The sequence below is a fragment of the Parasteatoda tepidariorum genome, chromosome 4, assembly GCF_982258835.1.
Source record: "Parasteatoda tepidariorum strain Cologne lab strain chromosome 4, Ptep-v5.0, whole genome shotgun sequence".
In the NCBI taxonomy this organism is placed as follows: Eukaryota; Metazoa; Arthropoda; class Arachnida; order Araneae; family Theridiidae; genus Parasteatoda; species Parasteatoda tepidariorum.
In genome coordinates, this window is record NC_141758.1 from 23,570,117 (window position 1) to 23,693,813 (window position 123,697).

Consider the following 123,697-nt stretch of genomic DNA (forward strand, 5'->3'; position numbering starts at 1 on the left):
GTAAAGCTTACAAAATATGTTAATGAGGTTTATGTAAAGTTAAGAGCAATAAAAATACTAGCAAGATTTATCTGGTATAAATTCTAAGTACATACTTTGCATATTAGAAACACTTTTATAAAACAAGTTTTTATGCTGTATAAAAAAAAAAATGCTTGGTTTGACATACCTAAAGTAAAAATCAAGAGGTTTTGAAATTAATTTATAAAATTTTGCTTAAGCAAATTAGTATTTCTCATTTAGTAAATTTACACTCTAAAAGTAATCAGACTGTAGCTGATAATAATCGTAGGTTTGTCTTAAAAAAAGAGAATTTTGTTAATCAAGAGGGTTTGATTATTATTTATTGAAGCTAAAAGCATAGTTATACAAACAACTACACTTACAAAAACATAATTAAAGTCGTTAGTTTATAGTGAAATCAATATAAAATAACTATATTTCCAACTAAGGGAAAATTATGTTTTACATGGTATTAATTATTTTTTTAAACTTTTAGCAAAAATTTAAGAAGTACAATGTGGAAAGAGGAGAAAAATATGCATTATAATCTAACAGGATTTTAAATTTATAAAAAACTAACAAATCTAATGTTTTCAATTAACACGTGCAAATTTAAAAAAAAAACACATCTTTCACTAATCCAGTTGAATATTATAGGCATCAATTTTTATTTACATAAAAAAAATTAACGGTAAATGCTGAAAATCTGAAGGAAATATCACATTAAATCAAATTGTCTCTCATAAAATGTTATTGAAGGAAAAAGAATCTAAGAATTAAAATGTCTAGCAAAAATTTAAATTTAAAAAAAAAATCAGATCAAAGGAAATGCATGAGGTGGGTTGTTATGGGAAAAAAATAATAAATAAATAGATGCATCACAGGATAAAAGCAAATTGCAATGAATACCAGGAACAAAATAAATTAAAATATGTTAACAATTATGAATAGATTGTGATAACTTCTCTTCCACCTCCTCTAACCATCAAAACTCTTTCCAAACCTTCTGTTAGAACTTCCAAAAACTCCATATCTAAACCAGGTTAAGTTAATACTGTTAATAAAAACCCTTGTTGTAACTGTTATAAGAAAAAATAAGGTACAACAGTTTACTTTTTAGTAGCATATAATCAAAGCTGTTAAGTTCATGTTTAAAAATTTAGTTATATTCAAATGAACCCCTTTTACTGAATTAATACAGTAGGGAACCGATTATCCGGAACGATCGGGACCATCGCTATTCCGGATAACTGATTTTTCCGGTTTTCTGAATCGTTACAAAAAGCCGTTTTTTTTTTATTGTTAAATCCAACTGAAAAAAAAAAATTCGGAAATAATCTTAAAAAGAAGAAAAAACGAGGAAGTAATACACTAATTATTATTTCCAAAATGATGGTATGGTAAACATCTTTAAAAAAAGAACGAAAAATCCTAATATCTTATGAGGAAAAAAATTTTTTTTATTAAAAATGGCGGGAAAATTTACCGAATTTCGTTCCGGTTTTTTGGTTTCCGGATAACGGGTTCTGTACTGTACAAAAATTTCCATGCAAAACATATCACCCTTAAATAACTTGTGGAAAATCCGGTTTTCTATGCAAGTAAATAAACTAGTTTCATACCTGAGTTTGGAATTGACTATTAAAGGAATTACTTGATATAAAATTGAAGTATAAATATGTAATATTAAAATGAAAATCATATTTTAAATGAAAAGAAAAAGTAAGATTTAAAAAACACTATTTAGAATTAAAAATTACTCATTTATTGGTTTCTAAATTTTAGAAACTGGCTACTTTTGATATTTTATCATTGAATAAAATTTATTGATTTGTCAACACATGTTAGTCAATACAAGAGCACCAATTTTAAAAAAGGGACATAATTAAAAATTTAACTTTATATAAAATTAATTAAAATGATTTAATATTTTTATTAATTCAATATTAATATATTTCTCTAAAATTTTATTCAAAATTTTTTGATCTATTTATCTCTTTGTTGATAGGCAATTTTGAGCAAAAACTATGTCAAACGAGTTAACTTATCACCGGTCAACAATGTGCTAAATGTTATGACACTGTTATAATTTAATTATTATTACGATGCCAAACTGTAATGTTGCCTTTCTGTAGTTCGACAGCTATTTTTTTAAACTTGAGCAACAGTTAAAATTTTAAACAGAATTATTAAGATTAAAAATGAAACATTTAATAACACTATCAACAAAATTTTTTGCAACTAATAAACTGCTAAAGTTAAAAACAAGAATTCATAAAGAGATTAAAAAACAATATAAAAGAAATACATTATTAACATAATTTAAAACTAATATAAAGAAATTCTTGGAGAAAAAAAATAAAAGAAAGAAAATTTTTTCCATAAGTTTTAAAAGCTTTCTATAAACATGTAGTTAATTGTAAAATCTATACAACATAGTGAAAATCCAGAGGCATTCCTGCTACTGCATGGAATCAAATATGAATCCTACAATTTAAATTTCCAGATTTGTCTAAGTTTCTTGATCAAAAACAATAATCTTTAAATTTAATTATAATCAACTTTGAATGCTGAATAAAGAAATCCAGTTATACCAACCATTTTCAAAAACAGGTCATATTAGAGTGATGATACATAACACTTAATATTCAATTTGATAATGAAGTTTTTGAAATCATAACAACCATGTAACACTAAATATGAGTTTTTAAAAAGATAAACTGATAAACAAAAATTGCAAAACTGCCAAATTTTTTTTTATTTATTACAACAAATATAATACTAAGAGCCATAAATTAACTTATCTGCTAGCAAACAGATAAAATCAAATGTTTAAAAAAAAACCTCAGGGTCATTAAATACTTCATTAAAATATTTCACAAGGATATACATTTTTGAAAACTCTAAATAATAACTAAGTAGAAACTATCCAATTAAATTCAAAAAAAAAAATTTTTTTTTTTTTTTTGATAAATGGGGTTAAAATAAGATATAGCTGTCTTAATTTTTCATAACCAATTTTATATTAAACAAAAAAATTATAATATATTAAATAATAATGATCTTAAAATATAAATAGTATGTTTTTTAAAACACAGTTAAAAGTTCATAATGATTTTGACTAAATTTTTCATATCTATAAAAAATTTATATAATTTAAAAAATATAAATTATAATTACAGTGCAATTATGGTACAAGTTATGTAGCTTGACTTCGAATAAAATGTCCCTCAATAACATAAAAGAAATTATATTCAGGTCTTTGACAGTTTTTATCATGTTTCAACAGTTTTAGACACTTTTTAACAGGTTAGGTTTTTGACGAGTCATGTCAAAAAACCAACCCCGATCATCATGCCATTGGTAACAAAAATAAAAAACCTTAACCTTCAAAACTCCTCTATCCCACAAAGGGCTATTGCGGTCATTTTTTTAAAAAAAATTATATGTATTAAAAAAATTAAATATAATGAATGATTTTAAAAAAGAATGTGTACTAAAAGTTCAGTTACTAATTATAAAGGATACAATTCGCCTTCACTGTAGTGGTTTTTGGAAGTCCCGGCAAATTTAAGATGACTAACTGAGCATTATGAGATCTTGCAACAATAACTTCATTCAACTTAACAGCAGTATGCATCCTACGAACGTTAGCTTCATCTCTGAAAAACAAATAAGATTAAATCTGTCAAGATATCATAAAACCAGTAACTAGAAAGTTCTATATTTTAATGACTACTTGGAATTTTAAAGACATGAAAGAATAAAGTTAACTGATGGCCGACAAATGAACTATAATTATTTAGACGATAAGGTTTTTTGACATCTAAAAAATAATTATTTTTAAAGATAAATTTTTAATTTAAATCTGAGGTCATTGTATATCAGAAGTTTAGGATTCCCAGGATTTACTTTTTTGTGTTACTCTTTTATAGAATTTTATGTTGAGTAAGTAGGTATATAAGGGGAGATTGTGATACAAAGTAAAAAACCTGTAGATTTTATGTTACAATATCACAATATCAAATTATGTACCGCACATGTTCCATTTTAGCATAATTTTTCGAACCAAGATTTACAGTTAAATCACCTACCAAGGACGAATATCACACATTTATAGTAATTAATTTAAGAAAAACTTTGCTCTAACAAGAATTGTGATATTGGATTTTAAAATCTCGTGAATATGAATTGCAATATTGGATTTTAAAATCGCATGAATACAAATCACGATATTCGATTTCCAAATTGTGAGGAATTGCAATTTGACATTTAGCTTTAAAATCATGCATAAATACGAAAATGGGTGAGCTATAAAGGATTGAATACGAATTGCAATATTGGATTTTAAAAAAGTGTTACAATGAATCACGACATTGAATTTAAAAACGCGTAAATACAACTTATGATATTGGGTTTTTAAATTGTAATGTGTACTTTTTAAATCAGGTAAATACGAAAAACGACGATTGATAATAAAATCATGTGAATATGAATTGCAAATATGACACAGTTTTAAAAGTGTGTGCGTGTGTGAAATGAAAGTCTTGTCTATAAAAATGATATTGATAGGAGAATTATTAATGCAAATTGTAAATATTAACTAAGTATACTACTTTAAACATTAAACAACTTACGGTCTGATTGTTAAAAGTTTATCAAAGCTTTCATTTTGTGGATCCCCATCTGCCTGGCCGTCATGACTACCAGAATCCTCTGTTGTTACATCAATTAATTCTACATCTTGAATCTCTTCTGTAACTTCATTGAATCTTACTCTTGAACCCTTTTTATTACTAGCTTCATAATGGTGGTGATCAACAATATGTTGCACCTGCATCACAAAAAAAAAAAATTGTAAAAACATTCATGATCATTGAGTTTTAAAAACTAGCAGCACATTGTATTTTAACATTGAATTATTAAACCAGGGGTAATTGTGACACAAAGTGAAAAAACCTCGAAAAATTTTGTGCGCAAAAACTCGATAGCAAGACATCAATTTATATGCTATTCATATTTAATTTTTTGAACTAAGATTTATAATTAAGTTACCTACCAATAAAGAATATCACACTTTTATAGTAGCTAATTGAAGAAAACAAAACTAGTGATATTGGATTTTTAAAATTGCATGATTATGAATAGCGATATAGGATTTTGAAAATTCGAAAATACAAAACGTAATATTGGATTTTTGAATCACGATGTAAGATTTTTTAGATCCTGTGTATACGAATAGCGACATTAGATTTTAAATGTGTGTGACAATTTTGGCTAAATACTTGCAGTAGCGATGTGTACACACAATGTAGCGACCTCACAATATAATGCTAATTTTCACTGGATTGCAAGGGTCTTTGCATCAAGTGTCAATTGAAATTATGGTTATTTAAATTAAGCATCAATAAATTATCACACTTTTAATAAATAAACCACAATAATAAATAAATCATAATAAAAATAAATAAATCACTATAATAAATAAATCACAATAATAAATAAATTATAATAATAATAGATAAATCACAATGAAATAAATGAATCACAATCAATAAATAACTCCCATTTTTGCTTTTAAAATATTGGATACGTAAAATCCAATAATTAATAACTAATTTGTAGTTTGAAGAGAAGCATAAATAGATTGATAAAAAAAATTACCTCTTTAAATGAAGTTCCCCCAATTGATAACTTAAGTTGCTTTAGTATTTCATTTCTTTGTTCCATTAAAAGTGTTCTTTCATATGTATAAGCAGATATATCACTATCCATCTATGAATGTGAAAAAAAAGTAAGAAAGAAATTTATGGAAGTTTGTAAAAGAATAAAAATCAAAGTATCATAATTTAATATCCTGGGATATCAATTGTTATAATAGATAAACAAAAATAATAACAATCAATCATTAAAATCTAATATTTTAAGATAAATTATACTTTACATAAAATACTTAATTTTTATATAAATAAATATTATTCTAAAAAAAGCATAGTATTATTAATTCAAAGTTTGCATAACACGAACATTTTATATACCACTTAGAATTAGACAATAAATTAAGGACATTTTCATAAGCACTACACATATTACTGTGAGATCATTTATTTATATAAAACAAATTTTAAAAAATATGTTTTTTAAACAAATTTTAGAGAACTATGCAGTCATTATTTGGCGTAAATTTTTATTATTCTTACTTAAAGTTTTGAACTGCTCCACATAGAAAGGCAAAAAGCAGACTTTTCAAGTTTTTTCTTGGTCTTGCTTTAATTATGTCATTCAAATGTTATAAAAAAAACCTTTATTTCATAAAACTGTATTATGTAACTTTTTATATGTTCACTTGTGCGGCCACAAGAGCTGTGCATTTGGAGCTTGTGAACAGTTTGACTACAGAAAACTTTTTATTAGCCTTTAGAAGATTTATTGCAAGAAGAGGATTGTGCTCAGTGATGTACTCAGACAATGCTAAAACCTTTAAAAGGGCTGAGCTTGATTTGAAGAACATTTGGAAAACTATCAATCACCCAGATGTTAAAAAATTCTACGCTCTCCATGGAATTACATGGAGATATATTATAGAAAAGGCCGCTTGGTGGGGTGGTTTTTACGAAAGACTAATTCGATCGGTGAAAACTGCATTGAGAAAGACTATAGGAAAAACTTCGCTAACTTTTGACGAACTAGAAACTTTGCTGGTGGAAACAGAAGCTATTCTGAACTCACGTCCTATAACTTATATTGGGACTGATGCTGAGGAACTATGTGCGTTGACTCCTGCACACTTTCTTATAGGGAAAAGAATTACTTGTTTACCATCAGTCAAGCTTAACCTTGATACGAATTTCTCTTCCAGGAAAACTTTAATTAAAGCTCATAATTATCGTGAGAGATTAATGAAATCCTTTTGGTCAAGGTGGAAAAATGAGTATCTCCTAAATTTAAGATCAGCACATTTAAGTTTAATTAAAAATAATGTACCTAACTATAACGTTAACGATATAGTTATAATTAAGGATGATTTTCTACCACGCAATTTTTGGAAACTTGGTAAAATTTTGGAATTGTTTCCTGGAAGAGACGGCAAGGTTAGAGCATGCAAAGTGAAAACTGATACATCAGTTATTAAACGTCCAGTTCAACTTCTATATAATTTGGAACTTTAAACTTTATATTCTATTAATATTTTAATGTGAACTTACATTATACTTTTAGAACATTTTCATCATTATTGTTGTTCATAACTATACATATTTAGTATTTTTTATGTTTTTCAGAGTTAAGAAAAGAATGTTTAAGTTAACTTTGTACTCTTCCCTTGATGAACTCCTGTGAGTTCATCGGGGGAGAGTGTGTTGTAATTTAATGATAATTAAGAAATATTCCGCTGGTGGCGCTGATGAATGTTGCGCGGGACCAGAGACCCATGAACTCTTGTTGTTACATCTTCTACCCTTTTCTTTGTGTTTCGTGCCGTCTATGTTATTAATAAAAATATATTTCAAAAGAACCTGCTCAAGGTAAGTGAAATTATTTCACACTTAAAATTAGTTCATTATAGAAATGACATTGGTTAAGTAATATTTAACATTATATGAGCAATTAAGAAAAGGTGGCTTAGGGAATAGTGTGCTCATCTCCCAATGCTCTGGTTAAAATCCCAGCGACAGCTTTTTGAAAGAAATTCTGCACCCAGCTCGCACCCACTACTGACAAAAATATCCCACGTGGTAGACACATTATAAGTTAGGGTCCCCTTGTTATCAGGCTAACCATGGGAAGTTTTTGTGGCTTTCTTCTCCATATAACGTAAATGCGAGTTAGCTTCATCAAAAGTTTTCCATGAAGGCAATGTCCCCCAATACTTAATCCAACAGTTTGCTTTATCATCTGGATTGGGTTCAAAATCGCAAGGCTATGGAGTTTACTATTGGCAGTCGTAAACTCAAAATTGGGTCAGCTGTTCAAGGACATTGTAATAAAAGGAAAAATAACAATTCATTAAATTAATCGAAAATTTGTTGTAAATTGGCTGATATTTAAAAACAAGAAGAAAAAACAAGGATAATATTGAACAGATTTTGATGGCTGTAATTAAAAAGTCATTTTACCTTCAATTTTTCTTATAAAATTTCATTTGAAATATGAGAAACAAAATTTACATACATTTGATAAGTTCAAATACATATGTATATATTAGTCAATTAGGTTACAGATCTTTCAAATATATTTGCTTTAATTATTTATTTTGAACTTCTACCAGACATTACTTAAAACTCATAATTAATGTTAAAATAAAAGCAATGTACAAAGAATAAATATAAAGGTCTAATATTGTCTACAACAAAAAAAAACAGCATTGTATTAATAAAAGCTTTTGCAACAAAAATGTTATTTAGAAAATAAAAATGAAAGCAAAAGTGGAGAAAAAGGTTAGTAGAAATAAAAAATAATAAAAGAAATCTAGGTAATTAAACTAAAACATATATACCAGTGGAATACATAATAGAGAAATGAAGGAAGGCCAAGAGCAAGAAGACCTAAAACAAATAGCTAGATTAGAATGTGTCAACAGAAAATATAAATAGAAGGTATGAAAATAAAACTTAATTAAGGATTATGGTACAGAGAAGAATGATTATAAAAGTGTTAAAATTATAATAAGAATTTTTCAATTTGCATTCAGTAGCATACCATTTCAACGACTTCGACTTCAGCTTCGATTCTCAAATGATAAAGAAATCTTGCTAAATCTTTTTTCATCTGAATGCTATTATCCTCGAGTTCTATTTTTAACATTAAGAAAAAAATATTTCTCATAAACAAGACTGTTAAAATTTTAAGGTGCTGCACTTCATAGAATACTATTTGACATTTTCTCATGTGCAAATTCATAAAGATAAGTGTTTAACCGTTCATTATAATTTTACAAGAAAAATCCAGGAAAATTAATCTTGATATCCTTATTAAATTGATAAAAATTGGGTTATGCTATACTTGAGTGACTTTTATAAGCCAAGAAATGTATTACTCTAAGAAAGAAACATGTTTTAAATTATTTTTGGCAATTATTACAATTCTCAAAGAAAACAAAATCTAACTCTATATGAGAAAAAAGGAGATAGTATTAATCTTTTACATTCCTTTTGATGACAAAGTATGTATACATTTGGGCCTGTACAAATAAAAAGATTTTCTTTCTCTCCCGCCAAGCAAACATTACTTGATCAAAATAAATCTATAAATTTAGATAAACTATGACATTTTTTCTAATTTAAACCAAGAAGTTTGAACACAAACTAAAATAAAGGTTTAATAAAATTAAAGATAAAAAGCAATCAAGTTTTTGTTGGAATGTTGAAAAATCCACTCGAACAGCAAAGAATAAACTCAATCCATTTAAAAGTTGGTAAGTTTGAAATGTATTTCAATACAGATCAAAATCTTTAATTTTCAAACTCCAATGCAATAAAAAGAAAACATGTTTACAAGGTTAAAAAATATTTTGAGGAAAAGGATAAATTCAATAGTTTTCTTTTTAAAAATAAATAACCATTTAAACACAAGTTCAAGGAATAAAAAAAGGCAAGATTAATCCCAATACACTATATTTTAATTATTTGATCTGATATTTGATCAATCTGATCTGTCTTTGTGTTAGCTATTGAAAATATCAATGTAAGATTTTTTTAAGTGATTCATAATCATACAATGCAGTACAATTTAATTTATTAAAAGAAAGTTCCCTAGAAAGACATATTCTATATCAAATCAATATTTAATTAGTTGATCTAAAACTTCGCCTTGTTTTGATAAATTACACAAAATAAATAAATAAATAAAAAGTCAAATTATTTCTACCAAATAATTTTTTATCAAAATTTTTTCCACTACTAATTACAAGCTAAATGATGAGCAACATAGAGCTAAATATTGACAAAAATGTAAATAGTAAAGGATACGTGCAACAGTAAAAATCCTTAATTTGCAGTTCTTCCAACTCTTGTGTTGTTTCAGCAGAAAAGGTAATAACATCAATAAACCACCATCATCTAATATTTCATTAAAGAAATTACACACATTGAAATGAATTGAAAATTTGTACAGTAATTTGTTAAATGCATAACAATGAATATATCATGCTTGCAAAGATAATGAAAATTAGTAAATAGATTAGTGGTAATCCAAAACAAAATAAAACACTGAATGACAACAAGTGAATGAACTAAAACAATAAATGAATTAATAAACAACATCTTCTGAAGAAATATTAAAAAAATAAAATTTTGAGGAATAATTTGAAGATGCCTGTCTTAAAACTAAAAATATCAGGACATTTGAATCACTAATTTGATGCTGTAGCTCATTTTACTTATTAATCAAGCCGAAAAGTATTTATCTTATTTATTTATTTATTTGTAATATTCTAAATAAAACAGCTTGTTTAAACATCCATTATTTAAGTTAATTGCATTCAACAATTTTAAAAATATTGCTTCAGTCTTAAATTTTTGGAACAATATAATTTTTCCAAACAAAATAAAAACTTTTTAGGCAGACATTTTTTTTAATCAACTTTTCAGTTCAAGTCATGATTAAATTATTAGCTTACAATTAATTATAAAAATGCAACTTAGACAATAGGGTTTAATTTGTAAAAATAATATTTTTTGCTTAATGATAAACAAGCATGCTGATTTAAGTTTTATAATAAAATTCTGATCACTAAAATAATGGCACTTTATGCTGACTGGTATTCTTTAGTATTTCATATTCATCATCTTAAACAAGTGTACCAATAACAAAAAATTAAACAAAGCTCCATTTTATTTCTACCCTTGTGCTGTCAGAGAAATCTTACCAATAACAGTTTTTTATTTATTTTAATTTCAAACTTAACCATCGCAATTTCCATAAGAAATAAATGGAAATTAGCTTTCATAAATCTCAACCTCCAAAGAATAAACATATGATTATGGTACCAAATGTCTTTCATGAATTTTACATCACAATGAACCTCCGCACAGAGGTTTCTGTACAATGGTCACAGATTGCTAGCATAAATTTTGTAAGGTCAACTTTTTCCAATTTTTAATCTCTTGTTAGCAATAATTTTAATTGATCATTTTTAAACATTTCCCTCAATCATTCAGTCATTGCAAACAGTTTCTAAGCATTCATATAAATCAAAACTAATTTCTATTTACATTTTTAAACATTCATACAGAAGTCAATCTAAGCTTTGACGGTACATTTCAGTCTCCTATAGATTTATAAACCTTTCAAGGGTGGTCTGCAGGAATCTTGTTCCAACTTACACTATGAGCTGTGATTCTTGATTTATTTATGATTTATTTATTTGATTTATGATTCTTGATTTTGGTAGAAGTCAATCTAAGTTTTGACAGTTCAATTCAGTCTCCAATAGATAAGCTAAACTTTTCATGGGTGGTCTGCAGGAATCTTGATCTAACTTACACTATGAGCTGTAATTCCTGATGAGCTATGATTCATCATAGAAGCAATGAATAATCAAAATATGAGAGATAATCGCAAACAAAAATAACATTGAAGGATAAAATCAAAGTTATCAAAAAATCAGTTATTGAGCTATCGGGGGATAGTACAAAATTAATAAACACATGAAAATCAGCTGTGATATACAGTTGTGTGGAAATTAATGTATAAAACGGTTTTTTATTGTTTGATACTATTTGTGATTGTTTTATACATTTTTGAGTAACCAATTCATTTATAATTCCAAATAGCGACAACCTCTTAAACATCCGTTGCATAGTCATAGTTCCACAAGGGACTGTTGTTAGGTTTTATTGTATACCACTTACACAGGGTGCATAGCCAAATTATTCAACAAAAAATAAGCACTTTTCAAGCACTCTAATAATATTTTTAAGCACTTTTAAAAGAATATCATAATTAGGCAGAGTAGGAAAGTTTTTGACAATTGACGGTTTTATCTGGTTTTAACAGTCATGTCAAAAAAAACATTTATTTTAGCATTGTTTTTGACAATTGTCAAAATTTTTTAATCATGTACATCGAATGGCGTTTTCATAAGCTACAGTCTGAGGATGCGCCAAAATAGATTTGGGGTTGAATTAATTGTGAAAACGTTGAATAGAACAATGTGAACAGTGTCTTTCTGCATAATTCGTAGCAAAAATCCACACGGTAAAGGAAAAATCTCAATTTAGAAAGGGGAAAATTAAGCACTTTTTAAAAACACCCAATGAAAAAAACATCTTTAAGGGCTTTTAAACAGCGAAAATCGAAAATAAGCACCTTTAAGCACTTTTTTAAAAACGTTACACACCCTGTTAAAGATTTCCTTAAGAAACAAAATCTCTTAAAAATTTGTAATTTAAAAATCTAAAATAACTTTAAAATTGCATAATTTATCAAATGATTTTAATTCAAATTAGCGTTCTTTTATTTATTTTAATATGTTTGCTGTCAACCCAGAAAATCACTCTATTGGTTATCCCATGCTAATGCTCAGCCTGTGCATTAAAGCTTTCAATGAAATGAAAATATGAAACATTGAGAGATTATTCCAAAATTTGAAGGAAGTGCAAAATTTAAAAAATAATTTTAAATTATTTCTTACGCAACATATGTATGAAAATTGTCTATTCTTTACACAACAACCTTAAGCACACTTTTACTAAAAATAAACTTTCAAAATGTGGTATTAAAAGGATACGGACTATCCACCAGACATCTATATTTCCTGAAACTTTTTCAGAATTGCTGGGAAACAAATTTATTCCTTTAGGTACCAACAAAGCATTTTTACTAGCAGAGACAGATCTTATGATATCTAAAAAGAAAATAATAATTTGATGCAGAGAAAACTGTTTCATTCTTAACTATAATAGAAAATGATAAAATTTTAAAACTTGCTCAACTGTTTAACAGTAACCATTGTTGAACATTAATTATTTTTAGTATAACTGAAATTCAAACACAAAGGGAGAAAAAAAAAGAAGAATGTTTTTATCTTAAAACTAGCTGAATACCCGTTCTTCACATGGGGTGAATATAAGAAAAGAATCAATAAGTCAGTACTGAGAAACGCAACACAATTATGCTCACAACTGAAAGGCATGTACCAACGCAATTAAAGAGCTTAACTGAAAAACAAGGTGAATGATAGTTTTAAAAGAATTAATGAATGAAATGAAATAACATAAAGAAAGTGGTTACATCAATATGGGTATGTTTAATGTAACAGAACTGCTTTTGCTTTCACTTTTATCTCAACATAACTAATTCATATTAGTTTTTAGTATGCTTGCATGATTTTTATTTCAATTAGGCAGTGGTAAATAAAATAAAGTAAAGAAATGTTAGTCCCACATTCTAAGAAATTCCATTTTGTTTATCGCTCATCCCGTTCGAACAGGATGGAAAATTAGACAAAGATAGCAAATGAACTTACTCAAAAATACCCTCCATTGTTTTTCATCTGCACTTTGTCTCCAACCATATGGCCAACCAAGTATAATAGTATTGTGTTTTAGTCCACCAAGCCCAGCAGTCTGAATACTAAAATTTTAGAAAAAAGAATTGAATTTTATTAAGATGCTCTTGATATATCTCATTAAAGAAAAAAAAATATTTGTCATCTAATCTATATTTAATTTTTAGGGATAAAACTTATTAAGTTACAGAAGATAAAAAAAATAAGTAGAACACTTAATAACAGAAATTCTGTTTTGTTAACTTCTTAAAGAACTTACCTCAGGAAGATATTAAAAAATTGCAAAATGAAAAATAAATAGTAAATAAAAAAAATTTAGAGATTTAGAGTGTTTTTAGAAATTGATGGGAATTTTTTATCTCATTCATGTCCTGATTTGGTAAACTAATACAAAATAATTTTAAGAAATCTTAGCAATCTCTCAAATACTTTTTACAAGAGTTACTTGAGAAAAAAAAGCAACTTTATATTCATGGATAGATTGATACAAATTAATATATCAATACAAAAATTTCCAACCCTCAAAAAATAGTTAAATTATGATTAAACCATGGATTGGAACACTCAACCTAATACTTAGGCCAGGAAAAAATTTTTGGGCATTTCAATCCGTATAGCTTCTTAGCAAAATCATCTCTAAAACTTTAAGAAATTTGAGACAACTTACAATTATATTTTGCTAATTCTAAAATCTTCTCAAAAACATTGTAAAATCAATTTCTGTATCTATACAGAACTATAATTTAATATATATTAAGAAATACTTTTTTTTAAAATTAAAACAAATAAAATTATCCATTGTGAGGTTATGATTTCATAAAAGACATCTTTATGCTTTTGATATAATATGTAATTGAGAAACTAAAAGTGTTAGAACTAATGCATGAAATCATAATTTAGAATTTTAGAAAAGAAAATATTGATAAAGGTTCTTTTTAAAAATTAAAGAAAGTTCAAACGAGATTTAATTTCATTAACCACAATATTGCAAGATTATACATTTGCATGAATTAAATAAGAATATCTTAATACAAATAGATTAGTAGTGTAATTGGGATTGTAAGAAATATTTTGAAATGCTACAAACATGCATAAATAATTTAAGTATGCATTTTTGCCAAAAATTTAAACTTACAGATGACAAATTCCTTCAGTAAGATCTTTAGCTACTAAAACATCAGCAAATCCTTTAACTTTTTCTTCATCCATAACTCTCTTCAAACTCTACATTGGAAAAAATAATATAACAATGTGGAAGAAAAAAATTGTTCATCAACTTCTACCTGTAAACCAAAATTTAAAGGCTATAACAGATAAAACTGCAGAGTGTTGTGTAGACTAATTATATAAGATGCACTACATTCGTAAGTTTAATACTGTTTATCTCAAACCTCTTTATCTCGAAAACATCTATATCTCAAAATTTCTAAAATTCCCTACATTTCCTGTCTAAAATCAATGTATTTTCCAAATGTCACAACTTTCTTTATCAGTAGAACTTGCAGACAGAGATGAATTTCAATAACCCGTAGGAAGTAGGAATGAACAGGTTGAGGGTGTTTCTCGGAATTTCTATCACTATCCCTGCACTTCCTTAACTAGAAAGGAATACAATGATTCTGGCAGTAAGTAAGGGATTAATGAGTATTGACCACCAGGGATTAACTTTTCAACATAGATAAGAAAGCTAAGAATAGAAATTCATTTTGACCTCAAAATTGCAACCAATGGATCAAAGGATAATTAGGAGTTTTAAAGTGAACTATAGAAAACAGTTCGTACCACAAACTTGTAAATGCCATCCATGATAAAAGTTCTCTTCCAAAAATAAAGATGTTAGATGCTATCAGAATTACTGTTTTGCCTGGAGAAATGTGTCTCTAAAAACTATCCAAAAAGGTTTTAAAAAGCAGGTTTTAAGAATAGCTGTGAAGATGATGAACAAGAGGTTGAAGGCATCAGTAAAGAAGAAACTGTTCTGATGCCTTCAACCTCAATGCAGTGCCAGAATGAAATGCAATAACATCTGGATTTAATATTGACATTAATTTTGAAGATTCTTACAAGTGGACAACTGCCTGGAAACATGCGGAACATTGGCAGATGCGGAAATCATAGATAAAGTCAAAGGAATATCAGATGAAGAGGAAAAAGCTGAAGATCATATTGATGAACCAAAAGTGAATGCAAAAGAGGTAGAAAAAGCTCTAGAATTCTTATAAACTATTCTTGAAACCCTGAAAAATATTGGCTATGAGGGATTTTAGCTCTTTTTATCCTTAAAAGAAAAATCCAAACAAATAAGGTTACACGCGGAAAATCTACGGAAAATTTTTTTCAGCGTTAAATGTATGTTACAAAAAAATTTTATGTAAATAGATGTATGTGGTATAATTAATTTGAAGAAATGCCTATATATTTCTAACTAACTAACTAACTCAGTGGCGCGACAGCCCATTAAGAGGGCCAAGGCCGACTGTGCCCATCTCAGTTTTCTTGACCTTGGGCTCTGGGGTGCGGGAGCATATGTTCCGGTCAGGTGGTCAGCCGAACGCGGAACCCCCAGTGTTAGTTCCCAAGCATGCTAGGTACTCATTTTATCGACCCACTGAAGGGATGAAAGGCTGAGTCGGCCTTGCCCGGCCCAAGGATCGAACCAAGGACCTGTGGCACGACAGCGCTACCGCTCAGCCACCGGGCGGGCTATGAGGGATTTTAGCTCTTTTTATCCTTAAAAGAAAAATCCAAACAAATAAGGTTACACACGGAAAATCTACGGAAAATTTTTTTCAGCGTTAAATGTATGTTACAAAAAATTTTTATGTAAATAGATGTATGTGGTATAATTAATTTGAAGAAATGCCTATATATTTCTACTAAAAGCAATTAAAGCACTTTTAATAGAATTTCTTAATTAAATGAAATTTTTTTAAAGTACCTGTATAACTCGAAACTTCTTTATCTCAAATTTTTAGCCTTTCTCCTGAGATTCGAGATAAACAGGCTCGACAGTATTAAAAATTTTAAATACCAAAGCTATGTGAATATTACCTAAGCAAAGAATAGCAGCAGAATAACATTTACTTCCAATTAAAAAGAAATTATGTCATAATATAATATAAATTATATAAGTCAACCATGAACAAAAGAAATTTATATCTATTAAGGGCTGATAGCACAAATATTCCTAAACAAATTTGTCTTACAGCATTATATAAATCATTACAAAACTCAGTTCTGATTAATGCTTAAAATTCGGTATTTTCATACTTAATTATGAATAATAATGAATTATGAGATGTTTTACTGCAATACATAAATATTACTAGCATTCTAAATTCAAAAGAATGAGGTTAGAAAGATGCCTATCAGAATAAAAAAATAATAATAAGTTTGGAAATTTAACCTTTAATGTGCTACAGTGCCTTTTACAGATATATTCATCAATAATTGCAAATATGTTGCCAACATATGCACAATCATACTATAAATCAAATATCGAGTCAAAAATGATTTTCAAAATGTAAAAAATTAAAAAATAACTTGCCAGTTTTGCAGCTTGAGCTTCACTATACATTTTTTCATAATTACCTTCCAAAAGGGAGCATACAATAGTAAGACCTTTACCTATGGAAATAAAATACACAAATATGAGAAGAGACAATTATATTATGATTTAAGTTTTGAATTTGCAACTTTTAAAAAACATTTAAAAATTTAAATGATAAAAAAAATTATTTTAGACAATAAGTTTTCATGAAGATTCAATTCACAAAAAATGTGAAAGTGCCCCCTCAATGAAATATATATAGAATGATATCAGTATCAATTTTTGATCTTGGTACTTTAAAAAAAAATCAATGTTTTATGACTGACTGTAAATACAAAAATATGTAGGAGGGGAGTAAACCAGTGATTCAATGAGCATTTCATCAATGCATCATGCATTCAATGTTCAATGCATTTTTATGAGTCATCCAGTGCATTTTCAAATTCAGTGCACTTTTTAATTGAACTTTCATTATCAAATGACTTTCTCTCTAAGAAAATATTGTTTAGAAACTAAAGTCTCTTCTGAAGAATGAGAAAAAATTTCAGATGCTTTAGTTTTCAGGGATGAGAGTAGTCAGAAAGTAAAAAAGAGGAAATCCAAGAATATATATATATATATATATATATATATATATATATATATATATATATATATATATATATATATATATATATATATATATAAACAAAAATTTGACAAAAAAAGTGCGATTTTTAAACTTGTAAACCATGTGATTATAAATCCCGATATGAGGCTTTTAAATCACGTGAATATGAAACTCTACATCGAATTTAAAAAATGCGAAAATACAAATCATGATGCGTAATTTTTAGATCAAGATGCATAATTTTAAAATCGCGCGATATTACAACCGCAAAAACGAATCACGACATTGGATTTTAAGCTCGCGTAGCAACATAGAGCTTTAAAAGCTCGTAAATACAAATCGCGATATTGGTTTTTTAAATCTCGTAAATAAGAATCGCACTGAACAATGGCCTGAATAAGAATCGCAACGTTCAACTTTTAAATCAGGTAAATACGAAAATCGATGTTTGATAATAAAATCGCGATTTTAAAAATGCAAAAATACAAAACTTGATATTAGATTTTTAAATCCCGTAAATACGAGTCATAATGTACGATATTTAAAAAGCATAAATAAGAATTGCAATGCGCAACTTTTAAATCAGGTAAATACGAAAATCGATGATTGATATTAAAATCGCGTGAATAAAAATCGAGATATTTGCAGAGTCTGGACTTGGGATTTCTAAAAGGCTTGTTTGAATTGTTTTTTGTTTACACAATAAATAAAAATTTACAAGATTAATTGAAAGAGCAAATAAATATTTTCACCGCAAATCCACCTCTATTTTTTTTTCGCTTTTTTTGTTTGCTTTCACTCCAGAATACAAGAAGCAGCGACGTCTAAATTACGAAAATACGAGCTATCCCGCCGACGGATAAAAAATACGGAAAATCTTATTTTCTGTGCGTGAAATTGGAGAAAATAGCTAATATAAGTAAACATGCGGAAGGGTTAGCAGCTAGGACGTAGTTTGAATTTTCTGTTTTTCTTTGAAAACCGCAAGTAAATATTAATTATTTGACTTCAACGACTGAATTAAAAAAAAAAAAAAACGGGATATTTATAAATAAATAAAAATTTAAAAAAAGGGAAACTTTTAAAGAATCTGAGTTTTTGATAAAAAGGCTGAAATTCGAGAGACAAAAGTGAAAAAAATCTCATTCCTGTATGAAGGTCAACCAGTTTTATCCCAAGGAAATGATTTTTAGAGAAACTTCAGAGGGAGGAATGAGGACTTCAATAATTTCGCTCCGCGGAAAATTAAATTCCTCATAAAATATTTTAACTAGTGCAAAAAAAATTTCAGCGGAAATTAGCGGGGAAAATTGAAAAATCTGAGAAAAAGCGGAAATCCGCGAATCCGCGGAAGAATCTCATCTCTGAGTTTTTATTTTATTTTCATAAAACTCTACATATTCTACAATACTAAACCCTATAATAAAATATTACAACAAAATTTTAAATGGAAAAGAATTATAATAAACATACCTGCTTTAAGTTGGGAAGCGAAAGAAAACAATCTGGGATATTTAGGATTTAACTCTTCATCCAATTTGCAGAGAACGAGAACCTGTGGTCGCCAATTTTTGGTATGTGGAGGTCCTTCTTCCAATCTCAGCAGACTATAACGTGCAGCGGATAAAGCCAAACCCCTAATGCCATCACCCCATTCTTTTTCAGCTCTAAATACATATAAAATTGTGGTACATTTAAATTAAACTAAATTTATGGTGCACAACACATTGAAAATTCATAAATAAAAAGCACTTTTTAATAGTTATAATTGTGGTTATCCTTTTCAATAACTGTGGTTATCCCTTTCAAACAATATTAATTTAAAAATAGTAAATTAGTTAGTAAAATAATTTGGTAAAAATGCAAGTTTCCCAGCTAAAACTAGCTGAAAAAAATTGTTTTTTTGTTATGAAGGATTTGGCCATCAGAACATAACATTAATGGTCACCTTTTTTGCGAATCTAGGAAAAGAAAACTCATTCATTGTAAGGTAAAGGGAACTCATTCATTTCATGTACATTATCTACTTTAAAATAAAAAAATAAAAAAAACAAGCATATTTTAACAGGTTTCTTTAAATAAAAATTTTACACACCTTGATATACCATAAAATATTGTCATTTCTTTAAGTTTCCAGGTTTGCATAGAATATTGAAGGAAAAAAAAAAGAATATTGAAAGGTGAAATATAATTGAAACATTCAGCTGGACAATATTGAAGATTGAAATATGCTACTAAAATGTTTTAGAATACTTTTTCTTCAAACATAAATCTTTAAATTTAAAATTAAAAAAATGGAATCTATTTTTATTTAAAAATACATAAGCATGAGTAACGTACCCACAATATTCAATGTATTTGTACACACAACCAGCTATAGCAATAGCACACAATGCATAATACCAACTGCTCAAAAACATCACAACCAGACATAAGATTGATCCAGCCATTGCTAATGACCTAAAACAGCCAAACTAATATTTCACAATATGAATAATAAATTTTATTAAAAATGTTTATGAAATAAAATTAAAAAAAAAAACAAATTTATCCAAGAATATGAATATATTTAATAAACTGCACTGCTTCCAAAATTCAGTACAATTTTAAACAGAATACCGGAACAATCAGGATAAAGGCGTAAAACATTTTGAAAGTTGTCGAATATATACATCAAAAATTTGATTCCTCCAGTGAAGTGAAATGTTATTAGGGTTTTATGAAAGGTCAGGTCAAATTTTATCCCATACTTATCTATGTATCAATCATTTTGACAAATTATACACTGGATCATTATCATTCAGATATCCATATTGGGCCTGAACCACAACTTTAAAAGCAATTTTTAGCTTTTCCTTAATTATTTCATTATCTCCATAATAAACTACTCAATTAACAAAAAATAATTATACAAAATAAAAAAATTAAGAAATCCAGAGTAATGAATATAAAATAAAACAATCTTTTTAAAATATTATATCATTTCATTGAAAATACTATTAAATAGTTTAAGTAATAATAAAGAGCCTGTGTGTTAATGAAAAAAATTAAAAAATACCAAACAAATATTTTTAAAAAATAAATCTAAACAAAAAAATTAATATGTATATAGGCATGTTATAATGTAAGATCAATTAAAAAACTATTAGATGACAGATTAAAACTAAGACAATTACCAATGATAATATTTGAAACGAGGTCGCCAATTGGGTGTGTGTAGTAGACTTTGCAAGGCACAAGCAAGATTCACAAACATATAGCACATCAGAAAAAACCTGAATTAAAAAATTACGATATTTAAATATAACCTAAGACATTTTAGTAAAATATGGAAGAAAAATTGCAGAATATTTACATAGTTAAAATTGGAGCAATGTGATCAAGATTTCCAATTAAAATCCCAATTTCAGTAATGAAGAGTGTCAAAAATAATGCTCTTGTGGGCTCATTTCTTGAAGAACTATAAGCAAATCCATTAAGGAAAGGTATAATTTGATCCTTTGCAATAGCTTGCAATAAACGGGGGGCACCTAGAATAAAAAATAAATAACTAAAAAGCTAAAAAAGGTTTTAAAGAATCATGTGTCCAAATAATAAAATGTGATAAATTCGAACAATAAAAAGAATTTAATATAAGAGAAAAAGTTTTAAATGCTATTTTAAAGAAATAAATGGATCAAAATTAATTTTATCTTTATAAAAGTAAATATAAATTTATTTTATGAAATATATTTATATATATTCATTTATAAATAAAGAAGTCAAATTGGGCTTGTTAAATCATGCCAAATAATGAAAAAATAATAATAAATAAATAAACTATTGTGATGTAAACAAATAAAAACATCATTAAGAGTTGAAGGATAAGATAAGCATAAAAAGTTTAAAATTTAACTCTGTGAAAATTAAAAAATTCACATGGTTTCTAGGATGCATTTTAGCACCTAAAAAACTTATAAAAGTAGGGGGGATATGGGAATCACAAAAAATATGCAATGCTCGCATCATGATTTCCTACAATAGAAATAAAACTAATCAATAAACATTGAATAGAATCATTCATTGTCATGATTCTTTTTTAAATTCATTTCAATAGAACATTGAAAACTGATCCAAGAAAAAAAAGGCTATTGAAAAAAAAGCTAGATACCTTATTAAATACAGATAAATCAATTTACATGTTTATAAAAAAAATCTAAAATCACTAGTTAATATTTAAAAAAAAAGCAAACCATGCAAATTTTTGTAATCTTTTATAGAAAGAATATTAGATAGTAACAACAAATATTTTTCTTAATCTTTATACATCATAAAATAATCTTTATACATCATTTATTTATTATTATTAATTTTGATTTATTTTAAGTATAAATAAGCATAAGTATTAAGAAGTATAAGCATTAAGTAGTATAAGTATTTGGTATAAGTATTATGTAGTATATGTTTTAAGTAGTATAAGCAAGGTTCTAATTTAGATTCTAAGAGCTAATTATTAAAAATTAATTTTTCTTAACAGTTTAAAATTCACACATAATACAATTATAACAAGAACATGCTAAAGTATCAAACTAAACTAATAACTTTAAACTAACAATTTTATTAAATCTTAAAATATAAGTGAAGAAATGTTACCAGTTAACGATTGTAGACCAGCTCCAACTGTTGACAAAAATGAACCAAGAATGACAACCCAAGGATGAGGCCATGCTAAATCAGCAACAGCCATCCCACCTCCAACACTATCACCAAATCTAAGATAATAAAACAATTATAGAACTTCTGAAATATTAAAACTTTTTATGAAACAAAACACTGAAAATTTTAATAATTAATAACAAAAATATTTGAGTTCATTAAAACTGGAAATATTTATTAAATAAATGCTTCTTAGAGTAACTTTGGTACAGCTTGGAAAAACACAGTAAAACAAAAATAATAAAGCAAAGAAAGAGCTTAAAAATACTCATTGGTTTATTTTTACACCTTATTTTTTCAGATTAAAAAATAAAAAAGTTAAAAGCTTCAAGAGGTTAAGAATTTTAACACCATTTCTACTAAAAAAAATTTTTTTTTAGTTTTTTGCCTGTATGAAATTATGCAATCAATTATTTTTTTTAATTACGGCTAGTTTAATTTTTAATAAATAGAATTTAGATATAATCAAAAAATTAGAAAGAGATAGTGATAAAAATCTAGACTATTTTTACAAAGTTAAACTCGTTTTCATTATGTAATAAAAAATTCATTTTTAGCTTATCAGGAACATATTAACCTCATGGAAGAGAGATTAATATCATCAGAAGGAAAAAAATTGGGGGAGGGGAACAAGACATTTTACAGTTTTATTGAAGCCTTGTAATCTGTTTCAGCTGACAAAAATAAATAAATTTTTGAAAAAATCATGGACGTAATTCTTTTAACCGTTTAGAATTAACATTTATATATATATATAATTAAGTAACAAGTTAAAATTTGCATACATCTCTCAATATTGAACAAGTGATAAAATCAATCAATGGCAATGTTTATACTAGCTTTAGTCACTGAAAATTTTTTCACTTAGAGGTGTTTCAAGAAAGCACTAAATTAAAGTTAGAAAACTATTCAATTAAATGAAGAAAATTTTGAATATAAAGAAAAGATTAAAATTTCGTAGTAATCTTTTAAACAACAGCACATAGTAAAAATTTAAATTATACTCTTTCAACTAAAATCTATCACTTTTATAAATAAAATATTCATTAACAAATGAAAAATAAATTAAATAGCAATATCTAACATAACTATTATAATTTATGCTTATATTGTAAGAACTAAAAGAAATACAACACTATCATTACTTACTTATCTCTCATAAATAGATTATTAAATGTTGCTCCAAATAAAAGAACTCCTGACAAATCTAATCATTGATAAGAAAAGAGATTTTTTTATACAGACACTTAGCATGAAAAATAATGGAGATGTTAAACAGGCTCATCGGTCAAAATTGAAACTTGAAAGTTTCAAAAAACAAACTCAAAAGTGAAAAAAAAAAAATTTAGGAGAGTTCAGAAATAGAATTTTTATCGCTAGTTAGCAATTACCTATTAAACTAGTTGAGTACATTATGACTTTTAAGTAAAACTATTTACTTTTAACTGTATTTTTAACAAAATCATTAAAATTATTAATTTTTGTACACAATTGATAAAGATGCAAAGGGAATTTGTTAGGGAACGCCTAGATAAAATATTTTAAATGCTTAAATTCATAAATAAAACTAAACTGAAAACTAAACTCAGCGGCGCGACAGCCCTATAGAGCCAAGGCCTACTGTGCCAATCTCAGTTTTCCTGACCTTGGGCTCTGGGGTGCAGAAGCAGATGTTCCGGTCAGGTGGTCAGCAAAATGCGGAACCCCCAGTGTTCAGTTCCCAAGCATGCTTGGTACTCATTTATCCACCCACTGAAGAATTGAAAGGCTGAATTCATAAATAGTCCTTGTAATTAATTATTAATTTTGGATGGATACGATAATCAAAGACATTTATTAAAAAGTATTCTTCAGAATTTGAAGACATAATTCATAAAATGTTTTATTAAAATGGCAATTAAGAGTGACACTTCTCAGCAACACTCTCACAGCAAGATATTTCTTTCGAAAGTAAGAAAGATCTCCAGAATTATATAAGGTGATGTTGCTTTGCAAAGCTACATTGCAATTATTATTTATATGATTTAGTAATCATGCATAATCAATATCAGTACTAACAATGAGTGGTAAGTTACAATAAACTCACAAATCTTTCGCATCATGGAAAATACAATGAAAGCATTCAATTGCACAACACATTTAAAACTTAGTGCATTTCATTATTATAATTAATGCTACAGATTTTTTAAATAAATTTTCTATATTCTATGTGTGTATGTTTATATGCAAGCTATGAGGGTATTAAGTGTCGAAATTATAGGGAGATTACTATATACATAATCACGTATTAAAATGAAGTTAAAGGATACAGATAATAGATGTCGTCAGTTGAGCAGCAATAGTACCAGTAGGAATAGATTTAGAAGCATCAGACAAATCACCTGATCTATTTGAACCAGCTAAAATACCTGAATAAAAAGATTTTAACATAAAATATTTAACATTATATTTTTAACAAATCTTTAAAAAAACATTTGAAATTCATTCATTAAATAAATGCTTGTAATATATAGATTTAAATATAAATAGATAGAATCAAATATGCTTACCAGTGCAAGAAGGAAAAAAGATAGCAATCAAAACAGTAAATGAGGTAGTTAAATCTACTAAGATTTGATTGTATGTTTTTTGGCCATAAGAGTTGGCATCTTCACGATTTACAGCTTCAGAGATATAATCCCCCTGTTGACGAAATCTGCTTGGAACATTAGCTATAAAAAAAATTAAAATTATTACATATTGATTAAAGCAATAAAATATGAAATTATAATGTGTTCAAAAAATTGCACAAAAAATTAGAAAAAAAAAGTTAAACAAAAAAATAAAGGAAAAATTTATTAACTACTCTAATTTGATAGTACATTAGAAAGTTAAAAGAAAGAATTTATTTTTCAGGACACCTTGTTTCAAATAACAAATTTAAGCAACCACCAATTCTCCAGAATCTTGCAATAGCATTAATTAAACATAAAAAAAATTTAATAAATTTTTTCTCTTTAAATTGAATCATTGAATAAACATCACAGTTTGAATGTTTTAAAATGATTAAATTTACTAGATTTTAGAAAACACGTTTGTGTATTTAAATTTAAACAGATAATTATTGACTCATTTATGACAGAAATAAAATTATTCACTGCTTTATTACTATAGCAACATAAGATCAAAAATACACTAAATTTATAATAATAAATTACATACTTAAAAGTGGGATACTTTGTAAATATTACCAAAAAAAGAAAAAACAAGTTTTGATTAGTTATAATACATTATGACAGCACAAATGAATGCAAGGCTTGCACTTTCTATAATCAGCTTATCTTTGTATTGGTTTTAAAAAATAAGCATCCCTTTTATTAGTTTCTTAATATGTGTCATAATGCTTGAATAAATTTACTAAGCTTGTACAAAAGATTTAAAACTATTTTATTCTTTAAAAATTAAATTTTTGCTTTAACTTTTTACTCCTTAAAAGCATGATAAATTAATTATCTAATCTCTTTTTTAATTAAATGTCTTTTATTTTTAAAAAGTTAAGAGTATATAAAAATCATGATACATATCATTGATTTAATCATTCAACTTAATGGCTCATTTGAAAATCCGTTTAAAAAAACAAAAATAATAATAAATAGGCTACACATTCAACTTTTATACTCAAATAAGATTATCCAGACTTCAATAAGTAAAAACATACATGAATATAGCAAAAAAAACCTAAAATCTAATCAAAAACATATTTAACTTACAGGGAAATACATTGCTAGCCAATCCTGGGATAGCTAACTTTGAATGAACTTCATGGGATTCAAAATAAGAGTCACAAGTATATAAACTTTCATTAGCTTCCGTTTTATTAATTTCAGAGCAATAAAGATAGAACAAAGATACCGAATTATTTTGATCTTTAGAGCAAGTGTAGTTTCCTTTACTTAGAAGTCGATCACCAAGAACACAAACTCTGAAAAACAATACAAAAAAATTGAGAACAAAATGTGTAAATAATAAAATAATCACAATTAAGCATAAATGCATGTCAGCATTAAAAATGTAAGATAAAAAAAAAAAAATTAAGTGTTTTACAAGCAGATTTCAAAATATCAAGTAAGACAACATCAGTTTTGTCTTAACCTTAATCAGTTTTCCCCCAAAAAAATTCTGACCTTGAAACATCCCAACTAGGACTCCTATACGATTCTATGAAGTCTATTGTTAGGAAAGCCATAGGGACTGATATATACCTTATAACCATCGTTGAACAGCTAACCCAATTTCGAGTTTACGCCTATGCATGTTCAATTCCGTAGCCTTGCAATTTTAAACCGAATCCAGAAGACAAGGAAACTCATAGATCAAGTAATGGGGAAAATTTGTCTTTGTGGAGGACTAATTGCTAAAACTAACCTGCATTTGAGTTGCATGGTTACATACAAAACCTCTCACATTTGGCCTGACAGTAAGGAGACTTTAAACGATAATCCGCCTACTAACAAAGATTTTTACGTCAGCACTGCAATCAGTGCGAGCCGGGTGTGGAATTCATTTTGACCAGCCTTCGCTGTGATTTGAAATCCTGTCACCTCATTGGGAGAAAAGAGCTCTAAACCTTGAGATATTCCTATATATGAGTTCTTGTGCTTGCTCAAGAACTCCTAACAACAAGAACTCAGGGTTCAAACAGATTTGTGAAGTGCCTGAACAGCCTAGTAAAAACTCTTTTGCAACAGTTTGTCTTATTTGGCCGTGCCTGCTTTCAAAAGCTAATCCAATGTGTTAATATGACTGTGGACTCTTATTTGCCTAGTATGTAACCTAGCTGATATCTTAAGGAAAATATACACCTACCACATTTAGATATATGCCCAAGCCTTTTCTTGTGCTTCGATTTAAAGCCCTACTGGGTGGCTATAATGCATTGCATTCATTGAAATCCGGTCAATAGATGCAAATATCAACTAGTGTTTTTGCAAAGTTTCATAAAGGATATTATTTTGTCTTGTTTTCCCCCCATTTTAAATAAAACTAAGTTTACAAAATATAATAATTGCAGACTTATTCAAAACATTAAACGCCACTAAAATATAATTAAAACTTACACTTATAAATTATACTTACTTCATTCCATCTTTTCCGTGTAAGTTTGTAAAAACTCCAACATAAACAGAAAGCAGTGAAATGATAACACATAAAAGTGCTATTGGGGCAAATTTGCTGACAAACTTTACGCCGATGAAAACAATTGTACCAACAATCAACAACAGAATAGTACCATAGGTACGAAAATTATTGTACATGACTTCAGGATCAGTACGAAAATCTCCATACAAGGAGAGACTGGGAGCCATATAATTCTGAAAAACAATAAAAAAAATTTAAGTTATTATGATTTTAAGTAATCATATCCTTCAAATTAAAAATATCCAGATTATTATAGAATAAAAATAAATTCCAAGAAATTTTAATACAAAATCTATGCAAATTTCAAAAAAACTCAGAAGATGATTAAATAAAAATGTATGAAAATACAAAAATGACTTTTATAAAATTCTCTACCCTGATTTCATTCAAGTTTTGTATTTCGTTATTTAAAATTAAGAAGTTTAAAATTTTGCAAAAATTCATGTTACTTAAAATTCCTAATCGTTTTGACTATTATTAAATAGTTATAAAGTTATAATTAGTTATTAAATAGTTAAATAGTTATAATAGTATAAAGTTAGCATAGATAACAAATAGTTATTCAATATATTTTACTATTTAGAAAGACTTAAGAAACTTTTAGTTTCATAACCGTGCGCAAGAAGTTTTCGATTTGTTTAAAAAATCCTGAAGATATGGGTAAGTACACAATAAATGAAATTAACAATAAAAGGTCCAAACTTTCGACAGATTTCTTGACCAAAATATAAAGGACATACATTCTAAGTGGCCTACTGCTCATATTTTGGGGTCAAGAATCAAAAACTATAAAAAAGAAAAGTGTGTTTATTCTAAGAAAAGAATACTTCTATATCAGATTCTTATTCAAAATTAATCATGACAATTAGTTAATTAGCATATTTGAAGTCAACTCTTTGAACTCTTAAGATTGACACCTAGTCTGATTACTAGAACAAAACAGGAAAGTCTGATTACTAAAACGAAAGTGATATCTTTTTCAATGTCATCTTTTTTTTGTAGTTCATGGGACATTTTTACTTACCTAAAAAATCTATGTGATTCTAAAGATACAAAATAAAATGCATGTATACAATTCTTAAAATACTAAATATTTGTTCAATCAAAACAAAATAAAATATTGAGACTAAATTTCTTTATAGTGAGAGGTAAAATTACAGTTTTGAGCACCAAAAAAATTTACCAGAAAAATCTCTACAGCTCCAATAATATACATAGCTGCAGCAATAGATGTAGCTAAATAAAACAATATTCCAACAGCACCACCAAACTCAGGACCCAAAGAACGAGAAATCATGAAATAAGAACCACCAGCTAAAAAGATTATTTTGATTTAAATTATAATAAGAAATATCTTTAAAAAAATTGTTTTGAAAACTTGATTCTTTTATAAGAAAGGAAAAGAAAAAAAATATTTACCTGGTACAATTCCATTGGTTGCAATAGCACTTAATGAAATACAAGTTGTGAAAGTCTACAAAAGAAATATCGAACCAATTTTAATAATAGTACTAAATGCTTTAAAAAATTCAGTCAAACATCATTAATTTGTGGTTATTAAATTATAAAATATTGAAGTAATCAACAAATTTTTAAAGAAAACACAAAGAAAAGTTTGTAAGTTTATCACTTGTGTTACATTATTTTAGTAGATTATAAAAAAAAGGATGAGTTAGTGTATTTTTTTATTATTATTATTTCTATTAAAATAATGTATGAAAGTCAAAGCATGGACCTAATTAAAATTATTGGAGAAATTAAATTAACATGTTTTCTCCTCCAAAGTATCTAAAATTCCAACTGTGAGTTTAAATAATGAATGGGATTAATAAATCGGTTAAAAATAATAAAAACTTTGTTCACATGATGTAACAATAAGCTTTTAAAATTTCTTAAACCAATTATTTAACTTCTATTACATTTTATAAAAAGCGAATATAAAATATTTTATACTTTTCTTAACAATCAATGTAACGGCTAACTTTTTATTTAAATACTAATGTAAAACTCAGTAATTCACTGTCACAGCTAAATCGAAAACAAAATCTATTTATAACTCTTTATTCTTAATTTCTTACCACAAAAATGTTTCAGTTGCATGATTAGACTAATTCTCACAGTCTTTTTGGCGATTAGCTTTCATCAAGTTATTTTTCAAATTCAATATTGATTAAAGGGGTTTGGCTTTGTTTTTGGTTACTACTTTATCTTTTGATAAATTGTCAACTGTGGATCTCTTCCCAGTTAGGAAACTGTCTGTTGGGAACAATTCAATTACTTATTCATTTGGCTTTTGATTAGGCTGGTCAAGGTTATCACCCATGACACCTGTCCTTACTGATATTATGAGGCAAAATTTATTATTTCACTTACGAAGTTTTTTGTATAAAATATTCCTTAATTTTGTATCTCGAGCTCTACAACCGCTATTGAATAAAAATTTTACTATGATCCTGATTTCATCATTATCTTCAATTATATCATACAACTACAACCGTACCATATTTTGTCATAATAGTTCATATATTCTAAATTTTATTTTAATGTAAGTAACAAAAATTTTTTCACTTACAACACAACAAGATAAAAAGACAACAAGAAATGCAAGAGGCACACCAGCAGTACCAACGATCCAGCTCAATCGGATGAAGAAAATAACACCTAAAATATTCTGTATACATGGCAAGTAAACTCCAGCAACTGTTCCTAAATTTGCTTTCTGAAAGTCAAATATAATAACGTTGAAATATTTAAAAGAAGGAAATTAATTTCCAAATGTAAGTGGAAAATCACCACCAACTATAGTTATGAGAAAATAAACTAATTACTTTGGGAGCTGCAGATATGTTTTCCGATACACTTGGTATGGCAACATTATAATTGGCTAAAGAATTGAGCAATGTGGCCACCCGCGGTCTTTCTGGCATCTCCTCCTAAAAAATTATTTTTTATAGAGAAATATTATAGATAATTATAAAAAAATAAAAATAAAATATTCACAATTTTAAAGTCTATTAATATATTAATAATTCCATTAATATCCATATTTTATTTTAAAATAAAGATAAATAATGTATATTTCTAACAAATTATGTGTAAAATGTTTCAGTTTAAAAAAGAGTTAATCAGTAAATTAAATATCCAGATTTTGTTTTTAGTTTAACCAGGGTTACTGCACTAATCTAGAAAAAAAATCTGTGTTTTCCCTGTACACATTATACACAATATACTAAGAGGAAATACATAATCACTGAGCTCTTGCGTGAGCTAGTTTGGGTAAAACTAGTTTTAATTGCTCTAAAAACTTAAGAGAAAAATGATGCAGCTGAACATACTCAAAATAAATAATGCTATAGTAAATGAAATAGTTTATAGTTATTAAAATATATATATAGTTTAGTATATAGTTGATATATAGTTTAGTATAACTGAAATATCATCCTTAAATATCCCATAGATTGTGCTTTGAGTGGTCACCATTTATTAAAAGACTATAATAAGAAATAAAGTTACCTGCATTTTCCCTAGTAAAACCTCAAAATTTCCTGCATTTTTTCAGGTTTAAAACTATGTTGCTTGTTTCAGTGAGTTTATATTGCTTTCTGAGAAGGCAATATATTTTTCAATCATCAAATATATCTTTTTATGTGCTGCAAAAATTTTATGTAATATGATTCATTGAACATTCACTATCTTTTGAACAGATGACTTCAACTTTAGCATAGTAATGTCCATGAAGAATCTAAACATAGTTTCACCAAACAAAGTGAGTATGAGTCCTGATGGTTGGATAAATATTTATAATGAGCAGCTTTTTTACCTTTTAATCATAATATCTTCTGGCATTTAACAAAATAAAATTTTAGTGATTACATCAGCAAGACTCAGTGTTGCCAGATTGGGCTACAAGTAGCGGATTGGGCTACTTTTAAAAGTCCCCGCTACTGAAAATTGAATTTTCGCTACTTGCTACTTTTTGGGCTACTTATTATTTTTCGAACGCTACAAATCTTAAATATTCGCTACTTTTTTTCCTTACTGAAATACATATATATATATTAATTTTTTCCCTTCCCATTATAAAATGATTCTGAATGTTTGCAGCTTCTTTACCATTTTTAAAAAGGACATTTTTGTTGTTGTTACTGAAAACGTTCTCGCTTCAGTTTTGGATTCTTGATATGTTTTACTGATGGAGTCTATAATCTTTCCATGTTTATGTTTCAAATCGTAGACTCAAGAAATCGCAAAGATATATATGGAAAAATGCACGGAGACTATGATGGAGAAAATGTTTTTTAACTCCAACTATTATTAATCGTTTATCTTCTGGAGAAAAAAAATCACGTTACTCGCTTTGAAACTCAGAAAAATTAAATCCAGAGTCATTTTACCTGATGAATGAAAATAGTTGTTGTGAATGACAATGAGTTTCCAAAAAATATCGTACTGTTAAATGCTTTTTAATGAATTCATTTCACTTTTGTAAATCACGATCTATTCACAGTTGCACGAAAAATAGGAAAATTTTTATATTTCTCTAGAGCAGGGATGGGCAAACTACGGCCCGCGGGCCAACTGTAGCCCGCCGGAAGGTTTTATCCGGCCCGCGGATATAATTTTAATTTGCCGATCAGTGGCAATATACATAAACAATATAAATCCATTTTCTTGTCAACTATTTAAAATTATTTCTGTTTTTCCTTTTTTAACAAAGTACTGATGACCTTTTTACTTTCTCTATTTTTGTTCTACAAAACATAAATTGATGGAAATAGTTAGCACAGACAGCTTCAATTGGTAAAATGTTGAAAGCAGAAGTTCTTCATAGAATAGTCTTAGATTGGCTCTAACTAGCGTTTGTCTTTCTCGAGGAATCTAATATAGGTAAATTGTACTTCACATTTGGCAGACTACGCATTTTAAGATCCAACGAGCGGACAATCTAACAATCATCTGAAGCAGTTGTTTCTAAATATGCCAAAGTTTTACAAATCATTAGCAAAAGCTAGTTTCCGAAATTTAATATTTCATGCCCAGAAAATCAGCTCTATGTTTGCTTAATCTTATATATGTGAACAAGAGTTTTCAACTTTGAACCTTAGAAAGAATCATTTCAGAAGTGGACTAACAGAAAAGCATTTAGCCATGTTCCGTAAAATAGTCACATCTCGCTTCGAACCTTAATATAAGGAACTTTTAAAAACGAAATCGCAATTTCATTCATCTCACTAAATATTTAAATTAAAACTTGTATATCGCTTTTTTTTCTAAATTTTAAAAGTTTTATTTGTCCCACCAAACATTTTTTTTCTCGATTTTTGGCCCTCGACCAAAAAAGTTTGCCCGTCCCTACTCTAGAGCTTAGATTTGCCCGTTGTAAATGATGAAATTATTTTTTTTTAAAGGAAGCTATGATATGTATTGCTATGGTTACAGTTATTATTTTTCACCTCATTTTGCCAAATATGCAATAAATAAATGAAACAAATAAAAATTAAATTTTGGATAGTTATCATATTAAAATAAAATTCGTATTACCAAACGCAAATGATAATCAGAATTGGCATCAAGGAGAACGACATGAAGAAATATTTCATAGAAGGCCAAGGCCCACCCAATGATGACGATGAAACGCAAAAGATGGATTTTGTTTTTAAAACAAAAATATATACTATGAAATTTCAAATAATAATTAACTATAACAATGAAATTATGAATAAAAATGACTAAGTTAATTGAAACATAATGCACTTAGGGATCAGGAAAACTGAATAACGACAATTTTTTTAATTCGAAATTGTCAACATTTTAAACCTTTCGAAACATTTATAGTAATTGCAAAATAACTAGGAAAGATAATTACTTTAAATGATAAACACGGTAATGTATATGCTGCGTGTTATAAAAGGAGTTTAGAAAATTATTAAAGCTACTACAGTGAAACTATCGTAAACTGATCAGAAGTGGAACTACAATTTGAAGGTTTTATAAGAGAAGTCATCTTATAAAAATGATAATAAATTGTTTGTACCAGTTTTGCACTTGATCATCAAAATCTTAGATAGGTGATTAACTTATAGAGATGGTCAACTTAACAGATTTCACTGTGCAAGTAAAGTAATCACAGCAACTAAGGCGAGCTACGAGAAAAGAAAATATATATACGAGCATTTAGTGCAAATCTATGTTTTTATCATTGTTTTTTTTTTGACTTTACAACAGATGTTACGGCTACTATAAATGAAAAAAAATTAGTTAAAAATATTTGTTGCTTCGTAGACGCTTTAAAATACTGTTTCATACGTGGTCCAAATCAAAATATTCATTTGTTCACTAAATTACTATCAAAACTATTCTCAATCGAGTTTGAAACTATTATTGATGCTGTTACAAAGAAAGTCATATTTCTCATCTGCGAGCTGAATGTTTGTACTTTGTACTGTTTCGAACTTCAGAGCAGAAATGATTAAATAAATTATTTTGCTTATCAAAAAAAGATTTTTTGCCTTTTATTTTTAAATACACACAGATGTAGGCCTATGAAGTTGAACTTTTCTGAATTTCTTGTTGGAGATTGGGTCCTAGTTAGGTGTTATTTTTAATTTCCTCGAAACGCGAGATAATTTTTATTAAAAAAAAATTAGCTAGTGAGAACATTTTTATGTGCGAGTAATTAAGGTTCTTGAGGTTGGGGAACGAAGCGAGCTGAGGTCGAAACCTCTTAGTATTCTTATGCAGCTTAAAGACCGCACCAACATTAAAATGTCGAAGACAGTTCCGACTGATTTTTACACATAAAAAAGCTGGAAAAAAACGAGCTAGCCAATGTTATTATAATTTTAGTGTTTTCTGGCAAACGGCGCTGTTTTACAGAAATATAGCCAAATAAATTAGTGCAGTAAATAAATTTATATATATATATATATATATATATATATATATATAGCACAATAAAAACAAAACCGAACTAAAAACGGAACCAAAAAGAAAACGGAAGTAAGGTAATAGTAGATAATATTAAATTTTTTTTTTTTTTTTTTTTTTTTTTTTTTGAGGTATTAAAAATTATGTTTCTTAAATACTTTTAAAAAATATTGTAAATAATTTTCTTCTCTTGTCATTATTTTTTATTTTTTTCTCAATTTTTTTTGCTTATTTTATGAGTTCTATATACTTGCAGCTAATGCGCAGTTAATAAAACTTATTAATTATTTTCGTTTTTCTCTTTGTTTTTATTGTGCTATATATATATATATATATATATATATATATATATATATATGATTTATTTTTGGGCTACAAAATGTTCGAATCCGCTACTTTTGGAGCTCCCATTCGCTACTTTTTAATCCTAAGTTCTGGCAACACTGGCAAGACTTAGAATATATAGAAAAATTTAATGTTGCTATTCATAGTTTTGAAATGGAATATACTGGTAATGCTAAAAAGTTTGAGAAGAGCTTGATAAAACTGTAGAGTATGACATTGCAATGATATATAGAGTAAGATATATTATTATCTGAAAGGATTATTTTTTTTTTTCTTTTGCTAGTTACTTAAGTTTCAATTATCTAACCAAAATGTAATCAAAGTCCTTTAAATTATACCATTTTGCCAACAACACAAAAAAGAAAAATATATAATTTATATCTTCAACTTGAAATTTTTCAAAAATTTTTTAGATCAATTAGGCTAATAGACTTCATAATCATTAAAGACTTCATATTTCAATAAAAAAAATTCACAAAGATAGTGTGCTATTTTGAACTTCAAGTAAAAAGTGTTTTAATACTTGATATTAAATTTCATATATGGCACTAAAATAATGATATTTAAGAATTTTTTCTGCTTGCTAACATTTTATTAAATAAAAATTTTGCTGAATCCAAAAAGAAAGTTACAATTTCATTAGAAATATTTAGAAAATTATTTTTTTTCATGTTTACATAAAATTTGAAAAGTTTTAACAACATTAGAGTTTTCTAGGTTGCTAAGGTTATGGCCCTTCTATATCAAAATTTATAAGATTTATAATACATTAAAATTTTGGCTTTGTTATTTTAAAAAATTTGAATTTGTTCTAGAGATAATGCTTGCATAAAAATTTTAAATTTTCTTTAATAAACTTCAGAAATTTCCTCATGATATAATATTTGATTAACTTAATGATTTAGATCCATTATTAGAACAAAATGATTTAAATTGCTGATTCTGAACATTTGATTTAAATTTATGACAAAATAAAATTTTCATGATTAATTATTAGATCAATGATTATTAGATCATTACCCCTCATTGGATATTAAGTTTCATTGAGGAAACATTTGAAATAAAACATAATTAGCCAATACATTAACTTACATGGTATAAGTAAAGATTTTTCTCATAGCTTGATAGCTGTCCCTCATTGATAATTGGCTCTCCATCATGATGATCTAATCAAGAACAAAGCATTGAAAGAAAATATGTAAGGAATACTTTGTAAAATGGGATATTAGTAAATTCATTAAAAAAATTTAGTCTAAACTTGAAGATAAATAGTTTATTTATTTATTAAAACTAACAGGCATGAGAGTGGGGAAAGAACAAAGCTCTAAAAATATCTATCAATTCAAATTATGAAAAATTTAATAAAAAAAGGTGTGTGAAACCATATTTCACAAAATGAAAATTACAAAATTATTTACATATTAAAAGTTTTTTTTCCACTATGCATCTACATTGACAGGCTTAAAATTTATATATAAATCATGATTAAAGAGAATAAAATAAAGCATGAAAAGAATGTAGATATATTAAAAATTCTTTCAAAGCTCAAAAAATCTGATGAATCTCATGCCTGAATTAACAGACAATAATGCTGTTAATGTTTCAAAATAAAATAAGCTGAGATAAAAAAATTTCTTAAAATATGTAATAAAATCAAATATTAATTACTTATGAAGTTTTAAAAACAAAGAAGCAAGATTTTGATTTCTTTCCTACATCAGAATATTTACTTATTATAGAAAGATATTGATTAAAAATGTGGAAAATAATAATTTCATAAGAAAAAATTGCAATGAATTTATGTAACCTTCTATTAATAAATATCATATTTTATTAATTAACATTTTTAGGTACTCATTACAAATGATTTCTGAAAGCAAATCAAGACTATTAAAAATGCATCAATAGCCTACACATACTACATACAATTTAAAAGTAAGTAAAGAAAATTTATCTCTATCAGATGTATTTTATTCATTGCTTTTAAAACAACAACAATAAACAGCAAAATTAATATTTTCCAAAATTGATAAAAAGTAGAAAAATTACAAGTAAATAAAATAAACAAATACAGATAAATAAACAGGAAAAAAAATACAAATTAATTTAATGTGCACAAATAATATTATAGATGATACTGATTATAAATTTTTATTAAACTATCATAACTTAAATCTAAAATATAAAACTTTCAATTTTTAATTTCGTTAAAACATTTTTACCAAATCAAAAACAAACCCCATAATAAAAATAAGACCTAAGGAATATTAGAAATAAAAACAGAACTGAACAAAATTATATTTTAAAATTAACTCTTATTTCAAAACAATTAAAACATTAATGGTAAAAATAATAAATGTCTAACTACTAAAATATTTAAAACAAGTATTAGTAATAAACCGTAAACAGGTTTGACGGGCCGACTATTTAAAACAGGTAAAGTAAGATTAAATGCAGTGCGTATATTTTTTGAATAATAAATTACGAAAATCTTTACATTTATGTAAATGTATTATATAAGTTATATTCACATTTAAAAATAAAATGACAAAAAGTAAACCTTTAGCAAACATTGAAAAAAAAAATGTCCAAATCCAAAGTAATAACACTAAAACTAGCAATAAAACTGGTCTAAAAAATTATCATACTTTCCCTTTTCATATCAGTACTCATGTTAGTAGCCTCTTTAATACAGTTTTCACAAGGCTTTGTCCGAGGAGAATTCGATTTTTTCTCATTGTTCGCCGGCGTCGAGCTATTTTCTGCATTTTCAACCCTAATAATTTCGAACTTTTTTCCAGATTTTAATAATGGGGATGAATTAGCGCAATCACGAATTGATTCGTTTGATCCTTCCATTGAAGAACTTTATTCGGTGCATACGACTGGAATTCGAATTTGGTGAATTAATTGCAACAAATTCCCACTGACAGCGGCTAAAATTACGAGTTGAAACAGCTGCCGACTCGATCAACAATAGGAGTCCGATTTGCGCATGCGTTTGTTTGCTTGTCCGAACTTATACACGTGGTCGACTAACAAATATATTTTGGTTCCTCTTCCGTTCGGGGTTTCCGCTGTCTTTTTAGCGGATGCAGATTTGACGTTCGATTTCAAATTTCCTTTTAAAAATAAATTTATTTAAAAATATTTCTGTCTTTGTTTTGTTCGATAAACGAGGTAAGTAAAGTAACTTATAATGTATTACTATATATTTTATTTTGTGAACACATATTATATGTATAATTACTATGTTAAATTATAAATTTTCCTATAAGTAGTCTGTAATTATTAAATTAAGAAAATTTTAATAATAAAATACAGAGAAACTCGCTAGAAAAATTTAAGACTTCTATAATTTAGTAAAAAAAAAGTTATATGCTGCATTTATACATAACTGCTTAGAAGAAGAAATATTAAGAATAACAAATTATATTAATATCCCATTATAGCACTTAGCGTATTGAAGAGGTAGAAACGGCATTTTATCAGGGATGAGATTTTTCCGCTTTTTAGCGGATTTCCGCTTTTTTCACTTTTATCTCTTGAATTTCAGCTTTTTTATCAAAAATTCAGATTTTTCTAAAAATTTCACTTTTTTTTATAAATATTCCGCTTTTTCAGAAAATTCACCGATTTTTAAAGAGAAACAGAAAATTCAAACTACATAGCTACCAATCCTTTCTCATTTTTACTTATTTTAACTATTTTCTCCCCTTTTACTCGCAGCAGATAAGATTTTCCGAATTTTTTCCCCGCCCTCCAGATAGATACGATTTTTGTAGTTCAAACGACGCTGCTTCTGACAAGCCTTTTACAGGTCCCAAGCCTGGAAACTGCTAATATCTCGATTCTTATTCACACGATTTTAATATCTAACATAAAGCATAGCTTTTCATATTTGCGATTCTTATTCACGCGATTTGAATATTGTACGTTGCGATTCTTATTTACGAGATTTAAAAATCCGATATTGTGATTCGTATTTACGCCTTTTTAAAAACCTATGTAGCGATTCGTATTCACGCAAGTTTAAAATTCAATGTCTTGATTTGTTCATGCGGTTTATAATATCAAACATCGATTTTCGTATTTATACGTGATTTTAAAATAAAGCATTCGGATTCGCATTCAGGCATTCTAAAAATTACGCATCATGATTCGTATTTACGCGATCTAAAAATTATGAATCGTGATTTGTATTTACGTGTTTTAAAAATTCTATATCCCAGTTTGTATTTTCTCATTTTCAAAATCGTATATCTAGTTTCATATTCATGTGATTTCAAAATCCATAATTGTTATTCATATTCACGCAATTTTAAGCTCAACTATCGCGATTCTTGTAAGAAGTAAATTTTTTTTTTAATTAGTTACTATAAAGGTGACTGTTTTTCTAACGACGATTATTAGTAGTATATGTAAGTGATACAACATCAGAGAAACTGGAAGGGAATATATTCAAAACTTACATTCTGTGCTTGCCTTGCAAAGAAGAAAAAATAGGATTTGTCACAAGATGTTTGAAGATGGACTGATGACTAAATATAGCAAACATAAAAGATATAGCAAACAAAAGCAATCACTTACAAAGGGATTTAATTAAAAAATTTTTTGGAAAGGAGAGAAATTTTTTTTCATCATCAAAATTTTATTTATAATTGCTGTTATTTATGCTATAAAATGCAAAATTCTTATCAAATAAAATACAATTATCTTAACACTTGCTGATTGTCATGTAATTTTTCAAACTAAAATAGCAATTTTTGTATGTTAAGGAGTTACTATATATTTCTACTTCACTGTTATTGATATGTTTCAAAGGGCTCTAGTAATAGTAGACTATAATATGAACATAATGATTCGGTCCATTGTTAAAGTTTTTTTTTCCAATATAATTTAAAAAGTAATATTACTGATATATTTGCTATAAATCACATAACAGTATTTATTAAAAGAAATGAAATATTAATGTATATTCTCAGTAGTTTTAATTTGCTAAACCAGGTAGTTTCTCAAGTAATAATTGTCTCTTATGTGAACTGAGGAAAAATATAATTTCCAGCTTTATTTTTTCAATTGGTAATTTTTATTTTCACTAAATGTTAAGTATCAATGTAATCATTTATATAATAATAGATTAGTACACAATTGTATGTCAACACATTATTTATTACCTTAAACTGTCTGGAATTTATTATTAAAGGGTTTTGCTTGCGTAAAATTTGCTATTGTGGAAATTCAGCTTTTTTGCCTTTCGGCTAATCTCATCCCTGATTTTATGCACATTTTCGTTTAAAGGAAGACAATAAATTCAGGATAAATATAGTTTATTAATTAAAGTAAGATTGAAACAGTACTATGGATATTTTCAATTGATTGAAGCATTTTTATTTTAAGTAATCTAGATACATATTTGTATTTGGCTATCAGGAAAAGTGTTAAAATAAACTCTCTCTATTGATTTAAGTAAATTTTAGTTCTTATTTTGGCAAAATTAAATTAATTAAAAATAAATAATAAGTATTCTAATAATAAATCATTAAGATTTTTATGTTTTAATAAATTATACCATTCAATTAATTAATTTCATAAAAAAAATCTAAATTTCATCCATCACCTATCAAAGCTGGCAACAAAAAAAAAATTACTCATGACTAGAGTAGGAAAAATTTTATATTCATCAGAAGATATTAAATTTTCCTCTAAAAATTTAACCAAATTTGCAAGCCAGAATTTTAAAATAAGCATATCAAAAAAAGTAATAGTTATAGTTTTTCTTTAAAGTATATCTGTTCATAATTTTCGAAATTTATTAGTAATCTAATATACTAAAATAAAATTAAAAAATTTCAATAGTAATGAAATAAATAGGAACATAACTACAATGTAATAGCGTTTATTTATTCAAATGATGTAAAATAAAAAGAACACTTATGTATGACTATGAAACAGTCAACATAAGCATAACATTACAAATAAGTAAGTTTGATGTTCCAATGTCACCAAGCTAAATAGAGCATTTCAAAATTTGTTGCTAAACGCTATTGTCTCACTCCCTATTAATCTCCTTAATTATTTTTTTATTCTTTATATCTTCATCAAAACCATGTGTTGGAAGATCTAAGAAATATATAAAAGAGTTTTTAAAATTACTTTTTTTTAAAAACTAGGAATAAAAAATGTTCTTTAGTAGAAATCTACAGCTAATTTTTTTTTTTTAAAAAAGAAAAATTTTAAAATACTAAAATAGCGGATTAGAATATTGTACTTTATAATAAAGAAACTACATGACGCTTTCTAACTTATGTTTTAACTTTAATATATCAAACTAATTCAAATTACTTTTTTTATGTCTAAGAAAAGAATTATATAAGAGTTTTTAAAATTACTTTTTTTTAAAACTAGGAATAAAAAATATGTACTCTAGTAGAAATCTACAGTTAATGTTTTTTTTAAAATAAGGAAAATTTTAAAATACTAGAATAACTTATTAGAATACTGTATTTTTTAATAATGATATTACACAATACTTTCTAACTTACGTTTTCACTTTAATATATTTAACTAATATTATTATTTACAGAATATTATTTACTTATAGCAGCCTTAATTCAATTACTTGAGTAAGATTAAGAAGAAAATCTATTTTTAACTCAGTAGCGAAACTTAGTAAAATCCAGAATAAATATTAATTTGCTTAAACTTCAGTTTAATTTACAAAATATTTTGTAAACAATAATTCCAAAAATTGTTTGTATTGAAACTAAATACTGAAAGAAAAGAAAAAGACTTTATTAACAATATTGTATCCAGGAAAAAAAGAGAAAAGAAAGAAAGAAACCATGCCATCAAATTTAAATATCTTGATGTTTTTCAAAACAAGCATTAGGTTAAAATAAAATATTTAAGCAACTTTCTTAACTAAAAAGAGGTACAAGTTAAATTAATTGTACTTTCTACACGAATAATGTGTAGAAAAATATTTTTTCTTTTTTTTTTCGATTAAAGAAAATTGTTCTCGCGGAGATTCGATATATTTAATGGGGAAAAAATGGCAGTGACAGTTGGATTACCTATAATTAATAAAAGTAATTAATAATTACAAAATATTGAAGGTATTTCGCACATCAGTGTGCAATATAAATCATTAAACTCTTGATTACATGATAAACTATAAAAAATAATAAAATACCCGGTTAGGGAATCAGTCACTGATGATTAAATTTTATTGTTTACATTTTGCCACGTTAGCCAACATACCATAACAAGCGTCATCTTGTAATCTAGATGATTCATCGACATATTGGGTTGCGCCGTAATTCCTTTCCGATCCAAAAGCTGAGTTTTGAACTGTAGGCTTGGTGACAGTGAATCTTTCTGACATGGTTGTTTTATTAGTGGGAATCACTAACGAATATAAAACAAATGACAGCACGCTCTCGATACCAGCGACGTCTTTAATCACTACCACCACTTTCACAACCTCTTACCACATGATATTGTAGAATCCTAATCAGTCTTTCAAGTGCATTTATTGAATACTGTGTTTGATGATATCTTTAAGTAGTAGATAAAAATTTATAACTTCATCTTTACTATTTGTTTACGTTTTTTATCAATAAGAAAAGAGAAGTTATATCTTCTGCTTGAGTAAAGTATTGCCAACGGAATTTTCATTAAACATAATAAATAATTTTAATAATATTTTTTTAAAGAAAATATTTATTTTCAGCCATAGTACATTTTATTACCTCTTTCTTTCTATCTAAAAAGGTTTTCCTTTTGTATTATTTAAGAAAAGTATTTTATTATATTTTTTTTAGTAGTGCAAGCAGACGATAAATGTTTTGCAACCGCGTCAGAAATCGGAACCGGGTATTTTCGAATTTATTTGCTTACAAAAAAATTATGATAGTTTTTTCTCTCCATTGATTTGATAAACTTTCTTTTATTTAACAGTTTTGTCATTGTTATTCCCTTACCCCAAAATTAGCAATTTGTTTGAAAAACTATTTTTTTTCTTAAAGATCATATCTTATTTTACAAATCATGGATTGGGTACATTGTAATAATTGTTTTTTATTACCAGATAGTGAAAAAAGCTTTTTTCTTACAAGTTGTGGTCATATTTACTGTCGTGATTGTGAGGAAAATTGTAAGTATTGATTTTGTATTACTATTTCATCTTTTTCTACGTATAATTAATCATTTAGATTCTGGAATATTTAATAGTCATAATCTTTTTAACATATACTTATCATTTTCAGTGAAATGTTATAACTTAAGACTTTCGAAACCAATGTTTCTGAAGTTAATCAATGAAAATCATTTATTTACTCCTGCAGTTATTTGAATACATCTTGAAAATTTTTATTCGTTTACTAAAGATGTGTAAAATCTAGTAGTTATATGTTTGTCAACCAATGAAATGAATGGTAATACATATGATTGTTTGGCCCTCCTTAGGATTTGATAATTATTCGTTATTATCTTACTGAAACTTGTAGTCAAATTGTTTTTCTTGTGACTGCATTGTTTTTAAATTCTTTATTATATATTGATAATAAATTATTGTAAAATTTTATTTATGGTGTTCGTTTTCATTGTCACTAACTTGCTTAAAATAAGGTTCAGTATTGGCATAGTTTTTAGGTTTTAATTTTTAAATTAAAGTGACTATCCATAGGAAATTTCATTCTTATTTCTGCTACATGAATTGAATGTTTTATCTACCTTGTTTTCAGGCAATTTTATTCTATTTCAACAAACTGAAATAGTAAAATTTAGCACTCAGTTGTTTAAATTTAAGACTTTTTTAAAAAATTTTATCATTTTCGTTTTATATTCTGAAAAAAAGGCCTAAAAATATTTTCTCGGGCTATCTAGTTTGTATCTTTTAAGTACAATTTGTTTCCTTTTTTTGGTGAAAAAAATTATCTCCTTAAAGAAAGAATACTTTCTATTGTAATATGTGATAATCACATTTTATGTCCTTGAATTTATTATAAACATTTGTTTTCAATTGATTGATTATTTAATTTAGAATTCATTTACATTTTGATTTTTTTAAAAATTGTTTACGAAAACCAACAGTTAATTTATTGATTTTAAAACTGCTTTCAGAGTACATAGTAATTTTAAAAAGTGCCTAAAGGTGTTTTTTTTTTTAATTATTTCTTAAAAACCTTAATTATGTTTCTTTTTCATTGAATGTTAGTAGAAAATGCTTATTTTTTTCTTTTCTATAGTAAGATTTTATCTTTTTGCCGTATTGATTGTCACCACAAAATAATTTAATTACACACAAAGCGTGGTTTTCAAAATATTTCAACATCTTTAGAATTCAGACAACCACAGCCTATTTGGACGTACCACCATACGTATGGTTCGAAAGCTCTTATCACTAATGTTGAGTGAATACTCACAATTCCACATGTGTTTATATTGAACTGGATTTGCTGAATTTTAACATTCATTCAAGCAAATTTGCTGCATTTTGCTAGAGATTCCCAATTTTAGGATTTACCTTGGATGCTCCAAATCTCTTAAATTTTTGCTGATTATGAAGAACTACTAAACATTTTACTAATTTTTTCCCCATATGACAAAAGAACATTTTTTTTCTCTATTCTATTTCTGTTCTCTTGTTGATTTCTTGTTTGTTTGATGGTGAAGTCCTATTGTCTTTGTCACAAGCAAAAGCCAATAACATTAACACTGTTCTATTTATAAATGAGTACCAAAATCCTTGAACTTTTATCCTTTTCTATTATTATTATTATTATTTGAGCTTTTTTATTATTAACAAAGATTAAGATTTAAAAATTTATCTAGGATTTTTTTTAAAGATAAATATTTTCAACTTCTAGAATGATTTCAAATTAAGTTGATATGAAATATTTTAAAAAAATCATTTATTGATAATTGCTTTTTTCTTTTCTTTTTTTTTTTCTTTTTTTTTTCAGGTGCCAGAGGACAGTGCAAACTATGTGGAAATCAATGTACAACTATAATACTTTCATCTACGGTATGTGAAAATATATAATTTTCTCTTGTATGCCAGTTTATTGCAAATTATAAAGTATAATATAAATTAATATTTTTTAAATGTACAGCACATAATGAAAGCTTTAAAATATTTTTAAAATTAATTTTTTTTAAATTATTTTATTTTGCCATTATAAATTCTTAACAATCTCATCATTCTAATAAAACATGGCTTACAAAAAAAGTTTTAGCCTATTGAATTTCCTTGATCTTCCAAGTCTAACTGTACTTATATTTTTGATTCTTTTTTCATTGTGAAATTTATCCTGATTTCATGTGTAGAGTAATTTTAATATTATTATATAATAGCAGAAAATTATATGTTTTCATTGCCCTGTTTCTAATTTAGAATTAATATTTTAGATGAAACCTGATGTACAAGTTTATTTTACTGATCCTGATGAATTATTGAAAAAGAAAGTAAAAGAGGTACAACAGGTAAAAATATTTTTTTCACCTAAATTATTTTATGTTCCTATCATTAAACTTGCATTATTTTCATATGATATTTATAATTAGCTTACAGGTTTCTAATAATAATTGTTGTATAAAAGACTAACATAATCCCTGTAAATGAACCAAATTTGTTTGCTTGTATTGGCTGAGGTATGCCTCAATTGCATTAAAAATCAAAAATTTAAACAACTCTTAGAATGAAAATAAAGAATTTTATATACCAGTGGTGTAAAAGAATTAAATAATGTTAGCAATAACATAATGATTTAATAAGCACCATGCAGGTTGAATTCATGAATTTTTAAATTTTTGTAGATTTATAAAAAACGTGTTTAAGGTATATATAATTATATTTTGTATTGCTGCTGTTTCATTTATAAGAAAATATATTGAATTCTAATCGATCATAAAATTTTATTTTGTTTTGTTTATTATAAATATTTTTTTTATTATTAATATTTTCCAACTTCAACTATATTTTGTTCACCAAATAATATTTCTATATGCACAATTTATTTTCTGTTTGTTTGCAGTTGACATATTTTAATTTATTTATGTTTTATTTTAGCATATACTAGATAACAAGTTATAATATAAATTTGCTATATTTATTTAAAAAACAATGTGACTTTTTTATTTACTGTGATTTTAATTTTAGATCAGTAAAAAACATTTTTTTTTTCTATTCAATTGAAAATTGTTTAGGTATCTGAATTTCAAAAAAATCATCGAGCTAGACTGGTAGCTCATCAGAGAAAACAGGTACAATCTCTTAATTTCTTTCTTCTTTTTTAAGTTAGAATAATATATCTGGTATTGTTTTTGATAAATATTTTCCATGTTCTTTAAAATATTAAATTTGAGTATTTCATCAATTACGAAATAATGAAAATGCCATGTTAACTGTAAAAATTCTAGATTTCAGCTGGTTTACTGAAAGAAAAGGTTATTTAATAGAATTTTTTTTTTTTTTTTTCAATTTTACTTCCAAAATATTTTATTTTTTTGATAAAAAGATCTCCCTGATCCTATTTTAAAGATATTTATGAAAGTTATAGAAAAAATTCTTATGACAAGAAGAAAAAAAAGGTTTGGCGTTCCTATGGAAGACAATTAGCTGATGCACCATCATTACTTATATTGTTACATAACGTCTTCTCTGACTTTCTTTTCCAGAGCTGTAGCTATAGTAGTAATAATCATTACTTCCTGTTTATAAAAGTTTATGAAGGTTTTAAAATTTAATTGATGTAGAAATATGACTTTTTCTTCAACTTTTTTAAATGAATTATTTAATACACATGCTTAAATTAAATGTTTTTGAGGAAAATAAATAAAATTAATATGTCTACCGAATTGCTTCTTGTTTATTTATTCAATTGTTATTCATTGTTTTTCTTTTTTTTAAGAAACTTGGTTCTATACAACTGCAATTGAATATTCTGTAATCAAAGCAGTACATTTGTCAAACTCAAAAATTATATTTCTACACTATTCCACTTTAATGGTATTTGCATATTGATTTTTAGTTGTTGTTAACTATTAGTGTAGCATCATTGAATACTTTATAGCTATTAATGAAAAATATGCATAAGATCATTTTTTTATTTTTTCAAAAGAAATCATTTATTAGAGACCGTTTGTATATACATTTGCTTAAACAAGTCTCAACCTTTTTGGTATTACATAGAATGTCTTAATCTCATTCATGATATTTAAAATGACATAATACTATTAGATAGTTCCACCATTTAGGATTTTCTTACTTGCAGAATTTAAAAACATATAATTCTGATTTTTAAAAAAATTAGAGCAGTTCTAGTAACTTTTGTGAAAATAAGTTTTGGTATCATTGACATGTATTCTAATTTTTAGAAATTTAAAATTTTCTTACGTATCAAAAACTGGCTTTTATGGACATCACCCAATATGTCATATCTCTAACAGCTAATTTTTAAGAATTTTTTGAGCGTATCAAGGTTGCTAAAAATTGGAATAATGTAAATGACACTTTCAGAACTTATGATTATTCCATTGCATACCTCTTTATCTTCTTTTTTATCCAGAACAATAAGTTCTTTCCAATCGTTCAATCGTTTGTCTCAAGTCAATCAATCAAGGGTATAATATTTGCATAAAACCAGTGTTAACTAAGGCAACTTTCTTCAAAATTTGACTTTCTCTCCTATCTTCTACTCAAATTTACAATGCTCTTCTATTTACTTATATAGATTTCTACATTTTTGTTTATTTTAGTACCTTGGATTCAAGAAACTGAAAACTATTTAAAAATATCGTTTCTTTGCCAAACTTTTTTTTCTTTGATAACTTTAACTTAGTCTTTTCTTGTTTCCATTCCTGTTAGCTACAGTGAATGTGGGTTTCAGAATAAGGCACTCCATACTAATATGTCACCAAGCACGAGCTTTTCGATTAATTTTAGTCTTAAAACAGTTTTAAGACTTGTTTAAACAATAAAATGTTTTAATCCTTTTATGCCCGTTTGTGATATGAGAGGAATCAGTAATGAAAATCTATTCGATCAGGGAATGCTATTCAAGTTAATTCAATTCCCTATTTATTTTTGTGTTATTACTTTTAGTATAAAATGGAAGTTTCATTTTTATAAATGATTTTTTTTTCGAAAAAGGAGCTTTAAATTTACTGTTAAGCAGAGTGAAATTTTTATATAGAATAATTTGGGTTTCACTAAATTTTATTCTTATTAGAGGAATTCTCTATTTTTAGTTATGTTGTTATGTGGTGCAGACTTTTATCAAATAAGTTTTTTACTGATGTCACATTACATTAAATGTGGTCTCTACGATTAAAACAATTACAGAGTAATTTTTTTAGCCTTTTTGCTGTACACGTTGAAATTAATGTTTTCTTAAGAATAAAATTTTTCCAAAAAATGAAAGTAAAGGAACTATTTTACTAAAGTTTAGTTTTATTTATTTAGCTTAAAAAGTTCAAAACAATTAGAGAAGATTTCCGAAACTTAATAAAAAATTTGAAAGAACTGGATAAGTAAGAACTTTATATTTTATATTAAACTTTTATTATATTTTTAATTGTTTACTGACATACTGTGTTATTAAATGCTTTTATTTTACTAATAAAAAGGGGTTCTCTTGGCGAAAGTTATTTAAATTTTTAAGGAGTATTTATGTGGTTTTATTTATCTCTATTTTCAAAATGCCATTTGAAGTTTATGTTTTGTTGTATTTTTCTAATACACTCCAACTCCATAGTTTATTTAGTATTAAAAAAATTCTTTGAATTATATTTATATTGAGCTATGCTCAGCTAATTGTTAATTAATTTTATTTAATGTTGATATAATGTAATTATATGCATTAGACAATTTTTGTATTGTTAATATCTGAATATTTTAAGATTTACATCATTTCAAAGAATAATGTATGATTATTCTTTGAAATGATCTAATGTAGAATATAGTATTTTTGTATGTTTTAAAAGCTATGTATTGCAATAAGCATGGTAAGAAATTTTTGATATCTTCTTTATAATTGTCGTATAACCACCTAATTAACCTGGCTATGCTTTGGGTCTAACACCCAATGTCGTCTCCATAATATGCAGAGGCAGCTTTAAATTTCTGCCTCACTGTAAAGCAAAAACAGTTACTTATATATTTATTCAATTCTCTTACTAATTAAAATGAAATGGATTTTTAGCCATAGTGTAGATTGAACTGTAATCTTCTAAATGGCATTTTATGATTTTTTTACTTTCCCTGGAAACATTAATCTCATTTTCTCATGTAGTTATTTTACTTTTCTAGTAAAAAAAAATTTTGAAGAATTTAATCACTTAATTTATTTTATTCTTGTAGTGAACGTAAAAAACTTCTGCAAGAAAATGATGTGATGAAGAAATATATTAGTATGCAGAGGTATCTATTAATTTTTAGCTTGTTTCTCAACTACTGTGAATAATGTATTTGTAATATGTAATGAAAAAATATTGTTAGTTTTCCAAATTATTCTTTTGTATGTATTGTTTAATAATTTTCTCATAAGTGATTAAATTTTTTCTTCTGAAACTAATGGTGAGAATGAATAATAATTGGCAATAACAAATTTTATTTTTCTTTTAAATAGTTTTCCCCTCTATTAAATGTAATACTTAGTAAATTATATATCCTTACTCTCAAAACTAGTTTTGTTTTACTATTTCTGTTAAAATCTTATTTATAATAATTTTCTATTGAAATTTTTATTTTGTGGTGTATTTCTCTGTAAAACTGTAATTTCTTCAAGTGCAAGTTGAATGATCCCAATGTTTTAATTTTTCTCTTTTATTTTATTTTTTTCATTTTTTTTCTATAAATAATTTAATTTATTTATCTTGAATAAGTAATACTATTTGAGTATTGTACATTATAGTGACTTCTATATCTTGTACCAACCATTGTACTCTGTCGATCTAATCTTAGTAATATATTTTAATTACTTAAGCACACACATATTGTACTGGGGTAGTTAAAACTAACATGAATATTTTTAACATAACCTTTTTAAAAAAAAAACTTGCACAATTTTAAGTTTTATGCATATTCTTAAATATTAATTATACTAACTTATTACTTATAACTTTTTATGATAATCCAAAGTTCAGTTTGAAATTAGAACTCACTTTCCATTGTCGCGAACAACATTTTCTCTGCCTTATTCAATAGAGAGACTGCGCTTACAAAGGGAGTTTTTGTAAATTTCATTAAACTAAAGCAAACAAAACAAATTAGTCATGAAGCTTTAGCCAATACATGGATACTTTTGAAATTTAATAATATAAGTCATCTATGCATTAGACAAAAGAAAAGGTTTATTTTTTTTCTGTCTTTAAATATGTATCTTATTTAAGTTAGGAAAATAATTATCACCAAGTTACAAGCAATTATAAGCATAAAATTCATGGTAAACTTTTTTTGGTTTTTCTTAATGCAAAACAAAATAAAGGTTTATCTTATAAATACTTGAATAAATGTTAATTAAGCTATATTAATTGATTTAGATTTTTTTTTAATTACCAGTTGACAGATGTGTTTGTCTTAAGTTGCAATTTATTTTACTGACATGATAATTAAATAGAAGCTGTAAATAGTTAGGTGAGGAAAAAATCAAATATAAAAAAATTTGTGTTTTTTAAAACTAACTACAAAAGTACCGTATATTCCGGCGCATAACGCGCCCCGGCGTATTACGTGCACCCGTAATTCCTAATAACTTTTTTTTAAGATATACTCTTCGTATAACGCTCACGAAAATTTGGATTGTACATGAGCAATATCTCGTCTAGTATCTATAGAAAACCAGAAAGCCTTTTAGTGTGGGACATGTTTTGGTCCCACCTTACAGATAATACAAAAAAACTGTTGAAAGAATGTAACACCGATATGGCAGTTATTCCGGACGGATTGACACCATTAGTTCAGCCATTGGACGGCTGCTTTTAAAGCCAATTTAAAGAAACAGTGGAACACTTGGATATTGGAGGGCGAGAAAACTTTAACGAAAGGAGGACATATGCGCCATGCAAGTTTGGAAACAGTGTGCGAATGGATATTAAAAGCATGGGATCAAATTAAGCCTGAGATGGTTAGAAAATCATTCAAAAAATGCAGCATTTCAAATAATCTGGACAAATCAGAAGATGACTGTCTATTTATGGATGAAGGTAACACAGATGAAGACAAAACAGATTGTGCTGACGTGCTTGAAGAAATAACGGAAAACGAATATAATGAACTATTTATGTAACAACGAAAATCAATAAAGTATATAGGTAAAGGTATGTTATTTCTTTAAAATAAAAGAATTTTTCTATATTTTAATTTTTTTAATCTACAATTTTTTATATTCGACGTATACCGCACACCCGTAAATTCCAATGGTATTTTTTGTATTAAAAGTGTGCGTTATACGCCGGAATATACGGTATGTAAATTTCTTTAATTTCTTTGTTACCCAATTATCTGTTTCACAGATACTACTATATTAATATCTCTTGTATGCAAGAAATGTTTTGACATCTTATAAAATTCTAACAGAAGTTTACTTCAAATTCTGCTTAAAAGCTTTAATTTCAAGATTTCTTTATATATATATAATTGCACTATAATTACCATAACTTTGCATCATTGTTCTAAGAGGTACATTTCATTATGCAATAAATAATTTTAAATCAAATTAGGATTCACCCATGTATTATTATCGCCATGTGTGGTACAAAATAATCAAACTTTTTAAGAATGAATTTAAAATTGAGCTCTCCAAAATGTCCCTCAATAAAAAGGGCTTAAACTTAATAGTTTGAGGGGATGAACTCAAATGTGCTAATTAATTAATGCAGATGATATTTTAAGTTACGAAATCAGACACAAAAACATTCATTGAATAGCATTCTCTGAACAAGCCTACCTTTTTTTTCAACGTATTCAAATTTTTGATCCCTGAAATATAAAGGGTAGCCGCATTCTGAAATTTGTGGTCTCCACAGTTTGGTGAGGAAAGCGATCTAAAGTTTTGACCTTCCAATGTTAATTTTACTTTTTGTGTATTTTGCCATACCTTGAGAGTTTTTTATGCAAATTTTAAAAAAATTTGCACGCAATTATAAGATTCAATTTTACAATGATGCGATGCCATTTTACTGCAGAAATAAATTTTAGTAAATATTTATTATTTTTGTGTTTTTTTAAAAAATAGTTGAAAAAATTTTTAATTGTAAAGTATGCAGTTTTTTACGCCATTTTAAACTCAAGATAAGATTTAAAGATTCGGCTGCTCTGACGAGCAGGGCACGTCGACCAGAGGTCTATTGTACCCGAACCCCGTGATTAGAATGAGACAGTGATAGGAGAGCAGCCTGACTGTCAGAACAGATGCGGATGGTCGTATTTGGATATCCCTTGTCTAAGCATATCTTGCAGCACAAGATAATGGCATAGACCTCAGCCTGAAAAACAGTGGCATAGTTTCCCAGGGGAAAGTGAAGTTTGGTACTATCATTGGAGCAATAGATTCCTGCTCCTGATTTAGCACCAATCTTTAAACCATCAGTGTACCATATTAGACATTTGCCTTTAAGCCACCGAGGAGAATTAAACCATTCTTCTCTAGTAGGAAAATGGATTTTAAAGGGCTTGTGAAAAGCATATTTTAGTGACATATAGTCACTAGGCATGATAAAAGAGGGTATATCCACCACTTGTGAGACAAGATGTCCCTATGACAAGTGTTTGGAATACTCTTTCCATAGGTCAAGGTGCATAAGACGCTTTATGCCTGTCTGAGCTTCAACTTCAATGCGTAAGTTCAATGGAAGGAGTCCAAGTAAGCTCTCTAGATCAGCTGTAAGAGTGGTCCTAAGACAGCCTGACAGGGCTACTCAGACCATTCTTAGTAGTCTATTAAGATTAGAACTTGCGGAGCTCAATCTAGTCCTCGACCACCAGACGATTGCGTCATAAGTGATGATAGGACTAATAATCATTGAGTATATCCAGTAAACTATTTTGGGGGATAATCCCCAGGATCTACCAATAACATTTCTGCAAGACCAGAAAATCTTTCTGGTCCTGCTGGTACAGTATTCAAGATGATAACCCCAATTTAGTTTGGAGTCAAAATAAACCCCGAGAAACTTGACTTTCTATTTTAAACTTAACAAAATATGAAATTTGGGCAAAGTCAGTCAAACAGCTCCTGAGAAATCTAATTTTAAAGTAATAATAATTTAAATTCGATTTCTCAGAAACTATTCAGTTGATTTTGTACCTTGTAAACTTACATACTTTAAAATAGCGTAAAATATTGTATACCTGACAATTAAACAAATTTTCGACTGTTGTAAATAAAATAATAATTATTCAGTAAAATCTTTTTTTTTTTTTTTTTTATGAAATTATCTTTGGAAAAGCAAATTTTATAATTTTATGCAAAAATTTAATTCATTTAAAAAGTTTTCAAGACATGGTGAAATGTGCAAAAAGTAAAATTAAAAATAAAGGGTCCAAACTTTAAATCTCTAGAAGAAACTATGGAAATCATATTTCCGAGATTGTGGCTACCCCCTAGATTTTAAAGGTCACATCTGAATCGATCAAAAAGAAAGGTATGTTTATTCAGAGAAAGTACGTTTTTTGCCTGATTTCAAAATTTAAAGAATCGTCTGCACTGATTAATTAGCATATTTGAGATCTAACCATTAAGATTGAGTCCTAGGCCGTGAAGATCTGATCATTAGATCAAAAGTTATTAAAGGTGGACGATTTTTTTTTCTTTCCCCGCACTGTACATGTCTGCTTAGTTTTTGTTAGATATTTGGTAAAGTATCCAATGCTTATTAATCAGTTTTTTTTTAATCTTGTGATAATTTTTCTTTAACTTAAAATATCATTAGCGGGTGAGATATTCAGTGGAAAATAAACACTGTTTTTCCTGATCTTGAAAATGGATAACTTATTCCAATTTATTTCAGAAATGCATCAAGTAGCAACCCTGGCTCAGCTCAAAGATCAGATAGAGGTGAATATTTATGAACAACTTACCTTCTTATTCAATTCAAAACATTTTTGCCACTTTTTTCAAATAAGAGATTAGCAATTTTTCTTCATTAATTTGATAATTTTTGCTAATAGATTTTGTTTCCAATGCAGCATATATATGTCTCATTAGTTCATGGTGATTTTTCCATAGGTTACTAAATGTATCCACTTTAATTTATATATTTCAATTTGTTATAGGTAGAAAATCTCCATATGAGGAAAAATCTCCACTGTAAGCATTTTCTCTAATGATATTTTATTTTTCCTACTTTTTTTTCTCTTCGCTTTCTTTCTTATGTCTTTCTCTTTTCTCTAGCTCTACTCTTAACACAGTGTTTACAAAATTTACTGATGTAAGTAAATTAATTTTCAATGTAATGTTTTTTTTTTTTTTTTAAATTGAACTTTTGCTGTAAATCAATTTGGTTCCTAAACACGAGTAAGATACATGATGTCTGTATGACCAATGTGACTTTAAATAAACTTAATTTTATTGTTAATTTTAAAAAAAATTTCGAGGTCTGTGCATAGTATTGCTTTTATTTATAATGTTTATGTATTATAAAATACACATACTTTACAACATGAATTAACGTTTCTTAAACAAAATAAAATATTTGTCATATTTTCTATAAAAAAAAGATAACTAATTATTGAATAAAAATTAGTATCGTTCTTATAAAATATTACCATCTTCAGTAAATATATGATTCAAAATTTTATTGGAAAACTCAGAGCACGGGTCAATTCATTGTTCAAGTAATGTTACACACATAACTTTCTAACAATTTTATAGTGATAAATATCCATCATCATAAAAAAGAGCAGATATTTTGAGAAAATATTGCTTTTTTGTAGCTTATAATTAATAGAAATCTATGTCTGACATTTTTTACTATTGTTTAACATAATTTATTCATTGCAGAAAAGAGGGGAAAATTCCAAAACACAGAGAATAACTGTAATTACCCCTCCCTCAAATGGAAAAATAGGTACTTTTTTCTCTATTTATTCATATTTATTTGCCTGGTTTCTTTTTTTTAGTACTTCTAAAAGGTTTAAATTTAAATAAGTATTCTATTGTCATAAAAACTCAAAAATAATATTGTATATCTTTTAGGTGTTATCCCTAGCACTGAATCACCATCAAGTTGCTTAAGAAAGCTTAAGTATGTGTTCATTTATAAACTCCATGAGTACCATGCATAGCTGCCAACTCTACTGGATTTCCCAGTAGACTACTAGATTTTACTCGTTTCTCCTGGTTTACTGGTGTAATAAAATTTCTCTCTCTCTCTCTTTTTTTTTTTTTTTTTTTTTGTACATTTTAGGAAATTTCCTAAAATTGAGTTAGTTTCCTATAAAAATATCTATTGCAGTAAATATTTGTTCTTCTAAAATATTCAGTTTACTTTTATTCAGAATTCCCTTTTTAAATTAGTGAAAAAATCTTTTAATTTTCTGAGAATTAAATGCCTATTACTATTTGAAATTATGAGTAAACATAATAATATTTCAAGTTCGTTTGATGTCAATCATAACTGGAAAATATTGCAATTTTTCTATTTTGATGGCTATAGAAATCTCTAATGTGTAAAATATTTTTTGTACATTATGCAACAATTATCATAAAATTTAATTTATATTATTTTGTAAAATTTACAATTTTTTTTTCATATAAATGTTGGCAGCTATGACCATATTATTATAAGAGTATTTTACAATTATTTTATTTGAATTATTTTATTTGAAATTAATTAAATTCTGAAATACTATTACATATTCAATACTATTATTTGGAAGTTGCTTATTGTACTAATTTTAATTTGATTGGGAATCAAAATTGATAATAATATTAATATTTATTTTTTATATTATTCTCAAACTGTATTTTTAAAACAAAGAAAATCTGAAAACAATTTATTTTTCAGGTAAAGTCACTATTTTTCCCTTTTTTTTAAAAAAAAAAATTTATTGGTATAATGTTTAAAAAAATGAATAATAAATTTATTTTAAAAGCCATATTCTAAAGGAAATGCCAATTTTATAATTTTTTGATATTGATTTAATTATGCTTCATTTTGATTGCTAGCCTGTCTCGCTCAACTGAATCATTGCTAGATAGGAATACTCCTCAGTATATCTCACCAATGTCTACTCCAGGAAGTGTTTGGTATGTTTGTAAACATAAAAATTTACAAGAAATTATATTACTAGAAAATATATTATTATGGAAAATTAGTGTAAATATAAAATTGTTAGTTTTCTTGTTTTGTTAAATCAAAATTACTATTATCATTTATATTTTGTATGATTTATTATATTTTACATTTTTTATCCTATGTATTACAATTTTTTAATATTAACAGTAAACATCTAATAATTCACAGTATAGTCTTATTCTCAAAACAATGTTAAAAAATTAAAAGCAGTTAAATTGAAAAAATTAAATTAATAAGCAATAAACAAAATCTGGTTTTCTTTTATTTTCCTTTTTGTTTTTAATGTGACCTAGTCAATAATTAACAAGATGGCAAGGATAAGATATTGCAGGTTGGCCACTCTTTCTGGAAATATGGAAAACTAGAAATTTTCAGGGGCTTTAAAAATAATGCTTAAAATTTCTGGAAAGTACAGAATTAAGTATAAAAGTATAAGCACTGAACATAATTTTGCCTCTGTGATCACACAAAAACTTGCCTCTAATATGTTTCATTTTATTTTTATGCATTAAAACTGTTAACTGTTAAATAGCTTAAAAAAACTTCTTGGCTGTTATTTTCCTTAATTTTCTCATCATAATTGTTATTTTATAAAAAACCTGATTTAGTTCTTTTCAATAAATAATTTTATTTAATTATTTCAAGAAAAATATCTTTCATTTAAATTAGACTTTTTTAATCTTGAGCTTTAAATAAATTTATTAAATGGAAATAATAAATTATATCCTTATTTATTATTTATTTATTAATAATGAACAATTTTAATTGAAAAATATGTCAGGTACTTCATACTGAAATATCATAGGTAAACATAAATCTGTATGAATATCTAAACATTCATAAATTATATTTAAAATCTTGCATATTTAAATTGAAAAACTATTCCAATTTTTTAAGTTTTACTCTAAAAATTTCGAAGATTTTTTTTAGATTTATCACCCTGGTTAATGTTACCAATTTTGCTAAGAATCTTTTACCTTATTGGCTGGAAAAAAATTTCTATATGCATACATTATGATCTAGAAGACTTAATTTTTATAATCTATATAGCTAAAGTACCTAAGTTTAGATATTTGCTCTGATATTTTTTGACATTTAGGTTAGCAATAAATAAAAATTATAGTTTTTCCCCATTGAAAATCAATAAAACATTTGAATAAAGATGAAACTCATTTTAAGTTTAAAGGTTATAAAATTGTAAATAAAGTTTTCAAATAAAATCTTTTGAAAGCTATTTTTCCACATTCATGGTGCATCCAAATAAAGAATTGTTCCCTTATTAATTCAAAAATCATACAAATATTTATAACTAAAGTGCTAGCTTATTATTATTACTAATATATAGTGTAAAAATATGAATCCAAACTTGAATTAGTTTTCAAATAAATTAGAAAATAATTTAGGACTTTAATTTTTTTAGGAAATTCATAGAAACTTAATTAATTTATTTTTTTTAAAAATGAGGTCATTGGTTTCAATTAAATTATTTTTCAATTGGTTTTCACAGATTTTAAATATATTGTTATTTCTAAAGATAAGTTTTAATAAGTAAAATAATATAATCGATGTATAATAAATTTTGAATACACACTTTGGAAATCTTATGCTTTTAATAAGGTTTGTCATGGGGATTACAGACCACATTACAAAAATTGTTTGTTATGTGGCTTTTTGTGTAAAAAAAACACAAAAAGTCCAATTTCCATATTTTGTAAATGTTTTCCAAACAATGGAAAACATTTACAAACCTTTGGTACCTAAAATATCACCTTTGGTTACCTTTAGCACTTTTGGTTACTATTACCTTTGGTGCTTAAAATATCAATTTCCATAAATAAATAAGATATTATTTACCATCTTTTTTTCCTACTTACTTTAACTATATCCTAATTGTTTTCTGGTTTTATTAGCATGTAGTTATTGTAATAAATTCTTTCTCTAAAATTTTGAAACATTGCAATATATCTAAATAAAAAAATATCTGCAATTAAAAAAAATTAAAAGCATTTCATTTCTTGTAAGAAATTTTTACCGTGCCTTCAACAGTCCCTGGCTTGGAGACATTTGTCCCTTTATTCTAACTTTCTTTGAGTATGGTTTCACTTCAGTATATTTTACTAATTGTTTGGGGGGTTTTTTTTCATACCCTTTTTAAGATATGTTTCCTTTATCTATTATAATTTTTACAACTAGCTTAAAGAGATTTTTATTACTATTATATTAATCTAGTGGCCGTTGTGTTGTACAAAATATAATTAAAAACGTAAAGTTTTGAATAAAAAGTATTAATCAATGCAAGTTCATGTTGACCATTTGATTTGATAATAAATTTTGACAGTTTATTTTAAAATTTTTACAGTTTATTTAATAATAATCATAAAGTATACTCTAAAGAATGAGTTATTGGACAATTCTCTCTGATATATGTTTAAAACTGAGAAAATAAAAAATATTTTTTTAAATAAAGATTTTTTTTTTCATTCTTGTAAATTACGGTGAGTTGCTTACATTAATAGTTACCACTAATAACAAACATTAAAATTAAATAATTTTAAATTTATAACAATTTCATTTATGAGATTGAAACTTTGGATTATGTTTTGCAAACTAGAGAAATTTTTTTGTCTGAATAGAAGCTTTAGGCTATTAATTCATAAGAAATATGTTTCTACAACCTAATTGTTTTTTCATTTTCAATCAATTATCATTTATAAATAAGCTTTATTTTAACTATGTTCATGTGATTTATTTTAGTGATAAGTATGGATCATTTGCAACGCCACTGAGCTCTGCCGGTGCAGCTACAACTTTGGGTAGTGTATTATTTTTTATTGTTATTATCATTTTGTATATTATTGGTAACTAACTCTTTGATTTTTATTAGTTCATATTGCACTTTTTTCTAATTGTAAAATGCTCAGCAACATTTTTTTAACTGTTTCATTATCATCCTTAAAAGAAATTTTGAAAAAAATCTTTGTTTAACTTAATTAAAGCCTTTAAAAACTAAAGCTATATTTTTGCAATAGGATTTTTCTGTGTTAATTGTAATCTTCGTGAAATAGACAACCTTCCCATAATTTAGTTGTTTAATAAGTGTAAACAATCAAATAAGAAATTTTTCATAGAAACACTCCTTTTTGCAATGAATTCAGATTCTTAAACTTATTTTCACAAACTTATTTTCACAATTTTAAATTGTGAAAATAATCACAATTCTTAAAAATATGTTACAATTCATTCAGTTTAGAGAATTGTCAGTTATTTGTATATCTTAGTGTTATTTTTTATGTTTAAACTTGTTATAAAATTTTTAACAGAAAAAATTATTCATAGTGAAAAAATGAAAAAATCTTGTAATGAGCATTTATTATATAATTGAAGAACTAATTTGTTCTGTCTTTTCGAAACAATATCTTCAAAACTTTAATAAATTTTGTTGTTTGTCAATTCTTGTATGCAATTGAATATGCTCTAGTGTTTATTTTATTATCTAGTGGGATTATGGATTATTTTAAAAATTACTAAAACTTATTCATTTTTTCTTTTATTGTTTTTAAACAAAACTTCCTATGATAAGATAATTGTTTTCTGTTTCTTAAATAAAAAAAGTTTTTAAAAAAAACACATCGTTGTTGCTGCTAAAAACTGTAGGTAACAGCTTCTTCCCATGTATGAAAGCATCATTACAAACTGCCATCTGTGTATAAAAAAAACATGTACTTGTCGTCATGTTTATTTTTATCTTTTTTAAAAGATTCAAATCTTTAATGTTATATTTTTATAAAAAAAATTAGATTTTTCTTTAACTTTTAACAACAAATTTTTACTCTTTTTTTCAGATGCATATAGCTCACCTACTGATTTTTATTTGAAGGTAACATGTAACATTTTTAAGATTATTTTATAATTGAAACTGTGCAACTAAAATGGATAGATTATTAGCATGTAATATAAGGTAGTTCCTGTAACATTTTGAATGACAACATGTTTATACATTTAATTATCAGTGATCTTTACCTTTAATAAAAATTTTCATTTGAGAAAAATATATATTTTTAAATAAACCTATTTTATTTTATTTTATGACCGCCGTTGAACAGCCGACCCAATTTTTGGGTTTACAACTACTAATGTTCAACGCCGTATCCAGAATACAGTGAAACTCCTGGATCAGTGCCCCCAGAGGTAATGATTTGTTATGGGAACATGAAGGACTTTGAGACTCGACAGATTTAACGTGCATCAGTCACCATTTAAGCCTATTGTAGGCTTCAGCAATTATTTGTTGCAGCTAGTTCAAAAATGGCAGAAAATTTCGAAAAAATATTTTTTCTGTCACAAATTTAACAGCATTGCTGTTTATTATTAAATCCTTAATTATAACCATCTGCTTCAACCCTACTGTCATAAGTCAAAGTTATGTAGGTGGAAAAAAGCTAAACAATTATATTGTAAAATTTTCTAAGCTTACAGTTAGTTTTTAATATTTACATTGATTTCTACCATATTATTTTTGACCTTGGCAAATTCATTTTAAATTACGGATTCTTTTCCATCCCATTGGTTATATTCACTAGCTGCTAATTATAAATGCATATATTGCTGATAAGCAATATAAGTTGAAATTACTTTTTTTTTTCTTTTTTTTTTTTGAATATTTATTTTAGTCTGCTTAAGAAGGAAATTAGAATTAGATAAGATTAAATAATAAAAAAATTCTATTACAACTCAGTTACTGAAGCTGCAAATTACAAGTTAAATTTCTCCAACTCTATCCTAACGTAGAATAAACATTTTGAAACACTAATATCATTGCAGTTTTCAGAATTTTAGAAAATTTTATGTATGCACATTATAAACACAGGAATGCCCAACTTCTGAAGATTACCCATATTTTTTAACTTTAAAAAAGCATGGGAAATTAAATTTTTATGAAACTCATATTTTCTGGCACTTTTACTAATTTAGTGAAGGAACTAACTTATTTACCAACTGCTGTTATTCCATTCTCGATTCGATACATTATTTTTGATTAAATCGTGCGCTATTGTTATATTTTTGTTTTAGCTAGTGAAATGTTGAAATCTTTTCCTTTATTTTAAAATATGAGAACTTTTAAAAAATTTGAATTTAAAACATTTCTAATAAATTTGAATTTAAAACATTTCTAATAAATTTGAATTTTAAACATTTGTAAATGTTAACTTTTTAGAATCCACATTATAAAAGGGACATAAAGAAACTTGTGGTGTAAGTAATTATTTATTTTCAATAATCATGTTTATTTTTTTGTATATCTTATGCTTGTATTAAAATGTAGCATAGTAGCTTCTTTCTACGATATTGATAATAGCTACATTTGTAAATTTATTGTTTCAGCAATGTGTTATATTTCAATTTTTTATATTATTTTGTTTTAAAATTTATTCTGGAATTTATCTTATTAGTTTTAAACATGTCTTACAGTTTATTGTCACTTTTAAAAAAAATTTACTAAATGTTTGATATTTCACTAAATTGTATTACTAATGCTGTTTAAATAATTTTATATTTTAAATAAATATATTTACAATTGGCACATTTGTGTAATATAATTTAAATACAGATTTAATTAGTAAAACTGATTTATTTTAATATAATTTAAATTAAAAAAACTTAAAATAACATATAAATAACATAATAAATTCATAAACAAAAAATCTAAGTATTATACTTTTTCTAGATGGTAAAGACTCATGCATAGTTTTTTAGATTTAAAAAAAAATTTATAAGCTACTTTTGGAATTACATTTTTTTATAACATTCTAATTTCATTTTAGGATAATTATTTGTTTGGAATTTGAATTTTGTTTGGAATAGTAATATTGGAATATAATTTTATTTCAGAATAGTAATAGAGTCTCAACTAAGTATTTTATTACTTATTTTATTTTTATTTTATATTTGCTTTTGAAAGGTACTTGTAATAAAAATGGTGTTTAATTAGTATTAAAGTAAAAATTGGATTAGAAAATTTTTAAACATTTTTTTTTAACTTTAAATGTCTTTATTAAGTCTTACACACTTATTATAAATGTGCTATAAAATAAACCAGTATTTAAGTAAACTTATGGCTATGAAAAATTATTGGGCATTTAAACAAAATTGACCAAATTTGTATTTCTTAAGGCTCTCTACCCAAAGAAACAAATATTTATTAATTTATTTATGCATCATGGTTTACATAAATTATTTCTAAATAGTTACTTTGGTAATTTACTTTTAATTGAGAGAAAATGCTTAATATTGAACAAATATTCCTACACATAAATAGCTAGTATCTCTTAAAGGAAGAATTAAATTCGATAAATAGTAAAAATATTTTATTTCAGAAATATGGAATCATATGTAGCTTCAAAGTAAAAAAAAAATATTAATTTTTGTGTACATATAAATTATTAGAAAATGGCCCGGGGGTGTAGCTGCAGAGCTATAGGCCCCACAGGACACCTTTGTCAACAAAGAAATCAAAAATATGAGTGTCATGTGTGTGTTAAATTAGTTTTTACCAAAGAAAGTTAAGGAATCCATGTATTGACTATTATTCGATTAAATTTGCCAAAACTCTTTTTCTTAGCCTTACACATTCAAATGTGTTTGCAGAAAAGAAAGTGTTAAAATAAGAAAAATTTAATGAATCCAAGACATTTGCAACCCTATAACGGTTTTTGAATTCTATACTAATTAGGCAGATGTAGAGGGAATTTCTAAAAATAGATTATATTCTGCACTCAATTCAATTTTGTGATACAAAAAATTGCAGATTATATTAATGTTTTTTATTTATTGTAAAAGGATTAAATAAGATAATTTTGTTTTTCAATGTTAGGAAATATATTATGCATATTTCAGCATGACAATAACAAAACAATTTGTTTGCTTAATTTATTTAAATTGAAAGCTAGCTCTTATTTGAAAAATTATTTATTTTGGAAATTGATTTCACTTTTTTTTTTTCAGACATCCTTACAGCCCAGTTGATTGATGTAATAAAACTGTTATCTATGAATTGATCTGAATTCTATCTGATCTTTGGCAGAATACAAACTTATTGCAATAATTAACTTATTGGGTGTCAAATACTGTATAAAAATTTGTCTATATTATTAAAAAAACCCTTTCTGTAGGTTGTGTCAAATAAAATATTTATACTGATAAATACATGTGATTATTTCAAAACAAATATACACGGTGACCAATAAGTTCTCATACACTTTCAAATTTTCATTGCAATAATACTAAATCATACAAAAAAAATTTGCAATAAATTAAAGTTGCAATCTTTGAGTATCTTTACAACAAAGAGTTTGGAGTAATATTCCCTTTTACTTTATTTTGAAGCTATAGTCTCTTTTAAAATCCATCACATGTGGCATGTTACGCTTTCATTAACATTATCTGCCATATCTTTTGAATTACATTTCCGAATTTGCTGATTTTATGTTTATTTAGCTGGGAGGCATGTATGATTGAACAAGATAGTCAAACGAATTCGGATCGGTTGTGTTGAAAGCCATTCAGGAAACAACAATGTTTGCTGCACCGCTCCTGAACTATAGGTACTGTATGAGAAAGAGCACAATCTTGTTGGAAGCGGAAATATTCCACCCCATGCATGCTCTGAGTGCTTGGATGTAAAACTGTTTAAAAAAACTTTAGTTTTATGATATTGGTCATTGATTTTTTATCCTTTTTCAATAAAAAAAAAAGTAAATTCACCTCTTTTTGAAATAGTCTCCCAAGCCATCACAGGCAAAGCATTTTGATAAAGTGGATGATAATGCTAGATCTCAAGGATGTTATTAACAGAAACTATTTGTTGAACAAGGATTTGTTTTGATATTGTATATCAAAACAAATATTTTAACAAATCCGAAAATTGCTAATATTGTGGCAAAAAAAAACTAGACAGGGTGCTTAGCGTTTTTAAAAAGTGGTTTATTATCCTTTGGACAAGGGATTTTTTTTTTTCTTAGCCGTGTTGATTGACATTCAAAATTACCAAAAATGCATGATTTTCACAATTTTCTCTGCAATATTTTTCTCAGGAACTAGTTATTTTATCATGATTATGTGAAGTTTGTGAAAATGGTTTTTAATTTTATTGATTTTATGTTCATAAATTCCTGCATACCAGAGGGTGTAAGAAATTCTTGCCTGTCACGCTAAAGATAAGTTTGTCTTTTCAGAGGAGAAAATAATCGTTTTGCAAAAAAGTCTCAACATCCAAAATTGTAGAATTTAGGTCAGTTTCTATTATAGATTGAAATTGGTCCCTACCACTACCCCTGTATTTTAGGGAATGCTTGATGAACTCATTGCTGTGACAGTCCCCATGCAGGTCCACACTGACACAGGGCCCCTCCGTGGCATTTATTAAAAAACAGATAAGTTGCATAGCATAGCAACATCTCTTCAATTTACAGGAATTAAGTTACGTAAGAAAATTTTACAAATTGTCTACAATAAATGAAGTTCTGGTGGTAAAATACCAGGCCAAAAGGCCTTTATAATATAAATAAACGCCATAAAATTGTAAAAGCATTTGTAATATGTACAAGATGATCTGTGAATTCGAGAATAAAAAATGATGTAACATTAAGAGACAATAGTCTAAAATTTGATCAATTAAAAGGAATTTAAAAATAGGTGAAAGGTAGCAAAAGGAGTAAAATTTAAATGACTTAACACAGTCTAAAAAGAATTAAAATTATAAACATAGATTACCTTACATGAGTATGAAATCATTAAAGCAAGACTATAGGATGAGTAAAACCTAAAACGTGAGAGAGTAAAACCTATGGTGAGATTAACTATTTAAAAGCTCAAGGAAGTTAACAAATAACAAAAAAGGGTAAAAAGTGCATTAAAAATTTCTAGTTAAGACTAGAGGTAAAAGGAGAAACTTAAAAATGTGACGTAGAAGTGCAGTTTAAAAGGTATTAAGTTAAAAGAGGTAAGTTGAAACACAAGAGGCACAGCATCGAGAGGTACATATATAACCAAAATTAATTGAATTCAAGTTGGGCCAGCATTTTTTTTCAAGTGTAAGTTTTAATAATGTTCATGCAGACCAAAGTAGCGTAAATTTGGTCCCGCAGTGGACTGATCGTTAAGACACGGTTCCCAGCAGATCACCGAAGTCAAGCATCACTGGCTACGGCCAGTGTGCGGGTGGTTGACCACTTGGATCAGCCTGCGTAGGGGCAGAGGGTGTGCGGTATTGGTCCTCGTTAGACTGTTCTACCGTAAAGTGCTCGACTTCGCGTGCAGGTTGTCAGGCTACCGAAGCGGAGGTGCCATCCCTTCTGCAGAGGATCAAAATTGTGATGGCATGTCTTCGGATCATACTCCAGGGATGTTTCCCAGACCGTTGCCAATAGCCCATTGTGCAGCTCTAGTGCGACGTAAATAAACAACAACAACAGCGTAAATTTGATCAGTATTGATTTTATCGAATTGGTTGGCACGGAGTGCTTGGAATCTCTTACATTTTCTAATTAAATGAAGAAGATCTTGCAGCACCTACCATAGTGCTGCCTTAAAATATTCTCAAGCGGATCATGGGTTAGAGTCCCCTCACAGTCAGACTAACCGTGGCTGGTTTTCGGGGTTTCCCTCTACACATAACGCAAATGCAGATCCTACACGAAGGCAAAATTTCTCCCAATGCTTGATCCAGGAGTTCTCTTTTTTTTTTCATTGGAACGGATTTAAGATTACGAAGTTGAATATTGGTAGTCGTAATCTCAAAAATTGTGTCAGCTGTTTAACGACGGTTTGAAAATAAAGTAGAGACAATAAAAGATTTTACTTTTGTAAGGCTGATATCGTCTGGACTATTAGTTCTATCCTCTCGTGTCTGGTCTAATTCAAGTCACTGTGACAAAATAAAAAACAGCAATACTTTGTTTGGCTATATAGCAATATTTAAGTGTCTTCATTAAATGTCATGTGAGGTCATAGGAATTTATACCACTTAATAAGAGGAGGGTATTTAACAGTCCTTCTCAAAATAGAAATTTTTTAAATGCCTGGGTTAAAGCCTATTACTTTTTTACTTTTTACATTGGTGTGTAAAAATTATGGACAAAGTGGTTTTTCGAATGTAAGTTTGAACAGCAGTGTTGAAAATCAAATAATTATATCACAGAATCATTAAAATGTAAGAATATGGGAAAGTAACCAACTTGAAAAAAAAAAAATAAATCCACAGGAACAATAAGGAACTTTATTGAAATAAATGCCTAAAAGACAATTTTACAAACGACCAAAACGTCTATGTTACACGAGGTTGGCTGGGAAATTCCAGCCTTTAGTACGGGATATGATCACCCCTGACTGCTATGCAGGATTGACATCGTCTGCTCATGCTGAGGATCAGGTTGAAGAAACTCTTGAGGAATTGCTGTCCATTCTTGATGTATTCAATCAAATTAAAGTCCGGGGACGTCACCGACCATTCCATGTGTGCAATATCTTCACTCTCTTAACAGTTCTATGACAGCCACAGTACGATGTATCGTTCATGAAGATGAACTCAGAACCCACAGCACCCCTAAAAAGACGCACATGAGGAAGAAGAACCTTATTGCAATAGCGGGCGCCAGTGACGAAACCACCTTGAAAGATGGGTTGATCAGTACGGGTACCAAGCATGATACCGCCCTATACTCCACTTCTATCAAATCTGTCTATTTCGATGATACTAGAAGGCTTAATGCGTGTTCCTAGCTCTCTTCAGGTGTGTATACGTCCGAAATCAAGGGTCAGACTAAATTTCCTCACATCCGCAAAGAGAACTCGACCCCATTGTGCATTTGTCCTGTTGTTATGTTTCCGGTACCACTTTAAGCAGCGTCTCCGGTGAACTGCCGTCAATAGAGCACGCCGTAATGGTCGTCATACACCCTTATTCAGTCTCTTAGCCACGTGATATCGGGCGTTCAGTACTTTGCTGTATTTGCCTAGCGATTTCTCCTGCAGTCAGCTGTTTCATCTAACCTGTAGAAGTATATGCCGGTCATCCTCTGCAATGATTGGTTAAACGACGCGTCTACCGAAAATTACTCTAACCGTATAAGAGGTTGGTGTTGTAGTTAATTTACATCGCACTAGAGCTGCGCAATGGGCTATTGGCGACTGCCCGGGAAATATCCCTGAATATGATTCGAAGACATGCCTTCATAATTTTGATCCTCTGCCGAGGGGATGTCCCCCCTGCTTTCGTAGCTCGACGATCTGTACGAAGTCGAGCAATTTACGGTAGAACAGTTTAACGAGAACCAATACCGCACATCCTCGGTTCCTACGTTGAGTAATCCAAGTGGTCACCCACCCGCACTCTGACAGCAGCCAGTGATGTTTGACTTCGGTGATCTGTTGGAAACCGTGCCTTAAGGATCAGTCCACTGCGGGTCATTCACTAATACTTTCGCTAAAACACAATTTTATTCACCAAATTTACGATTTTATCACATTTTTCAAGGCGAGGAAATGCTTAGTGCCGGTTACTCTGGTTTGCTGCACCGATCGTTCCAACAATATTCAAACCAATATTCACCGGTCGTTCCAATATTCACCGGTGCGAATATTGGTCGGTTTGGTCAGTTCGCATGACGTCATTACCCTTATGTGTTTACAAACTTTATTTCGGAACTAGCTTGCTTTATGAAGTAACGTTGTTTATAATCTGGTTTATCTTTTTACGAAGTAAGTTTTGAATTATCTACACTATTATACATTCAAGTGGGGATATTATCATAACTACGGCAAGTTGGCGAAGAGTCGCCGAGGAAGGAAGATAACGTTTCTGGCGGAGGGAACCAGTTTTCCTCGGATCATGACGTTTACGCCTCTTCCTTCTCATTGGCTCAAATTCCCTGACTACTCCTTAGAACTTATCGGTTAAGATATATCAGTTATTAAGTAACCGGTTCCGATTTCTTGTTCTTAAATAACGTGTACAAAATATTAGTTCTTGAATAACGTACTCACGGTGTCAGTTCCTAAAGATAAAACAGACGTTTTGCAAACGTCTAATCTAAAGTTATTAATCCTTTTATTCTTTTTTTTAAAAAAAATCTGTTTGACTCAAAATTAATGAGATTACATTTGAATAATAGTTTTAAAAAGTCTTATAATGCACCACAGTTTCTTTTCTTTGTTTCTAAAATATAATTCATATTTGATTTAAACATTTTATTCATTTTTCAATAGGATGAAGATTTAAGAACTCTACATTTTTCAATACAAAATGCATTTAAGATGGATCTGAGGAAAACGTTTCTAAGAAAGCTTAGACATTTAAATGTTTTACTTTAACCTTATTTTTATTAATTTTTAATTAGGATGAAGATCTTATGGCAATTACCTAAAAAGTTTGCAATTTCAAATGTAACGAATTTTCTTATTCCAAATGCATAATAAAAATTCTTCAGAATGAAATACATATTGTTACGCTAATAATGAACTATAATAGATTTGAGAAATGAGTTAAGGAAGCACTTTATACATTCAAAAAAAAAAATTTGAATCACTTGTTTGCTTTTTCAGATGTATGATATTTTATTAAATCGTTTTTCGTCAAATTAAACATTTAATCAGAATTAATTTTCAATTATATGATAATTTTCAATTGGAAATATATATAAGACATTATTCACAAAGGAATCGATACTTTTACACAAATAATAAATTAAGATAGATCTCAAGGAATAGACCTGAGAAAGCAATTAATACATTTAAAGTGCTTTACTTTAACCTTATTATTTTATTCAGTTGTTTGCAGTTTCAAAAGTTATAAAAGTTTTAAAAAAATATTTATATATATTTCATTATCATACGCAGCACTTTACTTTAACATTATTTTATTCAAATGCAATTTCAAAAGTGATAAAGTACAAAAACCAAGTCTTATTTCATAATTATAAGCATGATTGCTTGCATCTTAAAAAATATCTGTAGTTGATTTATAGAGAAAATTACATTGTCAACTTTCATCATAATTAACACTTAAACTCGGAAAAAAGTTGTTCGCAAGTATAATACTAGTTTCCATTGCACGTATTTCAATTATAAATTTGGAGTTTAATTTAAAAAAAATTATAACTTTAAACGCGATAAAAAGATTTTGTTAAAATTTAAATCAAATCAGTAAAAATAATATTTCATTTATCTATTTAATTATTTATTATTTTTTTTAGTAAGAAATTGAAAATAAAAAACATTTCTGAGAGAACTCCAAACAAGTCAATACAATCAATGCATCAGAATACGTCATCAGGTCAATGCTCTTCACAGTCATAAAATTTTAAAATTAAATTCCTGCTTAGAGTTTCAGATTAAAACTAGAATTGAAAGATTTAATTAAAATTATTACTTAATATTGCAAAGAGAATTTTGTGTTTTAATATTTGTATTACATGATCTTATAAAAGCACAAAACCCATGATCTTATGAAAATTCTATCACATGATCTTATGAAAATTTGCAAAAAAATTCCCGAATCTTTTAATGAATATTTTTCAAATCTTATGCAATTCTGAAACTGCCGTAATATTTAAAATAAATAAATAATTAAAAAAAAAAAGGAATTGAGTATTATGTTTCGTTTTAAATGTAACCAAGTCGCTAATATGGTAATTATCATTGTTCCTGACATATATAACAGAAATTATTACTATCTCTAATTATTTTTTTCATTTTAATAAGATCATGTGCTAGAGGCGACGAGTATCATGCGTTACACCACGTCCCGTAAAAACGAATGAGCTTTCTTTTCACTAATGTTAAAAGTCATATTTGAAACATCTCGTAACATTAAAGATTTTTTAACAAAATAAAATAAATTAGTATCCACTTTTGTTAGACATATTCCAATAATCAAAAACTTCAAACAATAATATTTAATGACATATTAATCCTTTCTTTAAGAGACGAGTTTCATAAGAAACATTTCATTCACTTGTGTAACTTTTTTAAAATTCCTCTTGACCTTACATTTCTTTAAAGGAAATTTTAAGATGTTTTTTTCGTTAAAATAAATAAATAAATAAAATCTTCATAGTCAGCCGCTATTTTATAATAGATGGGGGGAGGAGCGAAGGAGAGAGGAAGGTAAGTTTATTTATTTTTATAAAACATTTTTTATTTACCCATTTCTTAGAGAGATATTTGTTTATTATGATATTAAATATGTATTTAAGATTTTTATTCCCTGATGTATTTTTAACGTAACTTTTCCTTTTTTGCATTTTTAGAAAGCTGATATTGGGTAAAATAATGTGTTAAAATGATTTTTCCAAATTCGAAGCTATGAAGTTCAATGAGTTCGAATTTATTATTTTATTACATAGAAGCAAACTGAAAATTGTTTGAACAGTATCTGATGTATCAAAGGCTCTAGGATGGAAATTATGTCTGACGATTCGTATGCATTGCGTATCCCCTGTAGCTTGTATTTTTAAAACTACTCATTTCAAAAATCAAAAAAATTTATTATTTTACACGTAATAAGCTTTCCAAAAAGAGTGGACAAAAAAATCTGAGAAAATTGTGCAGTACTTTCCCAAAAACCAAGCACATTTTAATTCAAAAAGAGAAGTCCGAATATATTCATTAACAAAGATATCAATACAAGAATGAGTCTTTTTATTTAGTATTTATGGCTCAACATCTTTATCAATAACACTGTTAGAAATGTTTTGTTATTCGTCTCAAGCTATTAAGTCAAAAATCTGAAGGAATATTTATTAAAAAAAAAGAGTATGATTTTGCTTTTTAAATCGTGTATTAAATTATTATTTGCACCCGCAGTGATTAAATTGCATATCTTAAATGTGCCTCTCAAAACAGGGAAACTGCATCTTAGTACGAGTAATAATTTGTCCTACTAGTTTTTATTAATGAAATATATCTTTGCTGTTATACACTTTAAATTAAAATGAGCAATGATGTGTTAATAAACATTGAAAATACACAGTCCAGTCACATTAATGTAACCACCTGTCAAAATCCAGAATTACCACCTTTGGCAGAGCGAACCGCTGCGAGACATGCAGAAAGAGAGTCAATTAGGTTTCTGAAGGTGTTCATTGGGATGTTTAGCCATGCCGACTCCAGTGCCGTGGCCAGCTGCGCTAGATTACGCGGTTGAAGATCCATGGCGCGAACAACCCGATCGAGATGGTCCCCCAGATTCTCGATTGGATTTAAATCCGGTGAGTTTGCTGGCCAGGGGAGTACGGTAAACTCATCCTGGTGCTCTTCGAGCCACGCACATACACTGCGAGCTGTATGATACCTCGCATTGTCCTACTGATAGATGCCATCATTCTGAGGAAAAATCATTCGCATGTAGGGGTGGACATGGTCCGCAAGGACAGATGCGTACTTGTGCTGATCCATCGTGCCTTCCACAATGATGAGTGCATCCAGTGAATGCCAGGAAAACATTCCCCAAACCATAATGCTCCCTCCTCCAGCCTGCAGCCTTCCGGCAATTGTTGCAGGATGTTTGCTTTCAGACGTTTCTCGCAGTATACGCCAACGTCCATCTGTGCGATGTAGCATAAAACGTGATTCATCGGAAAAAGCCACCTGTTGCCATTCTGTGGGTGTCCAGTTACTGTACTGGAGTGCAAATTCCAGCCTTCGTCGTCGATTAACAGCATTCAGCATAGGTGCATTAACCAGGCGTCTGCTGCGGAGACCCATGCGCAGCAACGTTCGCTGAACAGTGGTTGAGGTTACACTCTTGGTAGACCCTTGATTCATCTGGGTGGTCAGTTGCTCAACAGTTGCACGTCTATTCGCCTGAAAGCATCTCCATAGCCTTCGTTCGCCTCTGTCATCTATGGCCCGTGGTGCAGCACATGTGTGTACGCCGCTTGTTTTGTATAGTGCCATTTTGCCATGCACGGTATACTTTTACCACGGCGGCACGCGTACAGTTCTCAAAATCAGCCGTTTCCGAAATACTTCCACTATTGGCCCGAAAGCCTAATCATGCCCTTTTGGACGTCGGATAAATCGCTACGTTTCTGTGCATTACGCCAACGATTGAAATGCTTTCAGATGCCTTAGGACATCCTATATATACAATTCACTGTAATGTGCTGTCACCTGCCTTCCGTGATTGGTTATTTCACGTTGAGGTTGAAAGTAGGTAGTGGTCACATTAATGTCACTGGACTGTGTATATGGATTAGCTATCTTATTAAATCTACAATATAGTAAGTAAAAATCCAATTTAATATGTATAAAAAAATTATTTAATATCTATGTATCGGGAAATTAAGCTTGTTTTTCTCTTGTTTTAATCTATCCATGCAGTGTTATTGTAAGTTCCAAAAATCACAATCATATGTGATGCCTTCAACTAGCAAGCAACATTATTTATAAAAGGAGATTTTCGATTGCAATTGCTAAGAATACAAAAGAGGATCAATTTCTTGATTTCAGAGTTGTAAGAAAATGTAGCTGCACCACAACTAATAGCTAATTTTCTACAGAATTTTTTAACTTCTTATTTGAAATATTCTCGAGCAGCATGACAAATAAAAAAATTTGTTTCATTCCGCTTACGAGTAGTGTCTTATTTTCCACCCCTATTCTTATTATCAGGGGTGATTGTGAGCCCAATTAAAAAATCCTAAGTAAAATCATTAATGATGCATTTCAAAAAATTTATATCTTTATAAATTTAAATCATTGATATTTTCACAACGTGAAAGTCTACATAAATTATATGCAGCATAATTTAAATTAATAATTATGTATTTAGTTTACTTTTATCTCTAATCACATTTATTATTTTACCAGAAAAAATATTTACAAATGAAAGAGATGCCAAGAATAAATTCTAGTTCTAATATTTTTAAATAAAATATACAAGAATTTTTATACATAAATGTGATAGATGATTTCTGTAAACTTCTGGACTGTGGATTTCCTGATCGCGGATAGCGAAACATCTGGAAACCCGGTTTTTTTCCGGAGCACATTCATCTCTGTATTATTTTCAATTTAAAAATGGAGAGGGAGGGGGGTTTAATTTAAATTGTTTATAAAGAGAGGCTTTAACTAAGCAAAGTATAATAAACAATAAGAGAAATTATGCTATGTTTACAGATAATTCGAATAGTCGAAAATAGTATTTTTTATTATTAAATAAAATGCAACTTGCAATTTAATTAAATCAGTAATTTTGACATGAAACTCAGGTTATATATCTTAATGATTATAATTTAACTCATCTCATTTGTAATCTTATATAATAATTATAAATTTAATTTTTAACAATCAACATTGAACTTTTAGTAATCTATTATCAACCAACAACCATAAATTCCAACGTCAGGGCTTTATTGCTAACATCCGCTGTAGCACTTTCGTCATGGTGCGGGGATTAGGTTCGCAAGTACCATATGATTAATGGATGGGAGGCCTTCTTGTGCGTTCATTGATAAGATTTGGTTATGAAATAGTCAAATACTGTATAAATATAATACACCATTTCTTACAATATATTTAATAATTCCTTTAAAATGTCCATTATAAATGGCAAAATTTCCTATAATTTACATAGATTTAGCAAAATTTTTTTTCTCCATAAATGCTTATAAAAAGTAATGCTTGCATTAAGCTTTCATTTCTATTTAAAAATTCCATCATAAATTTTTTATTTCAAACTTTCTTCATAACCACTTATCATCCCACTAAAAATTAAGCAAGCCTAATAATATTGCGATCCAGTTGCAGACAATAGATTCAGACTTAAGGCATTTGATTTATATGTAAGCTTAAGTAACTTGAAATGTTAATATCAGTCAGTTATATGGGTGATTCTTTGGAAACATGACAATTGGAAAAAAAAAATTTTCAAATTTAAAATCTTCAAAATAATCATTTTTTTGTATATTTATTTAGTTACATTTACTAATATCTTACAGACCGCAGTGTAGTTTATTGAAATTTGTTCAAGGAAAAATATTTAATTGGTGTAATCAAATAAATCTTCATATTGAGCTGCAAAAATTAAAAAAAAAAAAAAGCTTTTCTTAAAGTTTATAAATACAAAAATCAAATAAGAGCTGGGTCATAGAGAGAATTTGTAATCTGACTCAACTAAATAACCTTTTCCTAACTTTTCAATAAATTCTGCATTCAAAATAATCATATCTATAAATCGGAATTGTAAAAAAATTAGCCCAACTCCGATTATGAAAATGATTTAGACGAATGTTTATAATCATGAGGATAGAAATATTACTTTTATTAATCTTACTACAATCGTTTAAATTATTACTTATTACAAAATTAATTTATAATCTTTAAACGTTTTTGAGCCTATTTTTTTTTACTAAAATCTTAAAAAAGTACACATAAAGCTATTGAGACTGAGGGACAATCTAGCTATTGATTTTCTGGAAACGGCAAAACGTTATGATTAAATGAAAATAAATGATATTAATTGCGAAAATATAAATCACCATTGAGATAAAAAAAAGGGGGGGGGGGAGGGAGGGAACTTAAATAGAAAGAAAATTAGAAAGAGGAACGAAATGTTTCTGTTACTTTTATTATTTTTTGTAATTCATTCTATTTTCACCTTCAAGGCGATCTTTCAAAACTATTTCGTATTTTTACAAACTTTAATTCATGATTTGGACTATTTTAAAATTAATATTGTCTATGGAGCTGTAATTATTTCTAAAAGCATAAATACATTACAAATAATAAAGTTAACGAATATCTTTTAGATTGATAGGTTCATATTACTGACGCATAATTAAACATATTTTTTTTGTAAAATTACTTACTTTTTAAATAATTATATCCTAATACACTTTTATAATTAAAAATGTATTTATAATTATGATTTCATGACAATCCATGTTAACATTGCAACGATTTTCATAGCAAATAATACATACTTATAAATTATTTAATTAAATATTTAACAAATAAGGTATCCTTCAGCTCATAAAATTCCTAAGTCAAATTTATTAAGCTAAGTTCTAAAGGTAAAAATTAAATTTAATGTATCATGGTTTTCCTTCAATATTTAAAGAATCAGCTTGGGCTAAGACATTTATTTGTTATGCGTGATTGTGCATTAATATTTTTTACAAATGCATGTCTTGAATCTAAGATTAAATGAAAATTTCAATACATTATAAGTCGGTGGTTGGCTTTCTGAAAAATTTGGAGTCGAAAATTTCAACTACCAACTCTACAACTATGGTTCGAAAAATATGAAAAACTGTTTTAAAGATAAACTAAATATATAAAACGATTAATTGTAAAAAAATGTATTAAAAATTCCTGCATGGGTTTTTTAAAAAATGGTGAAGTAAATTCGAAGTATCCGCGCAGTGTTAAGACTTTGTTAAATCGAAAAAATTAAATTTATTTTTGGAAAAAGCATAAATTATTATAGAATAAACTTTATGATGAGAAGAAAGAAGAGTTAAAATATCTAAAAAATATAATTGATAAAAAAAATCGACCTTTTTATACTAAGAAATTTATTTGTAGTATACTCTATTAAGACGGTCAACTGTAATAGCATTTTTTCCCAATTTTTTTTATTATTAAAATCTTTCGCACATTTATCTCTCATTTCCTTTATGTTAGTCAATAACTATTTTAAAGTTGCTTAAAGTTAAAAAATTAAAAAGTTGAAAAAAACGCATAAAATTTTATTTTACTTGCTGCAGGGTTCCCACGGTTTGGAAAATTTTTCAAAGTGGTCTCAAATGTGGGATAAAACTAGATATTTTAAGCAGTTAAAAAATATTTAATTTAAAGGAAATATATATTGGTGGAAAAAATAACTCAAGAATCGAATTTACGAATGAAAGATAAATTTAAGCATTTTTCAGTTGTCTTGAAAAATTTTTAGCTATCACTCATTTATTTTTTCCAGTTTTTTTTTTTTTTTTTTTTTTTTTTTTTTTTTTTTAAGGCGCTTTATTTTGTATGTTTCTGGCGCAATTTTTTTTTCTTATGTCGAGAAAGAGTTCAAGGTGCATAAATCCCCATGGCAGAAGTACCTTGAAATCTTGTATAATCTAACATCTGACATTGTAGGAGATTCATTTAATATAAAATTTAATAATAATCATTTATTAGAAAAATCTTAGTTGTATGGTGGAAATAATAATAATAAAAATAAGGTTGAAAAAATATAAATAATAAAAGAAATAAGAATAAAATATAATAAAACAAAGAGTAAGAAATAATAATAAAAGAATTCAAAATTTGACGTAATAAAGTCGGACATTCGTTGATCATGAAATATCGATGCATTTCACTCAATGAGATAGATATGAATAACTCCAATTTGCCCTTTACAACACTATTCTTAATATGCTTGCAATAAATTTTACTTTTAAAGTTTTTTTTTTTCAAAATTCGTTTTTTAAATTACTTTCAGATAGAAAAATTTAAATAAGAGAAGTTATTTCAAAAAATATAACACAATGAAAAACTTTAAAAAAAATACCATAAAGCTTCAAATTTAAACTACTGAGTTCCACACAAAATTTTCTCCACCCTCATCCAAAGAATTCGAAATTCCACATTTTTTATTAGATTTTACAATAATTACAAAGCATTTTATGTAACATAAATGCGAGTGAGTACAGTGTGGAATATTTTCAACTAAAGAAAATTTTGCAGATACTAGACTTAATAGTTTTTTTTTTTTCTACACTTAATAGTCTTTATAGACTCAATAATTTTTTTTCCCATGTTTTTTCGTTTTAAAAATTTTCATATTTGGTTTTTTCAGCAGTCAACTTATACACCTGACATACCAAAAATTACAAGAGCACAATCAAAAATATAGCGGGTCGACTTATATACCGGTATATACAATATACAGAATTTTATATTTTTACAATTGGGTAAATTATGTTATAAATCTTCATTGTAGTCATTAAACTTATGGTTATAAAAATAACACTTGCTAAGATTAATTTAAATCATAAATGTATAGTTTAATATCATAAGAACAGAAGTTTCGAAATAGGCTATCTTACAGTGCGTGTAGATACGTTGATCAAAAAATGACGTTAATAAAGTGTGACAAAATAAAAATAATAAAGATTACAAGTGAAGCAGGATGTAATGAATACTATTTAAATATTTTTATCTAAGAAAATCAACTTCTGGAGTCGACTTGCTAAGAAAAGAATTATTTACTGATTTGATAACAATAAAAAACACGGTATTTTTATCTGTTCCGCAAATAACCAAACAATTTGTCGATTCGGGAAAATATATTCAGCTTCAGTATTTTTCATTTTGGAAAAACAAAGAGTTTTGGAATTATTGGCTACATCTGAAGTTTAAGCACATCATAAATAAATGCTAATAATTAGGCTAATAATATGATAATAATTAAATGCTAATAATACGTAGCGGGTCCTAAAATTTGGCTGGGTCCAGTTATTCAAAACTAAACAGAAAAAAAGAAATCTAGGTGTATATATGTATAAACTACAGGCGCAACTTATAAACGATGGGAGCTACCTAAGGCATTTGCAGCTGTTAATGTTAAACCTTGTCATTTTCAGCTACACCTAGAAGATAAGAGGATTCCTAAGTCAAGCCCAGCAACCTTATCAAGTCGACCAAATTCGATTTCGTGAAGAATTTTGTAGTTAAAACTAACGCGTATTCGTGGGAGAAGAGAAAAACCGTCCATTGTTAGCCTGATGGTAAAGCAACTCAACCGGAGAGAAATTGAACATATTGCATCGTTACCAATAGATAATTTTATTCCGTTATGCTTCAGTTTTATGTAAGCACGAATAATAAAATTTCCCGAAATAAGTTCATTATGTCAAAGATTAATTTTTTTTTTTAATATTATTTTATGGATGTGTCCTTCTTCTCAATCTTAATGTAACTTTCTGTATTATTGATTTTATTATTTGAATTCTTCAAAATAGAAAATTCGAAAGACTTCAATCTTCAAAGAAAGACAACCAGAAAATAAATAATTCAAATGTGAAAAACAAGAAGATTTTCACCGACATCAGAATTTCTCAATTTAAATTGTGGGATTGATGAGAAAAATTTAGAGGAATCGTATTTCACCACTCTTAATGACTTTTTATCATTTATTTCTTTTATATTACATGTATAAAAGTAACAATTTAGAATTTCTTAAACTAAGAAACCTTATTCGAAAGTGAATAATAAAAAAGAAATTTTTTTAATTTAATTTTTCAGTTTCAGTTAATATGTAATAAAAATGGGTTAACGTCCACTGCAGATTGGTAAGCAACTATATCAATCGTCAACGACGATTAAGTGCACTATTTCCATCCTTTTTGATAAAAACCTTTAAGGTCGTAATCAGCTATATGGAATTAATAAATGAGAAGTCATAGAAGGGGAGAGGCGAATTCGTGAATGCAGGACTTTAAAACTAGTTTATTATATGAACCTTATTGACCCTGCCCAATATTTATTTCTGAGATCAATTTTTGAACTCAGAAATAAATATTAGGTTGGGTCAATTTTATTGAAGGCAAATGCATATAATTGATTTATTACATGGCAGTTCCTTCCTGGCACTCCCCCCCCCCGAGGCTGAAGTATTAATAAAATATCAGAATCTAGATTTCTGAAAAACCATGAAAAAAAGATTAAATGATTGAACCCATTAACCCCTTTCTATTGACACTAAATAAAACTTCTTTTTAATAATTAATTGAAGACTATAAGTGTTATTTATAGAATTCGAAACAGAAGTTAATACCGAGAAATTATTTGAGCGAAAAATATGTTGAAATGTTAATTATTAGGAGTTTAATAATTTTTAAGCTATTTAGTGCATCTGAAAATTAGTTCGTGGATATAAATGCATTAAATGTTTACATAAGGCGTTTTAAATTGTTACATGCGTAAAATTATTACATTTATAAAATCGGAGTTCCGTCGAAAAAAGTTGGATCATTTAGGGTTTCATAATCGAAAAAAATTTGGGAATCGCTGTCGTGATACATACATTTTTACTTGATGGAATGTTCTTATTATTAAAAAATGTAATTTATTTTGAATTTTATTCACCCTAATTATTGATGGAAGTTTCTATTACGAAATAATTTAAGTTATAAAAAATTTAGTTAATAAGGAATATTTTTTTAGTCATGAAAGCATAACTTCAGTATTGCAATGGTAATAAATTTCCTCTAAGTCCCATTGAAGGGGGTGTGATAATTTCAGATTGCTCAGTTGAATAGGAAGAGAGCGGTCTTTTCTAGAAGATGAACTTTGACATTGATGAATTTTCCCCCCAGTGCAGCTGTGGGCTTCTTAGAGGAGTAATTTAGGTAGAGAGAACCATTCCCCCATCCCTCGTTGCAAAGAACATCGTCACGTGATTCCTGGACGATTTTCCCTCCAGTAAACCCTCTCCCCATTCTTTTCCTATGGAGGTGAATTGATGAGCTGTGTTTTTAAGTATAAAATTTAAAAAAAATGGTGGTATACTGCTGTGCATTTGGATGCAACGAAAAATTCATTAAAGGAGGACCTTTTACATTTCACAAGAAAGATTTTTATTCTTTTATATTCACATATAAACATTTATTTTCTATTTATATGTTAGCACGTCAAGTTATGGAATGAATTTAATTTGTTTTTAACTAGCAAAATAGCAATTATTTTCTTATATTTTTATTTAAATTAATAGATTATAATGTAGTTAACATTGATAGGCATTTTCATTACAATTAAATTTCATATTGATATAAATATTCTGATATTTTTACTCCTTTTCTGATAAAGCGCGTGCATCGGATTTGGCGCATTTCTCTCACGCCAATGTTTGCAAACAGATCGCTTTAATTTTCGCTCTGAAACTTTTATTGACGCATTAAAATAATTTTTTGTAATAATTTCAAGCGAATTTAATTATATATATTAAATGATTTAATTATATATTTAATACATTTCATGCAAAAAATAATTTTTTGGATCAAAATTAAAATTATCTTTTAGAAATTCCGTTATTAAATAAAATTTATAAGCCGAAGAATATATTTCTTATTATTTTATTATGTAGGAAAAATTGTTTGGATATTCATATTTACTTAGGAAGCTTTATATTTATTACTGTACATTTATTATTGAAGAAAATATTAACTAGGTTATTATAGGTTCTATTATTAATAATAGGTCCTATTATTAAATAATTGTTTTAGGATTATAAAAGGTGTGGCTATTTATTATTATCATTATATGTATTTAATTTTGATTTCGAGAAATAAAAAGGGAATCATTCTTTTTTTGAATATCAATTAATTTTTTTAATGTAAAATTACAAGTAGCTGTCGAGAGCTATCAATGTTTCAAACAACTGGTAGACAGTATGTTCTTATATGGAATTTCGCAATACTTTTTTTTAAAAATAAGATAAAGGGACAAATAACAAAACAAAAATTTGGTATTTTAATTTAAATACTTTCATCATGTTATGTTAACTCACTAAAATTTTAATTGTATGCATTGGTTGAAATAAATTATTATCGCTGATAACACTGATAACATATTTTATAATTCATGTCAGAATGTAATATAAAAAAGACATGATGTATTTTTAAAAATTAAATGTATTTCCTAACTTTGCAAATTACATTTTATTTCTTTTTCCTTATTAAAATTTACAGATTATAAAGTAATGACTTAGGAAATATTTTGCATATTAAGCCAGATTGTTGTATCAAATGGATAAGATGATTTTCTTTAAACAAAGATTGACAATGAAAATATATTTCTTAGTTCAAGCCGTAATGTAATAATATAAAACAGAATGATAATGTATTTTTTTAACTATTTAAAATAGAATATTGATATCCAATTATTTTCTTGCTGTTCTTTAAATTCTATTGAAGGATCTAGTTACTTTTTTATTTTACTCTTATGACGCTTTGACAAAAATAATTAATACCTATAATCATTTGCAATTAGTTCTTTATATTTTAAATGCTTTCAAATGTATTTTCGATTCAAAAAATCATTATTTTTATTTCATTGTCTGGCAAAGTCATACTTAAATAATATGTTATAAGCTTTTTATGATTAAGAAATTAAAAGTAAATAATTAAATGTAGCACACATACTATAATGTATTTTTATTTGAAAGCTTATCTTTTACAATCACGAATAAAATTGGGAAAGCATTCAAAATAAAATAAAAGTGAGAAAGAATCTTTAGTACTCTTGAAAATATTCCTGTACGATGCGACCGCCAGCTATGAATTTTTCGCCAAAATGGAAACCCCCATCTTGGAACAAGTTTTCAGAGCCCAAACAATAGACTAGCTCTCTCTACCCTAATATCTCCTCTAAGGTGGGCTTAGGCTCCTCTAAGGCTGTGGGAGGAATGCCTTCTAAGAAAAAGATCACCCGATACTTTGTCAAGCTTCCCGCCGAACACGCCAAATTAACGTTTTGATTGGTTCGATAGAAAAGCGCGCACTTCTTTCTTTCAATATGGCTGTGTGGAAAGTTACACAAACTGTTTTTTTGTAAGAGTTTTTATTTGAATTAATAATTGTCTAATTCGCAATAAATATAATTTTATTTTTTAATTTCAAACTTCTTTTTTTGTTAATTTAAGATTTGCTATTAAAAAATTACTGTTTATTTCCCCCCCTTCTCTTTCGGCTCGATGTTTATTCGTAAATGAAGTAAGTTTCTTCCCTGTATTTTAAAAATTTTATAGTGTATAATTTAGACGTAATGCATCTTTATTTTTTACTAATTATTGTTTCTTTAAAAAAGTAAATATAAATTTTAAAAGTAAATATAAAGTTAGTATGATTTTGCTTAAAATTTATGTTTAAAAAAAAAAAAAACACCATTTACTTTGCTTAATTTGTTTGAATAAGATCAAAATTGTATAGAGTATTATAATGTGTAAATATTGGAAGAAAAAGTATTATGTATTCAGTTTTAATAATTATAATTTAATATAATTCTTTAAAAAATTAAATATAAATTTAAAGTTAGTATGATTTTGCTTAAAATTTATGTTTTAGAAATCGATAACCATAAATTGAAATTTAATTAGAAATTTCTGAGGGAAAGTTTAAAACTATTTTAAAAAAATTAGTTTTGTTTTATTAAGAATGTTACCTGAAAAGCATAGTATTTAATATGCAATAAATATAAAAATTATTACGTTTGCCAAACTTTCCATTTAGAATTAACAGTTAAAGCTTAACAATTTTAAAATTGATTAGCCTACTTGAATAGAGTTTCCATAAGTAAGTGTTTATTTATGTTTATCTTTGATTTTCTATTTGTTAGCCTTGTTTCTTTAAAATCCAGATTTTTCACTCTTGAACTATGTTTACATTTTGCATGCGATTTTTTTTTCTATCTTCTGTACCTGTTATTTCAATTTTCTCCCCGTTCCTGATATCACGACGGTAACACCGTTCTTTTTTGGTCCTCTCCTCTTAGAGAGCGCCTTTTCTTTCCCCCATCTTCCCCCTTTCCGTCGTGATGTCATGATCGGGTTTCTCTTTTTCCTCCTACCCCTTGGCGGCCTATCTAAATAGGTCGCCAAAAAATTGGCGGCACTTGGCCTTGCCGTAGTTATGATAATCATCCCATTCAAGTGCCTCGACTGTAAGCTTTTTTTAAATATTTATTTCCTAGATGAATAATTTATTTACTTTTTACTCATTCAATTTAGAAATATAGCCAGAGGCGTATCTAGAGAAAATGGCACCCTTCTTAAAATATTTTTATTCTCTATTGTTTCACATATATCTATTATATAAATATATATACATTTATATAAGCAAAAAAATATTTTAAAGTGTTACATTACAAATATAATTTTGAACAAAAATACGCTCGCACACAAATGTTGCTCAAAGTTAAAACCTTATAAATAAAATAATTGTTATTAAATTATTCATTTTGGTATATTTATTATTTACAAGTCATTAGAAAAAATACACTTTCAATGTAGGTTCAAGTTTGACAACCATATCATACTAAGTTATAATAATAAAAAAATATCTGATCATAATTACATACTCTGGATCAGGGATTTCTATTTTACATGAGGCGGGGGCCACAATTAAAAACACAAATGAAATGGCGGGCAGCAACTTTATCAAAATTTTACGTATGACTCTTTTATGTTTGAAGGAACATTAAATATTACTGTCAGATTTTTACCAAGGTGTACAAAACATAAGTATTGTGTTACAAATTATAATAAGAAGTATATTTTAAAAAATATTTAATTGCATATTAAAAAATTCGGGCTACAATAACTTTAATGTGCACCCATGTATTAAACAATTGATGAGCAACAGATAAGATATAAAACTTTTAAAAAGTTGGTATTAAAACTTACATAGTAGAACACAAAATGTTCAATAACAAAATTGAGGTTTGTCTGCTGCAACAGACAAACCTATTTGGGAATCGATATTTACATTTTAAATTTACAAATATGTTTGTAAATATTTTTATCCAAAATGAGCGGTTTCAAAAAGTTAAATTGGAGAATTTCTTCTAGAAAGTTTCTGATACACACATGCTGAATTATACTATTCACAAAATACAAAGAAATGAAGTAAAAGAGGGACAGCAACATACACGATTATTTTTGTATTTGAATAAATATTTTCTTGGATGCAAAACCCGAGAAATAATTTTTATTGCGTCGTTGGTGTGATAAATTTCACAGAAACTAAGAAATTACGTTCTAATTAACGAGAAAAGTATTACCTTACCTTAATAACTTCAATCTTAAATTTTGATGTATCTGGCAAACACAAACGTTGTGACATCCAGCTTTATTTGCCATAATACACTCTTTAGGTCGCAATTTACGAAATGCATTTAAACTTATTTGTATTGCAATAATTTTTTTTTATTAAATATAATATGCAAATCTTTTAAGTTATTCAGTAACAATCTCTTTTGAATATGCTGTCGACCACTACTAGTTTTTACAGAAATAAAATCTTTCGACCCTGGCATCATGCGATTTACATCGTCTGACAAGTAAAACTCAATCACTTTATTTTTTATCTCATCACTAATTGGTTTCTTATTTTTTTTTTTCGTTTTGGACAGGTTTTGTATCCTTCTGCCCTCAGCTTTTTTGCTTAAACTACCATTCTATGTGAAACTTGGAAATATTTCTGCATTTTTTGAATGCTAACTTCCTGAGGCAAAGTAGTCAAATTTTCAACTTTTTTAGCATGATTTTCAACTTTTTTGGCATATCTAATGCATTTTTTTTATCTCTGTAATCAAATTCTCATCCATTTCAAATGATTTGGATTGCTTTGTTCTTTTTTCCAACACATCAAGTAAGAAGTTTGCCCTTTCATTACCAGTCTCATCAGACACTTTCTGCCGCTTCGATGTATCATTGCATTCTTGCAAAATTCGCTTCACTTTGTTCCAATTTTCTTGACTGTCAATATTCTTAAAACAAACGTTTGGATCTTTCTTCTCATCGTCAAAATCACACTCTTCTTCAGAAAAATTCGATACCACATTTTCGTTATTTTCTAAAATTAACAAAACATTTTAATTATTAGAATTATCTAATTTGAAATTAATATTTTAAATTATTTGCAAAGTTAATAATATACTTACTTTTGTCATTAGTAATTATTACGGGTATATTTTTCTGAAAAATTGTCCGACGATAGGAATCACATATGAATTGATTTATTAAATTTGAAAATACCAGACTAGAATTTTTTGTCACAAGCTTAACATTTTTGTAGACACTTCGATGCTTTAATTTGTTCAGCGGGTTGCAGCAATAGTTCACCATTTCTTGATTTTATCTGTAAGTTTGTAATTAAATTTCGTGATAAATATTCGAATCAAATTCTTAGAATTAATGAATATCTTAGAAATGTAATTTTATGTTTAAAAAAACAATAATTATTATTAAGGTTGATATTACTAAGTTAAATAACAATTGAAACTTACCTTATTTGATAATTATTATCACGTAGATCAGACATCTCCGAATTACCATAACAATGAGGTAGTCAGCGCTGACCACAGAGCGTGCCTCAGTGCAGCGTTTCGAGAAAACTGCTATAACTTTTTATGGAATTGCGATCCTTTTTTTATTTTTTTTATGAAAAGCCATTTTGTTCAGAATAAAATTTACTTTAAAATGAATTTTTTTCGAACTTTGTATGACATTAACAACATTTTTGTTTTTCATTTTACAACTTAATTTTGTAATAAAAATTAAAACATTTGTCTTTAAATAATTATTAATTATTTTATCAAAAACTTCAATTATTTCCTCGTAAAATGATGTACATTTTTTAAAAATCCATTTGTTCTATCCTTAGATATTTATTTTTTTTATTAAAAAGAGCTTTAAAATTTAATTGTTAATATCTTGTAAAGTAAATTAAATAACAAAAAATTGTTTTTGGGCTATTTTGTATAATATATCCTTGTTAAAAAAAAAAAAAAAATGTAAAAGTTATGTCAAATTTTGGGTGTTACCGCTATTAAAATTTTGACTTTTATTGATTTTTTACGAAAATTGTCTGCAAAAAAATGACAACTAATATATTTTAGTTCACGGGCCACAAAAAAAGTCTTCGCAGGCCACCAGTTGGAAACCACTGCTCTAGATTATATAAATGACAATAAATACATTCTTTGATGTGAAAAATATTGCAGGAAGTTTCTTAAAATAATTGACCCAAATAATCAATTTAGTTAATTTATTTACAATTCATTAAAGAAAACGATGTTCTAAATGTAATTAAATTTGGCAAACATTACATACTAGCAGATAATAATAAAAAATTATCTGCACATAATTACATACGAAACTCTTCTTTAAACAGTGACAATAATACATTATTTGATACGAAAAATATTGCTGGAGGGTTCGAAAAGTAAAAGAACCAATTAATCAATTTATTTAATTTATTGACAGTTCATTTAAAAAAACAAACTAGAAAATCTGCACTAATAATTAAATTTTAAAAACACACATTAATTTCTCTTGTTCATATTTGTCACACAATTTTCGCATAGTTCACAAAATAAATAAAATGAAGGCTTAATTTTTAAGAAGAAATATTCTGAATTAATATATTAAATAGGGTGACCCGGGGTAATTCACGATCACTCTGTTTCTGGGGTAAATAATGATCACCTAAGTTTTATTTTAAAAAATTTATTTTTTTTTAAATTTGAGACATGGACAAGAATGCTTGTACACTTTACTAAAGTATAACTACATTTAGTTAATAATAGTTTTTTGTTTAATCTAACGAAATAGGTATCTTTTAAACTGCTCTCTGTATTTTCCATTTCAAAGATGGGTTTCAAGATGTGCACATTTCTGCAAAGATCCCCCTCCTTCTCTTAATAATAAATATTTTAAGTTACTTTCTTTTTCTTTGATATAAAAATAGTGTAAGCTTTTGTTTAATTGTTTCACATCTACTGTAAACATTATAATTGATTATAGGAAACTATATCAAATGTTGCCCCCTACAGATGGGGTAATTATTGATCACTGGGGTAATTCCTGATCATTGTCATTTCTTCTTATAAATAGTTTAATAAATAGTTAATTTTCTTTTCTTAAATAACAGTTCATAATTATTAAGTGGAACAACTATAAAATATATTTTAACTATAATCACAAAATTTGTTTTTAACTGTATACAAGACAAATGTGCTCTGATATGCACCATTTCTAGTTTTTCTTACCTTGCTTCTATCTTAATTTTATGTGTGTACATTGTTAGAATAATTTTTAAGTTGATAAATTAACCTAATATAAATATGGTGAGAAATTATAAGCTTAAAAAGGATACTAAGCTTCTAGAAAGCAAAAATAGTGAATTTCTTTTAATGATTGAAAATGAAAATTTCAGTGTGAGAGCTGCTGCCAGAGCTAAAGAGTTAATCTTTATTCCTGCTTTTAAATAAAACGTTTTATTAGCAGCTTAAACATATCTTTTTGGTTTATTTGTTTGATCTTAATGTCTTATTTGTTAATTACCATTGTATAATTATTTTTAAACAGCCCATTTACTATAAAAACTGGTGATCAGTAATTACCCCAGAAATGATCAAGAATTACCCCGGAAATGATCAAGAGAAGGGGTAATTCCTGATCACTAAAAATTTAAGATCTTTTAAATTCTAATTAGATTTTCAAACAAAAGAAGGTAGAATAGGACTCATCTCATATAGCTTCAAAGTAAATATTAAAATTCTATCTTGAATAGTTTTTCACAAAATAGATGTTTGCATTTTTTGATCAAAAATTACCCCAGGTCACCCTAAAAACTGTTCTACAATAATCTTATTTTTCCAAATATAGCCATGGCTACTGTACCAAGGGTATTGTTAAAAAAAATCCGTAAAAGATATGATAAAAAAATTGCTAAAGAACTACCTAAAAAAAAACTTATTTTTAGCGGGAGCATAAAATGTTTTTTAAACATTTAAGGAAGGTAATGTAATATTATTATTAAAAATTTTGAATAGTTTTGAGAAGTTTCTATAATTACGGTTTATTAAAACCAAAGTAGGCTGTTATGTGACCAAATTACTACGTTAAACCTTAGTTAATAAAAATGTAGTTTCTTAAATTTTGCACTCAAGCGGCAATTAGGTGAAAATATATATATAAAAGGATAGAGACGAAATGCACGTTTACAGAAAAAATTATTTAAAATTCATATGATCAAATTTAATCCAAACACATAGATCGACTAATACATAATTATTAATAAAGTAAATTTTTGACTTAGCGGTTATTTGTTTAAACATTTAGTGGTGCACACACATTTTTCTAAAATTTAAATATGGTCTGGGGTGATAAGTAAGTTTGAAATTTTAAGCAGTTAAAGATTTACCCAATCGAGAACCTTTTCATTAAAACGTAACTTCAGTTTACAAGCAACAAATAATTAATATATAAAATAAAGGATTTAACCATTGATATTTTTTTTAACAAAGCCATTATCCGAATAAACTTGAGCTTAAGTTATTAATTAAAAATTAAAATTGTGTGTGAATAATATTTCTGTGACTTAAGGCTACAGTGGACCTTTATATTGCCAAAAATTGATAAAAATTTCGGGGTTTTTTTTGGACATATTTAGACACTTGTTTCATTGCTTTTTCAACTGAATTTTTTTTTTTTAAATTTCGTCATTTTTTGAGAAGTTATAGGGTAGTTTCGTTTTCACATTATGAAGCCACACCCCTTTTCATACACAAAAAGCTGTTTTTCTCAAAATTGAAATTTTGTTATGTTTCACGTATTCAAAATGTTCCAGTCGACTTTGTTTTCATCCTATTGAGATGAAACTTTTTTCTAGTTATTTATATGTATATTAGATTAAGTTTATGCATTTGTTTCTGTTTTATAACAAGTAATAAAAGAGTTATCGGGTTTCATGTACCTAACGACCTTTATTTTGAAACAAAAATCTACATAAAATTTGTTTTTTGGTCATAAATTTAAAATAAATTTAGGAAAATTCCTATATAATGCATAAAGCTTTTAACATTTATCTCTAAAAAAAGAATATTAAAAAAAAATAAATAAAAATTTTAATTTAAGCCACTCGGAGCATTTTAAAATTGATGAAATTTTTTTTTAAAAATTTTAAATTTCTCAAAAATGGTCCAAATATTTTTTACAAAAATTTTTGCAAGGGCATATCTTGATAGAATACATAATTTATAAAAAAAGTTTTAGTGTAGCATTAAAACTAAAAAAAAATTTTTTGAACGTCCACTGTAGCCTTGAGCAAAAAAAAAAAAAAATAATAATTTGAACAATTAACAGATACGTTCCTTCATCCATTCATTCAGTAAATAAATACATTAAAAATAAATAAATTGAACTTTTATGAGTGTTTAAACCAAAAATCTATCTTTTAATGAATGAAAAGAAATCTATTTCTCTGTAGTTGGCAGTCTTAACAGAGCCAATGCTACGTAATTTACACAAAAATATTTACTTTTTGCAATAATTTTTCTGGAAAATTGAAAAATTATGTTTCCAATATTTCAAATTTTATCATTCGTTTCGTTTATCATTTCCCCCCATTAAGACATTGTTTTTAATAATAATAATACAATAACAAGCATTTAATTACACAAAGTTCACTTTTTGTTACCAAAATATCATTATGCATATTAAATTTTTTTTTTAAATAGTTATATACAAGAACAAAATATAACACCCCTTATAATCTACATATACACAGATGCAAACTTGCTCTGCTCCATGCAGAAAAATATTTTTTATTGAGTGCAAAGGTTATATTTATTGTATGATTCTTTGTTTATTTAGTGTAAAACCATTTCCCCTTTCTACGTATAAATAATAAATAATTGAAAAAAATCATATGAAACATAATTTTGTTATAGGTGAGAATTATAAAATTTAACCAGAATTATCTTAAATTCTGCATGGTTTCGTTTTTTACTACCACTCAATAAAATATTTTAAAAAAAGTGGAGCAGTTGGCATTGCTAGAAAATATATCGATCACTACAAAATTTAACATGAAATAATAAAGTGGGCATGATGCATTGATTTCACTAAATAAGAAATGATTACTTACGATTTAATCCTTGATTATAAGAAAATCCTGACACTTCGTTTAAATTACACTTATGGCTGTCTTTTTTTTTTTTTTTTCTTCATAAAAAGAGAATAGATGGGGTGTATTTATGTTGAGTATTACCATTGGTTCAAGCAAGGCAGAGGCACCTCCTATTTTTCGTATTTAAATGTTTCGTAACAGTGATTGTGGCAAAACCTCCCTTTTCTGAAGGATTTACAGCAAGAGTTCTATTTGTATATTCAACAAATTCAAAAGCTGCTTTTCACCCCTGATAAAATTTAAGATCTACAAGCATTTTAGGGTAAGATAATTGGGCTGAACTAGACAGGGACTCCCTATGGTTTTCAGAGCTTTATTTTATGGCTTGCAATCAGGGTTGGGGTTTTGGACAGGACACTTGGGTTTTACTGTCTTAAACTGGGTAAAACTGTCTTAAAGTGTCCAAAACCTTGAACTTTGGTAAAAGGTAAAAATTCTATGGGTGTAACCATTGTACACATAATAATTACATGTATCAATAAATATTTGATATTTTTTATACAATTTACTGTAACTTATTAAAAGAAAATTATATAATATAATAGGAAAAGGTTTATAATTTATGAAGCTCCACAATTCATTGAACAACAAAAGTGAATACCTAATCCTTTAAATATAAATCTTTTAATACTGATAAATAATATTTTCGCATAAGGATAAATATGGCAATATTAAAAAATAATAATTTTTCTTTAAAAAAATACTAAATTTGTTCAAAAATTAACCTTTTATTTTTCACAATATTTTTTTTAAAAAAATGTTATAATTTCTGCATCACAGGATGATAAAAAAGGCATCTATTTTTAAAGAAAATTGTTTTTAAATATAAATATATTAGTTTAAATTGAAAATACAAAATAACTGAAAAATTTATTAACAGTTTTGAAGGGCATAACATCAATTTCAGTTACTGACACTGGTGATGTATCACCACTATGCTAAAAGAATTGAACATGAATGAAATAAAAGTATTCTTGAATAGTACTATAGATAAATAAACCTGTTTATGAGGAACCAAGCACTTAGTCCCTAATATTTTAACCTGTATGGCAGAGCCAAACTTCAGTTATGTACTATTGAATGAGAGGACCAACTGAACTTGATTGCTGATTAATCTTCCTTTGTTTAAATCAGGGTTGGCAAGTTTTTGACACATGACGGTTTTTACCGGTTTATACCATGGTTTTTACCGTCATGTCAAAACCCATAGCTTTGATAAAACTGTATTTTAATTTGAGTTTAACTGCTTATGATTTAAAATTAATTTATTTTTGGGCAATAAAATTAGAAAAAAAGTTGTTAAAAGATATTTAAGAACAGATTTTTGCATTTTCCCAACATGATTATATCAAATCATACTATTTGAAGTAAAATATTAGGATACTAAACAAAATTTTCAACGTTTCCAAGCATCATTTTGTTTGGCATATTACATTACTGAAGAATGTCAAGTCATTCCTGACTTAGAGTTTGTTAGTAGTTACAAGTTTTGAAAGTTTTGTTTAGCTTATTTCTAATATTTAAGAAATGCCAAATTTTAAATTCTTCTTTTTAGTTCTTGAATTTATTAATAGTTCCAAGTTTTTTTGTTTGTTTATTTCTAACAATTAAGAAGTGCAAAATTTTGAATCCTTTGCAAATCAAGCTAGAATGATAAAAGTTAAGTGTCACTATTTTCAATAAGTATGTTACAATATTTCCGTATGAATGTATATCCTTTTATAAGAATGCGTGTATATAGTTGCAAAATCAATAGCAATCATTTACAACATTCATTTATAAAGGTAATTAAGTGAAAATAATATATTGTCCGATATATGCCATAAATTAAAGAAAACAGTAGTTTTTAGACGGTTTTTACTGGTAAAAACACGGTTTTTACCACTGTCATGTCAAAAACCCAACCCTGGTTTAAATTGAAGAGTCAAACAATATTAATAAAACATTATACTACTTTTAAAAACAAATATTCTCTAGTATATTTAATTATCAATATGTTATTAGTTCTATGTTTATTTTACCTCTTAAATATTGTTCAGATAAAATTGTGACATAATTTGAGTAAAAGGGTTTAGGACAGTTTTGGACAAAAGGGTTTTGGACAGGACGGTTTAAACCGTGGATTAATCCATTCTGTCCTAAACCTTGCCAACCCTGCTTGCAATTATTTATGATATGTTATGGATGAATAAGAATAATCTTTTGTTGTGTAATAAACTACCGTGTGATCTGTTTATATCCTAGCAAAATCTTGTATTGCCCCTAATATGTTTTGAAAAAAGTTCCTAAAATTTAAAAAAAAAACTTTGCTGCTACCCCTGTATGATATTTTTTAAAGTGCGTAAAAGGTGCTTATTTTTTTGTTGAGTAATTTGGCTATATGAATATATGATTTGGCTATAATGAAATTAAATTGTTAAAATAACTAAATTAGCAGTTCGTTGAGATATGATATAATGCATTCATGACAATATCATGTAATACCTCGTTATTCTGTGATCTAATTACAGTTTAATGTCCTTACAAAATAAAATGTTGTGATTTTAATTTTAGCATACTTACTGAATACTTATTTAATTACATTTTTTTCCAGGGATTTTGTTTCCTTATTTCAGTCATGTCAAGACAAAAAAAGCTAGAAGAAAGCCTAAGAGACTTAAGGAAGACTAGAAATGTGTTAGATTTCATACAGTTATTGAAAGTCTATAAATGTAAGCAAATTATTAAACGAGTTTGTTACATGGTATCCGATATCTTTGATGAGGAGGAATGTCTTATAAATAAATTAAAGTTTCTGTTTGGCCTGAAATTATCATTGGATGCTGTAGAATGGTCTACTGGTTATTTTAGAATATGTGCTGAACTTTATGGTGAAACTGCTCTTGGTTGCAATAAGGATATAACAGAAAAGTTGTTTAATTTATTGGACTGTTCTGAAGAAAGTAGTAGTGGTCGTTCCTTTTCGGAAGCTATAGCAGGCCTTCTACGTGTGTTGCAGTCTGAAGATGGTAATTTAAGAGAAGCTTTAATTAAAATTATAAAAGAAACTGAAGCAATTGTAACTGAAAGCCGCAAATATCTCATATATTCCACCCGACAACATTTCAATGAGGGGAAGGGTACTGATATTCTGGATATAGGCATGTGCATAGCAAGCAAAGCCTGTGACTCCAAGGCTGATGAAGTATTAAAATTAGTACTCCGAATTGGTGACAGTCATGATGAATTTTCGGAAAAAGAGAAAGAGATAATAGGGAAGCTTATGCTGGATGCCGTGGTACCAATCCAACTTTATATGAGACGTGTTTTTATCACTCATGGTCATAGATCATTCATTTTTATACGCAGAAGAAAAGCTGCCTTAGAAATAATATTAGATGACTATGCTACATATACGCCTTTGAGTATATATAAAATGCCAGAATATCGAAAATTAAATGAAGGTATTGAACTATTAAGTAAAGTGAATAAAGACTGTTGCGATTCCTCAAACAGTGACAGTGACAGCGACAGTGATTAAATTTGTGACAAATAACATGGTGCGTAGCTTTTTTTAAAAAATGCTAGGTGCTTATTTTCGTTATTTAAAAGTCCTTAAGGGTGCTTTCTTTTTCATTGGGTGTTGTTTTTAAAGAATGCTCAATTTTCCGTTTTCGAAAATGAGATTATTTTCGTTGCCATGTTGATTTTCGCCACGCATTGGGCAAAAGTGTGCTTTTTATATTGTTCTATTTAACGTTTTCACAGTTCATTTCGGCGTACCGTGAAAAGCGCCAATCATTTTACATGTTTTTGTGATATCTAATATAATCAAGAAAAGAGTTCTTTGTGAGAAACTAGTTATTTTATCATGATCATCTGAAGTCTTTGAAAATTATTGCGCATTTTGTTAATGTGTATAGTGCTTAAAAATTACTTAAAAGGTGCTTATTTTTTGTTAAAAGATTTGGCTATGCACCCTGAATAATGTAAAGCCAGTTTAAATAACTGCTTAAGTTAGTATTGTTGATAAATATAATTTTTTGAAATGCCTGTTGCTTCAATGTTTCAATTAATAAATTATTTCCTTTGATTATTTTCATTTCTTTTATGTATTTTATATAAAACATTATCAAGTAAGACATGTAAAGTAAAATAGATATTTCCTATTGTTTTCAACACCCTTTAACGATACGTAAACACAAGGATAAGCCTCAAAGATTCTAGGAGCAGAAAAACCTATATTTTTCAAGCTTTTGCTTCATTATTACAATTTGAGGCCAAGCTGCAAGGTTATAGGAAGGGTAGTTGGGGCAGATTGAAATGTCAGTGTTTCCCTTACGGAAGGTGATTTTTTTACTAAAAAGTATTTAAAGACAATAAAATAAAAGAAATAGGTGGAAAGAAAAATTTATTTTTTGAAGCATTTGCTTTTGACATGGTTAGTTTTTACTCTTGGTGTTTTAAGATAGCTCTAACTTTGTTCTAGTACATATCTTCGCTCTAAACAAAATGGTATTCACGTAAATCTAAGTGTATATTATGAAATTGAACGCTGAGTCCTTGAGCAACACACATTTGACAGGTCAACAAGTATATAAACTAATAATTCCCAAACATCTCTACCTTAAAACTGTAGTACAGTACAAAACCCGTTATCCGGAAATCAAAAAACCGGAACGAAATTCGATACATTTTCCAGCGATTTTTTTTAAAAATATGTTTTTTTCTTCATAAGATTTTAGGATTTTTCTTTCTTTTTTGAAAGATGTTTACCTTACCATCAGTTTAGAAATAATAAATATAATAGAGTTAGAAATAATAATAAATATATGTTTATTCAGAGAAAGTACGTTTTTGTGTCTGATTTCGAAACTTAATTAATAGTTAACTCTAATTAATTAGCATATTTGAGGTCACCCCCAGGAACCATTAAGATGGACACTTAGTTCGTGAAAATCCGATCATTAGAACGAACTAAGTGTCCATCTTAATGGTTCCTGGGGGTGACCTCAAATATGCTAATTAATTAGTGATAACTATTAATTAAGTTACGAAATCAGACACAAAAACGTACTTTCTCTGAATAAACATATATTTTTTTTTTTTACAAATTTGGATTCTTAATCTTCAAAATATAGGGGGCAGCCGCAATCTGGGAAATGTGTTCCCCATAGTTTGAGCAGGAGAGCGATTCAAAGTTTGGACCCCTTAATGTTAATTTCACTTTTTGCGTTTTTAGTCATATTTTGAAAGCTAATTAAGCAATTCAAAAAAAAATTACACCCACTCATAAAACTCATTTACCCAAAGATAATTTATGAAAAAAGTAATTTTTAATAATTAATTATTATTTTTTATTAATTAATTAAATTGAGGGTGAAAATTTTTATACCATATTAATCTACATATTTTTCAATTGAAAAATCTAAAGTTTCAACTGTTTTTATTAGGAGCTGAGAAAAATTAAAATTAATTATTTTTAAGAAAATAATTTGGCGACAATGAAAAAATACTTAAATGGGGCGATTAATATTAAAATGTAACAAACTTGCGAGAAACTTGACTTCGCGCGCGTAGCGTAAAATTTCATTAATATTTTTTTGTTGCTAATAATCGTTTGCTAATCTTTTTATTTTTATTTCTTTCAAACTATAAAATACGATGTTTCTTTTTTAGTCGTTTAATAATTATTTTGCAATTTAGTAAAGAAATTTGAATAAAACATTTTGAATAAAAAACACTTTATTCAAAGAATGTCTAGTTTCATAAAAGCGTGCTTCTGATAGAATATGGTTATACACCAGATTGTGCTTATTTAATGTGATTATTTTTTATTTTTTGATTTTGTTTTTCAATAACTGATACAATTTCAATAATATACACGTATACACGCATATGCATAGATTTGGAATAATATATTTATCAAATTCTTGAATATATATTTTATGAATATTAATAAAAATACGTAATCAGCATTTTTAATGATCTTAAAACTTCTTTACATCTTATATATCGCCATAATCTTAAAATAAATTTATAAATTACCTATCTGCGCGTGTTTCGCAGAATTATTTTTCTAACTTTTTAATTGAATTTTAATGCAAAATCTTATTTTTTATTCTACCATATACACCGAAGAGCCATTATAGTATGACCACCCTCTATCTATAACAATGGGCTTGTCCAGGTTTTCATGGTTTCTCGCACAGGAACAACGTTTACATGGGGCACATTAGGACCCATAATCTTCATAGAACGATTCCTGACGTCCGTAAGCTACTTGGACATAGTTGTAGACCAGGTTCACCCATTCATGGCAACAGTTTTTCCTGCTGGTAATGGTGTTTACCAACAGGATAATGCATCATGTCATAAGGGTCGAATCGTCATGAATTGGTTCGAGGAACATTTAAGCGACTTTCAAATCATGTCTTGTCCCCCAAATTCACCTGACCTTAATCCAATAGAACATTTGTGGCCCTACTTGGAAAACCAAATTCGTGCTGCCACGCTACCCCCTCGCAATGTGAGGGAATTACAGGACCAGTTGGTCAGCGCTTGGAACCAGATACCTCAAACTACCTATCAGCACCTTGTGGAATCAATGCCACGGCGGGTGCTAGCAGTTTTGAGGACTAAAGGTGGTCCTACATGTTATTAGCAGGGTGGTCATAATGTAATGGCTCTTCAGTGTATATTATTTTCCAATAATATACTGATCAATAGTTTTAGTTTATTAATTTATGTTTTCCTTTAAAATAAAATTACTTTTTAAATTATTGCTAAATTCTTATTGAAAGAAAACTTAGAATTGCTGCCAGCTATCTGAGAATTAAATCTTGTTAAGAAATTAAAAATATTCTACTGATCAAACACAATATCATTCGATGCAGAACAGCTGACTATTTACTAAGAATACTATTGTTTACGAAAAATGAAGATAAATTATTAATTTTCTTTTTTTTTTTGTTTCTTATTTATTCGAGTAATGAAAAGTAAATGCGTATGTGTGCACAACAAAAAAATACAACAGATTGGTTTTTTTTTTCTTAAATGAACCAAAAACTATGGACATACAATTTTATTTCAACGGTGAAAGTTATTCTTGTGCGCTAACTAAAATAAAGTTACCCTTTTGTTTCAAAAAGTTGAAAATATTTGCTTACAAAGTTGTTTATATGATTTCTCAACTTTTGCACAGTTCAAAGAAATATTGCTATATCAGGAAAATGTTCGATATGCCTTGTTTTGTTAAACAACCACTAATATTAAAAATTGTAAATATATTCGAAAAACGTACTATTTTTAGAATCATCATCTCAAAAATTGTTCTTTTCCTCCATTTGACATTCTTCCACTTAAATAACTTATATAATATAATAGTTTTAACACACGTTTTGAAGAAATTATGAATACAAATTTCTCCTAATATTTTGTAATTAAAAAACAAGAATATTAATGATTCATTTATAATTGTTTCATTGAACCAGAGTAGTTAATTGTTTTCGTAATAATCGGCCTTAACTATTTAACTTAGATTGTTTGGACTAGGGGTCACTTCATGCATGTCTTTCGAGATTGAAATTTCATTGTGAGAAAATGTAAAAATTACAAGAATGCATAAGCTGGTTTCAAGTAACAAAAAAAAAGGACAAAATTGTTGGCAAAAGAAGTTATCTCATGAAAAAGGTGTCAGAGTTTAAAAAATATTGTAAAAACTGTAACAATCGTTACACTTGTTTAATTAAGGCTATTATAAACCTAATTTTCTTTTAATCATATTTTTTAAAGAACTAACGAAAGGAGTGTGTAAATAGCATCAACTCTTTTTACTGCAAACTAAGTTTACTTAATATCATTTGCAAATCTTATGAAGTGCAAATTATTGTTTTGATGTATTTTGCTTTGGTTATATTGATACAATATTAGAAAGCACTCTTTTTTGCGGATATAATCGTGTGAGCTGATGAAAAGATTATAACTTTTATTTTCCGGATATTTGTAGAACTTTTTTTCCCCTTTTTTCGGAATTTTTTTCCCGATTTCTTGTGATTTTATTTTTACTATTATTTTTTTTCTTTTTCCATTTTTTATTGTTCTGTAATTTTTCCCATGTTTTCTTTACATTTTGAACTTATTTTATGAGTTCTATTTACTTGCAGCTTATGCGCAATAAATAAAACTTTTTGTATAAATGCTTTTAAAATGCCATATAACATTTACTAAGTTTTACAATTTTATCGAAAATAAATACCGTTAATTCTATAAAATTTTGTGATTATACATCAGAATAGCCATCTTTTTTCGGGTCCTCATTTCCTTGATCATTTTTTCTTCTTCTTTCCCTTACCTAAGAAGCTCGAAGCTAAGAAGCTCACTACAACTCTTCATAAATTTATAATAACTTATAAAAATTTGGTTTTAATTCAAAACTGTCACACAAATGACGTTAAAACAGCTTTAAAAAAATAAATAATGTCAGATAAGAAGTTCAACGTCACGAATTTAAAATCTTGGAGAATCAAAAATAATTTATTAATTGATTTAAATTTCCCTTTTTAAAGGAGATTAAGAAAACAAAAACAATTTGTTTTCGTTGCCCAGAAAGCAACTCGAAAAATTCTTTTGGTTGCTTAGCAACCAGAAGCACTATGTTTTCCCGTCTTGTCAATTATTTAGTTTCTTTATGGTTGTTATAAGTTATTTCTCCTTCTATGGCGAGGTAATTTGGCATATTTTTAAATCTTCGCCAGATATATAAATCCTTATTGGGATCCAATTTACAACCCATTTTTTTTCAAAATTTTAAGGGTCTGGATTCCAAATGTGTAAAAAAAAAATATATGTTTATTCAGAGAAAGTACGTTTTTGTGTCTGATTTCGTAACTTAATTAATAGTTAGCACTAATTAATTAGCATATTTGAGGTCACCCCCAGAAACCATTAAGATTGACACTTAGTTCGTGAAAATCCGATCATTAGAACAAAAGTTATTCAGGGTGATATCTTTTTTTTTTTGCGGACTGTACATTGTTTCTAAATAAAAAGAATTTAGGAATTCCCTATTATATTCTGTTTGACGATATAACCAGAATCTTTTAATTTCTGCTATAGGGGGAAAATGGAACTTCATAAATATTGAGATAAATTAGAAATTTTAAAAAAAATCTATCTCTAAATTTAAAATAAATAAAAACAATGTAGGAGTTGAACATTATACTATTCTGTATATGTGGCAGAATAACCAACATTTTCATTTGACAAAAAAAAAAAAAAAAAAACCTTAGTTGTCCTCTAGAATGTTAAGTTGACAAAAATGAAATTAAATATAAGCTAATACATAAAAATAGTCTAACTGCATGCATTGCAACCTCGTAGCAACTTTTTAAATAGTTCGAATAACATCATTTTATAGTTTTCAACAAAAAAAATATTTATACTAAAATTTAATCGATTGAGCTTTATTAATTTGCACCAGTTAAAACATCTATAAATTGAGCATAATCCCAGACTTCTAAACATTTTTTTAAAAGTAAATATTCAAAATAAACATCAGTATACGAATTTAGCATAATTTTTAAAGAAACAAGCCTTTTTAACAATTCCTAACTTTTCTTGGATTATTTGAATAATATTTTTCCTTCAAAACAATTAGCACATTAATTTCATTATATCACATACTATGTAGCCTTAATGGTAATTTTAATGTCAAAGGAAAATTCAAAACAATAAAAAAAAAGAAATTCGCCAAATTAACTGTAATAGATTTTTTTCTTTCCTGCAGAATATTATCATTTAAAAATATTTATTGTCTTCAAAATAAATCTTTTAAGCAACAAAATAATGAGCACTGGCAGAGAGACATCTATTTCTATGCGAGTGGACGAAATTCAATACAATGACAAATCACTCTTCACATATAGACGGTGAGCCAAAACTCAGAAAGGCTTTAAAAATCAACTTTCGTTTACCTAACCTAATAACTACATATTTATAATGTTTCTGGTTTCGAAACTTAGTTATTTCAAAAATTCATTAATGTTTACCTAAAAACACCTGCACATAATTATAGAGTAAGCTTAATAATTAGGAACTACATCGAGATAGCGGAATCGCTTACGCTTAGAAATTATGCAGATCACTTCCCATGGTTTAAACTCGTTCGTTGATTGCGCGTTTGAATTTTGTAAAGGGGACTTTTTTATGAATTTGAATTTTGAGAAGAAGTAGCAAAAGAGGCCAATTTTTTGTCTTGATTGACTCGTGCATAAAAAGACTAAATTTTAAAAAATGAAAATTCTTTTATTTCATCATAAATAAAAAAATACTTAATAAGTAAAAATTACTAGCAAATGATTAATAAAAAACAAAGAAACAATATTTAAGTGATTTCTGCAGTAAGCATTGAATTAAGAGAATATAGTATGTAGATACAATAATTAAAAAAAATACATCAATTTAATACTTTTTATTTTAATACTGATTTCAATTTTTAATAAAATTATACATGAAGAGAAAGAAATTTTAATTTTATACACTGCTGGACAATTGCTAAGGACGGATAACACTATCATCCATAGCAACCACAAAATGCAAGGAAGCAAAATGTGGAAAATTAGAATAAGTGCGGGATATAGTAAGAAGAGTTATGCGTATGCAAATTTTTTTTTCCACGTCTGTTCATCACGTGATAGCGCTGATAAGATCTTGAAAGGTTTTGACGCGTGTGGAGAGTTGTTGTTTCAAGTCAAATTTTTACAGGAAAGATTTAGTTGACGAACTTGAAATTTTCGGCATGTCTTCCCGATATCATTTAGATGATTTTAAGTTTGGCCGAATTATTGGAAAGATCGAAGAAGGGCGAAAAATAACAGATGTTGCCAGGAAGTTCGGCATCGCTCACAGCGTTGCTTCACGGCTGTGGAAATCATTTAAAACTACTGGAATGTGTAGTAGGCGGCACGGGGGAGATCGTGGTGGAAGTATGACGCCTGCAGAAGACAGATACATCGTCCTATCAGCAAAAAGGAACAGGCGCACCGCAGCTCAGCAGGTGGCAAATCAGTTTCTTGCTGCCACCGGAAAGCAGATCTCCCGAAAAACTGTTGCCAGACGTTTGAAGGGAGGAGGACTATACGCCCGCAGACCTGTTGTGTGTGTCCCATTGACCAGACAGCACTGTACTGCCAGTTTGCAATGGTGTCGTGAGCATCACAATTTGACTGAACAGGACTGGGCAGGCGTACTATTCTCAGATGAGAGTAGGTTCAGTCTGTCATCGGATTGTAGACGCCAACTGATCTGGCGCGAGAGTGGTACTGGTTATCGTCCAGAAAATATCCAGGAAAGGGACCGATATCCGACATGCAATGTCAGGGTGTGGGTCGGCATCATAATCAATGGCCGCACGCGCCTATATGAGGTTGCGAATGGGACTATAACGGGCCAATGACACATTGATGAAGTTCTACTTCCTCATGCTCGTCTTTTCCGTGGTGCTGTCGGTGATAAATTTGATTTTATGGATGACAGCGCAACATGTCATCGAACACTCGCTGTTCAGGATTGTCTAGACAGCGAGGGTATTCAACGCCTCGTATGGCCATCACGTTCTCCAGATCTAAACCCCATTGAAAATGTTTGGGATGCTTTGGGGAGGCAACTTGCTGGTCGAAGCTATCCTCCGACAAACAAGAACACCCTCATCCGTGCACTGACAGTGGAATGGGATAAATTGCTTCAACAGCTGCTGGATAATGATGTGCAAAGTATGATACGACGTGTAGAATGTTGCATCACACTCCACGGTGGACATATACCGTACTGACACCTTTCTTCAAGTTGCCTGCTGACATTTAGATGCATTGTTCCATTTTTCCGTACGCAGCATCAAATGAACATTTTTCTTCTTTTAAATGTTTCATAGCTTTTGTACTTTCCAGAACAATGAATATTCTTTATTCTAATGTCTGAACAGTGTGGCAACTATATTTTATCCTACTAGGCCTCAAGTCTCGCTTAATGTTATGCTACATTGCAATTTGTGATCCGTCCTTAGCAATTGTCCAGCAGTGTATAAGAAATTTTAGGGGAATTTAGCACATTATCTAATATTATCCACAGATTTACAAAACAACACACAAATGTCTAACAACTTCCAATTATTTAATACAAATGAAACATATATCTTGAAAACAAAAATCTATCACAAAAAATTGTAAAAAAATTCAAATACATATCTTTTGTCTTATCTTTACAAATAAATTACACTACAAAAACTTCTTATTTAATAATAAATCAGACGGACAAATGATTTCTGCTAATTCCAATGTGCAGCATTTGTTTAGCATTGTAATCAATAATCAGTAAAAAAATTTCCATTTCAAGAAACATCAGGAAAGTTATTTAACCCATAATGATGATTACAAATCTTTATATTTCAGGTTTATAGATAACTAAAAAATTTTAGTTTATCTGAATGTGCATAATTTGTTTTTTTATGTCAATCGATAAAACATGGACACATTCTATTCACGGGAAATTTTAGAAAATACAGTTAACGCAACATTAATTACAAATTATCATAAGAAAAAAATTGAGTTACAAAAGCTCTTAAATTATTTAATATCAAATCAATCAAATATAAACTATTTCTGTTAATCTAAAAGTACAGAATTTATTTTGCATGACAATCAATTATATGTGAATAAATTTTATTTACGAGAAATTTCAAAAGACCATTTAACACAGCATTAAATACAATGTTTTTCTTTTACAAATTTAGATACAAAAGCTACTTAATCATTTAATATTAATTCAAATATAAATACTAATCTCTGCTAATCTAAATACACAACATTTATTTAGCATGGTAAGCAAAGATATGAATGTTCATATTATAAATTCGAAAATTTAAGTGACATGTTATACATTTTTGTTATGAATGTTTTGAACAGATGTGCAAATGATTAAAATTTGGTGTCCAATGAACGAATAGTTTGATCTCTGGCTCATCGGAACTGCGCACCCAGGAGACGTAATAAGGAGCAGTTCATCAATGGTTGTTAAAACTTTCGGTTTAATTGCAATTCAGATTACCTTTCAACAACTTAAAAAATGCCTCGCTGCAGGATTCGCGCTCATTACGAGCAACTTTCAGAGTTTAACAGAGGTCGTATCATTGGATTGAAAGAGGCCGGTTGGACAAATCGGAGAATCGCTCGTCATTTGAGTCGAAGCGATGCGGCGATTCGAAGATGTTGGAAAGGATGGGAGGAAAATGGCAGAGTTCAGCGTCAGGATGGTAGCGGTCGACCTAGGGTTACAACAGAGCGTGAGGACAGAGTGATTGTCCGAGCAGCTGTCACAGCGCCTTCTTCATCTCTATCAACCATCAGACGTTCAACCCAAACACCAGTGTCCACCATGACCATTCACAGACGGTTGAGAGAGCGAAATCTACGCTCGCGGTGACCGTTACGCCACTCACACCTGCACACTGCCGAGCCAGATTACAGTGGTGCATGGCTCGATTAGGCTGGAATGATGCCGACTGGGGGCGTATAGTCTTTAGCGACGAATCCCGCTTCCAACTGTGTCCTGACGATCATCGAAAAGGTGTTTGGAGACGCAGAGGGAGGATCCTGCCTTCACTATTGCACGCCACACCGGCCCTCAACAAGGCATTATGGTCTGGGGTGCCATTTCCTTTGACAGCCTGACCCCTTTGGTCGTCATTCGAGGTACACTTACTGCACAACGGTACGTCGACGACATTGGCGATCACAACACTCGAATACGCCATCTGGGGAGAGACCGGTTTCATGCTTTCAGCCCTTCTCCCTTCCCTCTCCTCCTCTTTTCAGTTGTATAGGAATGTACTACGCTAATTTCCCTTTTCTTAATATTTTTCCTTTTTATTTAATAAAGATATTTTTTAAAATTTCCGTGATACTTTTCCTTAGAACTATGTTTAATCTAGTTTTCAGTTCCATATAGTTTTCCAAATTAAAAGATTTTAATCTATATGAAAATCGAGAGAGAAACTAACGTACTTCCTTCATCTATGACTTTCCACACGCTAATGGTGAAAGCATGTGAAGTGTTGCCATAAGAAGAGAGTTCTGCTCAACGGGTGACTGCAGCCCATTTCGATCGCCAATCCTAAGACCTGTTTTGCTACCGTTCATTTTGCAGCGCCCTGGGGTGGTTTTTCAGCAGGACAATGCCAGACCACATATGGCACGTGTTGCTATGAACTGTCTGCAAGCTTGTCAAACTCTTCCTTGGCCTGCCAGATCACAGATCTCTCTCCCATCGAGCATGTCTGGGATAAGATGGAAAGGCGATAAGATGCATCTGGCACGGAATGTTGATGACCTCGTTCGACAATTGGATCGAATTTGGTAGGAAATACCGCAAGAGACCATCCGGGAGCTTTATCGGTCTATGCCACGCCGTCTGGCAGATTGTATCCAGGCTAGAGGCGGGTCAACACCTTATTGAACTTGTTACTGTAACTCTGCAATAAATTATTCAATTGTTCTGAAATTTTAATCATTTACTATTCTGTACATTGTCTTCCTATCCACCAATTTTCGTTTCAATCGGACAACTCCTTGGTGCGTCGATTTTTTTTGTTATAGAGTGTATATAAAAGAATATTGACATGCTCATTATGATAAGTATATTGAAATTGATATATTTAAAAGATAACATCTTAGAGTAGTTATCTACTAAATTATTTATTTGCAGTCAAATGTTCATCGCAATATTGAAGCAAAATTTCAATATTGTCAGACTTTTCACTTTCTTTAACTGCAAACTTTGAGATCTCTAAATAACCTTTTCTAGTCAATTAAGCTGTCTGTATCATAATCAGGATCACTACAATCTGTACTACTATCAATGTCAGCATCAACATTTAATTTTCCTTGAGCTTTATTTCCACAACAATCATTGCATTTGCACAAGTCACTGCATGACAAATTTCTTTGTTTACAGCTGCATTTATTAGTTAAGCATGATGACTTTTGGCAACTACAGGTTATTTATTTGATTAAAATATTAGGTAGTGGAGGAATAGTATTCCACTGTATATCTAAATTTCCGTTATGAAGAATCCAGCCATGCTCTGTAGGACTTGGTGCTTTAATGTAATTTGCGAAACATTTTTTTAATAAACATGCCTGGTAGATCGACCGTTTAACATGCAACACCAAAGAATCATAATTAGGGGGAAGAGAAATTCCAATATCTAGTTTTGTCTTGAACAATAACTCTCTTGCATCATTCACACGTTTGCATTTTTTTTTCTCCATATAATTCACACGTAAAAATTTAAAGTGTTTCGATTACATCTGAAGGTACATTAAAGGATGTTCCTACTTTTTGAAAATCAGTTATGTAAGATGGATTATCTTAATTTAATTAAAATGCTTTAAATTTTCCTTTACCTTTAAAGGAACTGTCACACCCTGTATAACAATGGAACCCTATCAAAGAAATGTTAGGTCCCAATTTATTTCAAATTAATGAAATATCAACAACTGTCTGATAAGTACGAATTCCTGTAAGTATATAAATACTTGATGTGATTAATTTGCACATAGCAATACACAATATTATTACGTCAGAGTCACAACCTTATTAAAATTGAATCTGCAAACTTTGAGGCATAAAATCAGGGCCGTCTTAATTGCCTGCAGGGCCCCCGGGGCACAAAAATCTTTTAGATCCTTATAACATACCATAATGTTTAAAAACGAACTATAAAACATCGCATACATAAAATAAATCATTTTTAAGATATGATGCAATAATTTTAACTAATTTAAACACATTTTGATTACCCCAAAAACTAAAAAAAAAAGCATTTTCAAACTATGTATAATTTGGAGAAAAAAAATTGAGATGCTACCCAGTTGTAATCCTCAAATAATAAAAACCTTTTCAAAATCATGGAAGTTAATTAAAATAATTACATTAAGTTAAATAAACATAAGGGTATAACAAATTAAAATAAATTCAAAATGTAGCAATTATTTTGTCAAACTAAACAGTTATTTAAACAACTTTCAATGCCCAAGTACCTAAAATTTTCATTGGAACGTAGAAAAATAGATTTTGTTTGTCTTTTTTAAGTTTTCTTTTAGACCAACTATTCAAATTATTGATGTTTGCATGATAATCAATTACTATTTGTAGAAAAAAATTCTCACTTTATATAATAGAATATATTTATTTTAAAAAATATATAAGGCAATGTTGTTTATTCTTAGCTTTTTTAAACGCAATATATAGAAAGTAAGATTCTCAAGAGCCCCTTGAGTGCCCATACGTAAAGACGGTACTGCATAAAATGAATGCAATAGCATTTTTGTATCTGCTTCTTCTTGGTTACTATTTAGTTCTGTAATTTCCGAACATTCAATTTTATTTTCCAAAGGAGCAAGCTGGTGACACATATCTTTGTGACTTATAATGACACTGATGTTTCTAAAAATAGTAGATTCTGTTTTATTCCATTGTTCATATAAAAATTCAACTAGACTTTCTTTATTTTTTCCAACCGAAAGAAATTTCTTAAACTGGTTTGGCATTTTTTGCTCAGCATTTATTATACGTATCACTACACCTTCTTCTTTGCCTTTTCGTCTGTTTCTCTCACAATTTCTTATGCTATGCTCAGGATATGTACCAGTAACAAAATGAATTGTATTTACACGATGATATATAGCAATATTAATAAGCTTCGTGAAATATCCCTGAGGATGATCCGAATATTTACGGTGGAAGATTGTCCTGTTGTAATTAAGCGAATAAAAATTTTTGTGGATGTTTTCAAATTTTTTGATGTTTGCAATTTCTTTTTTTCTTTTAGGATACTTGAAAAAGTTAAAAGATTATTCTTTTTAGTGGTGTGAAAATATCTTGGTTACTGTAAATTCTTTGTTTGTATTCTTCATGACACCTTTTGCCAATATCATGTGCCATTTCAAGATGTATTTAAATATTTTCATTTGCAAGTGCACCCCTGGCTATGTTTATTAAACCTCCACCTTCATATGTGAAGGTATATGTGAAAGGATTTATCATTGAATCAATGGATGAAATAATGCGATTAATTGATTTCTCGTCTTTAATAATTTGGACTTCACATAAAATATTTCTAATTTTTGTCTCACATTTTTTTGCCTGAAAGTTTCTCACAGGCTTCACTTATTTGAGCTCTTAAATGATGTGATAACATCCATCGATGAACAGCCCCAGGATTCTTTGTAAGTCCAATGTGACCCCCTTTTGTTTTCGAATCTCTGTTTGCAGTTTGTTCAATGACTTGATCAAAAGCAATGCCGGAGAAGCCAAAATCAATTTGCCTTTGTGCCGCAAATCCACCAAGACCTCTCTGACCCGAAAGATAACTATTGTACTACTCAAGACAACCCCCCCCCCCCTAAGAACACACCTGCTATTAATGATGGTCAGTCGCAGAGAGGGAAAGAACTCCGAGAAAGTTTAGGGTTTACACAATGAGATTGGCATTGGCGTATTTTAGTACCTTCGAAGCATGCTAAAATTCTTGAAGACTAGAAACTCGCCAATTCTCTCAAAAGAAATTGCATACTAGTATATTAGAAGTGTTTTAAATTAAGCTATGCAATAGGTATTTTTCATGTTATTACTGAAATTAACTTTTTATGGACTTCGTTTTAAAAGAATGGATCGCCGTAATTCAGAATTTTTTTTTTGTGTTTTGAAAGTATTAATACAAAAAAGTCACTAAAATTGTATTGAAATAGAAAAAATGTGAAAGAAGTTAAGAATGTTTTTCTTTTATGTGGTGGTAGCATATACACACACACATTTATTTGCGAAAATTAAATGAATTTAATATGAATTTAAGATAAACAAAGTATAAAAACACACCTACAGAAAATTTTAAATTCATATTAATTTTTACAAGTTATACTATTTAGTTTCTGTACGTTTCTTGCTGTCAATGCTGTGGTGTTGAGGGATGCTTTGGAATCATCTTTATCAGTTAACAGTGTGAAGAAAAGGAATGGTGGGAAGCGTGTTTTATTGCCTATTGAAGGAAAGGGTGGCAGTGATAATTCTTGTAGTTGTCTAAACACCTGTTTCATTATTTTTCTACAGTACATTTTTTTGTGTGTATTTTATTTTTTTACTAATTTTCTTTTAATTATATAATATAGTAAGAAAGAAAGAGAGAGAAAAAAAAAGTAAAAGTTATGGAAGCAAAATAGAAATATTTTCTCAAAATAATCGACCCTGGCTTCCCAATTGTTGGGGAAGGGGGGGGGGGGGTCCGGACCCGTATGGTTGCGACGCCAGTGATTAGCCGGGCGGCAAGGGGAATCTAACCCATGATTCGTCTACCACTGAGGATATTTTATTTTTGTTGCGGGTGCTGAATTCGAATCAATAAGTCATCGTTGGGATTCGAACCCGTTTCACCTCATTGAAAGGCGAACGCTCTATGGTCAAGGTAAGGCACTGCTTCAGGAAGTCAAGAATACTAATTTTACTAATCGTGGTTGCTAATTTTGACTACACGTATATTGACTATACGTGGTGATATAATCTTTAAAAGGGTTGCCAAGGAGAACTATAATTTGAAACCTGTTTCATTCACCAAATGTTTGGCAATGGACATTAGTTAAAATTCAGGAATCTATACTTCTGAAATCTATTCATAACAATACATTTCTGTGGATAATATCTATTGTTGTGACCCTCTACCCCACCTTTTCGTTTGAATTTTCTTGGATGAACAGGCATGATACCAAAATAAAAAATCCGGAGGGGGAAATAGTTCGAAAAGGAACGACATTGCTTTTTTCCTAAGGAGTGAAATCAATTGAAATACGAGTTACAATTTACAACACTTCTCTAAATTTCAATCACAGAAAGAAAGTCCCATCATTTATTTTATACAGGCAAGGTGATTTTTCTTTTAAATGATATTTTATGCAAGTTTTCGTCTTAAATATCTAACCCCCCCCCCTACTAATAACACATGTGTATGAAATAACGTGGCAAGAAAAAAGAAAAAAAAAAAGATTTTCTCTTATATGCATGAGTTTTTTGCAGACGCGCTTTTTTCCTGTAAGGCAAAACACATATTTCTTTTAATTAAGTTTTTTTATCCAAGAAAATTTATCAGGTGTTTTCTGTTGAATGCATGACGCAGATTGAGACAAAAAATTGTCGGTCTATTGAAACAAAAAACTGTTTATCTTACGAATCGAAATGAAGTCATCAAAAAACATAAGAACAAAACGTAATATCCTTATCATTTTCTATTGCCTTTGCAGTTGCGTAAATATAGCAAAACAAAAACGTACTGAAAGATATCAAGCGTAAACATGTTTTGTGACACATCTCATATCTGAAAAGCAAAACAAATAATGCGCTTCTTCATTTTAAGTGCTAGGCATTTTATCTTTAAAATAAAATATACGAAACAAAAAATTCTATTATGAGAAATTTTTTTCTATTTATAACTTTTTCCTGAGCAGCAAAATTTTAGTAACAAAGAGCATTAGAGCTATGTTTTCGATTTTATCTTTTTCCTGATCAGCAAGGTTTAGTAACAAAGAGCATTAGAAAATCGTTTTCGATTTTTTAACTTTTTCCAGAACAGCAAATTTTAGCAAGAAAGAGCATTCGAGAAATGTTTTCGATTTTTTTAAACTTTTTCATGAAGAGCAAATTTTCGTTGCAAAGAACATTAGAAAGCGGGTTTTCTATTTCGTAAGTTTTTCCTAAACAACAAATTTTAGTAAAAAAGAGCATTAGAGAAATGTTTTCGATTTTAATTTTTTCCTGATCAGCAAGGTTCAGTAACAAAGAGCATTAGAAAAACGTTTTTGATTTTTTAGTTTTTCCTGAACAGCAAATTTTTGTAACAAAGAGCATTAGAGAAATGTTTTTGAATTTTGTTTTTACTTTTTCTTGAACAGCAAATTTCAGTAGCAAAGAACATTAGAAAACTGTTTTCTGTTTCTTAACTTTTCCCTAAACAGCACAGTTTAGTAACAAGGAGCATTGGTAATTTTCGTGAATATTTTAAGTTTATCGGAGTGGATCCTGGGGAGGTAATTAAGGCGATAATCACTTTCAACATTTTTAGATCAGCAAGATACTACGCTGAATTTTTTTTTTTTTTTTTTTTTTTAGATTCACGAATTCTTTTGTTTTCTGGATTGGGTTCCAAATTACAAGGCTACGGAGTTAAACATTAGTAGAAGTAACCCCAAATTGGCTCGGTTATTCAGCGACCGTTTTAAAATTAGACAATTTGCTTATTTTAAGTAACATGTATTTTATGTTACATGATTTTTTTAAAATCAAATCACTATATAAGATATAGACGAAACATAAGGCATTTAAGAGGAATTTTCTTTACAACAAAGGGGGAAATTTTAGATCCTATGACATTTATGGTTGAGAGCACTTAGGAGGATTAACATTATGTGAATCTAATTTATTAAATTTTTACCTTAAGCATATACTTCAAATAAATCATGCAATATAAAATATGTTTCGAATTCCTACTTATGAAAAGACATGAATTCAAAAATTCTGGGTTGTATTTATACTCTATAAAATAAAAATAAATCCCTTACTAAGGCACATTTGACGTAATAGTTCTTAAATTTTGATTCCTTGAAATTGCTGTGTTCAAATTTAAACATTTTTTTTTAAATGAATGATTAAATAGTTTTCGTATTATTATTTTTATTAAGGTGACATATTTTTTTCTTAAATCCCATATGAACTTTAATCACACATAAACTTCAACTTTCATAATAAGTAAAAAATAATAATAACAATAATAATAATATTTTAAATTACATATAAACCTTTGAAAGTTCTTAATTTTTTAATGAGTAATAAATAACTATTTTGGAGTTTAGAAAAAATCAATACATGAAGAGACATGAATGTACTATTCGGCTATCACGAGAACTCCTCCAGACACTTCGCGTGCTTACCTTTTTCTCCACCAACAGTGTAAGAGAGCATAAGCGTTCAAAAAGCCGATTTAAGAAAGCTTAAAGTACTTTAAAAAAGCTAGCAGGTTTAAGCTTTCCTAAAAGGCCTGGTTTCTTAGGACAGGACGCCGTCAGCTGGAAATCAGCGCTAACCTCTGATTGGTCCATTTGTGAGTTTGATAGTATACGTCATCGAACGCTCATCTTGAACTACAATTGCCGTCCAACTCAACTGCAGTTGGATTACAACGTGACGTTAACCACAGAAGCAATGGCGGACTACATCCAACAGCACATTAAAATCAGAAAAGATTTTGACTTTGACATTAAACATAGCTTCTTCTTCATTTAGCATAGCACTCTTCATTTAGCTCAGCTATAATGTGTTTTTTCTTGGACAAAGTCATTATTTGTTCTCTAAAACACTGGTCGACAATCACAAAATCAATACAAATTTAAAATAAATATTTGTTTACGTTATTAACGCATGCGTAATGAGAGTTAATGTCTGCGTTGGACCGACTGCTCAAGTTGAGCTAACAAAAAAGTATTTTTTTGGCGTCAACTTTCCGCTGACGCCCAGATAAGGCGCTAGTTCTAAGAAACCAGGCCTTGAGCTAACAAACCAGTATTTTGTTGGCGTCAGCGTGACGTTGACGTCCCGCTGACGCCCAGATAAGGCGCTTGTCCTAAGAAACCAGACCTTAAGGAGCACCATAACTTTCTTAAACTAGTTTTTCAAACGTTTAACTTGTCTTAACCTAAATCTAGTTACGAAGATAAGTCGATAGGTTGGTTTCCCATTTCTTAAATTCCCCAATAGAAATAGTTTTTCTCTTTTATCCATAGATGCAGAAAAACCACAAACTTTCAATTGGGTTTAGTTCTCGTGATATGTAGACAATATGAGTTTTTGCCCTCTTCCCCTGACATAACAATGATGATCTATTCAAAATTAATGCATTCAAAATACGTTTTTAAATTATCTTCCTTTTTTTTTATTGTCTAACTCAAAATAAATTTGTTTTCCCTCTATTAAGACTAAATCTACTTATCTCATTTTTTCCGTAGAATCAATATAATCGACCCAAAACATGTTCAATTATTACTAAGACATATAAATAATTCTTTCAAATAAAGCGACCTCGTATTTAGGCAATGGTTTGAACTATGTTTATAATTACTAAGCTTAGAAAGTTAGAGTTTATTAAAACTTAGTATTCTAACATTAAAGAGATAGTTAAAGTATAATAAATGGACTCAATAAATTAATTTACATGTAAAGTGTAAATAATCAATCACTAATGAGGTTCATCATTTATTTTCTTTTATCGTTACTATAATAAAATATTACAAATGAAATATTACACTCGACTTTCAATTTTATTTTCCATTGAAATTAAGTTTAAAAAAATATAAATATTTTTTTTTCAATCATAATCAATTAAAAATGTATGGATATTAACTTGGTATGAGTGTATTTTTCAATAACTTTTTTTTTTTATTAAAAACTGTTTAAATCTGTATCGTTGTCTTTTTATTTCTAAAAAAATCTTTTATGGTTACTATGTAATCTCGAGAAACCGATTTTTTTTTTTTTTTTTTTTTTTTTTTTTTTTGTTAGCTCCTTATTTTGTAAATGGTAAAAAAATGCTACTTTCTCAAACAAAAAATTAAACAATTTTAAAAATATCACATATCTAAAAATAAAAAATATAATAAATAAAAAATATTTATAGGTAATTTCTTCCCACCTGTTTCAACTCTTTAAAAAAATATTGTTTTAATTTTGATTTAAAGTCCTTGAATATTTCCTTATTGCAGATTTTGCGATGAAAATTCCACATGTATATGACCTTGATTCTGTATAATTTGATTAAAAATTGATAAACAAGTTTTGAAATATTTTAAACGATTAACTTAAGTTTTAAAGATAAGAGTTAGTATTACTAAGAGTAAAAAGACAGCAGAGATATTTTTATAGAATAAATATTCTTTAATTCGTTAACGCCTGAATAGTTGATCATTTTATTGTGGTGATGTAAAAAGGGCGTTAACGAAACAAAATAAATCACATGTACATCCGTTCATAATAACTTCTCCTGACTCACATTTTGAAATAATAATTAAGCTCTCTTATAAAATGATTATTTATTATTAACTTAAGTGTATAGTCGATGGAATAGTTATTATCACCTACAATTGCATTTCAATTATCTTTTCGGTACCACTTGGAATACTCCTCATCAGAACAGAAGAATTAATAGCCATTTTACTGCAAGATGGATTAAATCATGAAACAAAATTCCACTCACTTCAAAACTAGCTAGAGTGCTCAAATTTTGAATGGTGGTCTGTCCTTCATGATAATACAAATTCTTATCGTTTCTTGAATGATTAAGAGTAGAATTCTTTGCGACATCGTCGCAAGAAAGAATTCATCATCAATCGAAATTTCAACCTTTTTAAGATTATCAAGAGCTCTTTAATTTTTTCAAAAATTTTATCTGAAATTTTATTTTATTTGAAACTTGCGCTAGGTTTTTTTTTTTTTTTCATAACGACCCACTTTTATGGGTTTATGACTACTAATGCCCGACTCCATAGCCTTGTTATTTTGAACCCAATCCAGAAGACAAGGGAACTCCTGAATCGAATATTGAGAGAAATTTGCTGTCGTGGAGGACTTTTTGATGGAGCTTACCTGCATTTAGCGTTACATGGAGTGGAAAACCACGAGAACCTCCCACGGTTAACCTGACGGCAAGAGTACACTAACCCATGATCCGTCTACCACTGAGGATATTTCACGTCAGCACTGTGGTCGGTGCAAGCCGGATGCGGAATTTGTATCGACTGGGATTCGAATCCGGTTCACCGCATTGGAAGGTGAACGCTCTATCCCCTGAGCCATCGCGACTCTAGGTTTTTTATTTTTTTTTATAACCGTCGTTGAACAGCCGACCCAATTTTTGGGTTTACGACTACTAATGTTCAACTCCGTAGCCTTGTAATTTTGAACCAATCCAGAAGACAAGGAAACTCCTGGATCAGCACCCCCAGAGGTATGATTTATTATGGGAACATGGAGGACTTTGTGACTCGACAGATTTAAGGTGCATCAGTCACCATTTTACTACACGTCTTCGGCCGGCGGGGATCAAACCCATGACCTCTAGAGCATGGGCGCAGTGCCCTACCAACCATGCTATCCCGGCCCTAGGTTTTTTATTTTATAACCGTCGTTGAACAGCCGACCCAATTTCATGGGTTTACGACTACTAACGTTCAACTCCGTAGCCTTGTAATTTTGAACCAATCCAGAAGACAAGGAAACTCCTGGATCAGTACCCCCCAGAGGTATTGATTTGTTGTGGGAACATGGAGGACTTTGAGACTCGACAGATTTAAAGTGCATCAGTCACCATTTTACTACACGTCTTCGGCCGGCGGGGATCAAACCCATGACCTCTAGAGCATGGGCCCAGTGCCCTACCAACCATGCTATCCCGGCCCTAGGTTTTTTATTTTATAACCGTCGTTGAACAGCCGACCCAATTTCATGGGTTTACGACTACTAACGTTCAACTCCGTAGCCTTGTAATTTTGAACCAATCCAGAAGACAAGGAAACTCCTGGATCAGTACCCCCCAGAGGTATTGATTTGTTGTGGGAACATGGAGGACTTTGTGACTCGACAGATTTAAGGTGCAGCAGTCACCATTTTACTACACGTCTTCGGCCGGCGGGGATCAAACCCATGACCTCTAGAGCATGAGCCCAGTGCCCTACCAACCATGCTATCCCGGCCCTAGGTTTTTTATTTTATAACCGTCGTTGAACAGCCGACCCAATTTCATGGGTTTACGACTACTAACGTTCAACTCCGTAGCCTTGTAATTTTGAACCAATCCAGAAGACATGGAAACTCCTGGATCAGTACCCCCCAGAGGTATTGATTTGTTGTGGGAACATGGAGGACTTTGAGACTCGACAGATTTAACGTGCATCAGTCACCATTTTACTAGACAGGGAGTCTTCAGCCGGCGGGGATCGAATCCACGAACTCTTGGACATTGTCCCAGCGCCTTACCGACCAGGCTATCCCAGCCTACTTCATTCCTTAATAATAATTTCATTCTTGGATAATAATTTTATCCATGAATATTAACCTAAACCTTGGATTATAAACTAACTTCATGCTCTCTACTGCCACATTTAATATTTCTCTTTAATCTTTTCAAAATTACTTTCTCAATACTTTATTACTACATTTATTAATGTCTGGTAGTTTGGTTATTCAGCTACTCTGAAAATGCCTTTATAGTATGTTAAACTTCAACAAAAATAGTATTGTTTTCAAAACATAAACTAATTTCTTCTGTGAATTATTAAAAAAAAATTTATAAAATAAAGGAAGAGAAGAAAAAAATCATAAAATTAAGAAGGAAAAAAAAGATTTGCTGTTACTTTTTACTATTTGTTTTCTTAAGAAAAAATTGTATTTTTTAATATAGTGATAATATAGTAATATAGTAAAAATTTTTATAAGTTAGTATTTAACAATAATTGCAGAAACATATGGGCTATCTTTCAAATAATGTGCTCTTATTTACAATGCATCAATTCATAAAAATTTGTTTAATTTTGTTCATTGTCTGACTCAAGGCATTTGTAGAAGAAAAGAAATTTAACTTTTTAAATTTGAAAAATAATTATCTAATATATATAAATAAGTTAGGTAATAAAGTGTGATGAAATCTACCTTCGTTTTCTAACATAACAGGTTGCCTAGCATTTTTAAAAAGTGCTTTAAAGATGCTTATTTTTGATTTTCAAATTTTAAAAGCCATTTAAGGTGTGTTTTTTTTTTATTGTGGGTTTGTAAAAAGTGCTTAATTTCCTATCTTTTTCTATTTTTTAGTGCCGATTGTCTTAAATTACTAAAAAAAAAAAAAAAAAATGGTGCGTGGAGTCCCTCCTCGCGGAAGAAGTTAAATTTCGCAACCTGCGACGTTAATTGTAAAAGAATCAGCAGTCGTAGAAGGATCACTAGTTCTATTCAACGACTCTTTTCCTGTTCCGCTCTCTTCCGTGCTCTGTAATCACAGTAATATTGTGTATTTTTCCCTCGTGAACCTCTTGAACCAGTGGAAGTGCTTGTGGTTGGTTGCCTCATCGTCTCGCCATGGAAAATGTATTTGTATTAATAATGTACGTGAATGCGTCATAATGTAATTCCAAAAGAAAACAATGAATTGATATTCACAAGAGACGTACCTTGACATAACCTTAAATCCGTCGAATTGTCAGTGGGATTGTTTTCACTCATTTTTTACAATTGTTATCCACTAAATTTGAAAATAAAAAATACTACCCTATTAAATTATATGTGTATCAAAACAAACTAAAAAAATATTTATAGAGAAACAATACTTTTAAGACTTTTATTATTTTTATGCTAGTGAGAACCAAAACAATATGGAAATGAATGAGGGAAAAACTGTATGCTACCACGTGATTTCCCGGCCTATAAAATTGTAGCGTTAAACGTTTAACGCAACCTTCTTGGAAGTCGCATAAGAAGTACAACTTCAAAATAAAAGAAAATTCAAAAAAAAAAAGACGTGATTTTTACGATTTTCTTTGCAGTATTTAACCGAAACTTGTTTAAGTTTTTAAAAATGTGTTTGTATTTTTTTGAAAAGTGATAAATATTTTATGAGTGCTCATTTTTTGTTGAAAAATTTGACTACGCATGCTGTGTATAAATATTATTTCTGTATCCTTAAATGATTCAATTCATAATTAATAATCAATTCATAATTCAATTCATAATCAATTCAATAATTAATGATTTCGGTAAGTTAAAGAAGCAAAAATATAGAGAAGGGTTGCAACAAAAATGTTTGGAACTAATATGCCAATAAATTAACCACTGGTCTTTTTATTTTCACCGGCACACATTTTAGAATTTTTTTTCTTAGTATAAATTAAAAGGATTTTCATGGTAGACTATTTTGGTAGACTTCTCCATAATTCCTGGTGGTGGTACTTATTCCTCTTGGCCCAGAACCAGGCTAGACCAAGTCCAGGAGACCCTTCACCGACGGAAAATCAAACACCATTTGCGGATCCTCCAAAATAAATTTTTTCCCCAGTCACATACAGGTCAGCAAGTGATCAGGTGAAGCCTGGTGAGCATTACATTTTAGGCATACAGGGAACGTCTTTTGACCCTGAACAAATGTTAGTCCGCGGGTATGACCAGTGATTAGTCTTGAGATAGCTGTCTGCAGTTTCCTATCACCTTTTAGCTCCAGGGCAGCCTCAGGACTATTTTGTTGATACCATTCACGACTAGGTGAAATCCTCCAAGTCCTATTATTGTCGGCCTTTGCATAGATTTCATTGTATGTTAGAAGGCCACTACTATCTATGGCAGTGATTCTCAACCACTGTGCCGCAGCACTTTTGTGTGCCACCAAATTCTAAAAATGTGCCGCCAAATATTAGAAATGATACAATAAAAATTATAATGCTTTTTTATATTACGAGTAAAGTTTAAATTAAGGAAAAGTGCATATATATAAAATATTATATATGTTTTATAATTTTTCCATGCTTTAACCGTGTGAACATCTTTGTCGGCGATTTTCTTGTCTCTGACAATCTTAAAATAAGTTAAAATAAGAAGGAAGTGTATTGTCTTTGACAATTTTAGGAAATGTTAAAATAAGTAGGAAATTTAATGATTATTAAAATTATTAATTAACAAAGGAAAGCAAGCTAAATATTAACTTTCAAACTTAAATAAAAGCTTAATTAATTAAAGTCAACTTAAAGCTTAACTTAAATTAAAGTCAGCTATGCAATTAAAAGTTATAAAAACAAATTAACAAAGGATAACTAACAAAAAAATAAGCTAACAATCAGCAAAAAAAACTAGTTGACAAGAAATCACAAAAAAATAACAGTTAATAGCTATAGGAAACAAGCTAACAATTAATAACTAGAAAAAAAATAAATAACTGTTACTAACTAATAAAATTTAGTCAAAAGAAATAATTAATCCCTTAATAAACGTGTTTTTGCAGTACATATTATTTTATTTCACATTAAGAATTATTATCACAAACTATTTTACACAGTGTATTACAGGTATGTAAACAACTTTTAAACAAATTTTTTTCATTGTGTGCCGTCAAATTTCGAAATCGTTAAAAGTGTGCCGCCCCCCAATCCCCAAAAAAGGTTGAGAATCACTGATCTATGGGATCATTGGAGCCCTCCTTGGCCAGTTCATCGACCGGATCATTAAAGTGAAGGTTCACGTGGGAGGGGATCCACTGAAGATGTATATCATTGTGATAAGTGTAAGTCATCAAATTGTCGATGATATTTAAGCCAATTCTGTCACTCATGTTTTGCCAATTACTCAGGTTCATAATTCCTACTATTTTTATCAATCAAATTAGTTTTAGCTTATTACTTTTAATCAGATTATAAAAAAGATAAATGTGTACTTTATAGTGGCAAAATAGTGCATAATATCATTCTGTATGCAATTAAAAAGTTAAAATTTATTGAGAGTAAATGCTATTTTAAAAAGTCACCTTTAACTTTTCTTACACATTTTTTATTTTTACTCATTTCTGTGAACAAAGTAAACTACAGAAATTTTTTTTTAAAATTTTAACTATTTTTATTAAAAAAAATTTTTTTCTATAAAATTATTTTTATTAAACAAATATTTAATTTCGATCATTTCTAAAACTTGCCATTGCTCTGTTTTTAGGTGCTGTGAGGAGAAAACCTTCCAGCAGGAGAGAAATCCAAGATAATGCAACAGACCACGAAATTGAAAAATCTATAAAAAAAAAAAAAAAAAAAAAAAAAACTGGCTGTGGCATGCAAAAACAAGAAATGCTTCTTCATTAACAAATTTTAAATTGTAAATTTACTTTTTTGTAAATAAACTATTTATATATGATTTTTTCCATTGTTTAGATTTATACCCTTATTTATTTAACATCCTTTTCAATAATAGTGAAAATGCAAAAAAATTTCAGTTTCAGAAATGCTCCTTTTTTTCAAATTTAAATTAAAACTCGTAATAATAATTTAAACATTTCTTAAAGTTAATTTAACTTTTTTTTTTAAATTTCAGAGAATTAATTATTGATGTCTTACAAATTTTTTTCATAATTGAAAAAATTCAGAATCTTGAAATATTTTCATATTATTAATTCAACTATTCATTGTTCAAATACAACCAATTCTTATCTTCCAATTAAAATATTTATGCCGTTATTGTAATTACGTTTCTAATTTAAAATTTGTGAATATTTCTATCACAGTGGAAAAAAAATTTTACTAAATTCAGTATTTTGTAAAATTTACTGTTTAAACAAATTTCTTAAACTAGCAATCAAAGCAAAAAATAATTTAAAGTATACAAATATTTCAAATTAGAATTCTAAAACAATTTGTCAAATAAAGTAAATCAGGTATTATGAGTACATGTATCATGACATTTTGCAATTAATATTCTCAAAACTTACATGATAAACAATTTAAATATACTCATAATACAAGATAAATTAAATTTAATAATAAATGCTCAATTAAAATTTTTTTATCGTTTAATAATAAATAATACAAATTTAGTAAAGAAGCATTTTTTAAATACTTAGTAAACAAAAATAAAATATGTCTCTTAGACATTCAGGGTTGTCTCAGAGATATCTAAAAGAATATCCTTGGGATATCCAGAAACTAAATATAACAGACATCTAAACGATGTGAGAGAGATATCAATGTTTAACTTAGGATATCCCTTGGATAACTGTGGTAGGTCAAAGATATCTGTCAGATGTCTCTTGGATATGCAGCAGACATCAATATCCAATATATCTGCTAGACAAGACATCACACAGATGCGACCCCTGGATTTCTGTTGGATATTTCATGGATCACAATAGACGTCTCGGGGATCTCTGATGGATATGGCAATGTCCAGTTTTTTTATCCAAGAGATATCTCACAGATGTGTTGTGGATATTTGTGGCTGTGTGGGCAGTTCACAAATGGTGTTCTGTGGAACCCTAGGGTTCCGTTAAAAGTTTCAGGGGTTCCACGAGTTAGTACTTTTTATAGCCAGTGATGAGTTTCAAAACCTCAGATTGTATTTAGATACAATCTATAATTTATTTAACATTTCGGTTGCCTTCATGAAATTAATTCTGAGAAAATACCAATAAAATAGAAATGGCATTTTTTTAAAGAAAATATAATATTTCTAATAACAATATAATGAATAAATTATGAAAAGGTCAGGCATTCATAAAATATTGCATTAGTATTCCTCATCACGCTTTTTCGATCAAAATAATTATCTTCTTTAATAAAGTTTCCTTAATAACCATTTTTAGCGTTTGTAGCAGTGTTTCTAAATTTTAATTTCGAAGTAAACCATAATTCGTCTTATTTTAACTTATTTATATTATTTATTTCAAATTATTTATTTTCAATTTAAACATTATAAACGAATTCTTAGTTAGACTAAATATAGCCCAAAAACTCGAAATTTAACTTTTGGATATTAATGCTAAAACGATGAAAATTCTTTCTTCTTCTAGTTAAATATTTTAAAAATAGTCTTTAATAGGCTATAACGTTCACTATTACCTTAAAAAACTTTATTTATAAAGTCTGGGGTTCCGCTGAAAGAAGGTGAATTATCTAGGATTCCGTAGCCTAAAAATATTGGGAACTGTTGACCTAGTTTCAAACACTAAAACAGTCTAAACTAGTGTTTCCCAACGTGGGACCCACGCCCCACTGGGGGGCAATTTGATTGTTAAGGGGGGCAATTTGAAAATGGACTCAACAAGAGTTTAACCCTTTTGCTACGGGCCATTTAAATGCAATGCTATATTTCGATTCCAAAATAGAAAGAAAATTCTTAAATAATTGCTGCCTATAAATGTTATAAATTCGAATGACGAGACCAAAATAACAACTGGGTATTTGACGCCGTATAGTTAACCTCCCTGCGGCAGGCTCCGCGTGGACCCCCAGAAGCTTTAAAATCTCGCTAAACAATGCCGTTTTTCGCATCTGAAGAATAGACGAAATGAGAGAATATATTGAAAAACAACCTGTTGAACAGCTGAAAACAAGAAAATTCTCAGTGCAAATGGATGAATCAACTTTGATAGACAGTGTGGCAGTATTGATAACTTACGTAAGTTATATTGATAAAGGGCATTTTGCTGAAGAAAAGTTGTTCTGTGAAAGATTTGAATAAAGCACCTCCAAAGATGTATATAAGCTAAAAAACTACTTAGATGTCAATAATATACCAATGAAAAATATGATAAATTGTGCTCCTAATATGATGGGCAAGAAAAATGGTTGCTTAAAATTGATGAAAGATGATAATCCAGAAATGATTCTTGTGCATTGTGTTATTCACAGGGAAAACTTTTGTCACACTTTTTTGCATTTTGAGGTGCTTGTCACCTTCCTGAATAACGTGACGTAAAACGAAATAAACTATAACAAAATATTTCCGCCCATCAAAAGAACTCTTCCTGGGCCGCAGTACATAAAAAAATAATAATAAATAAATAAATAAATAAATAAATAAATAAAAATAAAAAAGAAATAAAAAGAAATTACCCTGAATAACGCTCGTTCGGATTTTCGCGTACTAAGTGTAAATCTTAATAGTTCCTGGGGGGACCTCAAATATGCAAATTATTTAGTGCTAGCTATTAATTAAATTACAAAATCAGGTAACACAAAACAGAATTACAAAAAAGTACTTTCGCTAAATAAACCTATGTCTTTTTTTTTTTTTTTACCTATTTGGATTCTATAACCTTCAAAATAATGGGGATAGTTACAATCTGGGAAATATATTCACGAGGAAATATATGGAATTTTTCCTTGTGAAATTTCAGAATATATTTTGCAGTTTTGACCCATAAGCCTTTACATTTAAGGGTCATAATTCCATTGAGATCAGCTACTAATTCAGATCTCTAAAGATATGTTCCACAATATGTACAGGGTGACTGGAAAAAAGCGTCCGGATAAGGAACTGTCATAATTCTTTTGTTGTTGTTGTCGTCGTCGTAGGCCATTAAGGTCAGGGGGGGGCGGATTGTTCTTGTTTTCCAGTGGCGCCATCTATGACCAAGAATTCGACTTCTGCCCCACACACCCGTTTATAGGGTGGACCCATTCATATATCCATTCATTCATCAAAAGATCGTAATTTTGAACCTGAAACGACCCATCTCCAATTCAGTACCACAAACGCGAGTCCAGCACCCTGACAACCAGATTATCCTGGCCTGTAATAACTCTAAAACCATTGTTTGCATTGCACATAATAGCAGACATATCGAACTTGTGATTTCATTAATTTTAAAGTGCATCTATTTATTCACTAATTTAAATAAAACCTATTTATTCAATTGTTTTTTTAATTGTTTTATTTTAATTTTTGGGTGCTTTTTTCCTGGTTATCTTGTAACATGTTACAGTTAGTTTAAAAGTGTTTTTTAAAATGACAAAAATGAAAATCATTTTCTGAAATTTTTTTTCAAACTCTCGAAATTTTAATTGTTTTTGAATAAGTAATGATCTACTGAAACAAAAAAAAATGTTTCAGGTATAATTTGTTATACAGAATTACTCTTCATGTTATTTGAAAGTTAAAAACTGGAACATTGGATATTTGAATATAGAATAACAAGAATAACATGTTGTTTAGCATAGATATTTGGCGTAGAACCAAGGATTTTGCAGGAATAATATGTAGGATGGATTGAAACTCAAGTAAAAAAAAATATTCACTAAAATATTTCAAACATCATGTATAAATGTTTTTAAATTTTTTTTTCATTGCTAAATGTTATTTTTGAGGGTACAGATCTGAAATTTTCACAAACAATTTCAACAATGAAAAAAAAAGAAGAAAAAAATTACTGTGAAGTAACAAATTTTAACTAAAATTTAGACATTTCAATTTTAAAACAGAAAAAAAAAAACATTTTGAAAATTGTTCTTCATTTAAATTTTATTGTTTAAATACGGTAAAAACGAAAGAAAAAAAAACAGTGATTTCTTAATTTTTATGGTTTTCTAATTTCCTTTTTAGTTTCATTAATTATAAATTTTTCTTCATCAATTAGAAAAATAAGTAACTAGTTTTTAAAACATTTAACTATTATTGTAGTAATCAGTTTATGAGCCAAATTAAGTTTAGTGCAGAGGTGTAAGATGTCCCCCCTTAAAAATGTGGGGAAAATAAAACACTTAAAAAGAGAGAATATAAAATGATTAGATTATATTGGAATAGATTCTCTTGAATATAGTGGGGGACAATTTTTTTTTGCTTCATTTATTCAAGTAATCAATCTTGATTAATTCGAGCGTGGTGATTTCAAATCAGAAATTAGTCTTATTCGAAAAGCTACAGATTTTTTTTCAAACGATATTTTTAGGTAAGTTTGTTTTTTGTCTAAATGTACAAGTTTGTAAAAAACGTATAGGTTTAGGTTTAAATACAGGTATATATACTTGTTTGTTCCTTTGAAAATACACTAAGAGGCACTAAGAGGCACGCACGTGACCTTAACGTATCACATAATAAACTGAAATGCATTATCGCCTTCTTCTTATCATTCCCTACGTAGCAGAAAAGTAGAGACAAAAAAAAAAAAAAAAAAAAAAAAAAAAAGAAATCCCGTTGAGGAATATATTTTTAAACTGCATAAAAAGTGTAGCTTGTAAGGAGAAACTGATTGCAGATTTTAAATC

At 28.2% G+C, this 123,697-nt stretch overlaps 4 protein-coding genes across 16 annotated transcripts; 3 read left to right on the top strand and 1 right to left on the bottom strand.

The window, feature by feature from the left end:
* Nucleotides 1-736: 736 nt before the first annotated feature.
* On the bottom strand, nucleotides 737-42,308 carry LOC107453993 (solute carrier family 12 member 6). 5 transcript variants are annotated; one of them, XM_071182048.2, is made up of 26 exons: nucleotides 42,079-42,308; nucleotides 35,908-35,981; nucleotides 30,372-30,476; nucleotides 30,116-30,262; nucleotides 28,963-29,017; nucleotides 28,727-28,857; nucleotides 27,481-27,716; nucleotides 26,115-26,326; nucleotides 24,915-25,076; nucleotides 24,675-24,773; nucleotides 23,515-23,572; nucleotides 22,303-22,421; nucleotides 21,026-21,200; nucleotides 20,847-20,945; nucleotides 20,011-20,130; nucleotides 19,144-19,337; nucleotides 17,058-17,137; nucleotides 14,646-14,734; nucleotides 13,469-13,575; nucleotides 12,731-12,847; nucleotides 9,969-10,058; nucleotides 8,701-8,792; nucleotides 5,668-5,778; nucleotides 4,641-4,837; nucleotides 3,532-3,665; nucleotides 737-1,036 (listed from the first exon to the last, which is right to left on the bottom strand). In XM_071182048.2, exons 1-26 carry the CDS (start codon nucleotides 42,200-42,202, stop codon nucleotides 945-947), a joined length of 3,219 nt encoding a protein of 1,072 aa, XP_071038149.2. In that variant the 5' UTR covers nucleotides 42,203-42,308; the 3' UTR covers nucleotides 737-944. The 5 variants fall into 5 exon arrangements, 4 of the variants coding, with proteins under 4 accessions (XP_071038149.2, XP_071038151.2, XP_071038148.2 ...); XM_071182050.2 differs by lacking the exon at nucleotides 42,079-42,308 and adding an exon at nucleotides 42,011-42,047; XM_071182047.2 differs by lacking the exon at nucleotides 42,079-42,308 and adding an exon at nucleotides 37,464-37,796.
* Nucleotides 37,859-63,319, top strand: vilya (Ring finger protein vilya). Of its 8 annotated transcripts, none has more exons than XM_071182056.2 (17): nucleotides 37,859-37,995; nucleotides 42,908-42,973; nucleotides 44,784-44,845; nucleotides 45,229-45,303; nucleotides 46,027-46,083; nucleotides 48,284-48,351; nucleotides 49,181-49,240; nucleotides 53,830-53,876; nucleotides 54,095-54,128; nucleotides 54,213-54,249; nucleotides 54,822-54,888; nucleotides 55,017-55,065; nucleotides 55,989-56,069; nucleotides 58,873-58,931; nucleotides 59,961-59,995; nucleotides 61,334-61,371; nucleotides 62,008-63,319. In XM_071182056.2, exons 4-17 carry the CDS (start codon nucleotides 45,229-45,231, stop codon nucleotides 62,072-62,074), a joined length of 774 nt encoding a protein of 257 aa, XP_071038157.2. In that variant the 5' UTR covers nucleotides 37,859-37,995; nucleotides 42,908-42,973; nucleotides 44,784-44,845; the 3' UTR covers nucleotides 62,075-63,319. The 8 variants fall into 8 exon arrangements, with proteins under 8 accessions (XP_071038157.2, XP_087016922.1, XP_071038158.2 ...); XM_087160796.1 differs by having other exon boundaries at nucleotides 63,121-63,319; XM_071182057.2 differs by lacking the exon at nucleotides 37,859-37,995 and adding an exon at nucleotides 42,332-42,450.
* Nucleotides 63,320-67,721: 4,402 nt separating this feature from the next.
* LOC107453994 (uncharacterized) lies at nucleotides 67,722-93,887 on the top strand. Of its 2 annotated transcripts, XM_087160797.1 has the most exons (3): nucleotides 67,821-67,901; nucleotides 82,804-82,821; nucleotides 92,449-93,887. In XM_087160797.1, the coding sequence occupies exon 3, from the start codon at nucleotides 92,473-92,475 to the stop codon at nucleotides 93,373-93,375; it is 903 nt and encodes a 300-aa protein (XP_087016923.1). In that variant the 5' UTR covers nucleotides 67,821-67,901; nucleotides 82,804-82,821; nucleotides 92,449-92,472; the 3' UTR covers nucleotides 93,376-93,887. The 2 variants fall into 2 exon arrangements, with proteins under 2 accessions (XP_015926513.1, XP_087016923.1); XM_016071027.4 differs by lacking the exon at nucleotides 82,804-82,821 and having other exon boundaries at nucleotides 67,722-67,872.
* A 9,066-nt stretch (nucleotides 93,888-102,953) lies between these two features.
* LOC122269127 (uncharacterized) lies at nucleotides 102,954-103,310 on the top strand. Its single transcript, XM_043040803.1, has one exon. The coding sequence runs from the start codon at nucleotides 102,954-102,956 to the stop codon at nucleotides 103,308-103,310; it is 357 nt and encodes a 118-aa protein (XP_042896737.1).
* The last annotated feature ends 20,387 nt before the right edge of the window (nucleotides 103,311-123,697 follow it).

Coding starts and splice junctions, on each gene's coding strand:
- LOC107453993 (XM_071182047.2), bottom strand. CDS start 37,674: ATGGAAGGATCAAACGAATCAATTCGTGATTGCGCTAATTCATCCCCA. Junction 30,263..30,371: donor ACATATCTGCAGCTCCCAAA/GTAATTAGTTTA, acceptor TTTGACTTTCAG/AAAGCAAATTTAGGAACAGT. Junction 29,018..30,115: donor TCTTTTTATCTTGTTGTGTT/GTAAGTGAAAAA, acceptor TTTCTTTTGTAG/ACTTTCACAACTTGTATTTC.
- vilya (XM_071182052.2), top strand. CDS start 42,868: ATGGATTGGGTACATTGTAATAATTGTTTTTTATTACCAGATAGTGAA. Junction 53,877..54,094: donor AGCTCAAAGATCAGATAGAG/GTGAATATTTAT, acceptor AATTTGTTATAG/GTAGAAAATCTCCATATGAG. Junction 56,070..58,872: donor TCTACTCCAGGAAGTGTTTG/GTATGTTTGTAA, acceptor GATTTATTTTAG/TGATAAGTATGGATCATTTG.
- LOC107453994 (XM_016071027.4), top strand. CDS start 92,473: ATGTCAAGACAAAAAAAGCTAGAAGAAAGCCTAAGAGACTTAAGGAAG.
- LOC122269127 (XM_043040803.1), top strand. CDS start 102,954: ATGCCTCGCTGCAGGATTCGCGCTCATTACGAGCAACTTTCAGAGTTT.